Source organism: Phoca vitulina, unplaced genomic scaffold, assembly GCF_004348235.1.
Source record: "Phoca vitulina isolate PV1807 unplaced genomic scaffold, GSC_HSeal_1.0 scaffold13, whole genome shotgun sequence".
Classification (NCBI taxonomy): domain Eukaryota; kingdom Metazoa; phylum Chordata; class Mammalia; order Carnivora; family Phocidae; genus Phoca; species Phoca vitulina.
The window spans coordinates 3,125,185-3,263,675 of NW_022589716.1; the positions used below are offsets into that span (position 1 = coordinate 3,125,185).

The following is a 138,491-nucleotide window of genomic DNA, read 5'->3' on the forward strand; positions in this document are numbered from 1 at the left end:
GCAAAGTACGTCCCAGCTAGGACCACCCCCCACCTCTCCCTGGCCACCACCTTGGGACGAGCCCCATCACTTGGCCTGAATACTTGCCTCCTAAGTAATATCCCTAATTCAAGATATTTCCCCAACTGTTGGTGTTGGTTATATCCCCTCTGCTCACAAGCCCCCTCTCACTCCTCATTTCATGCAGGGGAAATGCTTCCATGGTGGTCCATAAAGTCCTCCGTGACCTGGAGCACTACTCATTGCCACCTACCCCATCTTCTCCTCCCCTTTCCCTCTCCCTCAATTTTCCCCTGCTAGGCAACGCTCCAGGCATGCTCCTGGCTCAGGGCCTTTGCACTGGCTGTCCTGTGCCACATGATCTTTGAATACCTGGTAGGTCCCCTGCACCATGTGTCTGCAGTGCTACATGTGAGCACACAACCAGGGGCCCAGTGAACCTCTTCTTGTTTATCTTCAGCCGTATGTCTGTGTGTCTGACATGTGGGTCAAATCTTGGTGTTTATGAAGTGTGAGTGCATATGGATGCCATTGACTGCAGCCGTATGTGTGGCGGGCGTGTGAGCTGTAGGTTTCTGCTGAGCAGGGTTTGATGCCTGCATGTGGTTCATTTGGAACAAAGGCTCAAGTGGCAGGCCAACCTCCGATGGGCAAGGGTGTGTGTGCAGAGCTTGCTAGAACTTGAGCTACTCATGCATGCACAATTCAACATTTATTGAGCGCTTATGGTGTGCTGGAGAAGTCAGCAGGGCCCCCCAGCACCTGGTATCTTTCAACTTGCACAATGTCAACTCCTGAGCATTTAACAAAAGTGATTGAGTATCTACCTTGTACCCACCTGATCCTCAGCGGCAGATGATCAGTTGAGTCTGGTTCTAGCTGCAGGAGCCCACCCAGGCAGACTCCTTGCTTCCTCCTTGCCCCTTGCATGTCTACTCCTTTCTCCTAGCACTGATTGCAGGGAAAGCTCTGAGCTTCATTTGGACCCCTGAACCCTGCTCAAGGCTGCACATGGGAGGGTATTCCAACTCAGAAGGTGAAAGTATAAATGGGCACAAGGCTGGAGGGAGGATCCTGGGAACTTGGACCCTTCTAGAGTGGAGATTCCAGGCTTTCAGTGGATTGGGGGGGTGGGGAGTGTCCTTGAAAGGCTCTGGAAGCTTTACAAAGGCCTTGTTGGCCGTGGGCTCCATGGGGTCCAGAGTGGGGAGCAGTGAAAGAAGGGAGGGGAGAAGGAAGGAGAACAAAGAGAAAAAGGAAGGACATAGATGCACAACTTTGAGTGTTGGCTGAAGATGGGGTAATTGGGGGCTGGAATTTGAGGGTCCAAGGCTGTTGGTTCTGGTAGAGTGGACTTTGGTGGTATAAGTATGGGTATGAAGGGTCTGTGGGCAAGGATTTGGGGGATTGGGAGTTAGGATTGGTGTAGAGGATGGGGGAGATAATCTGAGGGCAGGGTTTGGGAGTGTGAAAACCAGAATTGTGGGTGAAGCAGGAGGTTTGGGGATCTGAGGGCAGATGACTGGAGTCTGAAGGTGGAGGTTCTTGGGTTTGAGGGTGGAGGCTCTGGGAGGGTAGGTCAGGGGAGGGTTGGGACCCAAAGCCCAATTGGAAGTCTGAGGCCTGGGCAAGGGATGAACTCCCACATCTGAGGGAGGTCTTGGGGAGTGAGTGGCCCTGGAAGGGCAGGGAAAGTTATCAGAGCTCTTGGATCAGTTTCTCCTTGTTCCTCCCATCTCGGCCTCGCCCCTCCCCCTTCGTAGAACAGACCCCTCCCCGGACCCGCCGCACTTCACCTTCGGGCCAGCCCCTACTCTCCGAGCCCCCTCTCAGGTCCCATCAACCCCTCACAACTCGCCTTTGCCCCGCGCCTGCCCGGAGTAGGCCCCGCCACCTAGATAACGCCCCGCCCCTCATCACAGACTCCGCCCTCCGTCCAGGCCCCGCCCCCTTCCCTCAGCTGAGCCGGCCCCTGCCTTCACCGCCCCCGCCCATCCGCAGACCCCACCTCTCTCCGCCCAGGCCACACCCCCTCATTAGGCCAGGCCCCACCCCTCGCCCAGGGCCACGCCCCCTGCAGAGCAGGCCCGGTGGCGCCCCGCCCCCCCCACCCCCCGCGTCTCTGTCTCCCGGGCCGGCGCGCGCGGCTCCCGTCACTTGAACGCGCGGCGGCGGCGGCGGGAAGATGGCGGAGTCCGGTGGCGGCGGCGGCGCTGGTGGCGGCGGCTTTGGCGCGGGCCCGGGCCCCGAGCGTCCGAGCAGGTGAGACCCGTGCGCAGGGTGGGCCGGCACCTGACCCGGGGCCAGGGTGACGTGTGGGGAGTCCTGGGGGTCGTGAGGGGCTGAGGAGCCACCTGGGCTGGTTCGAGGGTCTTTACGGGGGATTGCTGGCTTTAGGGGGTCATGGAGTACTGGGGGGACCGAGGGCTGCTGAGGGGCAGCCGAAGGCGGGCTGGGGGCCCCAGGACCTCGAGGTATCTGCATGCGGCCCTAGGGGTCTGAGGGGGCATTGAGGAGCATGGAAGTCTGAAGGGAAACCCATGGACTCCTGACTGTGATGAGGCCATGGGGGAACTGGGGATCCCAAAGGGTCTGGGAGGCAGAGAGGGCCTGAGGAGGGGACTATGGGCAGTCTTGAGCTTGTTGAGGCTGTCTTGGGGACTCTTAAGGAGGGGACTGATGAGAGCTTGAGGGGCTGAGGCCCAAGGCTTCCTGGAGGGTGCTGTAGGACCCTGCCCTGAAGTGTTTAAAGGTGGTCCTGTGGGCATGCTGAGGGGTCCTGGCAGGAGTGAGGACTGTGGAAGGCTAGAGGTAGGGGGCTCAAGTGAATCTGAGGGCCTGAAAGAGGCCTAAAGGGCCTAGGAAAACCTGAAAGCAGAGGCTGCCGTTGTCCCCAGGGGTCCCAGTGTGTCCTTATGGGCAGGAAAGGGTCTGGAGTTCCCAGGGGTCCTAAGGAGCTGGGGTGGGTCTTGGGGAGCCTGAGGATGATGAGAGAACCCTGAAAATCTAAGGAGGGTCCATCCTTGGTGCTCCTGTCTCCCATCCCCATGGGGTTCAAATCCTCCCCCAGACTAAAGGACTTGAAGCAAGGTCTTGCCCACAGAAAAGGGAAGCTCCCTTTTCCTTTGTCCAAGTCCTGAGATGGGTTGCTTGAACCCCAGAATTGGTGTAAAAATTGAAGGTGTTGGTATGCATTGTTTTGGATTCTCAGAGGGGAGGAACGCCTGCCTTAGGTAGCACAACCTTCCTCTTCTTACAGGGCCAGCGTGGCCCAGATCCTCCCATCCTGGCCTCCCAGGAAAGCCTGCCACCCTTGGTTGGCCAAGGAGGAAATCTGGGCTCTTCCTTGATGGTGAGCTTACGGGAGCAAATAATTCCAGTGTGATAAGTGATGAAGTCGTTCACTACTTGTGTGCTGTGGAGGCAGTCCTCATTGTGGAGACTTGGGCTGGTGCTGACCTGAAAGACCTGATGGCTCCAGGCATGAGTGGGGCTTTAGAGGCCTACAACGGGGAGTGAGGAGAGATCAGAAGATTTTAAGACATTCAGGGGGTAGAGTTGGCAGGGCTTGTTGACCAGGCATGAGGTGACACGTAAGGAACAGACAAAAGGGGACAGCTAACCCCAGGTCCCTGCCTTGGGCCCAGGAATGGGATAGTTTGGGGACAACAGCAAGGTGTTGTCTGTATAATTCGCTCATTTTAGCTGAGCAGTTGATTGAGTTTTAATTATTTTATAGAGTTATGTACCCTTTAAAACAATCCAGTTTTTTGAGAAGGCTTCCATCACCCCAAAGAGTTCCCTCAAGCCCCTTACAGTCAACCCCCAGCCTCAAACACATCCTGATCTGCTTTTGCTGTCTAGTTTTGCCTTTTTAGAAATTGTATATGAATGGAATCCTACTGTATGTGGCTTCTTATGTCTGACTTCTCTCCCTTAACTGAATGCTTTTGGAAGTTCATCTGTGTGGTCACAAGTATCAGAAGGATGCTCTTTATCATTGCTTCGGAGTATTCCATTGTATGCATAGACAGTTTGCTTACTCATTTACTGGTTAATGGACATTTGGGTTTCCGTTTTGACAATTACAAATAAAGGCCCTGTGAACATCCAGGTATGTGTTTTTGTGTGGATATATACTTTTATTCTCTTGGGTAAATACCTAGGAGTGGACTGACTGGGTCCTATGGGAGATGTAGGTTTAACTTTTTAAGAAACTGCCAACCTGTTTTCCAGAGTGACTGTACCATTTGCATTTCTACCAGCAAATGTACAGGAGTTACGGTTGCACCCCATTCTTGTCTACGGTTGATGTGGCCAGTTTTTAATTTTAGCCATTTTAAGTATATACGGGTATCTTATTTTGGTTTTAATTTGTATCTCCCTAATAAGTAATAACGTTGGACACTTTTTCATGGTCTCGTTGGGTACTTTTCAAATCTTTTGCCCATTTTCTAATTGAGTTGTCATCTTATTGTTGACTTTTAAGAATTTTTTATGTATTTTGGCTACAAGTCCTTTATCAGATATATGATTCACACTTTTTCCCAGTCTGTGGCTCATCTATCTATCTATCTTTCTTTCTTTCATTTTCCTAATGATATCTTTCACAGGGCAAAATTTTATCATTTTGATGAAGTCCAGTTGATCAGTGTTCTTCTCTAATGGATTACACTTTTAGTGTCATATGTAAGAAATCTTTTCTTTTTTAAAATTTTATTTTAAGCAGGCACCATGCTGGGCATGGAGGCCAACACAGGGCTTGAACTCATGACCATGAGATCAAGACCTGAGCTAAGATCAAGAGTTGAATGCTTAACTGACTGAGCCACCCAGGCACCCCTCTAAGAAATCTTTTCTGAATGGAGGCACTTTTTTTTTTAAGATTTTATTTATTTATTTATTTATTTGAGAGAGAGAGAGAGAGAGAGAGCGTGCATGCACAAGTGTGGGGGGGGGGGGAGCAGAGGGAGAGGGAAAGGCAGACTCCCTGCTGAGCAGGGCTCCAGGGCTCTATCCCAGGACCCCAGAATCATGACCTGAGCTGAAGGCAGACGCTTACTTAACTGACTGAGCCACCCAGGTGTCCTGGAGGCATTTTTTAAAAAGACATTTCCCCCACTTCCGAGATTCCCATTTGCCCCCTTCTATCCATCCTAGTGGAAAGATTACAGTTGTCTAGAGCAACTGATAGGGAAGGGGCTCTTATCCCTGTGGTGCTTGTATGGGGAGAAGGGCAAGAATCCCTAATATGGTGAGATGGAGCACGTGGGAAGAGGATCCAGTTTTGAGGGAGATTGTGGCACACAATATTTTGCCAAGGATCCCTTGAGATCTAGAGGCCCTTGTAATGTTCATTTATTCCTTCCTTCACTTATTCCAAAGGGGCCAGCGAGGCCTGGTCTATCACTTGCCCATGCCTCATTCCTTTTCATCCTTCCACACTCCCAGCTCATATCCTCTCAGAGCCATCTGCCTGACCACCGAGCTCAGTTAGCCCTCAGAATGCTTTTTCTGGTCACCTTGGATTGTTTGGTAAAATTTTTATAGCGTTAAATACTCACCCACAAAAATTGAACAATTCTGTGACATTTAGTATATTCATAATATTGAGCAACTATCCCATCTGTCTAGTTCCAGAACATTTCCACCACTCCAAAAGAAAATTCCGGACCTATTGGCAATCACTCCCCATTCCTCCTACCCCAGCCTCCTACAACTATTCATCTCATTTCCATCTCTATATAATTTACCTGTTTCATAAATGGAATCATACAATATGTGACTTTTTGTGTCAGGCTTCTTTCACTTTGTGTAATGTTTTCAGGATTCATCCACGTTGGAATGTGTATCAGTACTTCATTCCTTTTTACGACTGTATAATATCTCACTGTGTGGACATACCATACATTTTGTTTAACCATTTGACCAACAGGTGGACATTTAGGTTGGTTCCACCTTTTAGCTAGTTGGACTGTGCTGCTGTGAACACGCATGTTCAAGTTTTTGTGGAAACACTTGTGTTCAGTTCTTGGGGTGTATACCAGGAGCGGAGTGGCTGGGTCATATGGCTGTTGTGTGTCCTTGATCACACTATCTCAACCCAACACTCCTTGGTGTGTTTATTAGTGGAAATGCCTTGAGGGTGGAGAGCGTCTGCCTCATTCTGTCTTATATGCCTGGAGCAAGGGCTGCACAGAGGAAGTAAATGTTCAAGAAATATGGCTGGGGGTGGGGAGGGAGAGAGAAAGGGATGGATGAAAGGGGTGTGGAAAAGCTCTCTAGGGCTTGCAGTCTGGCGGGTAGGAAGTCCCTTCCCTGGGATTGGGTCAGTCCTTCGCCTTTTCAGGGAGACTTGTGGGGTTGCTGAGGGCTGGGGGGAGGCTGGCTGTGGGGAGCTGTGGGGAGGCTGTGGGGTTGGTTTTCCAGTCTTCCAGGAGGCGCCTGCATCTGCCTTTTTGTCCCATGAAGGGTTTTGTCATTTGGCCAGGGATGGGGGCGGTTCCTGTCTTCCCCTTGGCCTTTCCAGCGGTCCCACAACTCAAGAAACTGTCCTCAGGAGGGACTGAGCTCCTCCACCCCCCCACCGCCCCCAGCGTTATATAACTTGTTTGTTCCAACTTCACTTTTCTGCAACCAAGGGGGAAAAAAAGAAAGAGAAAAGCTTATTCTCCTTCCTTCCCATCTCGAGGGATCAACAAAAAACTCGTTGCCTAGTAGAGATGGTCGTTAATAACCAAGCCGAACCTCGGGATGGTTGAAGCGTGGCTGTCTCAGCCGAGGTTTGCAGAGGGGAGGTGGGGTCCTAGCTACAGGCTCACTCACACAAAAGACACTTGTTCTCTAGTGGGCCCCCTCCCAGCTCCACCTCAGGCCCTCCAAAAGGGTCCAGGCTCAGGAGGGAGGGGAGGTTTGCAGCCACTTGGGGTGTTGAGTTGGGGGAGAGTGGAGGAATTCTCCTGGGAGATGCACTTTCCTAGCTAAAATTCCATCACTGTGAGGTGCCCAGCTGGCTGAGTTCTGGAGGGACCTTCTTGCCACAGAGGCTCTTCAGATGTTGGGTTGTTGGCATCCTCACTCCTCAGCCCATCTTCCCGAAAGGTGTCTGGATGGGACCCAGTCTGGCTGACTCACGCTGCTCCTGGGGGCTGGGGCGAGGGTATTGGGTGAGGGACGTGCCAGCCACAGGTGTTTTCATGGGAAGCTATGGCCCAGACACAGTGTGAGCGGGTTCGGCACAGTTCAGCAAGGCAGCTATCTGCTTCTGGCTTGGTGACCTTTGCTTGTTTAAACTTTCTTAACAAGCCCTCTCTGGCGGTGTCCTAGATTGTCACCACTCAGCCCTGAGGCCCTGGAAGAGTTCAGGTCCCCAACCCTTGTGTGAAAGACTGGGGGACCTTTTGGCCTTCTGAGAAGGTTCTTGTTCCTTTGGCTTTGTCCTCTTTTCAGCCAGGAGGGAGAGGTAGGGGTTTGACCCTTCAGAGATGGGGCCTCAGCTCCTCCTCTTCAGAATTTTGGGAGATTTGGTGGTAGCAGGTGCCTCATCAGACCCACCTGTGTCTGTGGCCCCTCGTCTGACGAGCAGGGCCGCCCCACATACTGTGCACCTTGGGCATGTCTGCAACCCTCTGCACCTTAGACTGCTCATCTGGGAAGTGGGACCACAGGCCCACTGGGCAGGGTAGCTGGGACGAAGCAAGCTGGGGCCAGGGTGTGCTCAGCGGGTGCCCGGCATGTTGCCTGTGCATCTAAATTTTTTTTTTTAAAGATTTTTTTTTTTTATTTGAGAGAGAGAGACAGAGATAGTGAGAGAGAGCATGAGTGGGGAGGAGAGAGGGAGAAGCAGGGAGCCTGAATCAGGGCTCAATCCCAGGACCCCAGGACCATGACCCAAGCCAAAGTCAGATGCTTAACCGACTGAGCCACCCAGGCGCCCCTGTGCATCTAAATGTTAATGCGGAAGTGGCAATGTTAGCCTGCAGTCCTGATGCTGCCCACGTTCTGCCTGCCGTGCCCAGTGGGGCCTGGCAGGGCTGCGGGTTGTCGTTGGCAGGTCTTGCCTGCGAGTCAGTGTGGCAGGTGGGGAAAAGAGAAAGTTGGTGTGTTAGTCCATTCTGGCTGCTGAATACCAAAGACTGGGTGGCTTATAAACAACGGAAACATGTTTCTCAAAGTTCTGGAGGCTGGGAATTCCAAGATCGAGGCACCAGCAGGTTTGGTGTCTGGTGAAGCCACTTTCTGGTTCAGAGATGGCTGTTTTCTTAGTGTATCCTCACATGGTTGAAGGGGCAAGGGGGCACTCTGGGATCCCACCCCCCGCTTTTCTTTTAAGATTTTTTTTTTTTTAAGTAATCTCTACACCCAATGTGGGGCTCGAGCTTACAAGCCCGAGATCAAGAGTCACATGCTCTACCAACTGAGACAGCCAGGCACCCCAGGGTCCATATTATAAGGGCACTGGTCCCATTCATGGCTCCACCCTCATGACCCAATCACCTCCCAAAGCATCCCCCTCGGCCATCTTAATACCATCACATTGGGGGTTCGATTTTAACATGTGATTTCTGGGGGACACAAACATGCAGTTGGCTGAGCAGTTGGGAGGAGGGTGGCACCGTTACTTGGTGGTCATGAGAGGGTCAGTGGCAGGGGTAGTAGGAGAATGGCACATTCCAAATCCAAGGTGCTTCTGCAACACGGAGAGGGCAGATGCCTTCGGGCGGGCCTGGCACCTGGCAGCAGTACAGAGCGCAGCTCCGTGGGTCTCTGCAGGGTATTGGGGTGGGGGCAGCTGAATCTGAGGCAGGCTGGGGGGAGCACTGGGCTGGAGGTGCTAGAGGGCCAGGCCAAGAAGCTCAGCTCCTCCTCAGGGAGCGAGGCGCCCCTTTCCTCACCTTCTCGCCAGCAGGGTCCTGAGAGCTCATGATGTGAAATTGCTCTGAAAACTGCTCACTTTGCCCCGAATTGTGGAGCATTTGTCTCACAGCTGGACCCCTTCCACCTGGTAGCTGTGACTCCCCTGGGGGCGGCCTTCTTGTCGTCGGCCATAGGGATAGAAAGGTTTTATTAGCCTCCGCTATCATAGTGCCATCTCCAGGGAGCCCGTGCTGTGTGTCATCCCGCTTTTCTTAACGCCAGTTATTTTTTATTGCCGATCCGCACGGGAGAGCTTAGCGAGACCAGGTCAGAGGTTTGTGCTCGCATCCCTCCCCAGACACTTTAAAAGTGAGGCTTTCTCTGCATTCCTGCCCTTTGGTCTTAGGTCATGTTGCAGACCTGGGGTTGAAGGCCCTGGAGAAGGATGGGAGGAGTAAGGGGACTGGGAGGAAAGGCCCAGATAGAAACAATTCATCAACAGAGGTGACTTCTGGCATCTCTGGCTCCTTTCTCTTGTGGACAGGACGCGTTTGACACCTTTCTCTTCCTCTGGTGATGGTCCCATGGTTCCTGTGTGCCTGCTGCTATGCTTGGTGCTGGGCATATGGGCCCCCAGGATGGTCAGGCCTTGCCCACGTGGACATGCTAGCAGGGTTAGCAAGACAGTTATGCAGTCATTTTTCCATACTTGCCATAAATGATCCTGAGGCCAAGTGGGAGGTTCCTGCCTTTTCTGGAAGGTTCTGAGAGCCTCCTCATGAATGAGGTTGAGGTGAGTCTGAGGGTTAGTATCAGCTTGGGGGAAGGGGGTCATGGGAAGTAGACTCTTTTCTGGGTATAGGCAAGTGGCATGTGTAGGTACTGAAGGAGAAGCAGCCTGGCTTTTTAGGGGTCATGAGGGCAGAGAGGAGCTGGAGGGGGTGGGAGGGAGGAGGCTGGGAGACTCGGTGGGGGGGTGCAAAGTTTGAGTGGGGGGGGGCCTGGGTCAGATTTGTGTTTGGGAAGGATCCCTCTTTTGAGAGACAAAGGGGCCTAGACCTAGGTGGGAGCTGTAGAGATGGTAAGGTAGGCAGGGGTTTAGGGAAGATTCGAGATTGAACTTGTGCCATGTGCTGATCACCGGTGGAGGCCGGGCACAGGGTCACTGGCTCTCAGGTTTCATCCAGGACTGAGGAGTGAGTACTGGGGAAGGATCCATTAGGCAGGCAGGCAGGCAGGCAGGAGGTAGGAGAGGCCCCACTGGCCTGCGGCTGTGCTGCCTGTGAGCATCCAGTGGAGATGGGAGGCAGAGGCGGACTTCCAGCCTGGAGGGCTTGAGGGCTTGTCTCTGCTTTGGAAAGCCCTCGTGCCTGTCCTTGTTCAAGGGCCTCAGGTCTTCCAGCGAGCAGCTCCTGGTCCCAGGAATGTGCCTTCTCCTGAGAAGAGGCTTTGGCCTAGCCTTAGCCACCCTGGGAGGTCTCCCCAGTTTCGATTCTGCCCGCCTGCTCTGAGCTTCACCTTGGGAGCACTCACCACACTACTGTCTCCTCCCATCATCTGTTGGCACATTATGTTGGTTCCACCTTTGAGCCACATCCCTGTCTGCCCCTTCTTCCATCTCTTCTTCATCCCTGCTCTGAGCCACCATTGGCTCTTGCCCTCCCAGCTGCTGCCCCACACTCCAGCCAGTGGGTCCCTCCTGAGATAGGCATCAGACCATGTTGCTCTGCCTGCCACCTGTGGGCGGGTTCTTCACTCTCAGAACAAATTTTACTTCTCCATGTGACCCCCACCCCCACCCTCATAGTGAGGTCCTACCCACCCACTGGGCTCTCTGTGCTTCCGCAGCCCAGCTGGTCTCCCAACAGCACTCCTCTGGCACCCCTCCTGGGCCTTTGGCCTGGCTCTTCCTTGGCTAGAGTGTCTTGTCCCAGTGCTTTGCACAGCTCCAGTGTTGCCTCCTTGGGGCCTGGTGGCTCTGTCCACCCGCCTCTCTGCATCCTCTGCCCTGTGCTCACAGTACATTCTGTATGCTTAAAGACCCATGTCCCCTAGAATGTGTGTGCTCCCCAGAGCAGAGCTTCCCCGTGGTGGCTCTGATTTGCTCCAGCAAATACCCCACACATAGCCTGTGACAGGATTTTGAGGGGACCTGGCCTGACCTAGAGGCTTCTGGAACAGCCTTCTGCACTCTGCTGGCTGAGGATCCCCCTTTTCCTCACTGTATTTAATGGCATGGTCTGGGTAGAGAAACAGAAGCAGGCATGTTGTCAGTGAATCGGCCCATTAGAGAGAAGCCAGTGAGCAGTGCCCTTTTGCATGTGCTTCATTTAGTTAAGGAACAGGATCTCAGCCCCATGTGCTGAGGATGGGAAACGGCCAGCCACTCTCCCTGTCCAGCTGCCTGCACTGGGAAGTGGGGGCCGGGGCCGCGGGGTCCCCACTGCCGGCAGACCCGCCTTCCTCCTGTGGTAGCCGCTCCGCAGCTGTGCAGACGAGCTCTTAACACTTGTTAACCCCGAGTCTCCAGTCCCTTCCTCCTGCCCCCTCCCCTTTCCCATTTCTCTCCAGAGAGGGCTGCTCAGGATTCACAGAACTCGTCCCCCACGGCTAAGAGAGCGCTTCCTTAGCATTCCTCCTCTGCCGAGCTGGGAGCGGGTGTTGGGGCGCAGCCAGCGCGGTTTCAGACCCCTGGCCGACCGGCTGAGGGGCTGATTTCTTCGCACACACCACCTCACCGCACACTGAAAATATTGTGATTCGGGAGGAAGTAACCGGCACCTTTGGGGAATCGCAGACCTTTCCTGTGAGGGAAGCAGCTTCCGGAATTGAACAGCTCAGCCTAGAGGAAATCTTGAGGGGTGGACCTTTGGGCTTTTAAAGGTCTCGAGGGGGGTCACCCGAGATTGAGACCGAAGATGTTTTCTGACGCCACAACTGCAGAATTCCACAGGGGTCAAAGACGGATCGGGCGGGAGCGGGCTGGGCTGCATATCCGGAGAGCTCTCTCTCAATGGGATGTTAGAATTTGAAGCAGCCTGCTGAAGGAAGCAGGAGCAGAGAGACCTGATCACCAGAATCTACCGAGAGACCGGAGCTGCGAGTAGGACAGTCCCTCAAGATGGGGTTGAGGGGTGGCACTGTGTCCTTGAGGCGGCAGGCGTGTAAAGGAGCCCCCCTGAGGACCCCCGAGGCAGCCTCCACATAGAAAACTGACAGGACTGTGTTTGAAAGTTGTAACTGTGTGCTTGCCTTGGTGAAATCTGGTGGGTCCCAGGAGAGTGTCTCTTGCTCTCTTTTCTCCCCCTCTCTGTCATGCAAGGGGGTGAGGCAGGGCAGTTGGGAGCACACAAATGTTTATGCTCCACGTGAGTCAATTACAGAAGCAAGGGGTGGTGTTTTTCTTGCTGAGGCTGATGGCATAGCACAGCCCTGCAGCTCCAGCCTTAGGCTTGCTTCCAGCATTTTAGCATTTAGAGTTGCTGAACTTTCGCGGTGGGGTACATGGGGAGCTTGCTGACCTTTCATGGGGAGCTGGCTGTCTTGTCACAGGCAGGCAGGACTCAGGCTGAGTTCGGCCACTACCCACTTGCTACAGATCACCCAGCTTGTACTTCCTCAACCCTCCCTGCCCCTCCCATCCCCGGGGTAGAAAGCCTGTGTGCTGCTCAGGGAGAGGCGGCAGCTGGAGAAGTGGTAACTCCATGGTGGTTTTTTCTGAGGCTCATCTGGAACGTGGTGGACAGGAGCCCTGGATCAGAGGCTTCTAACATTGAAGGCCCCCTTCGGTTATGAGCGCCAGAAACTCAATTCTCTGCCTTAAATTAGAAAATAAAAGTTCAGGGGCGCCTGGGTGGCTCAGTCGTTAAGCATCTGCCTTCGGCTCAGGTCATGATCCCAGGGTCCTGGGATCGAGCCCTGCATCGGGCTCCCTGCTCAGCCAGGAGCCTGCTTCTCCCTCTTCCACTCCCCCTGCTTGTGTTCCCTCTCTAGCTGTCTCTCTCTCTGTGTCAAATAAATAAATCTTTAAAAAAAAAAAAAAAGAAAAGTTCATTGTTCACATTAAAAACAAAAAACGGTTCAGGGAGAGTTCTAGTTTTAGGTACGTTGAGATTCAGGGCTCAGATGATTCCCTTGGACTCTGTGACTCCTTTCTCTCAGCTCTGCCTTCCCTCCTGGCTGGGCAAGGTGACCTAGCCTTGCAACCCCAGGGGGAACACTAATCTCCATTCTGGTCGCTCCAGCAAAAGTCCCAGGGAAGGCTCTGATTGGATCACATGGGTCACACCCGCATCCTGTGGCCAGGGATCTGGGAAGCTCTAATTGGTCATGAGTCTCCCTTTTCAGTCCAGAGATGGGGTCTTCTGATTCCTACCACTGGGGAATAGGAGGTTCCCTGAGGAAAACAGGAGGCCCTTATCAGAAGAGGGGAGGGATGTTGGCACCCCCTAAAATGGAGGTATTCATGACAGGCCCCTTCTGATGCCTAAATTTGTGCTGCTGTTGGAAGGGCCAGGCTGAGCCATCTCCATATCTGCATCTGCCTGTGTCTGGCCTAGCACCCACTGGTCATGAGCATGTGCCATTTGGCAGAACTGTCTATTTTGGGGCCTCAGCACCTGTCCTGCCAGGTGAGGTAGCTGGGCTGGACACTGAGATGTTGGAATTTGGCAGTGCTAGAATCTCACTAGGTTTCTGAGTGAGCGGTGCTTTGGGGCCACGTAGTCATACACCTACTTGCCTGACCTCTAGAGTGAAGGGGTTTTGCTTATTCAAGTGGCTCTGTCTCCAAGCCCAGTGCAGTGGGGGTAATGTGGGGGGATGGGCTCTGCCTGGGATTGGCCTTGTGCCAGTGGGTGGGAACAGAATAGGCATAGCCTCAGCCCGAGACTTGTCCACTCGTCTGCCCCTGCCGCCCCTCACATGGAGGCCCTGGCTGGGCTTTGAGGGGAAAGAGAGGCTGTGGAGAACCCTGGCTGGGTCATGAGGGCAAACATGGCCATAGGGGAGAGCTTCTCCTTTCAGAAGGCTCAGAGGGTAACGTGGCAGGGGTGCATGGAAAAGCTGGTGGCCTTGGAAGTGTGGCATAAGGAGGAAGGTGGGGGGGCAGGAGGAGTCAGCCCTTCAACACGGGGAACAGCATGAGCAAAGTGTGGAGGCCAGACATTCTAGATAAAATCCTGTTCACTGCTTCCTGGATTGAGCCCAATCAAAGGATAACATACCCAGTCCCAGAACTTGGACCAGGAGGTTTCGTGGAGGGGATGAAGAGAGCAGGTATATGCAGTAGATATCTGCAGCGAGCAGAGAGATGAGTCAGGCTCCAGCCAGCCAATGCTACCACCTGGTAACCATCTACCTGCCACCTCACCGATCCATCTACCCACCTATCCACCCACCTGTCCATCCATCCATCCATCCATCCATCCATCCATCCATCCATCCACTCATCTACCCACTCAGCCATTCAGCCATCCAGTCGGTGAGCATGACTGAGCTCTGAGCACATGGTGCCAGGTGCTGGAACACAGCAGGAGATAGAACCTGCCCTGCCCTCCCCTGGTGAGGCTCCTGTTTTAGCCTCGGAGAGATAGGCTGGAAACTGGTGGATGGTGTACCAGATGGAGCAATGATCAGGGAAGACAAGTAGAGCTGGGCTCGGGGGGCATAGGGTCCTGGGTAAGGCTCTCCCAGTGTGACCTGGCAGAGTGGGATTACGTCCCTCATGGTGGCTGGAGGATTGGTGGGATAGTCCACACCCTTGCCCTGCCAGCATTGAGGAGCCACAGCCTGCCCTTCCTGCTGGCCAGCTCTATGTTCAGTCATGGTCCAGTGTCCTTGGAGAGTGGTCTCAGCCCAGCTTTGGTCTCCCCATCTATATCATGGAGGTGATATGGGGCCTACCCATCTGAGGCTACAGAGAGGCCGGCACCCGCCAAGGCCTTTTGTATGCTGTGTGGCCTTGGGTGGGTGCCTGAACCTCTCTGTGCTTCAGTGTCCCCGTCTGTAAGATGGTGATAATAGTGGTATCCTCCTTTCTGTATTGCCCACCGGGAGGTGAGCTGGGAGCCACGTCTGTACACACCCTGGCCCACAGCCCTGCATGGTGGGTGCTCACTGCAGGGCAGGGAGGGGCAGAGGTAGTGTGAAGACAGCTTGCTGCTGGTGAGGGAAGTAGGGTCTGGGTGTCCACTTTTCTTTCTAGGCTTGAGAAGTGGCCAGAGTAGGGCAGGTTTGGGTTTGGAGGAGTGCTGCCACAGGGTCTTCCTGTCCATCAGCAGTGGCCAGGACCCTGTGTGTCCTAGGCTTAGTCAGAGGCTGGGGTGATGGCACAGGGCCTGGGCAGGAGGTCACAGCCTAGCTCGAGGGACACTGGGCTGACAGTGGCCCATGAAGAATGAGGCTGTGGAGGGCCACGGGGGGCTGAGGCGGGAGAGTGCTGGGGTTCGATGTTGTTGGCTTACCCAGGTGGGAGGGCGGGCAGTGCCTGCAGAGTTCTGGCTGTGACCCAGTGGATATTTGGGGAATGCAGGGATCCATGTGGTTTGTCCCTGTCATAGAAAAGCAGGATGACCGAGTTGGCAGGGCCTGCCTGGAGTGGAGCCGGCACCAAGTGTGGCCACCCCACGCCAGGCTCTGTGGACACGGAATCTTGGGCGGGCTTCCGGGTAGGCTCGCCGGGGTCTCACTGTGAGGCTTGTGCTATGTGGAGGCAGACCCCAGCCACTGCTTCCAGCCCTGGGGAGTTTACTTCTCGGGACGCCTGGGTGGCGCAGTTGGCTAAGTGTCTGACTCTTGCTCTCAGCTCAGGTCTTAATTTCAGGGTTATGAGTTCAAGCCCCGCGAAGCTTTACTTCTCTTACCATGCTGGGTCCTTGGTCCTTGGGAGGATTCAGGATGGTTCTTTCTTTCTTTTTTTTTTTTTTAAAAGATTTTATTTTATTTGAGAGAGAGAGAACGAGAAATAGCATGAGAGAGGAGAGGGTCAGAGGGAGAAGCAGGCTCCCCGCCCAGCCGGGAGCCCAGTGTGGGACTTGATCCCAGGACTCCGGGATCACGATCTGAGCCGAAGGCAGTCGCTTAACCAACTGAGCCACCAGGGGCCCCAGGATGGTTCTTTCAAGGTGGATGTGGGTTCCAGAACCTCTGCCTGCCTGCCTCGATGACCTTTCCACCCTCAGGCTCCCTGGCTGTCACGTGGGGGCTCTCAGGAGTTGCCAGCCCCAGGTGCCTGCAGGTGGCACTGTTACTTCCTGCTGGGAACTACCTGACATCCCCTCTCTTCTGTCACCCTGTCACTGCCTGGTGAGCCCAGACAGGCAGGAGCCAAGGACATACACGTAGGGAGATAGCTATGATGGTGATGGCATGAAGAAGGTGAAGTGAGCAAGTGTGGCCTGGGGCTCCTTTGCAGGACTCTGGGAGGGCATCTCTGTAGGCAACATGTTTCCAGGATGGACTCAGAGTGGGCTCTGGCCATTCCCACGCCTCCGGAGCTTGGAGGCAGGTTGGGTGGGAGGGAGCGGAGGAGACTCTGCCCCTGTCCATCGGCCTGGTGCACTTGCCCTCCTGGCACAGATCCACTCATGGGGTGCGCAGATAGGCCTTGGCTCTGGGCATCCTGTCTTAAATTATCGAAGAAGACGTGGGAACAAAACAGCATGATGACCAGGAATGAGAAGTAAACAACCACTGATGGCATAGAGAGGGCCCAGGCTCGGTGGGGAGACATGGGATCTAGGGGCCCTGGCTGGATTTCTTCTCTCCCTTTCTAGGTCTTTGTCTCCTTCCCTCTGGGTGTCTGTCCTCCCCTGTCTGGGTCTCTGTCCCTCACTCTCTGAGTCTTTGTTCCCCCCTAGATGTCTGTTAGTGCTTTGGTGTCCTGGCCTGCTGGGACACTGCAGTGAGGACCTTCATCTGCTCCTGAGCTCCACGCTTGTCCACCCAGAAGCCCCGGTCTTTTGTCTGCTCCCTTGGGAGCCCAGGGATCAAGCCCTTACTCAGGAGGATAGCCCCAGGAATGGGCTGTTGCCGCCTGAGGGGTGAGGAGGGCGGGGCGGCCTCTGGCGAGCAGTCCCCAGAGAAAGCACACTGACGTGAGCATGGGGGCTGCTGGCCAGCCTGAGCATTTGAGGGCCCGTGCAAGGTGCCAGAACATGGTGACTCTATCCTTTGGGCTGGGAGCACAGTACCCGGAGCTGTGAAATATTGTGGTAACCATGGCAACAGTAGCTGGGGGTGTCTGCCTTTGTGGGGCATATGGGACTCTGGCTCAGATGCACTTTTCCCCACGGAGCTGCGTGCCTAGGAGCCAGCGCTTTGGCCTTGGCAGTCAGCAGGTTGTGGTAGAGCAAGAAGTAGAAGCCAGTGCTGGAGCTGCTTGCAACTGTAGGGGCTGTGCTGGGCCTCAGTTTCCCTGTCTTGGAGGGGGATTCATGCGGTTGCATGTGAAGAACCACGCCTGGCATGTGCTCAGTCAGTGGGCCTGCCTTGTTAAGAGTCAGAGGTGGATAGGAGGGAGAAGGCAGAGAAATTTCCAGTGTGGCTGGAGGACAGGGGGTAGGGGGAGGGTGTTGTGTGAAATAGGGCAGAGAGGTGGACCAGCTGGCTGCCAGAACTTCTCCAGCCCCCACCCCGCCTCCGGGTTCTGTCTCCCTCTCTGGGTCTCTATCCCCCTTTTTCTGGGTCTCTGTCTACCCCCCCTTTCCCTGTCTCCCTCCCCACTTCTTTCTGGGTCTCTGTCCCCTCTCTGGGTCTCTGTCCCCTCTCTCCAGTGAAGTGCGGCATCTTCCCTGCTGATGCACCCGGGACCCTCGGGTGGAGTGGCCTGGAGCTCCCTGGTACGACATCGGCCGGGGTGTGAGCCAACCAGCTGTGCTGCGCTGCTGTGCTCCATCGAGCCACATGGACAATAAAACCAAAATTGGCTTTGAAAGTGGAAGTGCTCTCCGATTTGAGGGGAAGTGAGGGAATTTGCATGTCAGAACAGTATGTTAAAGGGGCAATACCGTCAGACTCTGTTCTGGCCCGAGCTTTGGGCTCCATGTGGGGGTGGGAAAGGATTTTACAAAACCCCAAAGAAATGTTTCCATGAAATTCTTTCTTGTTCTTGCCTTTCCCTTTTTTTTTTTTTTCAACATTCCAGTGAAAAGAACTGTTCCGGGGCTTCAGATCTCTCCTGTAGGGTTGGGAAACCAACCATGGAGACCAGGGCCAGCAGCCAGATGAGGGCAGGAGTTGGGGAGCACCCACCCCACCAGGTGTCGCTTCCAGGGCAGCCCCCACCTCCACTGTGGGTCCCTGTCACTGGGGCACGGGGACCGCAGTTGGTGTGGTCCTGCACTTCCTGTGGCTTTCCCCACTTGGCCATCTTATCTTGGGCTGGGTCCCCCTAAAACAGACCCTCAAACAAAGATTCCAGCCCATGGTGTATCTGGGGGTGACCCCATGAAGGACTGGTGTCGGAGGGGGAAGGAACCCACACAGGGGGTGCCAGCCAGGAGCTGGAGACAACGTGGGCAAAGGGCTTGGCCAGCTGAGGACCCCCAGGGGATTGTGGACGCCTTGCCACAGGTGGTCCACCTGGGGGGGTCTTTACCCTACCCAGTCCCACTTTATGTTAGCCTTGGTGTAGGGGAAACTCCAAGGGACGCAGTGGCTGTGTCCCCATGTCCAGCACAGGCCTGGGCCCGGCCAGGGGTGCCTAATGACAGTGGTAGGGGATGCAGTATGGGAGTAGGGGGTCAGGACAGCCTTGAGCCCAGGCCAGACCTGAGGGGGCACGCGTAGCCCCTCCGAGGCCAGATCCAGGCCAAGGGTGCAGCTGGGGCGGCAGTAAGCGGCCTCCAGAGACGTCCTGACCCGGCTGCTGACGCATTGGCTCCGATGACTCAGTGCGGGTGACCGTGGCTCGGGTGGCCGTCTGGAGACTCGGACAGGCTCAGGGCTGCTGCCGCCGCCTTCCTGGGGGCCCGTGGCCCCGCCGCGCCGGCCGCCCCCTGTCTGGGCTGGCCTGAGTAATGGGTCCTTCCCTTAGTCATCGGTCCCAGGCCTCAGCCCTCCCTCCTCCTCCTGCCCACCTCCGCCCAGCCAACCCTGTCTGTCCTGGGGACTCCAGCCCCTGCCGGCTTCCTCCCTCCTTCCCTGAGCTCCTCAGAGACTGTGAGGTGTGTGTGGGGGGCGTTGATGGGGGCTTCAGGGACAGCTGTACCATCTGTGAGATGAGAGGGGAAAATCAGCCTCGTAGGTACCATGAGCCTTGCCAGGGGCGTGAGGAGAAGGGCCTGGGGGAGGATGAGGTGTGTACAGAAAGGAGCCGTTTCCTCCCCACTCAGTGCATCTCAGGCCTCATACCCTGTGAGCAGCTGTGCGATGGGCTTGGTCGGGGGCTCTGGGTGAGGGGTGTCCTAACTCCTACAGAGGAGCATTTTCATGCCTCTGTGCTCAGCTGAAGGCCAGCCCTTTGTCAGAAGGTACAATAATTCTTTATACCCCTTTGGAAGGTGTTTAGCTGGTTTCTCATCTTTGGCCCCCAGAAACGGGATTTGGTGAATATCCTCCTGCATCCATCATCTTGTACATGTAAGTATATCAGATAAATCCCAGAAGCAGACTTGCTGGATCAAGGATGTGAGACTTTAGAATTTTGCTAGGTCTGTTGAACTGCCTTCCTGGGGATTGTTCCACTTCACACTCCCACTGGGAACCGATGTGAGTGTCTACTCCCAGACAGCCAATGCTTCTGCTCACACGAGGGGTAAAGCCAGTCCCTTGCTGAGTGCACTTCTCTTATTGTGAGCCCTACTGACTCTTAGGTCTCTCCAGCCAGGTGTGTTTCCTTTCCTATGAATGATCAGCCCACATCCTTTGTGCATCTTTCTGTGAGATTGCTGGTTTTATATTGATTTTTTGGTGCTCTTTATATATGGAGGACCATAGTAGACGTATGTCCAGGGACCAGCCAGCACCAGAATGAAGTTTCCCCTAGTGTAAAATCTTCTTCTGGTGGAGGGCATGCATGTGCATGCCAATCCCTGGAGCTTAGAGGAAGCACATGAAGTCCTTTGGCCCTGCCTCATAATCAATCAGAAACTTGTAAGAAAAAAATGAAGCCAGCTGAAAGCAAAATGGCAAAGGCTGGGGTGTAGGAGGGGGCACACATGTACAAAATCTATGAGGCAAGTTGTCCACAGAGAGGCACCTGCCACGTGCCAGTGCTCTGTGAGTGGTTCCAAGCTTGAAGTTTCTAAGCACTTGGCCCCATTCAGGGGCACGTGGGTGGCTTGTATGGGTGGTGACGGGATGCGGCCCCTCTCTGGGCCGTGCCACCTCCTCAGCCCAAAGGGAAGCTGAGGGAAGTAGCTGCGGCCCCTCATTTACCAGGAGGTGATGGGGATGAGGGAGAAACTCATGGCAGCCCTATGACATCCATGCTTCTGCCTGCCCCTTTTGACAGCCAAGAAAGTGAAGACCCAGAGGACAAGAGTATGTGCTGAAGTCACAGAGCTGATGGATGGCAGAGCAGGGGTCGGAATCCTGCCCTCTACCTCTCATACCAGTAACTGGGTAGAGCCTGGTGGGGCAAGGGCCATGGTGTGGCCCTGGCAGGCTTCCTGGAGGAGCATGTCTCTCTCACTCACTGAGTTGCATCTTCCCACCTTTGGGTCCTGGACCAACCTTGAGACACTCTGCTTAGGGCCAGGCTCTGGATGTGTGTGACTCTAAGGGATCCTGATGATGAAGGTGGCATGTTGATGGTGTCTGTGTGTCACTTCTTACACCCTACAGCTTCATCAGTATGGAGTGGGGTCTGTGGGGAGTGGCACTTCTGTCTCCAGGGCTGCCCATACCTGCCGAGTCTGAGTCTGAGCCTCGTTGTGGTCCCTGGTTATTCACTGCATGGTGAAGTTTGAGATGTGCCTCTTCTCCACTCCCTGGCCCTGGGAGGGAGGCCCTGAGGGGTCACACCAGCTGTCCCTGGCCTCCAGGCCTCTGTGCTCCACAGAGAGGTCGAATGCTGGCCCCAGGCAGGAGGGGCCTGTGGTGTGGGGGAAGGTGGTTCCCTGTGCTGTCTTGGTGCAGGTTGGGCCCCAGGTGGGGCTGCAGGGAGAGGGTGGGCTTCTCAGGGCAGGCCTTTTGTGGAAGCCAGGCCTTTGGGACCAACACCCAGGATGCAGCCAAGCCCTCTGCTCCAAGGGAGAGGCTGGGGTCACTGTCTAACTGTGGGGGTGGCAGGGCTGGGAACACCCCAACTTTCTGGCCTCTGCATATTTCTGCTCCAGGCTCCTTTCCCCTCCCCAGCTGTGGGACACTCAGAACTGCAATGTGAAGCCGCTTCTGGATTATTTGGCCACTCTGGGCCTCCATTCCCCAGACTGTGCACCCAGTGAAGGCAAGGCCTCTCCATCTCTTTTGCTCTTGTGTCCCCACCCATGGGAAAGGGGCAGGAGGCTGACAATGCCAGTGAGGCAAGAGGAGGGCAGGGGGAGGGGGCTCAGACCTGAGCACCTCCAGGGTTCTTGGAGGCTCATGCAGCATGTGGCCTTATCTTGGGCAGACTGGAGGCCTGTTGGGGGGTGTTGGTGGGAGGACACGGTGGGAGCCCGTCTGGAGATGTCCTGGTGGGGGCTGTACACTGGAGGGCAGCCCTGACCAGAGGATGGGCACACTTTGAAGCCCGAGGGTCCATGAACCAGTGACATTCTCTTTGTGATCCGCAGAACTTGGGTGCATTGTGGGAAACTGGAAGAGCAGAGACTTGAACTCCCAGCAGTGGCCTGGTCAGGCATGACGGGCAGGATGTAACAGTGTGGGAGGGGAACGGGGGCATGCGAGGTGGGCATCCCCTCCACCTGGCAGGGAGAGGCGACCAGACCAAGCTAGAGACTTGGAGTCTTTCTGGGTCTCTGTGGCCTTCAGGGGGGTGCATGCCAAATCTCCTGGGCAAACCCAGGCTCTGGCCACTGACACCACTGGCGTCCCAGCATTACCAGCCCAGGGGAGCACAGTGCTGAGTTCTGAAGCATGCGCTGCAGCCTCCCAGGGGTGGGAGGTCTGCCAAGTGCAGACCATGTCTCCCCTGCCATGTCCCATGTCCCCCATGCCATGTCCCATGTCCCATTCCCCCCTCCCACACCAGGTCCCAGACCCTTGGGACCCTGAGTACCTTGCAGGCCTGTGGTCAGCACCCCAGGGCCCTACAGCTCCTCTGCCCCTTGGTTGGTTTGCCCCCCTTTCCTGAGGCTCTCATGGAGGGGCCACTGAGGCCGGTGGCCTGTGCAGGTCAGGGACCTCCAGTTGGCAGCAGCTGCATTGATTGAGCACCGACAGTATGCCCTGTGCTTGGCATCAGCTCTTTTATCCCCAGTATTGTTTTGGGAGCTGCTGGACAGTGAGGGCTGAGGAGCCTTCTTTCTCCTGCTTTCTTGGAAAGACCAGTGCCCACATTCCTGGCCCTCATTTGTGGGCAGGCGTCAGTCCCAGGAATGGGAAAGCGAGTTCCAGAGAGCTGGAGGCTGTGGGGAGAGAGCAGAGGACTTGGCCTTGGCCTGGGGTGGGTGAGGCATGGGCTGGGAGAGTCCTGGTGGGGGTTCTTGACCCCACAGTGGCCTGACCCTAGAAGTGATGGCATTGTTCCCTCCCGTTGTGTTCAGGGGGTGAAGTGATGTATTAGGGCCTCCTACACCATTCATTCTTTAATATAGTCAACAAGTTTTCCAAGATGAAACAGCAGAGGGGACAGTGGTGCTGGAGGGGAGGGGATGTGGGGGTGAGCAGGGCAAGGGGGAATGGACCACAGAAATCCTCATACACTGTGAGGGTGCTGGTGGTCATGGCAGGGTTTTATGCAGGGCCTGAGAAAGCTCAGATATCCTTTTGTTTAATCTTACTTATTTCTTTTAATTTGATGTGAAATTCACATAACATAAAATCTACCATTTTAAAGTGAACAATTCCGTAGCATTTAGTGCATTTACAGTGTTGTGCACACATCACCTGTATCTAGTTCCAGAACATTTCCCTCACCCCCAAATGAGACCCTGTGCCCATTAGCTGTCACTCCGCACCCGCTTTCCACAGCCTGGCAACCACGAATCTGCTTTCTGTCTCTATGGATTTGCTTGTTCGGGACATTTCATATAAAAGGAATCATATAATTTATGACCTCGTGTGACTGGCTTCTTTCACTCAGTGTGGTATTTTTGAGGTTCATTCACGTTGTAGCATGAATCAGCTTCATTCCTTTTTATGACTGAGTACTATTCCATCGTGTGGATGACCACATTGTGTTTATCCATTTACCCTTTGGTGGACATTTGGGTTGTTTTCACCTCTTCTCTTTTTTTAAAACTTCATTGTTTGTTCTAAGACGACCTTTGCCTCCAGAACGTTTATTTTGAGGTGCAGCAATCTCTGTTTAACTTGTCCCCATCCCCCCATTGAACTACCCCCATAGGCAAACCCATCCTCTTAGGGTAGATATTCTTGGTTTTGTGGCTTCCCCACAGTTTGCTGTGCCCCACCCCCTGCCTGCTTCATTGGCCATGACAGACAGGGAGATCCCACCCACTCTGTCACGTCCTGGGCCTGGGTTCAAATCCCGCTATGTTGTCTTACAGCTCTGGGACTATGGACAAGCTACTTACTGTGTCCCTATCCCTGGAAAGTAGGACCAACGGGCCTTTCCCCTCCACTGGGCAGTCACCAAGTAGAGCCCAGAGCCAAAGTCTTTGGAAAATGACTTTGTGGTCGTGTGGCTGCCCTCCCCTGGGGTGTTGAGCACAAGGAGCTCACTGGGCAGGTGTCAGAGTAGCTGGGCCTCCAAGAAGGTTGGCCTCTCCTGGCCTGTGACACCCCCGGCCCTGGAAGAGCTGCCCTGGAAGCCGTACTTTCCTCCCTGTTGCCCGCACTGGGGCTCCGTGCTAGCACCTTCATCCCACCCCCACCCTCTGCAGGGGACAGAAGAGGGCTTTGCCCTCTGGGGCGGCTTGCTAGGGTATGGGGGATAGTGATGTGATGCAGAGAGTTGGTCTGTCCACACTATGGAATATTACTCAGCCACAAAAAGAAGAAGTGAAGCATTGATTCATGCTACAACGTGGATGAACCCCACAAACATGTGGAGCGAGAGAAGCCCGACACAGAAGGCCTCACAGTGCGTGATTCCATTTACATGAAGTGTCTAGAAGAAGCGAATCCAGAGACAGAAGACAGAGTGGTGGTTGCCAGGGGCTGGAGGAGCGGGGGTGAAGAGGGACTGCTGATGGGGGTGGGGTCTTATTTTGGGTGGGGGATGAAGATGTTCTGGAACTAGCTAGAGGTGATGGTTGCATAACGTTGTGTATGTACTAAATGTCACCGAATTGTTCACTTTAAAATGGTGAATTCGATGTTATGTGAATCTTAGCTCAATTAAAAACCAAAATGGGCATTAGAGCCTCCTCAGGTCCTAGGAGAAACCCTGCCCCTTTCGCAGGTGGCAAATGGAAGCCGGAGAGGCGGTGTCCTTTGCCAAGGCCAGTTGCCAGGCAGATGGCCGATGCGACGGGGACCCAGATTTTGTTTCTGCTTCTCCAGAGCTGGTTCTGGCGATTTTGCCTGCGCCGGGGGCAGCTTCAGAGCCCAGGTGAGCCAGCCCAGTGTCCCTGGGCAGAGACTAGACAGACCTGAGGCCTCTGAGCTCAGCCCCCACTTCTGCTCTCCTGCAGCATGGCTGACAAAAATGGAGCTCTCAAGTGCACCTTCTCGGCGCCCGGCCATAGCACCAGCCTCCTGCAGGGTCTTGCTGCCCTCCGTGCCCAGGGCCAGCTGCTGGACGTTGTACTCACCATCAACAGAGAGACCTTCCATGCGCACAAGGTGGTCCTGGCCGCCTGCAGCGACTACTTCAGGTGAGCACAGGTCTCGGGGGATAGGCCGAAGAGTGCCCACCCAACTAAGAGGGAGTGATCTCAGCGCCAGCCAGCCAGCCAGCCAGCCAGCCAGGATGGCTCTGAGGGAAAGTGGCTGGTATTGGCCACACATTCAGTAAACCTGGAGCTTTTTCTAGGTTTGTAACTTTCTCAAACTTTTGGGGGATATGGTGCAGGCAAGCAGAACATGCCTGGGGGATAGCGTGGCCCATGGGCACCCAATTAGCAGCTTCTGCCCTGGGGGAGTGGCAGGGCTTGGCCTTGTTTTCATTCTGCCTTTATTTGACACCTGTGTGTACCAGGCCCTGTGCTTGGCCTCGGGGATCCAGCAGAGACAAGACAGACACAAGTCTCTGCCCCCATAGGTTCCTGTACTCAGGCTAGGGAATAGGAGGGATGCCCAGATGGGTGTCCCCATGTGTGCCAGGCTGTGTCATAGTCCCCTCATGACAGGTGAGGCCTTTCTGGACTGGTCAGTCTGCTGCGAGAGCCCTTTCCTAAAATCCCCTTCCCCGTGCAGGGTTGTGTGTGGGGGGGTGAGGGCCCCTTGGAGCAGGGCTAGGGCCGTTCTCACCAGCTGGGGGCTGTCACGGGCTGAGGACAGTCTCCCTCATTTCCTCAGTGACCAGCTGGCCAGTTCCTCCTGCCAGGCTGTGACCCTGCCAGAGAGAGCTGGGGTGCTGTCCTGGGGGTGGTGCTCTGGCCCCGCTTTGCCAGTGGTGGCAGGAGCGCCCCTGCAGACTGTCTCGCAGAGCCTCAGTTTAGGTGTGTTCCGAGGGCTGCACGGTCCTCGAGGCTAGGGTGGCAAGGCTGGGATGGCTTGCCTGGTGCGCCCCCCAGCTGCCCGCCCCCCAGGCTCAACAAGGCTGTTCTGGGGAGCCAGAGCAGCCAAGCCATCTGGGGCGCCGTTTCTATTTTTATTCTGGATTTGGGGACGGGTGGGCCGGCCCAGCCAGAAATGCCCTTTAAAGGCTCCTCTGCGCTGGCACTGCAGCCGGCGAGGCCTTAAAAGGCAAAGCTCCCTCCCGTCGCCGTGGCTGCCTCTGCCTTCGATGGGCTGATGGGACTCATGGGGACAAGAAGGGGCAGGGTCCGGGGGGCTGCCCGAGCCCTGCTCCTAGAAGGCTCCATGGTGCTGCTGCTCAGAGTGTTGGGCACTTGTTAGCTGGTGACCCCACAGCAGCACCAAGCTCAGCTGTTCCCACTGTGGGACCCGAGCCCAGGCCACACTGGGTGTGTGACTGGGGGACAGGCATCTCTTGGATGAATGGATGAGGGAAGTTCCTTCTCCTTGGTCAGCTGTCACAATGTGTGCTTGCCTCGTGAGAGGAACCTCTTATGAACTCCCAGAGGGTGCTGGGGTTCTTGCCCCTCTTCCTGATGGGGGGCTCCCCAAGGGCCATGGGGTGCTGTGACCCAGGTCCTGTTTTTCTTACTGGTGCTCACATTAGCGCCACTTTCCAGAGCAGGACAGAAAGGCTGACAGCTAGTGTCACTCGCTGGGGGTGGGGGGTGTCTCACAGTGGACTAGGGCTCCTGTGGGCCATTCTTGGAGGGCTTTCCTGACTGTCTGGAGATGACAGTGACTTTGGCGGGGCCTCCTAGTGGGTGCTCTGACCTGGGGACCCTCACCCCCTCCCCATCCCTGTGTGGCAGGACTGAGACTCGGGCTCGGGAAGGTGGAGCCACCTGCCCACGTGTGCCTGCTGGTGAGGGGCTCGGCTCTGAGAACCATGGTACATGGTGTTCTTGGGGTCCCCACCTTGTCTCCTGAGCCTGCCGTGTGTGTGGTCTTACAGGGCTGGGTGCCAAAGTGGGGCTGGCGCCTGTCTCATGGCCAAAGTCAACGTTTGGCCTTTTCCTGCCCACCTGTATCTGCCCTGCCGTGAGTGGTCCCCCGGCCCCTCCCTCTGAGCCAGGGGGGGTTCCCAGCACTCCACACCTCTGGGTAGGGTGGACGTGGCCCCATGCGGAGGGGCAGAGTGGGGAGCTGATGTTTGTAGGAAGACACAAGGCTTGGGTGGATTAAAAATCTTTTATTTTTTTAACATGTCTTTAATGAGCATCTGACCTCTTTCCCCTGGTTGGCTGTGCCCTGCTCATGGTGTCCAGGGGCCAGGCTATTCCTGGGTGGCCATGAGGCCCCTTGGCTGCCCCGAGCCCACATGCTGTGTTTCTGAACTTCAGGGCCATGTTCACGGGTGGCATGAGGGAGGCGAGCCAGGACATCATCGAGCTGAAGGGCGTGTCCGCCCGCGGCCTGCGGCACATCATCGACTTTGCCTACAGTGCCGAGGTGACGCTGGACCTGGACTGCGTGCAGGACGTGCTGGGTGCGGCCGTGTTCCTGCAGATGCTTCCCGTGGTGGAGCTGTGCGAGGAGTTTCTTAAGGCCGCCATGAGTGTAGAGACCTGTCTGAACATCGGCCACATGGCCACCACCTTCAGCCTGGCCTCACTCAAGGAGTCCGTGGATGCCTTCACCTTCCAGCACTTCCTGCAGATCGCGGAGGAGGAGGACTTCCTGCACCTCCCGCTGGAGCGCCTGGTCTTCTTCCTGCAGAGCAATCGGCTGCAGAGCTGCGCCGAGATTGACCTGTTCCGCGCGGCGGTCCGCTGGCTGCAGCACGACCCGGCCCGGCGGCCGCGTGCCAGCCACGTGCTCTGCCACATCCGCTTCCCGCTCATGCGGTCGTCAGACCTGGTGGACAGCGTGCAGACGCTGGACATCATGCTGGAGGATGTGCTGTGCCGGCAGTACCTGCTGGAGGCCTTCAACTACCAGGTGCTCCCCTTCCGGCAGCACGAGATGCAGTCCCCGCGCACGGTCGTGCGCTCCGACGTGCCCTCCCTGGTCGCCTTCGGTGGCACGCCCTACACCGACAGCGACCGCTCTGTCAGCAGTAAGGTGTACCAGCTGCCCGAGCCCGGCGCCCGCCACTTCCGGGAGCTCACCGAGATGGAGGTGGGCTGCAGCCACACGTGCGTGGCCGTCCTGGACAACTTCGTGTACGTGGCCGGGGGCCAGCACCTGCAGTACCGCAGCGGCGAGGGCGCGGTGGACGCCTGCTACCGCTACGACCCCCACCTGAACCGCTGGCTGCGCCTGCAGGCCATGCAGGAGAGCCGCATCCAGTTCCAGCTGAACGTGCTGTGCGGCATGGTGTACGCCACGGGCGGCCGCAACCGGGCCGGCAGCCTGGCCTCGGTCGAGCGCTACTGCCCGCGGCGCAACGAGTGGGGCTACGCCTGCTCTCTGAAGCGCCGCACCTGGGGCCACGCGGGCGCCTCGGTGGGCGGCCGCCTCTACATCTCCGGCGGCTACGGCATCTCCGTGGAGGACAAGAAGGCGCTGCACTGCTACGACCCTGCCGCCGACCAGTGGGAGTTCAAGGCACCCATGAGCGAGCCCCGCGTGCTGCACGCCATGGTGGGGGCCGGCGGCCGCATCTATGCCCTCGGTGGCCGCATGGACCACGTGGACCGCTGCTTTGACGTGCTGGCGGTGGAGTACTACGTGCCCGAGACGGACCAGTGGACCAGCGTGAGCCCCATGAGGGCCGGCCAGTCGGAGGCTGGCTGCTGCCTGCTGGATAGGAAGATCTATATCGTGGGGGGCTACAACTGGCGCCTCAACAATGTGACGGGCATCGTGCAGGTGTACAACACGGAGACGGACGAGTGGGAGCGCGACCTGCACTTCCCAGAGTCCTTCGCGGGCATCGCCTGTGCCCCTGTCCTGCTGCCCCAGTCAGGGACCAGGAGGTAGCCCCTGGGACCCGGCCCAGCCTCAGGCTGTCTCTGCGAGGGACGTGGTGAGGACACACTGGGGCCGAGAACCACAGAACCACCCCAGGCCCATGGGCTGACGTCTCGGCGCCTGTTGTGTTGATGAGGCCCTCTCCTGGGGTCCCTCCTTCCTTCCCAGAGTAGGTCCTGGCTTCGTGCGCACCGAGGGAGCCTGCCAGCGATGAGGCTGCCATGGCGGCAGAGTCACTCCCAAGGAGGTTTCCTCACCTGCCCCACATCCCTGCTCACGGAGGGAATCAGGGTTTCCTTTGAGGTGTGGTTGTGTGGCTTTGTCCCACTTCTCTCCTCCCCCAGCTCGGCAGCCTCAGACATTCCGACGCGAGCTCGTTAACGTCGATCCCCAAATCCATGGTTTGTGCCCTGCCCCCCTCCCAAGTTTCTTGTACCATCTATTTTTTAAAATAAACACCACACCCAAACTCTGTAACATATGGACCTCCAGGAGCTGGTGAGGTGGCAGGGAAGCACCCAGCTCAGGGTTGACCTCAAGGGTGGGCATATTTCTGCCTCCAATAAGCCCAGGCTGCTGGGGTGGGAGGGTGGCCTTGGAGGAGAGTCTCATACTTGCTTCCATGCCTGTCTTCGGTCCCAGTACCTTCGGTGTGTGCGGTTGTCCACTTTCAGAAGGAAAAAACACAGCCAGCTCTCAGAGACTGTCCTCATAGTCAGCCAGCCTTCCAGCTGGCGCTGGGCGTCTCGTGGGGCCTCAATGAGGAGCGGGCCGAGATGCCCCCGTTCCCGTCCTCACCCCCTGGTTCAAGGGTGACACCTGCTTTAGAACTCACAGTGTGTCTGCATTCCTACGAGTCTCATGATTTTTATCTCTCTCCCTTTCTCCAGCCCTCCACTCCTGCCTTGTCCCGTGTTCAGGTTGTCCTGCCACCAGGCCTGGGCCCCTTTAGCAAGGGAAGTCAGGTGGGGGGAGCGGCCTCTTCCCTTCAAGGGCTTTGCAGCATCTCCGGCCACATTGGTTTTGGTGTCAAACCTCTAAAGCTGTTTATTATTATTATTTTTTTGGGGGGGTTCTGTTTTGCTTTTTTTTAAGACACTGGCATTGCTGTCTTATAAATGGGATTTGTACCCTTGGGGCAACTTAAAGTGTCTCTTCTGCTGCTAATGGATGATTGATGTCGTGTCTCTGTGACCCACTCACCGTGTAAAGAATTAACCTCATATTTTAGCAGATGTCGTCTCCTAATATTTTCCTTCATTTAATAAAAATGTTATGGTGAAAAGATGGAGCAGGCCCAGCGCTGAGCTTGTGGGGCCTGATGGGTCACAGATTCCTCATGTCCTCTATGTGGTTAGGGGCTCCCCTACCCTCTTTGCCCTTTTCTAGCATTGCAGAGGAGCTGGAAGGGGGGCTGGCCTTTGGCTCCGGGGTGTGGGGCAGTGAGAAGTGTGGCCAGAACTTCCACCGGGTGCCGGGAAGACAGGGCAAATCTGCCCTGGGCTGGGTGGCCTTCGGAGAGACTCTCTCCAGGTTGTTCCATGGGCCTGGTGGCTTGGCCCCTTGCCACCAGACAGCCCCCAGCTCCTGGCAGGTTGTTTCCATCTGCTCAGTCTTGGGGTGTGCAATTGGGGAGCTGGGGAGCCCCTCTCCCTGGAGGCCGTGATGGGGGAGACGCAGGGCAGGTCCTAAAGGAAGCATGAAGTCATCTCTATTCCGTATGGGCCTAAGAGCTCTGTGAATGGCCCCCAATCCCTGCTCTCATGGCTGGCCTCACCACGAACCGGGCTGTATGTTGGTGGAGAAAGCCTGCTGTTCACGGACAGTTTTCTGAGAGGAGAGGCGTCCAGGATCCCCCTCAAAATGCACCCGCAGGCCTGGTGCTCCTGTGCAGCAGCCACTGGGGCCCCAGAGCGAGGCCGGATGTGTGGGTGGGGGGCAGCGTTGAAATAAAAACTTGGTTGGGAACCAGGAAGGAACCCATGCTGCCAGGGGCATTGAAACGAAAGCAGCAGCCCTTGGGGACTTACCAGAACATTCCAGTCCCTTTCCCCCCCCCCAACCTGAGCTCCCCCAAGGAGAACCCTTCCCTGCTAGAGGCATGGCCCCTAAGGGGGGGGGCAGTGAGAATCTTTTGCCAGCTGCAAGTCCCCCCAGATCAGCTCACACCTCAGAACATCTTGTCCCCAATGAGCTGGCAGGGGTGCCGGCGCAGGGGGTGGGGTTGGGGGGGCGCTGCCGTATCTAACCGGGTCGATTGTGCATAACCGTCTGGGCTGGTTCATGGAATGTTCTCAGGGGCCCCCTGCCCCTCCCTCTTCACCCGCCCCCCCCGGAAGAAAGGAAAATTATTTTTCGTATTGTAAACTTTAAACACGAAAAAGCTGTTTTTAATTTAGCAGAAACTGGCTTGAATCTTCAGTTTGTGAACGTTTGTGTCCTTCAGAGAAAGGCGGAACATGCATTTGCACACACACGCTTACACAAATGCACGCACATGCGTAAGCTCACATGCACACCTGCACTCACACATTGTGACATGCACACTCACATGGTGACACTGGTGCTCACATGTAGCCTTGCTTGCATGCTCAACGACGTGCTCGCATGCTTGCTCACACAAACACAATCACACTCGGGCGCCTGGGTGGCTCAGATGGTTAAGCGTCTGCCTTTGGCTCGGGTCATGATCTCAGGGTCCTGGGATCGAGCCCCGCTTCGGGCTCCGTGCTCTGCCGGGAAGCCTGCTTCTCCCTCTCCCACTCCCCCTGCTTGTGTTCCCTCTCTCGCTGTCTCTCTCTGTCAAATAAAAAAAAAAAACCTTAAAACACACACACACACACACACACACACACACAATCACACTCACCCTTGGACCAGCCTGGGCCTCTCTACTTAGCACCCTGAAGGGGTCTGGAGCCTGTCACCTCATCTCCTCCATTCACCTTTCACCCAGGGCGGCTTGGGCCATGACTGGCCAGCCACTGCGTGTAGGGACTGTGCTTGGGGAAAGCCCGTGTGCTTCCAGATGGCCTGCTTCCCCACCAAGGCCCTGGATGCGGCCGGCAGGAGCCTCCCTCCACACCTGGGCTCAGGCTGTGGGAAAACACTGTCTCCCGGGACGGTGGGATTCAGGCCCGCTAGAGGCAGGCCAAGTGTGACTTCTGGGGCCTCGCAGCAAGCGAGGCCAAAGGGGCCTCCGGGGAGCTGTGTGAGGTGGGAATCTGCCCCGGACCTGGCCAGCTTGGAAACCTGCCCCTGGCTTTGTCTCCAAGAACGTAGCTCCTTCTCCTGTGTTCTCATAGGCCCCGGAGATTTTGCTTCTCATGGAGACTCGGTGGTTGGGTTTTATTAGGGGCACCTGGCCTCGGAGGCACAGTCCGAATGTTTACCGCACAGACGAGAGGTCCTGGGGTGGGGAGGTGGGAGCAGAGCCTCACCCACTCCAGTGTCCATGGGTACCATCTGCCTGTGGACCCCAAGGGCAAGAGGGCCATGAAGCCGCACTCCTGCCTACAGCAAGGCACAGCTTACATCTTGTGGCTGACCCTGCTTATTGCCATCCCGGCTGCCATTTCTCCCTCCTCACCAACAGAGCCCTGATTTGGAGCCAGCAGCAGCGTGCCCAGCCTTGGGGGTTAATTTAGGATTTGGCTGAGCCATTCTTGGCAACGCCTTTTGCCGGGGTTGTTTTTGATTTGGGCACATTTCCCAGATCTGGCCAGCAAGCTTTAAGGGGAGGTCTGGGGTGGGGGTTTCTGGACACAAGAGAGGCCTTATTGCCCCCTTTCTTCCCTTACTGCTTCCTGTGAGGACACGATGCCAGGAACTTCTGCAGCCATCTTGTGGCCATGAGGAGCAAGTTAAGCGAGGTGCAGCGATGCCTCCTCCCAAAGTGCTGAAATCACAGAGCCACCTGTCCCACCCTGGAACCTCTGACCTCCAGACTCCTTTTTATGAGAAATCACAATTCCTGTGTTGCTTAAGATACTAGTGGTTAGATATTCTGATACTTGTAACTCAAAACAGTTCAAAATTATATTATAAATGTAACATGCTGGGGATTGCCCATCTTATATAAGCCAGGGTTTTTATTGCAAGCAACAGAAACTGCCTCAGGCTGATTTAAACGGCAAAAATGTGCATTGGAAGCCTGTTCATTTCCTCACAAAAGTGGCAGGAAGGCTGGAAAACCAGGCTCAGAAAACAGTAGAAACCAAGGGGGCGAGGCAGCCAGGGCGATCAGCTGAAATCATGCCGGGGAACTGGTGGGTGGGGACACTTCTGCCATCACCATGGAATCCAGATGCCTCAATTGGCACTGCCACCTGCCCTTGGCACTCAGCCATAGCTGCCCCTGAAAACCAGATGCCCCTGTCTTGTCTCGATGCTACTTCTTTGCACCACTTGTTCTGGAGCGCAAACATCCTGTTGGCCTAGCCCATGTCCTGTGTCAATGCCCTAGCTGCCTGGGGAGTGGGGAAAAGGGGTACCTCAGTGTGTGTTGCTATTGCTGGGTAACGAACAGCCCCACGTCTCAATGGCAGGCAAAAATGGATGTTTGTTTTCTCATGTGTCTGTGACTCAGCTGGAGGGTGCTTGTTCTGGGCTGCCCTCGGCTGGGCATGCTCTGCCTCCTGGTGCAAGGCTGTGGAGTAGCCGGAAGTCTCAGATCCACCTGTCTCACAGCCTCGGACTAGCAGCTGGCCGACATGCTCTACAGAGCCACCAGAGGACAAGCAGAATCACGCGAGCCTTCTAAGGTCCCGATCTGGAAACCGTATGCTGTCTCTTCTGCCCATATGCCTTTGGCCAAAGCAGGTGACAGGGTCAAGTCCAGAATCAGGGCTGGGGACATATCCTCAAACTTAAGAAGGAAGACCTACATAGGAGTGTTGCAAAGGGCAGGACACAGGAACAGAGGGGGATTGAGGCCCATCGTTTGATCAGTCATACCAGTGGCTTTAAAGCTTCTGTTGTCAGTGGGGCCACCTTGACATTGTGGGGACTCCCCAGACTTGGAAGGGGACTCAGACGCTGGGCCACCAAAAGGAAAAGCCTGCTCCATAGCTTCTGCAGCCAGTCTACCCCCTGGTGGCCAGTCCTCTTTTCTGTCATGTAGGTTGGGCCTATAAGTGTCCTGGGCTTTTGGGCTGCAGGGAGGGGGTCTGTGTGGGGCGTTCAGTTGGTGTGTCCAAGTCTCAGGGCACCGTGGTGTCATTGGAAGGCCTACCCCAAACATCCCCTCAGCATGGGTGGTTGCCAGGGAGGCACTGGACTGTAGGCGCTGCCCCTGTCCTGCCATCCCATAAAGCCGTCCCCTGGGCCCCTGCCCCCTCAGTTCCAGCTTCTTGCTACCCTCTTTGGCAGCCCTGCCTTATCCCCCCCTTTCACCTACACTCAGCCTGGGATGGGGGGCACAAGGGGCCTAGGTCCTCAGCGGACCCCTTCCTATTCCATGGTAAAGGGTGAGTTCCATGCCTGGACATTTCTGGCTTCCTTCAGGTTCTCCCCTTTTGCTTCGTAATCAAACCTGGCTCTTGCTTTGCCTTTCAAAACTTTGATGAGGGCCTGGTTTGGAAGTCAAAGACGAGCCCTGGATGGTTTTCCTCTTTGCCTTCCTGCTCCGATGGCCCGAATTCACCTCTATGCGATGTGGGTACCCCGGATTGACTAAGATTCCATATAAGGCAGTGCAGAAAAGCAAGGCATGAAAACTAACCTCTCGAGGTAGGGTTTTCTTCCCTAACAGTTATTGAATGCTTGCGAGGAAGCAGGCGCTGAGCTAAGTGCTTTACATGCGTTATCTATTTAATCTTCCCAAGAGCCTGCAACGAGGAGTACCGCCATCCGCATTTAACACAGGGCAGCCTGGCTCAGAGAGAAGTCACTTTTCCATTGTCAAAGAGGTGGAGAATTGGCAAGGGCTGGACCACAAAGGAATGCTCAGGAGTTTAGGTTTGTTTTATTATTATTATTTTTTAAGATTTATTCAAGTAATCTCTACACTTAATGTGGGGCTCGAACCCACGACCCCGAGACCCAAGAGTCGTGTGTTCCTCCGACTGAGCCAGTTAGGTGCCCCAGGAGTTTAGGTTTTAATTTAGTTTGTATGCTGAGGAATGCTATGGCCTGGATGCAGAGGAAGGGCATTCTAGGCAGGGAGACAGCCTGTGGCAGAAGGCAGCAAGGCTGGAGTGGCGGACGCGAGAAAGGGAAGAGTGGGAGATGATGCTGGGGAAGCTGGCCAGGAACAAATGGAGCTAGGCAGGACTATGAAGCAGAGGAGAGAAAACCGTATCCTGCAGGCAGCAGGAAGTGCCTTAAAGGGACTCACTTCTTAGCTCACACTTGGATGTGGTGTGTAACTAAAGTGAAACTATTCAACAATTGGATACTCCCAGCCCTTTTGGGTCAGGATTGGTTGGAGAAGGACCCAGGGCTGGGTGACCCTAGAGTGAGGAACACAGCTCTTCTTAGGGGTCAGGATGGGCTTTCTGGAGGGAGGGGACATTTGAGGTGGGTTTTGAGGGATGAATAGGAGTTTCCCAGGCAGAAAATGATTCATTTAACAAACACTTCCTAACTCTCCCTCTGTGCCTAAGTTTGTGTTAGCTCTGGGGACCCAGGAAAACAGAATGAATAGGCAAGTATAAAATAAGGCTTAGGGGCGCTTGGGTGGCTCAGTTGGGTTGAGCATCCAACTCGTGATTTCGGCTCAGGCCATGATTTCACGGGCTATGAAATCGAGCCCCTGTGTCAGGCTCTGAGCTCAGCAGGGAGTTTGCCTGAGATTCTCTCCTCCCTCTCCCTCTGCCCTCCCCCTTCACATCTGTGTGTGTGTGTTTGTGTGTGTGTGTGTGTGTGTGTGTGCGCTCTCTCGCGCTCCAAAATAAATAAATAAATCTTTTTTTTTTTTTTTAAATGAGGCTTAAAGTGCTCAGACCCTTCAAGGGATAAAGAATAAGCCTTAAGACTAAGGAGTTGGTATGTCTGTGTCCTCTGTGCATCACACAGGGAACTTGAGCCCAGGAGTGTTTGGGTAGGGTGAACATACTTTCAGCTTCTGGTCTCAGTCGGTCTAGTGGGGAGCAGATAGGACCCTGGAAACAGCTGCCTTCAGAGAGTGGGATGTTCATGGGTCATGGGAGACAAACAGGGACAGATTTCAGATAGGCCCTCAGGGAGGGTCTTTCAGAGGAGAGACCTGAAAGTGAGAAGGTGCCACAACGATGCAGAAGCAGTCAGCAGAGGCACCAGTGCATGCCGAGATCTGGAGGTGGTACAGCAAGAAGGCTGGACTTGCTGGAATGAGAGGCCAGGGAGGTGGAAGGGGGATGAGGGCCTCCTGAGTCGCCAGGAGGGTGGATTTTTTTCCTAAGTGTGATGGGGAGCATGAGATCCACCCTGACTTACAGAGACCATGGGCTGGTCCGAGAAGCCCTCCCAGGACACACTAGCATTAGCAGCTTTCTTTGATGAGTGAAGAAAGCAAAAACAGCAGGGCTGGGTTCTGCCCTGGTCACCAGACGCTTCAGCCTCGCCTTCCTCAGACTGGGGGTCAATGGAACGGGAGGAGGGCTTGGGTCATTGTCTGGCCATTGCGCAATAAGCAGGCTCACAACTTCCTCTGACTCATCACCAGGGTTTAGGATGGATTGGGTTACTGCCTGGGTGTGGGGTGAATGGGGGTGAGTAGGGCAAGCACTGGATCTTCACCTCTGCTCTGTGGGCATGGCCCAGTTTGGGACCTGATAACCCCTGCTACCTACCAAATCTTTTTATTTTCTCTGCCCAGAAACTGGCTTATGCAGACATATGTAAGTGATCAGGATTACCAGCAATTTCTGAGCACTTGTTATAAGCTAGGCACCTGACATGTATTAACAGCATTTAAACCTTACAAAACCCAGTGCAGAGAAGAAAGCTGAGCTCTGCTGTCAGGTCTGAGGTGTAGTCCTGGCTCTGGCACTTAACTTCGTACAGGCAGCCACCATTCCTACTCTGTATTTCCTCTCCTATCTTATAGGATGGTGGCTGGAACTGGAAGCCATATTTGTAGAATGCCCAGCTCTGCACCTGACTCCCAGAAGCTGTGGTCTGTGGTCTCTGTCAGCGCCAGAGACAGAAAATAGACTTCAAATCAACTTCAGCAAAAAAGAGAACAAATTATTGGCTCATATAACTGAAAATGTAGAAGTGTTTAGCTTCAGGCATGGCTGGATCCAGGAGCTCAGTGTCTCTCTAACTTTGGCTCTGTTTTTCTCTGTGTAAGGTTCACTCTCTTGGGACATCTCTCTTAAGTAGTGACCTCTGACACAGCAAATTTGTGTTATCCTTCAAAACAGCCATCCAAGCAAAAAGGGTGCTTCTCTTTTTAGTGGTTCAAGCAAAAATTTCAGAATTGCATCTCATTGGGCAAACAGGATCACGTGCCTGCCCTGAGCCAATCATGAAAGCAAAGCAATGGGCTTTGATGATTGGCAAAGACCTCCAACTTGGGAAGGTGGGTTTGTGGGGAGAGAGGGTAATGAAGCTCACGCCATCCACATATCATGGACTGAAAATTGCAGAATGTTCCCTGGGCAGTTGGTTGTTGGCACCCAAAAGGGGAGGGCAGATGCTTGTTGGACAAAAAGGTTAGAAGACCGTGAAAGTGCTCAAAACCATATGAACAAAAAGGATAAAATAAAGCAGTGGCAGTGCCCAGGATAATCCAAATTAAAATCTATCTATCTATCTATCTATCTATCTATCTATCTATCTATCTATCTATCTAATATGGACATTATTCAGTAAACAGTTGTAAAGTGTGACTAAAAGCATGTTCAGAAAATAATGGTGATCCCCCTATGATCATCACCAGCAATCCCTCCAGCCATCCCTCACCCTAGTAAAAAGTGTGCTTTTTAAAAATCTTTTTCTTTTCTTTCTTTCTTTCTCTTTTTCTTTCTTCCTTTCTTTCTTTCTTTTTCTTTCTTTCTTTCTTTCTTTCTTTCTTTCTTTCTTTCTTTCTTTTTCTTTTTCTTTCTTTCTCTCTCTCTCTCTCTCTCTCTCTCTCTCTCTTTCTTAAGTGTGCTTTTTGTTCAATTAGAGCTGTCCCACAATTCCCTAGCTGCCCCTTTTGGCTTCCGCCCTGTCCATGCCTGGAAATCCCTGGAGCCTTCTGAATATAAACCTTTGATATTGGTGGTCATGGTCCCTCTGCTTGGGAAGGGACAGTTAGATGTCAGAACCTTTCTTGTTTCCCTGGGTCCCCCACCTGCCACTGGGAAGACGCTGCTATCCTCTTCACTGCTGGATCTAGTCTAGGTGCGATTTCTGAACCTTTCCTATAGCACCCCATGTCAAACTTGTGTTCCTTCAGGCTTAAGGATCCAGAGAGTAGAAACTGGTCAAATGTAAGGTGATAGGGAAAGCAAGATGTTAAAGATGATGCCTGGGAGGGCGCCTGGGTGGCTCAGTTGGTTGAGCGACTGCCTTCGGCTCAGGTCATGATCCTGGAGTCCCTGGATCGAGTCCCGCATCGGGCTCCCTGCTCAGCAAGGAGCCTGCTTCTCCCTCTGACCCTCCCCCCTCTCATGTGCTCTCTCTCTCTCTCATTCTCTCTGTCTCAAATAAATAAATAAAATCTTTAAAAAAAAAAAAAAAAGATGATGCCTGGGATTTGGGGCTGTGGGGGCTGCTGACAAGATTCAGGCCTCAGCTCAAATGCCGCCCCCTACTTCCCTGACAGTGGTGGCCAGGAGCCTCCCTCCCTATCATCAATATCCTGCCAGTCCGTTACTAGTTTTCTTTTCTTTCTTTCTTTCTTTCTTTTTTTTTTTCTTTAAGATTTTATTTATTTATTTGACACACACAGAGCACAAGCAGGGGGAACAGCAGGCAGAAGGAGAGGGAGAAGCGTGCTCCCTGCAGAGCAGGGAGCCTGATGTGGGGCTGATCAGAGGACCCTGGGATCATGACCTGAGCCAAAGGCAGACTCTTAACCGACTGAGGCATCCAGGCGCCCCTAGTTTTATTTTCCACATCACAATTATCTCCATCAGAAATGTTCTTGGGTCATTTGTTGGTTGGTTATGTCTGTCCCCGTCCCTAACTGCGCACCCCGTCAGGTCAGGGACCACGTCTGCTTGCTTACGCCTTTTCCTCAGTGTGCCTGGCACATACAGGCGCTCAATAAATATTCGTTGAATGGATGAATGCATGAATGAGCAACTCCCTGAACTGGTCTCAAAGCTGAACTAGTCCGAGCCCCGGCTCAGCATCGGGGTGCTACCTGTCTTTGTGGGTTGCTGGCCCCATCCTTGTAATTTGGAAGGTTCGGGGTCCGGCGGTCTCCTTGGGGGCTCCAGCGCCCCAGCCCGTCCGCGACCGATGCTTGTCCAATAGCCAGGCGGCCGCTGTCCAGCGGGCCAGGAGTCTACGCACTACGCATGTGCTCAAACCCTACTCTTTCCACCCGCCAACCCCCCGCCTCCTCTGTTGGACCCGAGCGCGCCGCTGGGGCGTGCGCATGCGCTTTCGCCCCCGCGCCGCGCGCCACTCCCGTACGCCTGCGCCGCGCTCACGACCACCAAGGCGCCTGCGCACTGCCCGCCGCCCGCGAGCCCGGCCGGCGCTTGCGCGGTGGCACTGGCGAGTGGGGGGGGTGAAGAGGTGGAGGAGGAGGAGGAGGAGGAGGCGGCGGCGAGAAGATGGCGACTTCGAACAATCCGCGGAAATTCAGCGAGAAGATCGCGCTGCACAACCAGAAGCAGGCAGAGGAGACAGCGGCCTTCGAGGAGGTCATGAAGGACTTGAGCCTGACGCGGGCCGCGCGGGTAAGGGGGCTGTCCGCCCCGACCCTTCGGGGCCGGGAAGGGAGGGAGGGGGCGCGTGTCCGGCGTGTGCACGGGGCGGGGGGCGCGCGGCGGGGGCGGGGCGCGCGCGGCGGGGCGGGGCTTGGCACAGCCTGAGGGTACAGGTGTTCCTACGCCCCGGGCATCGTGGGAGGGCCAGGTGCCCCCACATCACCGATACCTGAAAGGGTTCAGGTGTCCCTACATCATTGCTACTTGGCGGTGGGGATAGGTGTCACTATTTCATTATTATTTGGAGGGGACAGTGGCCTCTACATCATTACTACCTGGAGGGAGTAGGTGCCACCACATCATTGTTACTTGAGGAGGGACAGGTGTCCCTACATCCTTGCTACCTGAGGGGGTCAGATGCTTCCATATCACTGCTACCTAGGGAAGACAGGATGATACTGTGAGGTGTATGAACTGGGCGCTGCTTGCAAGCATCATTGTTACCTGGGGAGGGGGGGGATAGATGGTCCCACATCGTTCGTACCTTGTGCGGGAAAAGTGCCTCCACATCATTGTGACCTAAGGGGAACAGCTGTCCCCACATCATTGCTACCTGAAGGGATGGGTGTCTCTACATCTTTGTCACCTGTACCTTCACTCCCTGGGTGTTGGAGGAAGGACAGGTATCTTCATTTGTAGACTTGAGGTGGGATAGGTATTTCTCCCTTTCAGATTATCTGAAGGGAAGTTTTGGTGCTCTCTCCTGTGGGGACTTGAGGGTGGTCAGGAAGACAGATTGTGGTCCGTCCTGGAGCTTGGAGTGGAGACAGCTACCCCTTCCCCATGTAGCCCATATGGTGGGGACCAGGTTGTGTTCCTCCCACTGAGACAAGGGACAGCTGGCCACAGATGGTTCCTGGCCTCTCAGGACCAGGGTGGAGGGACAGTTCTTCCTCAAGTTGCTGGCTGTGTTTGGTGTGCAGGGGCAGGCCAGGTTACCTGCTAACCTCACCTGGGAAGCTACTGTGGGCCTTGAGAGGAGCTGGAGGCTTGGCTCTTCTCCTGGGCCCACCTCTCTGGCCACATGACTGCACTGAGGTCCCAAGCTCCTTAGGCCTCTGTATCCTCATTTGTCAGGTGTGGCTAGCAAGTCCTTCCTTGTGGGTCAAAGAGGAGAGCACGCTTTGCACAGGTGGCAGTAAGTCTCTGCTGCATTCCTGCAGAGTGGCGGGACCCTCCCCCCTGTCCTGCATCCTGAGGCCTTGGGGAGGGTTTGCATGGGAGCTGCAGACACCCATATGCCTGGTTTCTGGATTTGGCCTCCGATCTGGCTGTCCCAGGCAGACATACCTCTGTGACGTGAGCCTCAGTCTCTGATTCTTTAGGTGGAGTTTTCAGGTCATTCTCTTTTCTAATTAGTTGCTTGTTTCTGTGTGAGATCATGACCACGTAGGCTAGAATGTGTATCTTCATTTCTGTGCATTTGTTTGGCACATATTGATGGGGTGCTCACCATTGACCAGGTACCGTCTGTTCCTGCTCCAGCAGCTCATGTTTTTGCTTAGCATGTAGAGGAAGAGATGGTCGGTAAATGAATGAATGAATGAATGAGAGCAAGCAAGCAAGCACCTTGAGTGTCCCCATAAGTCAGGGCTTCTGAGGGCAAGAATGTCCACTTTATCTTGTCTCATGCAGTAGGTGTATGTAGTGTGATGGGAAGAAGGGGGTCATGCTAGGTTGATGGCTGTTTTCATGACTGGATGTCTGGTTTCTGCATTGGATTTGGAAATGTATTATTGTTTTTTAAAAGATTTCATTAAAATAATAACTTTATTGACATATAGTTTGTGTACTGAATAATTCATCTGTTGAAAGTGTAAAAATTAGTGGTGTTTAGTGTATTTTACAGAGTTGTGCAACCATCACCAGGGTCTAATTCCAGAACACTTTTCATCACCCTCGAAAGAAATCCCGTCCCCATGTGCAGTCACTCTCCATTCCTCCCTCCCTCAGCCCCTGGCAACCACCAATCTGCTTTCTGTTCTTATGGATTTACCTATTCTGGACATTTCATATACATGGGATCCTACAACCTGTGGCCTTTTGTGTCTGACTTCTCTCACTCAGCATATTTTCAAGGTTCATCCACATTGTAGCATATATCAGAGAACTTCGTTGCTTTTAATGGCCAAGTAATACTCCATTGAACCCGCAGAGCACATTTGCTTATATGTCATCTATTGATAGAGTTAGAAAAGATTTGTAAGATATGCAGACAGCCATTCTCTTGGTCTTGGTAACCATTCTCTGTCTCTTTCTTCCCTCTCTCACCTTCCTTTACGCTGGGAGTTGGGCGTGAGCCCTGGGCGGAGGTGAACTTACACTGGATCTTGTGAGACAGCGGTGTTTTGTATGGAGGGCAATTCTGTCCCGCAGAGAAATTAGGCAGTGTCTGGAGACATTTTGGTTGTCTTGTCTGGGGGAGAGGGGCGCTCCTGGCATCTAGTGGGTACAGAATAGGGATGCTGTTCAACACCTCACGATTCATGGATGGCCCCCACCACAGAGAGTGACACAGGCCCAAAAGTCAGCAGTGCTGAGGCTAAAAACCCTTCAGGTTGGAGGAAATGTTGAGGGGGCGGGGGTACAAGCTTTGCACCTGGTCAGATAGAGGTCAAAGCTCTGCACCCACCTGTATGGTGTGCTGTCTTGGACGGGCTGGTGGCTTTTCCCACACCTGGGACCAGGACGAGCAAGCTCTTTCCAAGCCTCTTGGGCTGTTGCATGTGACGAGCGGCAAATCTGCAATGCCTGGTGCAGGTGAGCGAACCCACCTGACGCAGGCTCCCCTCCTGCCCTTCTGTGGCTGCAGCCTTCCCCTATGATAGATGCCAAAGTTTTTACCTGCAAACGGGGAATGTGGCTGCTTTGGTACCTACTCTTTCCCGTGAATGCCCAAGTGTCAGTCTACAGTCCTTGGTGATAGGCACGCCATTACCATGTGAAAGCCCGCAGTCGTTCAGCCTGATGCATAAATCCATGCTGTGACCTTACCCAGGGGCAGGAACCCTAAGGACCAGGTTGGGTGTGGGGATGAGGTGTGATGTCGGGGAGACCACTTTCAAGTCGCAGGGTAGAAGGGTCGGTGCATGAGTATTCCATTCTTATCCTCAGACTTGGGAGAGCCCAAGGTGCAGGGAGGGCCATGGTGCTCTGCTGTGTGACTTTGGGCAGGTCTCTTAACCTCTCTGGGCCTCAGAATCTTGACCTGTAAGGTTGGGGCAGCACATTTCAGGGACTGTTCAGGGACCATGTTGGGTGCTGGGGAAACAGCAGCATCCAGGGCATGTGAGGGCCATGGTTTTGGGGAGCCATTGTGGCTTTAGGGGGGACAGGAGAGAATTGCTGCAAATGAACAAAATGGATGTTCTCAGAGAGAAGCGACAGAGTGACTTGCTGGGACTGGCCAGGGTGGGAAGTTGACACCCCAACAGTGAGATGCAGCCCACTCCCCCCTACTGGGGAAGAGTGTCCCAGGTGAGGGACAGGCAGGCACAGAGGCCCTAAAGTGGGAAAGGCTTGGCAAGGTTGAGGACAGATCAGAAGACAGACTGGCACATAGAGCGAGAGTCGAGGTGAAGTTGGCGTGGCTTGGCGAGCCCTCGATTTCACTGAGGGAGGGGCCCTGGGAAGGTTTGTGATGGCGAAAGGCTTGATCCTTTGCTTTATTGAGATACAATTCCAAGTACATTCAATCTATTCACTTAAAATATACCATTCAGTGGTTTTTAGCATGTTCACAGAGTTGTGCAACCATCCCCAGTCAACTTTGGGACGTTTCCATCAGTGAAAGGAAGCCCCATGCCCCCTCCCCCAGCCCCTGGCACCCACTCATCTGCTTTCTGTCTCCATGGATTTGTCTGTTCTGGACATTTTATATATGTGGAATCATGAACCACGGGGCCTTTTGTGTCCGGCTTCTCTCACTTGGCACGAGGTTTTCAAGGTTCATCCACACTGGAGGGTGTGTCAGTGTTTCATTCTTTTTAAAAACTTGTGGTGAGATATATAGATCATAAAATTCACCACCTTCACCATTTTTAAGTGGACAGTTCCGTGGCAATAAGTACATTCACAGTTGGGCATGTCTGTCATTTCCTTTTTAAGGCTGAATAATACTGCATTTTGTGGCCCTGCCACGTTCCATATAGCCATTCATCCATCGATGGACGTTTGGGTTGTTTTCACCTTTGGGCCATTGTGACTATCACTGCCACGGATATTCGCACCCAGGAGCTTGTGTGGCTGCAGCTCTTCTCCCTTGAGTGGATACCACGGAGCGGAGGTCACATGGTAGGTGCCAGGTCATAGGGTCACTGTCCGTTTAACCTTTGAGGACTCTTCATGTCTCACAAAGATGACTGTGGGCTGAACGGGCCAGGGAATGAGGGGAGAAGCAGGCAGATGGTGAGAGGTTGCTGTGGCACCTGGGTTTGGGATCGGGGAGTGGTGGCTTGAGCCTGGAGGTGTCTGTGGTGGTGACCAGGATTAGTGGCTTTGGGTGATACTTGGGCAGCAAAGCTGCCTGGATGTGCAGGTAGATCTCATGTAGGGGAGTGAGGGGAGGGAGTATGGGGTGTGTCACCTGCCTGCCAGGGCCTCAGGACACAGCAGGCTCTGCGTGTGACTGATGGCTAAGCATCCCAGGGAGCGGCACCTGGGCCAGAAAAAGCCCACACACAAAGCAAAGCAGTCCGCGGTGGCCCAGCCAGGGCTGCCGGTTATGGCTGCACCGAAGGAGGGTGTTCTCCTGGCCCTCCCCTGTTACGGGGGTGGCTCTGCACAGGCTGGGGGAAAACGGGTCCCTGGGCGGCAGGCATAGCGCAGCGGTGGCTTGGGTTCGCGGAGCGTGAAGGCCGCCCCCAGTCCTGGCCCCAGTCCTGGCTTCGGCACTGTTTGCCTCTGTGCCGGCTGCTTCATGTGTCTGGTGCCATCTGCAGCCTCCGCACCACGCGCGCAGGGCTCCCCGAGCTGCTCTGTTTGAGAGGCTGGAGCGAGCCGTCTCCCGCCCCCCGGGAAGCCCGGCAGGCTCATGCTCTCCAGGTTGTGAGCTGCACACTGAGCATTGGGTTGAGTAGGACAGGGGCCTCCAAAAAGGTTTGTCCATGTCCTGACCCCCAGAACCCGTGGCCGTGACTTTATTTAGAAAAGACGTCTCTGTAGATGAAATTAGGGTAAGGATCTCGAGATGAGATCATCCTGGATTTAGGGTGGTCCTAAATCTCGTGACTGGTGTTCTCGTAAAAAGAGAACACACAGCCGCACGCGGGAGAAGGCCACGTGATGATGATGACGGAGGCAGAGACTGGCGTGATGCTCCCATGAGCCAAGGATGCCTGGAGCCCCCAGAAGCTGGAAGAGACCAAGAAAGATCCTCCCCTAGAACCTCGGGAGGGAATGCGGCCCTGCCCACACCTGGATTTCAGAAGTCTGGTCTCCAGAACTGAGAGGGAATAAAGTCCTTTTGTTTTACACTGCTCAGTTTGTGGTCCTTTGTGACGGTGGCCCCAGGTCGCTCTCCCCCCCACCCCAGGCTAAGGCAGAGTCTGGGTACCTTGCTGAAACCACCTCGGGACAGTGGGCCTAGGGGTTGTCTGCAGATGCACACATCTGTCCTTCTCTGGCCGGCTCATACAGGTCGTGTTGAGGACTAGAGGGGACCCTTCCTTCATCCATTGTCAGGAACTGGGGACCCTCACCCCATTGCTGGCCCTGAGCCAATGGTGAATAAGCCAGAGGGATGATAGTAGGAGCAAGGCCCGGGGGCGAGATGAGGGTTTATTCTAAGGCAGTGGGTCAAGTTTGCCCTCCTGGTTCCTGATCCCTGCCTGGCACCGTGGGGCCTTCACTTAGTCCCTGATTCTTGATGCTCAGCCCCCCTCAGAGAGGAGGTGTTGCCTTCCCCACCATACAGATGGGGAAACTGAGGCCCAGAGTGGTGTCCTAGCTGGGAAGAGGTAGAGTTGGTGCTCAGCCCCGAGACAGTCACATACAAGGTGTCCGAAACAAGGAATTAAAACCACAGACTGGAACCTTCTGTTGCTTGCCAGAGCACGTTGGTCCCACCTGGGCCTTGATTTCTCTGAGATGTGATCGTTTCTGCAGCTAAGCACATGTTCCTCCTTTGACTTGGACCCGGGCAGACATACTTCTGGCCAGTGACTACCGTTGTCACAGAGGTGGGGGCTGTGGGGTGCCTCACATGCCCCTTTGTGTGTGGCCCATGGCTCTCCTCCCTCTGAAAGTCACTGCCTAGATCAGGCTGGTGCTCCAACGCTCCACAGCCTGGAAGAGACAAGCTTCTAAGTAGCAAGCTTCTAAGTTGTCGTTTGGGAGGAGGCTTTTCATGGGAGCCTCAGCCCTGTTCCCAGCCTTTCCATGCATGCTTCCCACAGGTGACTGTCGGGTGTCCCCACCAGCCTGAGGTCCTGTGCAGAGAAGCCCTCCCAAAGCTCACACCCAGCCCCAGACACCCCTGGTTCCATGCACACTACAGGTCCAGGAAGGCCTCCTGGATTCCTCAGAGCAGGTGGGCCCCACCTCTGCACACCGTGACCACCTGCTGCTGCCTAGCAAATCAATATTCATGGCAGTTCCTCTCCTGAGCCTGTGCCCACGACATGAACATGGGCTGAAGCAAACACTTGCTGGGCGGGGGGGGCGGGGGGTGCTGTCACTGGCTGAGAGACAGGCATGGGAACTGAGGGCTTAGTCCCGAAGATGCCTTCTCACTTCCTTGACTGTGATCTGGGGTTAGAAATTAGTGTTTCGTGACATCCCAGCACCCGGCAACAAACATAAAGTCAAAACAACTTTCTCCGAGGAGTCCAGCGCCCCCCATCCATGGGGGGAAAACTGATAAAATCCGTTCCCTTCTGTTTAATGTAGAATGCTAGTGGGGACCCACCAAATTGATTTCTTAACCCGCTAATCCGGAGTTCAGCGAGCTATGCTTGTTTTTGTAAATAAAGTTTTATTAGAACATGGCCATCCTGTTCGTTTATGTCTTATCTATGGCAGAGTTGAGTCATTTTGACAGAGACCGCATGGCCTGCAGAGGCGAAAATATTTACCATCTGGAGCTTCGTAGAAGGTTTGCGGGCCCCAGGACAATGCGTCTTGCCCGCAGTTTGAGACCTGCTGACTTAGAGCGGCAGGGAAGGTCAGGAAGATGGTGGGCGCTGGTTCTGTCATTTCTGAGATAAAGGATGAAGACTCCTGGGCTCCCCCCAGATTCTGCTTCTGCAGATCCAGATGGGAGCCCGAATTTGAGTGGGGACCCCGGAAGCCGGCCACGCAGGCCTTGCTGGGAGTCCTGTGCCCTGCGATCACCAGGGCTGTGCCACGCAGAGGGAGAGGGTCGGCCTTGGTCAGGGGTGTGAACTAGCTGTCTAGCCCTCGGTTGGTGGCACGGTGGTGTTTGTGGGTCCATAGAGCTGAGAAAGGTGTTTCCACTGTCACTGTTCCTAAAGCTGGCCTGGGGGACGGTGCAAGGTGACTCTTGTCTTTGCAGTGGGCCTTCTGGTCCTGGTTGGGGTTAATTTGATTTCTCTGGGTCAGAGCTGGGCCATTGCAGGCACTGTGGAAGGCTACACGTCAGCCCTTTTCTGCTGCTTTCTGTGCTGGGGGCTTCTGATTTTAGCCCGGGGGTCTGGGGCTCCCTCTGGTGCTGTTCTGTGAGACGAGGCAAAAGTACCTCGGGGGTCAAGATTAAGAGACTGTTGTGCTAGTGATTTCTTTTTAAATGGGACCCTCTGGAAAATGCCATGCTGATGTCAGGGCTGGGATCCGGTCTGGGGAGAGACTGGCCTGAGCGCAGTGCCAGGGAAGCATCAGAGACAAGTGGCGCGGGGGGCTCACCCCGGCCAGTTCTGTCTCCAGGGGCATTTGGCAACATTGGGGACATTTTTGGTTGTCATGACTCGGGCTGGGAGGATGCTGTTGGCATGTGGTGGGTGGAGTCTGGAGATGCTGCTCAGCATCCTGCGGTGCCCTGGACAGCCCCAACCCAGAGAATGATCCAGCCCCAGGTGTCTGTGGTGCTCATGCTGAGCAGCCCTGCTCTTGCAGCCTTCGATGTGCGGGGATTGTGCAGGTGCAGAGGGGCCAGGTGGAGGCCCCAGTTCCAGGAGCTACAAGCATGAAGCCTAGTGACAGGTAGTAACACCCCCGGGCAGCCGATGGTATTCTCCTTGGTTTATAGAGGGGGAGACTGAGGCTTGGAGAGTGTCACAGCGTTAGGGACAGGTGAGCTGGGATTTGACCTGAGTCCCCTGTACGTTTTCTCCCTTCTCATGCTGCTCTGGGCGTTTGCCAGCTGGTCAGGGTGGAGCAGAGCCTTCCAGGCTCCTGAAGCCGTGTGCCACAGTGCTCGAGGAGCGTAGGCTGCATGGGCAGAGCAGCTGGGAGGGAGGTGGGGCGGGTGGTGGAGGGCCCTGGGCCAGACCCTGCGTGTGGGCCATGGGGAGCCATGGAAGGTTCCAGCAGGATGGCAGCATGAGTGACATGAAGATGCAGGGAGTGGCAGGAGCCAGACTTGGTAGAGCCCATGTGTGTATGCCCAGTGGGTTGTTGTAGTAACCCACGAGGAAGCCTGCTGCTTCTCCTGTTGCACAGATGAGAAACGGGTGGGAGAGGTGATTGGCTCTCTGTGCGGGGGGGGGGGGGGGGGGGTTTGGGTTTGAACCTATGTCTGAATCCGGGGCCTGTGTTTTTCTTAATGTAGGCATAGAGGACCCTGTTGTATGCCGAACTTCAATTCATATCCGTCTGTTGAAGATCATGGAGGCTGTCCCTGGTTTTTTGCAAACCAGACATTCATTATGTTTGTTCCCATGGGTGCGTGCACCCAGGCATGGCCCTCCCTGTGTGTGGCCTTTTGCCCCACAGCAAGTGGGGGGCATGTAGCAGCTTGGGGTGGGCCATGGGACAAAGGGAGAGCTGATTTGGGACATTTAGAGGGTAATAATGACAGAGTTAATCAGGAGGTGAGAGGAAGGAGGGTAAGGTGGAGGCTCCCTGGCTGTGATGGGGGAACCAGAGAGAAAGGGGTGGGGGTGGGAGAGTCCCACTTTGCCTTGGAGCTTGTGAGATGGAATGGTTCCCTGGTCCTGGCTGGGGTGTCTCTGACCCCCTCCCCTGCCTCCTGCTACCACATCCAGCCCCACCCCAGGGCAGAGGTGGGTGCCTTGCCCTGGCTGGGTGTGGCCGTGGTGTTGCTGGCCGGATGGGGGTCCAGGTGCGCAAACAAGGAAGCCACGGCCTGCCTTATGGGCCAAGGACGTGGAGAGAGTCAATATTTATTATTTGCCAAATGGAAACGAAGTGCAGAAAGTGTGGGGGGATTCTGTAGCACCTGGTGCCTGGTGCAGGGCCACGGCTGCTGGGCTTCTCCTTGCTTCCTCCTGGGTGATTTTAGGCCTGGCTGAGCTTTCTCTGTGCTCCGCTCCCTCTCTGTGAAGCAGGGGTCACAGTGGTCTCTGGCCGGACTGTGGTCAGATTTAGGTTAACGCATGTAGCGCATCCAGATTGGGGCCAGCACATGGATGCTCACTGCGTGGTGGCTGCTGCTGAGATGCTGGGGTGTGTGCACAGTGAACACATGGTGGCGCTCAGTGGGCACTCTTCCGATGGCAGGCGTTCAGCAGGCACACTGTGTGTACTTAGCAGGTGCTCAGCAGCACTTGGCAGCAGGCACATGTGGACTGCTGGTGGGCACACAGCTCCCATTCAGCAGGCATTTAGCCCGCATACAGTGTGTACTTGGCAAGCATTCAGCAGGCACACAGTGTGTATTCAGCAAGCGTTCAGCAGGAATTCAGCAGGCACACGGGATTTACTCAGCGGATACTCAGTAGGCACATAGTGGGCATTCAGCAGGTGCTAAGCAGACACTGGACTGTGACCTCCCTGAGGGCAGGCCTGTCTCCAGTTCATTCTGGAATTCCCTGGGTGCAGGTGTCCTTTAAAAGGGCCAGTTTCCCACCACACAGTCAGGCTTCCCTCCCTTATGTAGCAGGAGTGTGATGTGTGTTCCTATTCTCAATCTGGGAACACATCCGAGGCGCTGAGGGGCCACGGAGCCAGGTGGGGAACATGGTGGTCTTCCCAGAGCTTCAGTTTGGCTGAACAACTTCAGTGAGAAAGTTTCAGTATTAACCAGGCATGGTGTGTTATGAGGTGGACTGCAGACCCATATGGGCTTGGGGCCAGCAGGCTTGGGGCAGTGTGGTGCCCTGGGACAGAGTGCAAGAAGCATCAGGGTTGCCCAGCGAGGTCTCCCTGCAGTGGCCACAGTTTGGACTGGAAAGTCTGTTCCTTCAGTCAGTATTTATTTATTTTTAAAGATTTTATTTATTTGAGAGAGAGCACGCACATGAGGGAGAGGCAGAAGGAGAAGCAGACTCCCTGCTGAGCAAGGAGCCTAATGTGGGGCTCGATCCCAGGACCCTGGGATCATAACCTGAGCTGAAGGCAGATGCTTAACTAACTGAGCCACCCACGCACCCCCCCTTTTTAAAAAATATTTTATTTATTTGAGAGAGAGAGAGAGAGCACGCACACGTGTGCACGAGTGAGAGGCAGAGGGAGAAGCAGACTCCCCGCTGAGCAGGGAGCCTGACGTGGGGCTCGATCCCAGGACCCTGAGATCATCATTCAGTATTTATTGAGCACCTACATGGTGCTGTGTCCTGGGGATGCCTTGCAGAACAAGTCACATGAAACAGTGGCCAGCTAGTCCCAGCCCTGAGGTCATGGCTCTAGGAGAGTGAAATGGGGTGGGGACCCTTTGGGGGATGTGATGTTTGAGCTGAGCCCAGGGGATGAGGATGAGCCATGGGGATGGAGAGCACGAAGCTTGTCGTGGGGGAGAGCCTGACCTGACTGAGCTCAGTGAATGATAGCTCATGGGCCCTGGTCAGCAGTCAGGATCTGGTAGTGGGCTGCTCTGGGAAGGTTTTTTTTTTTTTTTTAAGATTTTATTTATTTGACAGAGAGAGACACAGCGAGGGAGGGAACACAAGCAGGGGGTGGGAGAGGGAGAAGCAGGTTTCCCGTGGAGCAGGGAGCCCGATGCGGGGCTCAATCCCAGGATCCTGGGGATCATGACCTGAGCCGAAGGCAGACGCTTAACGACTGAGCCACCCAGGCGCCCTGACTCTGGGAAGGTTTTAAGCAGGAATGTGATACGAGATGTTGGTTTAGCAAAGATCCCTCCGGCTGCCGTATGGGCGGTTGCAGGGACCTGAGAGGGGGCTGGGGCAGGGGTCTCCTTCCCTTCCCAGTCCCCCCCCCCCCCCCCCCCCCGAGATCATGGGTGTTGGATTCATTACAGACCAGGACTTGCTGACTTGGGAGATGTTCTTTCATCCAAGAATCAGGAATCTGATTCCCCAGGAAGGTGATGGGGGGAGTTTATATTAAATCGCTTCGACTTTGTGCTCTGGTGGCTCCTGGACCGAGGAAAGGCATTTTTGCAGTCGAGACCTGGAGTCCTAATTTCATATGTGAAATTTCGCTTTGTCTGTGGTCCCAGCCTGACACCCCACTTGGTCACAGGGTTTTCACCCCAAAGTTGGGGTGTGGCGTTCTATCCAGAAGAGTCTCTGCACTCATTCCCAGCTACAGCCTCAGAGCTCTGTGGTCTCTCCCTCACTGCCTAGGACTCCACTGTCCAGTGGTGGAGTCCCCTGAGAACTTTTGCAGGCCGCCTTCCCTGCCTGCTGGGCTTGCAGGGGAGCTCTCTGCCACACCTTTTGTTTGTTTAAATAATAAAAAAAAAGGAAACTATGTTTCAAAACTTTGATGAAAATTGAAAACAAAACCCAAAGCACTTCCGGTTTCTTCTGTTCTTCTGTGCATCTGACACAGCTCACCTGGGCGCAGAGGGTGGGTGGGTGCATGCCAGCTGGTCACTTGCCTGGAAATCTCTGGGAGGAGGTGTCGGCCCAGCCAGGCACAGTGCCTGGGGCTGGCTCTGCAGGGCCAGCCAGTCCTTGGGCTGGGGGGCCAGATAGTTGGGGACAGGGGGAGGCAGAGCACGTCACGCAGAGGGGTCTCTGTGTCCACTCCCAGCCTGGCTAAAAAAGCCTTTCTTGGTAAGCTCAGTGGTTCTCAAGTAACTGCAGAAACAAGCTCCTGCGGCCCTCTTCCACGGGTCCTTCTGCACCTGTGAGCATAGAGCTTTCTCAGTCCCTCTGTCCTCCCAGGCAGGCGGGGTTTGATAGCTGTAATTAGGACGGGAGCGGCTCATTAAATCATCACGGAATCAATGTGCAGCCCCGGGAGTGATTTGTAGGCCCTGCAGCCTCAGTCTTTGCCTGCAGGTGGCAAGGAGATGCTAATTCCCTCACCGCTGGCTCAGCAACAGCAGAGGGAGGAGCCCTGAGGGTCCATAGCAGGGCCCTGCTGGGCGCCACTTGTGCCCTAAGGACCTGCCCACGGCCCCGCCCTCTCACCCCAGCGACTGGCCAAGTGGCTCCCTCTGGCTCAAGCCCTGCCTCTGTTGGCTTCCCTCAAACGACTGCACTTCTCATTGCCTCAGTTTCCCATTGGTAGAGTTGTACAGCTTAGGACATGCCCACCCCAGGTGCTTGGCTCTGTGCTTAGCCAGCGTCAGGGTGCCCTGTGGGGCAGCTGTGAGGGCAGGGTCTTACCCTTTGGACCCATGTGCCGTGGTTTGACATGTGACAGATGCCACGGCGTGGCTTATGAACAATTTGCTCGGTTTCATTTGGGGGGGCAGTGGGTGTATTCATTTCTCTTCACTTTTTCTTTTTTTTTTTTGAAGATTTTTATTTATTTATTTGAGAGAGAGAGAGCGCATGAGCACACATGAGTGGGGGGAGCAGCAGAGGGAGAAGCAGGCTCCCTGCTGGGCAGGGAACCCGAAGCAGGGCTTGATCCCAGGACACTGGGATCATGACCTGAGCCAAAGGCAGCCGCTTAACTGACTGAGCCACCCAAGCGCCCCATTCACTTCTTCTTTTGAGATAGTTTTAGATTTCAGCAAGGGGTACAGACCCTGTCCATACCTCCTCACCCCCGCCCTTGAACACGTCACGTGACCAGCGTGGGCTGGTCAAACCAGGACAGCAGTGTCGGCACACTTCTACTGACTAGGCTAAGGACTGCGTTTGGATTTCCTCCAGACGTCCCCCAGTGACTTTTCTCTGGCCCAGGATCCCATCCAGGCTCCCATGTCACGTTTGGTCATCATGTCTTCTCGGTCTCCAACCCACGACCATTGCTCAGGGTTTCTGTGTCACCTGTGACCTTCAAGCCCTTGAGGAGAACTGCTCAATCTTTCTGTTGCTCAGGGTGGTTTGTCTGATGTTTTCTTGCAGTTGAGCTGAGGTGGTGTGTTTTGGGCAGGAATCCCACAGTGCTAATTTTCTTTTTATATTTTTCCTTTCCTCAAATTGTGGTAAAATGTACATAAAATTTACCATCTTACTCATTTTTAAATGTGTGATTCGGGCTGCCTGGGTGGCTCAATCGGTTAAGCGTCCAGCTCTTGATTTTGGCTCAGGTCATGATCTCAGGGTTGTGAGATCAAGCCCCGCGTTGGGCTCTGTCCTCAGAGCCTGCTTGGGATTCTCTCTCTCCCTCTCCCTTTGCCTCCCCCGCCCACCATCCCTGCTAAAGCACGTGTACCATCTCTCTCTCACCCTCAAATCTTAAAAGAAAAAAAAAAAAAGCGTTCATGGGCATTGAGCATATTCACATTGGGGTGCTTCCATTTCCAGAACTTTGGAGGGAACTCTGTCCCCATTAAACACTAACTCCACATCCTCTCTTTTCCCTGCTCCTGGTACCAACTATTCCACTTTTCTTTCCCTGTGAATTTGACCACTCCTATAAATGGACTCATTGGATTTGTCTTTTTGTGACTGGCTTATTTCCCTCAGCATAATGTCCTCAGTGTTGTAGTATGTGTCTGTGTTGTAGTGTGTGTCAGAATTTCTTTCCAGGGTGGAATGATATTTCATTGTACATATGCATCACATTTGATTGATCCGTTCATCTTTCCGTGGGCACTTGGGTTGCTTCCACGTTTTGGCTCTTTGGAATAATGGTGCTGTGAACATGGGTGTACGAATCCCTGCTTCCATTTTGGGGGCATATATGCAGAAGTGGGATTGCTGGTTAATTTCTTGAGGAACTGCTAGGCCTTCTTCCACTGCAGTGGTGCCATTTCATGTTCCCACCAGAAACGCACAAGGGTTCCAGTCTCTCCACAGCCTCACCAACACTTTTCCTTTTATGGTGTGTGTGTGTGTGTGTGTGTTTATCATATCCTTGTGCTTGTGAGGTGGTTCTCATTGTGTTTTGATGTGCGTTTCCCAAATGATGAGTGACGTTGAGCATCTTTTTTTTTTTTTTTAAGATTTTATTTATTTGAGAGAGAATGAGAGAGGGCATGGGGGGGGGGGGGGGGGGGGGGGGGGAGAAGCAGACTCCCTGCCGAGCAGGGAGCCCGATGCGGGACTCGATCCTGGGACTCCAGGATCATGACCTGAGCCGAAGGCAGTCGCTTAACCAACTGAGCCACCCAGGCGCCCACGTTGAGCATCTTTTTATGTGCACGTTGGCCATTTGTAGATCTTACTTGGAGAAATGTCTATTCAAGTCTTTGGCCTGGTTTTGAATTGGTTTTTTGTTGTTGAGTTGTAGGAGTTCTGGACACATTCTGGATATTAATCCCTTATCCAGCGTATGATTTGCAAATGTTTTCTCACGTTCCTTGAGAACGGGCCTTTATGCTGTGTCTGTTGTGTCCTTTGTTGCACAAATGGTTTTAATTTTGGTAAAGTCCAATTTATATATATATTTTTTGTTGAGTGTGCTTTTGGTTTTATAGCCAAGAAGTTACTGCCAAATCTAATATTATTAAGCTTTTCCTCTGTTTTCTTCTGAGTTTTATAGTTTTAGCTTTCAGTCTTTGATCCATGTTGATTTTTATATCTGGAATAAAGTGTGGGTCCAACTTTATTCATCGCATGTAGAGATCCAGTTTTCCCGGCACCTCGTTGAAAAGACAGTCCTTTCTCTCTTGAATGGTTTTGGCACCCTTGTCAAAAATCATTTGACCATGCATGCAAGAGTTTATTTCTGGGTTTTCTATTCCACTGGTTTCTAGGTCTGTTTTTATTGCCAGTACCACACTGTCTTTGTTACTGTAGCTTTGTAGTAAGTTTAGAAATCAGGAAGTGTGAGTCTGCCAACTTTCTTCTTTTTAAAGATTGTCTTGGCTATTCAGGGTCCTTTGAGATTTCGTATGAATTTTATGGTGGCTTTTTCTATTTCTGCAAAAATCATGGTTGGGATTTTGATAGGGGTTGCACTGACTCTGTAGATTGCTTTGGGTAATATTGCCATCTTAACAATATGAAGTCCTGCTCTCCTCCTCCCAGCTGTGTGGCCCTCGGCAAGCACATACCTGGGTCCTGTCAGGTTCCCCATCGCCACTCCTCAGACGTGCTTGTGGAGGGGGTCAACTCTGTTAGCGCATGAATAGCCCTTAGGACTGGACCTGCACAAGTTGGTGCTCTATGGAGGAAGCGGTGTCTGCTGACTGCCTTGAGGAGCTACTGACTTAGAGGAGAGAAGAGGCTATGGGAGGGTGGGGCCAAGCTGGGAGGGCTGCCTGGAAGAGGAGAGCTCTGTGGTGGGACAGGAGGGGATATTGAGGGGAAGGGTCTTTGGGAAGAGGAGGAATGATGTGTACAGAGGCACAGAAGCTTGGAGAGGGATTGTCTGGGGCATGACTGTGGTATGAGGTGACTCTCGGTAGGGGGCGAGTGACCAGAGAGGAGAGCCAGGAGTGGGAGTCAGATCTGGAAGGGCCCCAAGAGCCAAGGTGGGGAGCTTGGGCACGATCCAGAGGCTAGCCGATGTGGTAGGGAAGGAGAGACCCAGGATTGGCTTTGGGTTTTAGGGAGAGCTCGAGAAAAGATTGGTTGGGGGGAGCAAGAGACCAGGTGTGGGAGGCAAGGGGTCCTGGGGAGCTCAGGAGCTATGAGAGGTGCCTGCCGGGCCAGTGAGGGTGGGAGGCCTGAGGGAGACACAGGCTGCAACACAGGAAGATCATGGTGCCACCTGCCAGGGTCAGGAGGAGCAGGAGTGTGGAATGGAGGATTCGGGAGGACATGAGCCTGGTCGGGGGGCTGCTGGGATAGAGGAGGAGGTTCCTGTGAGCATCAGGGGGCGTTCTGAGGGCAGGGCCGGGTGGCACTCGGGAGTTGCTGGCCGACTTGGCATTCAGGGCCTCTCCGGGAGGGGTGGCACACGAGGGACAGAGAGGCCTGAGCCCTTGCAGAGTCATATTTGAAGGAGTTGGGAGGGGATCACAAGGCAGAGGCCAGAGGAGGAACCGTGGGATGAGAGGCTGGAGGGGGTCCCCTTGTGAGGGCGGCCATGGGTGCCAGGCTGGAGAGGCTCCTCCAGTGAATGAATGTGTGACCAGGGCCTGCTCGGGGCCTGCCTGGTGCTTAGTGGTGCGGGGCTGCAGCTGCTCCTGGAGCAGTCGGTGCCCAGGGGCTCACGGGGACGGCCACATTGAGCGCAGTGATACCCTGAGTGAGGTTTGCCCAGGGGGTAGAAGAAGGTGCACCTGGTAGGGGGCACAGGAGCTGCAGAGGCTTGGCGTGGGGGGGCATGTGCGTGAGAAGGCAGGGCCCAAGGGGACGATCCTGGGAGTGCCCCAGCTTGGCCTCATGTTCCCGCAGGCACGATGGACTTCATCCCGCGGGTGGCGGCAAGAACCCTGCCGTGGGGGGCACAGCTGCTGGTTCAGGGCACAAGTGGGGTGATGGGAAGCAAGGATAGCTGTGACACCTTTCATAAGTCTCTAATAGCCACATGTTCTGAGTGGGGGTCTGGACATGAAGGAGGGAGACATCAGGAGGAAGGCTGTCCCGCACCTGCATGGGGACAAGAGAGGGACAGACAGAGTGCCTGGCCAGGGGCTGTGTCCACGAGAGGCTGTGGACAGGAATTGGGGTGAGCCAACATGCCTGTGGACACCCTCCTGGGACCCTTTGGGAAGCTGTAAGTACATCCAGGGGTGCGACCTGGCAGTGCTCAGCGCCTGGGACAGGTGCTTCCAGGTTCTTCCTGTCCTGGGCAGTCTTCCTTGTATCTGGACAGCAGCTAATCATCCAGATGTCTCATTGGGCCCCATCCTGGAAGGTACTGGAGTCAGGGGTCCCATCGCCATCTGCTCTGTGTCCCATCTACTAAGAATGAACCACCCACTCCCACATTGCCTGCCCTTCCCCACTCTGGCCCCTCAATCCAGCTCCTCCTGGCACGGAGGACTCTGTGCAAGGGAAGGTGGCTCAGGTCACTTCAGCTTAAATCTTTCCGGTGGGTTCTCATCATACTCAGAGTGAGGTCCCACAAGGCCCTGAGCCTCCGCCCATCCCAACCTCCTTGTTTACTGGTGGGCGGCCTGGCCCCCTTCTCCCCTCCATGCTGGTCCTCCCCCCATCATGCTCATTCTGACCCCAGGGCCTTTGCACTCGCTGGGCCTCCTGCCTAGAGTCCTCTTCCCAGCTCCAATGTCACCTCCTTGGCCACCTGCCTGCTCCCCCCTCCCATTTCCTGCTTGTTTTCGGCACAGGCCCTCTTACTCAGAAATCCTCAGCCTCCTTCCTTTTCCACCGGTCTCTCTGCTTAGAGTGCACCAGGACCTGTTTGTGCTTTGTGCTTGGGGGCAAGCTCGTGAGCCGGTAGAGCTTGTCCCCAGACAGCATGGGCCTGCTGGCTTCCTCTACCAGCCTCCTTTCCAGCACGCTTGGGTGACAGGTTCCCTCTGTTTCCAGCTGCCTGCCCAGGCCTCCCGTCCTGCTGGCCCCAGGCAATGCCCTGTGGACCCTCCCTGGAGGGGACTGGCCCTGCTGGCTGAGCCAGACATGCAGGATTTTCAGGGACTGCTGGAGGGCAAAACAGAGCCAGTGTGAGCAGCTGGGCTTCTGGGCTGTGTTGAGCTATTCCCTCAGGTGGGTGCTTTGGGTAGGGGTGTAGTGTGAGCTGCCCTCCCGGAACCTCTGGCTCTTGAGCAAGCCTATGCCTAGGCCTGGTTGCTGACCCCTCTGCTTTCACCACTGCCCGCCCCCCCCGCCCGCCCCAGGGCTCTGCAGGCCTCTCAGCATCCACTCGGGCCTGGGCTGCTAATGGTTAAATGCTGAGCAGGCAGCAGTGGATTTCTTTGGGGTTTTGGCTCAGGGTGAGACCTGCATTCCGGGCCTTGCTTGGCCCACATGCAGCATCCTAGATCTTCACCTTCCCGTCCCAGTTGGCCTGCTTCTTGGGGTGGGGTGGGGGCTTCCTCCCTCCAGGCCTTGGGTCAGGCCACGCAGCTGCCGAGCTGGAGTGAGGGCAGCAGGGATGAGCTAGGCTTGGAGGCCCCGGGTCTGCAGCCAGCTGGGTGACCTCAGGCTGTGCCGACCCTCTTGGAGCCTGGGGTTGGGTGTGGCGTCTGAGGGGACCCATGGTGCCTTTATGCCTGGTCCCACTCTGACTGATAAAAATTCACCAGCCAGGGCGCCTGGGTGGCTCAGTTGGTTAAGCAACTGCCTTTGGCTCAGGTCTGATCCTGGAGTCCTGGGATCGAGTCCCACATCGGGCTCCCTGCTCGGCAGGGAGTCTGCTTCTCCCTCTGACCCTCCCCCCTCTCATGCTCTATCTCATTCTCTTTCTCAAATAAATAAATAAAATCTTAAAAAAAAAAAAAATTCACCAGCCAGAAATCCAGGCCCTGAGTTGTTGGCACTTCTGGTGTTTCAGGAGAAGCCAGCAATTCTGATATTTAAGCTAATTAAAAAAAAAAAAAAACAAAATTTAAAAGTTGGCCACCAGTTCGCATTCTTTAAAATGTTTCTCAGACCTCAGGAAGGTCACAGCTGCAGCCACCGTGCTCCTGCCTGCCAGGTGGCGGGCTCTGATGTGAGCCAGTGGACCCTGAGGGCGTCTGGGTTGCCGTGGACAGGCGGCTGCGCCACTCCTGGGATGGGTGCCTCATGGGTCCACTCATTCCTGGGCTGCCTGCAGAGGGGATGTGCAGTGGCCAAGAAGCCACGTGGCCCAGGCCCTTTGGCAGGCCCTGCTCTTCCTCTGGGTACACACATGGGGCCATAGTGGCTTCCCCGTTAGATGACACTGCTCTGAGGGCAGGGACGCTGTCCTTGGTGACAGTCCGCTACCCATGCTGCTGTCCCAAAGACACAGGCTTAGGATGAGGCACTCTGGGCCCTGCCCGCTGCTCACCTTCAGACTGACGTGCACTTTGCCCTTGGCCAGAATGTTGGGAATGCTTTTCACTTTTTCTTCTTTTTTTTTTTTTTTTTTTAAGATTTTATTTATTTATTTGACAGAGCGCACAAGCTGGCAGAGAGGCAGGCAGAGGGAGAGGGAGAAGCAGGCTCTCCGCTGAGCCTGGAGCCGGACGTGGGGCTCGATCCCAGGACCCTGGGATCATGACCTGAGCTGAAGGCAGCTGCTTAACCGACTGAGCCACCCAGGCACCCCTCTTCATGTGTTTTTTTTACTGTGTTTGTAAAATTCGCATAACAGAATTCACCATTTTTTAGCGAGCGATTTAGTGGCTTTTAGTACGTTCATGGTGTTGTACAAGCACCACCTCTGTGTGGTCCCAGAACAATTCCGTCACCTCTACAGGAAGCCCTGTCCCCGTTAGCAGCCAGGGCCCCTCCCCTAGCCCCTGGCAACCACCTGCCGTCTCTATGGATTCGTGTGTTCTGGGCATTTCGCGTAGACAGGATTGTGCAATCTATGGCCTTTTGTGTCTGGCTTCTCTCATTATGATGTTTTTGAGGTTTACCCACATTGTAGCAGGAGTCGATGCTTCATTGTTCCTTTTTATGCCTGACTAGTATTCCATTGTCAGGACTAACTACGTCTTGTTTATCCATTCACCCATCGGTGGACACTTGGGTTGTTTCCACTGCTTGGCAATTGTGACTAGCGCTGCTATGAACGTGTGTGTGTAAGTCTTTGTTTGAACATCTGAGTTCCTTGGGGTCTATACCCAGGAGTGGAAATGCTGGGTCACGTGGTAATTCTGTGTCTCACTTTTTGAGGAACCACCAGACCATCTTCCAAGAGCAGACTGGTTTTGCAGACCACTTCTTCCATGCTCCTGGCTGCACCCCTGCTTGGGAGCTGGGGCTCTCGGCCCACTTCTGGGTCCTCCATCCCTCCCCACACACTCCTGATTTTATTGGGTACGCTATTACTTTACATTGTTGAGGTTTGTGGCGTTTGCTCATGGCCCTGTAACTGTAAAGCTCACTGCTGTTTGGTCTTAGCTCAGTGTCCAAGGAATCTATGAATGTTGGGATTCCTGTCCTGGTGCATCTAGAATATTCCATTTGTGTGCCAAGAAGTAAAGGCCTAGGGATGTGACGCAGCACACCCAGGGCATGGATCGGAGTGGGGAACCCATTTGTGTGCCCGGGGTCACTCCAGGATGCCAGTGCCATGGCAGCCAGTGAGTCCCCAGCCCAGCTGCACCTCAGACCCATGCAGTCCATTCTCTGTCCTAGCGGAAGGGCTTGTGAGTGTGGAAACCTACCTTGTATATAGCTGCCACGTGCTCCCTATGGGCACCCTGTGCTGGCCTCCTCCTCGTGCACGGGGCCCGCCCGGAGGCCTCGGAGTGGGGGTGCTGGCCAGGGCCCACACAGCCCCCCACTGGCTTGCAGCCTGTGCCACAATGCCAGGCAAGCCGTACACGCAGGCAGACCGTCTGAAGCAGGGGGTCACAGGTGCCCCAGAAATCGTATCTGTTCCATTTCTGGGAAGATGGTGTAGTATCCATGCCGATGTGCAGGAGCACCCTTAGTGGAGTCTGGGCAGCCTGCCGGTATGGACCTGGGGGTATGTTTGCAGCAGAAGTGATGCTCTGAGAACAGACCAGGGCAGTCTCCCGTCCACTGATCAGACGTCACTGCTGGCGGGTTTGTGCCACGCTCACCAGAAGGGTTTCTGCAGAGTTTTCAGTATTGCAGGACGGAGGGATTGGGGCATCGTTCCCCGCTTGGAGGGGTGGTGACGACCTCAGGGGCCTCCATCCCCCAGCCACAGCCTGCTGCCTGCACCTTCCTTGCCCTCCTCCAGTGCCTCTCAGGGCCCCTCCTGCTCCCCCTGGGCTCTGGAGTGCACGGCCTAAGGGCAGTCTTGCGCAGGGTCTCCTGGGAATGTTCGGGGACAGTTTGGGTACTGTGTGTATTAGTGTCCAGGGGCTGCCGTAGCAAATGACCACAAACCTGGTGGCTTAAAACAATAGGAATTTATTGTCTCGTATTCTGGAGGCAAGCAGTCTGAAATTGAGGTGTCATGAGGGTTGGTCATTCCTTCTGAGAGCCCTAAGGGAGGAGCTTTCCTCGCCTCTTGTAGCTTCTGGTGGCTCCAGGCGTCCTCAGCCTGTGGCCTCATCACCCCGTCTCTGCCTTCCCCTGTGTGTCTCTGTCCCATCTTCTCAGAAGGACACCCATCATTGGGTTAGTGCCCACACTGCTCCGGTATGGCCTTGTCTTAACTTGATCACATCTGCAAATAACCCTATTTTCAAAGTCACATTCCCCGTACAGTGGCTAGGACTTGGACATCTCTTTTCGGGGGGGACGTAATTCAAGCTGCAACAGAAGCTATGTGAGTAAGGCAATAGCACATGAAGGCTCTGAGCCCAGCGCAGGGGTAAAACGTCCCCCTTGGCCGCCTGACGCCCTCCACAGACACCCCCGTCTTCCCGCTCCACCGCACTCCTCAGTGTGTGGGCATCACACCGTTGCTTTTGCCGTGGAATTTTCATAGCCCAGAACGGAGTGCCGTTTGCCTGCGTGCAGATGGATCCCCCAGGGCTGGCGTCTCTCTGAGTTGGCCTGGGTCTTGAGGCTCGTTTCGGCCAAGGAGTGCGCACTCCTGCCCTGCTCGGCGCCGTACCGTGTTCCTTAGTCGGGTTTGCCGTGGTTGGTATTCCTGCCCAGTGGGCTTCCGCTTTGCAGCTGTGCGGGGCTGCTGCCTGCGTTCCTGCAATCCTAGCCTGTGGTGCAGGGGGCCGTGCAGGGGGGCGATGCGAGGCCAGGCCTGGCCCCATGCTGGACTGCAGGCAGGGAGAAGCCTTGGGGGCTCTGAGGATTTCATGGTGAGCACAACAGCGGTGGCCCCCCCTTGTGGGTCCCACAGCCCAAGGAGGGGACCTTGTTCTGTGGATCCTTGTTGCAGCTCCGGGGTGGAGCCCGGGGTAAGTGTGTGTGTGGGTAGGGGAGCAAGGACTGCGTGCTGGTAGAGGCCGCTGGGGAAGTGAGGGCCAGAGGGCCCCCGTGAGGAGAGGCGCTCTGCTCAGGTAGGCAGTTGGGCGAGACTCTGGCTGCCACCTGCAAAGGGGATTGGGGGCTGCGGAATTGATTCGGGTGCCCAGGCAGGAGGCTTCTGCATTTGTGGGGCCGGCGGTGGTGGGGCTCGGATCCGGTGGATAGAGGTGGGCGAGGGTGATGGCTGGGGGTGGACGGGCCTGGTGCGGGAGCAGGTGTGGGAGCGAGTCGGGGGACTGTGACTGAGAGAGATGCCGTCCCAGGGGAGGACGTGAATGTGTGCACAGGTCAGCGTGCACACAGGAGTGTGTGGTAAGTAGTGTGCGCTGGTGTCTGCGTGTATGTATTCGGCAGCTGGATGTGTGTGAACACATTTGTGTTGGTGTGTGCACCTGGGAGTGCGTGCGTGCTTCTGTGCGCGTACGTGTGAGTGAGGGTGTGTACGTGTGCTCGCCCGGGATATATGTACAGCCTTCTCAGGAGGATGGCAGGCGCTGGGTGGGAGGCATGAATTTGGGGGCTTCAAGAGGATCCTGACAAGCGTGAGGTGGGGCAGAAAAGACAGCTGCTGGACTGGGGAGTGGGCGTCCAAGTGGGCTTCAGTCAGGAGCCAAGGGGAGGGTCCCTCCGCCCGGCACCCTCTCCCAGGGGGTCCTCTAGTTTATGGGGGTCCAGGGTGTGTGGAGCTCGGGACAAGTTCTGTCTCTTCCAGGTCCTCTGTCCTGGGGACGTTAATAGCCTCCGGGCCGTAGTCCTCGGGGTGAAGCCCAGTGGTCCGGGAAGAGGATCAGGGTTGCCACCGCACCCCGCATGCACGGGCAGGTGCACTTTGTGCTGGCAGAGCCAAGGGGCCAGGCCTTCCTCTCCTCATGGGCAGCCCCTGCCGGACCCCGGGCAGCTGCGACACTGCTCCTGTCCTGGGCCCGAGGGAGGAGGCAGGGCTGCGCCTCGGGTAGGGAGCAGATGAGGCTTGGGGATGAGGCAAGGCTTCTTGGAGGAGGGGGCTCGCATGCCAGCCCCAGGCTGGGGCACAGCCATTCCCAGAGCTGGGGGCGGCGGGGGCGCAGGCAGGAGGGGCCGGCACGGACAGAGGCCCTGAGGGGGAGGGACTTGGCCATCTCCGGGAGCAGGAGGAAGACCTGGGAGGTGGGCCGGGGAGCAAGAGAGAAGATGGCAAGGCATGGCCAGCCTGGTGATGGGATCTGGTTTGATTTTCATTGGTGGTCTGTTTATTTTTGAGGTGACTTTGAGGTAACATAAAATTAACCATTGAACAACCAAATGCCATTTAGTACATTCACTGTGTTGCGCATCTGCTGCCATCATTTCCTTCTGAAATATTTCTGTCACCCTCAAAAGGAAACCCCGTCCCCACAAGCAGTCACTCCCTGCACCCCTCCCCCAGCCCCTGGCACCTACTAATCTGCTTTCTATGTCTACGGACTTGCCTCTTCTGGACGTTTCATATACGTGGAATCGTGAGCCATGTGGTCTTTTGTGACTGGCTTCTTTCACTGGGCATGGGGTTTTCGAGGTTCATCCGTGCCGTAGCGTGTGTCCGGGCTTTATGGCTGAATAACTCCATTGTATGGATGTACTGTGTTCTGTTTACCCATTCATCCGTCGACGGACCCTTGGGCTGTTGCCATCTTTTTGGCTGCTGGGAACGTGCATGTGCAAGTGTGGCTGTAGATGTTAGTCTTCGTTTTGTTGGGGTGTATGCTGAGCAGTGGAGTTGCTGTGTCCTCTGGTAACTCTGTTTAACGTGTTCAGGAGCTGCCAAACTGGGGTCAGGTTTTTATTTTAAGTAGGATGGCAACCTACTGGTGTGTTTAAAACAGGAGCGTGAGGTGATTTGAACTTAATTAATCAAGAAAAGGAAAGGAAGGGTTCCTGGCAGCGGTGTGCAGAGAAAGAGAGGGCTTCGGGCAGGAGAATTGGGGAGGAGGTTGTGTGGATGTCCTGGTGCGAGATGACGCAGGCTGGGGCCAGGGAGGGGTCACACATGGCCCTGGCAGTTGAGCTGCTGGGACTTCCTCATGGAAGGGACAAGGGGGAGAGGGAAAGGGGGGCCCGAGGAGACTCCACAGTGTTCCCCTGCCAGCCCCTTACCTCCTCAGTGCAGCACTCAGGCCTGGCTCCAGCCCATCCCGGCCAGCCCTCTGGCCTGACCCCTTCACGGTCTTTCTGCCGTGTCGCCTGTCCAGCTACCTGAGCCACACATGGTTCTGTGTGGGGCCTGTCTCACCAGGCCAAGCGTGTGGTCTGAGGGCAGCGAGGCAGCCGTAGGGCCGACCCTGCCCTGTCCCCATGCCTGGAGCAGGTGCTGCCCAGGGTATGTGGGAGCTTGGGGGGCTCGGGCCAGGACTGGCACCCAAGGGGCACAGAGGGGGTCTGGGTGGCCTCCAGGATCCTGTCTTCCAGACCACAAAATGGCTTTCATTGTTATGTAACTCCATAGTTGTGCTATGTCTAAAAAATGGAGCATAAAGCTATTTTGGGGCCATGGTAATGAGGGCATCTCGCTTTTGTCTTATCTTCCCGTGGCCCCTGCCAGCCATCCTGGGGGGGGCAGCCCTGAAGGAGCTGTTTGCAAGAGGTGGTTTCATCCCAGAACCCGAGCAAGGCTGTGTGTCAGCATGTGGATGCCGTTTTCAAAAGTCATTTGGCATCAGCCCGAGGCAGCTCTGGCAGATCGCCCTGTGGTACCTGGGATAGGGGAGGCCAGCAGGCCAGCATGAGAAAGGCTGACTTCTTGTCGCCTCTGGGACCCCGCTCCCCAAGGCTGGTCCGGCACCTGTCAGAAACTCAGCCTGATGTTTTCAAGGTGGGATGGGCCAAGGGAGGTGCGGGCCCTGTTGCGGGCGGCAGCATCCCTGTCTGGCCTCCTGCCTAGGCCGGGGGTGGGGGGGCTCCCGCTTGCTGGGAGGCAGCCCCCGTTTCTAGTGGCCGGCGTTCCGGCTGGTGATTTGTGTTATCCAATTGGTGAAGAGATTTAAAATTAAACTGCGAAGGATCTGTTCCCTCGGCTACAAATAGAGAAGTGTACTCGCAGGCTCCAGAAGCTGTGTGCACCTTAGCATGTTCAGAGTCAAGGCGGAGAAAGGACAAGTTTTAAGTTTTCTCTCTCTCGCACCTATAACACGCATGTATATGTGGGGTCTCGTGGCCATTCTTAGTGTCCTGGGGCTGCCGTAATAAATAACCACAAAGTGGGGGGCTTAAACAACAGAAATGGGTTCTCTCACAGTTCTGGAGGCCAGAGGTCCAAAATCAGGGTGTCAGCAGGGCTGTGCTCCTCCAGAGGCTCCCCAGGAGAGGATCCTTCCTTGCTTCTTGCAGCTTCCGGAAGCTCTGGCATTCCTCGGCTTGTGGCTGCATCGCCCCAGTCTCTCCCTCTGTCTCCACGTGGTCCTCTCCGTGTGTGTGTGTCTCTGCTCCTCCTCATCTTATAAAGACACCAGTCAGTGGATTAGGGTCTGTCCTACTCCAGTATGATCTCATCTTAACTAATGTGAGCTTCAGTCTCCAAATAAGGTCACATTCCCAGGTACAGGTGGTTAGGACATGGATGTAGATTTTGGGGGGACACAATTCATCCCACAACAGATCCTCCACCAGGCAGGCCCCCTGGCCCTCAGTGAGGCCCCCTGAGAGGTACAGTGACATAGCCACCTTACATTCAAGCACACGGGGATTACCTGGGTCACGGTGAGGCCAGGGGCTTAGCTGAATGTGGGTGGGGTCTCTGCCGTCTGGGCACAGAGCCGTGGGTTTTGTGGACAGGCACTGTAGGCCCCTGGTGTCCGTGCATAGGCTCACTGCGTCCCAGTCACCATGTGACACTTCCTGTGTGAGAATCATTTGAGCACTCCGCCATCTTGCCAGGGAGACACTCCCAGCCCCATGTTGCAGATGGTGAAACTGAGGCCAAGTGATTACAAACTGGGCTGTAGTCCCGGGCCAGGCAGTGGCAGGCCAGGGGCAGGGCTGGGCACAGACACAGGCCATGTGCACACTGGACACTCCCTGTTTGCCATCAGCCTTACAGCAACCCTGGTGGAGTGGGTTGCATGGTATCCCCCAAACACCTATGTCCAGGTCCTAAACCCCGCTATGTGACCAAGACCCAATTTAGAAAAAAAGGTCTTTGGAGATGTGACTAAGTTAAATATCTTGAGATGAGATCATCTGGAGTAGGGCGAGCCCTGAATCCAATGACTTGTGTCCTTCTAAGAAGGCCATGTGAGGACAGAGGCGGAGATTGCTGGGATGCTGCCACAAGCCAAGAAACACCAAGGATTACCAAGAGCCCCTAATTTTCAAATTAAGATAAAATTTACCATATATTTTTTTTAGAGATTCATTTGTTTTACTGTAGAGCAAGAAAGCAGGCATGGGGTGGGGGAGGGGCAGAGAGAGAGAGAGAATCTCAAGCAGACCACCCCCCGCCCACCAAGGGTGGAGCTTGATGTGGGGCTTGATCCCACGACCCCCAGATCATGACCCGAGCTGAAACCAAGAGTCGGACGCTCAACCGACTGAGCCACCCAGGTGCCCTAAAACTCACCATATTTAAGTTAACAGTTCAGTGGCATTTAGTGTCTTCGCAATGCTGTTGTAGCCATGATGTCTGTCTAGTTCCAGAACATTTTCATCACTCCAGAAAGAAACCCTGGCCCCATGAGCAGTCACTCCCCACTCCCCCCACCTCTTTGCTCTTAGCCCCTGGCACCCACTAATCTGCTTTCTGTCTCTGTGGATTTGCCTGTTCTGGACATTCCATATACATGGAATCACACACAATGTGGCCTTTTGTGTCTGGCTTCTCTCGCTCAGCATAAAGTTTCCAAGGTTCGTCCACGTCGTAGCGTGTGTCCGAGGTTTATTCCTTCTTATGGCTGAATGATATTCCCCTGCTCGGATGGACCACGTTTTATTTACACCTTCATCCTAGGGTTGTTTCCATCCCTTGGCAGTTGTGAATGGTTCATCTACGGTTTATGCCACTGAACTGTTCACTTAAATATGGTGAGTTTTAGGGCACCTGGGTGGCTCAGTCGGTTGAGCGTCCGACTCTTGGTTTCAGCTCGGGTCATGATCTGGGGGTCGTGGGATCAAACCCTACATCAAGCTCCACCCTTGGTGGGCGGGGGGGTGGTCTGCTTGAGATTCTCTCTCTCTCTCTCTGCCCCTCCCCCACCCCATGCCTGCTTTCTTGCTCTACAGTAAAACAAATGAATCTCTAAAAAAATATATGGTAAATTTTATCTTAATTTAAAAATTAGGGGCTCTTGGTAATCCTTGGTGTTTCTTGGCTTGTGGCAGCATTTGTTTACCCCTGACCTTCAGTCTCCCCACATCTGTCCCTGTCTGCCCCAGTGTTCCGGCCCCGGAAGCCGGTGCTCAGGAAGCACCTGTGAGCCAGGTGTAGATGCAAGAGGCCCTGGAAGGGTGAGCGTCCGCCCTCCCAAGGCCAGCAGGTGTAGAGCTCTGTCCGGCCGTGGGGCTCCCCAGCCTCGGGGCACGTGTAGCACCACCACAGCACAGTGTTCAGGGTCAGGGGACTGGCTGTGGCACGTTCAGCGCAGCGTTCCCAGCGATGGGCCTGGTGCCTGCTGGACGGAGGGCGTTCTGGGGGACTCTGGGGCATGTGCTTTTGCTTTGGTGTTTCCTGGCTTGGGGCCCTTTGGGGGTGGGGTTGCCTAAAAGAGCCATGAGCCCTGGATGGTCAGAGGGGCTTCTGAGCAGGAGGGATGCGGAGCCCAGATGGAGGGAGAGGGTTGCCCCCTGGCCGCCATCCCCTCAGAGCCCCTGGAAGGCAGGACGTGAGTCAGTGTGTCAACAGTCGTGACATCCCGCATCACCTACAGAGAAGCGTGCCTCAAACACAGGTCCCCAGTGGCATCCTCGGGGGCCCCCTTGTCCACTTTGCGGAGGCCGACGCGACGCGGTAGTGACAGCTGTTAGGTCTTGGGCTGGGGCAGAGGTATGTTGTTTTTTGTGTTTGCTGGACGTCAGTTTCATTTTCACGTTAGAAGGAAGAGGTAGGGCGCCTGGGTGGCTCAGTCGTTAAGCGTCTGCCTTCGGCTCAGGTCATGATCCCGGGGTCCTGGGATGGAGCCCCGAATCGGGCTCCCTGCTCCACGGAAGCCTGCTTCTCCCTCTCCCACTCCCCCTGCTTGTGTTCCCTCTCTCGCTGTGTCTCTCTCTGTCAAATAAATAAATCTTAATAAAAAAATAAAAGGAAGAGGTAATGGGGTGCTGTCTGTTTGGGGGGTTGGGTTTCCTGGTATGAGCTTGGGGTTCAGGGCCCACCCACCTGGCCTCAGCTTCCCCTGAGCAGGGGAGATGGCAGCACCTGTCCTGGCTCAGGGGCGCTGTGGGTATGCATGTAACAAGGACCACACACTGGGGGGCTTACAACAGCAGGAGTTTATTATCCCACAGGCTGGAGGCCAGAAATCTGAAATCAAGGTGTCAGCAGGGCCATGCCGTCTCCGAAGGCTCTGGAGGAGGATCCACTTGCAGCTCCTGGGGGCTTCAGCGTTTCCTGGCTTGTACCTTGTGACCCCAGTCTCTGCCTCCGTCTCCACATGGCCTTGTCCCTGCGGGTCTCTTATAAGGACCCTTGTCTTTGGATTGAGGGCCCACCCGGATAACATAGGGAGATTTCTTCATCCCAATATACTTACCTTAATTTACATCTGTAAAGACCCTTTTTCTAAATAAGGTCAGTCACAGGTTCCAGGGGTGAGGATGGGGACATAAGGTTTCAAGGACTCAAGTGAACCCACTGCGTGTATCTGAGTTGACCCACATTGAGTGCTCAAATGACACCCACATGAGGTGGGGGGAGGCACCGGCTGGATCTTGCTGTTACTGTGTTGTTGACTTTGTCGGTTTAGGGGCTTCCAACCCTGTTGCCTGCCCACCCCCCACCCACTTCACCTTTTCACGGGTACCTGCCCCTCCCATCCTCGTGCCCTTTTTTGGGGAGGCCTTCCTGGAGCTGGGGATGCCCCTCTGTCTTGAGTATACCGGGCTGATGTCTGTGACCTGCTGTCCATATGTGGGATCATACTCCCGCCACTCCCCCGGCAATCTTGGCCTGAGTAGGGGGAACCTCCTTTCTAAACTCTGTGGGGCCTCTGCACCCCAAGCATCCTCCTTCCCCAGCTCCATCCAAGTGGGGTGTCCCCCCCGTGGTCTCCAGGGAGCCTTCCCCATTCTCACAGAACCCCTCACTGTCCAGATCATTGCACTGGCCTGTGTTTGGGTTTGTGTCAGCCTCTGGCCGGGAGGGGATAACATGGAGTGTTGGACCCTGCTTTGAGCTCAGGTGGTCTTGGTCACTCGTTATATGGTTCTCCACAGCCCTTCCTTTGTTCTGGAGAATTCCTCTCCTGTCCCAAGGGGCATTTATGGGGCTGCTGGCTACCCTGCTCCCCCGCCTTCCCCCTGCACACTCTGGTGTCCAGCCCCACTTGGGGACGTCCCTGGAAAGGGAGTGGCCCGGCCTTACCTCGGGTCTGCCTGAACCTTCAGGGATTGATCTCTGCAGGGGCTGCCTTCCCTCCTCTCCACTTCCTGCTTGGGGGTGCGTGTCCTCTGCTCTTCTCCGGAGTGGAGGCTCCACCCTGGCCTGGCCTGATCCTGCAGCACAGTGTAGCTCCTTGCTCTGATGACTGACCGTGCAGGAACATCTTTGTGCATAAATCTGCATTTTGGATGATCTCCCTCAGGAGAGCTTCCCAGAAGTGGAATTACTGGGTCAGAGGGCAGGAACGTTGTTCAGGTTCCTTACAGACCCTGCCAAATGACTCTCCAGACTGCCAGCCACCTGCCTGGCAGGGTCCCAGTTGCTTCCGCTGTGGCTGATGGGTGCTGGGTGGGTCCGTGTGCCACCCAGCTTTACCCTTCCGCTCTCAGCTGATCAGCGGAAGAAACGGAGGCCCAGGAGGGGAGGGCGCTGCCCGGGAGGCCCAAGGGCTGGCTGCAGGAGAAAGCCTGGGGCTTGAGCTTGAGGTGCTGCTGTCGTGGGAGGTTCCTGGCGTGGGGCCCACGGCGACGCAGGGTGGGGTGACTGTGATGGGTTGAAGAGTGTCCCCCGCCCCCAAATTTATGTCCAACCAGAACTTGTGAATGAGACGTTTTTGGAAATGAGGTCTTTCATATGTCATCAAGTCAGCGTGAGGTCGACCTGGAGTCGGGCGGGCCGGGCCCTCAATCCAGAGACTGGTGTCCTTACAAGAAGATAGCACAGAGACACACAGGCAGAAGGTCGTGTGAACATAGAGGTGGGGGTCGGACTGAGGCGTCTACAAGTCCAGGGACACTGTGGACTGCCGGCAGCCCCCAGAAGCCAGGAGAGAGGCCTGGAACAGATTTTCCATCAGAGCCTCCAGAAGGATCCAGCCCTGCCCACACCTTGATTTCAGTTGTCTGGCCTCTGGCGTGGTGAGGGAATACATTCCTGTTGTTAGAAGCCCTCTGGTGTGTGGTCCTCTGTCATGGCAGCCCCAGGAAACTCGGAGAGTGCTGGAGAGTGGGAGTGGACAGAGAGCCTCTGGGGCCAGGGTCCCTGCCCTTGGAGAAGCACCCCTCTCCCGGTGCCCTGCCACCCGCCCTCTCCCTCTTTCTGGCTTTCTTTGTTTTTGTTATGAGGCGAGGAACTTTATTAACCTTGTTCTGCACTTTATTCCCAGGCTTCTTCAGCTTAATTAGCTGTACAGAACGAGCGGTGGAGGAGCAAAACCCGGAAAGAGCTTCAGGGTCCAAGCGGTTTGGACTTAAAAATATCAGAGATCTAGATCTTATCAGCTCCCGAAAGCAAGTCACACTAGGACGTAGTCATAACCAGCAGCTCCAAGTGACTTGTTTAAGCCTGATCTTTAGAAGTGGACTTGATGCCGTTTGCCTTCTTCTTAAAGCCCCTCTGTCCGTGAGCCCTCCAGCCCTGTGGCCTCCCCAGAGCCTCTTGGTGGGCCAGGGCTGGGCAGCCCCTGTGGAGGCTGGCTGGGAGAGCTTCCAGAAGTCACAGGTGAAGCCAGCTGCTGCTGGCCCTATGGGCAGGGCCTTGATGTGTGCCCGGGGCCGGCCGTCTGTCTCAGGGGACCCTGGCCAACAGCGAACATGCTCAGCTGTGCTGTGGGAATCTGGCACTCAGACAGATGGGGGGTGAGGTGGCTCTCGGGTGCTGGTCATCCTGTCCCCGTGTGGGCCAATCGGCTTCCTCTCCCGTGGCCACCATGACGTGGAGCCAGGGGGAGCAGATAGGCGGAATGTAAAAAGCCATCTGAACAGTGCGGGGTCGTCCGTGGCCTCCAGCAGGTGAAGGTGGAAGGGGGCCTCTGTCTGATGATGGCTGTGCTGGCGGCACTGGGCTTTGCTTTGGGGCCTCGTGTGGACCCCACCAAGTATCGTCCCGTCTCCCGCTTGGGGCCCTCACGCCTGCCCCGGGCTTGCCTGGGCTTGTATAAGGCAGAGGTGGGTGAGTGAACACTAGATCCCCCTGGTCTGCTGTGCATAGCCCCCTGGGGGTCCAACAGTGATGTGCTGCGGCCCTGCAGTCAGTATGTGGGTCAGGGAATGGGGAGGGGGGTCATGCTGCCCAGGCCCCTATTCACTGGATCCCACCCCAGCCCTGTAGGATGTGGGGCCCACACACAGACCAAAGGGAGGCACGTGTAGCCGGGGCTGAGCTTTGTTTTCGGTGAGACCCCACATCCCTGTCGCTCCACCTAGTGCAGTCCCCAGGACCTGGGGGTGGGGTTGGCATGAGGTCATGGATGGGTGCTCCCATGACCTAACAGGGAGGCGTGTCTTGGGGATGGGCCCTTCTGTAGCTGCTAATGTGCCGAGACTCCCCTGCCTGGTGAGCCCACTGTGGTGTTACCAGCCCCTGAGTCACCATCCCTTGTGCTGCCCTGGTCTGGGCTCCAGAGTCGCCTGCCCTGCCCTTCTGCAGTGCCTGCCCATCAGAGCTGGCCTGGCCTTGTCCTTCCTCCCTCTCTCCCTGGGTCTTCACTTCTGCCCGTGCTGTTCCCTCTGCCCAGATCCTAACTAGCTCATTCTTTGAGGGTCCCCATGGTCGACTCTCCTGGACTGTTTAATTTTAGGGTCCCTCGTTGCCCTAAGCTTGGCTCTGAGTAGCCCTGCCTCCCCCTGGGCCCCCATGAACTCTGCTCTGCAGCAGTTTGTTTCCTGGGGCTGCCATAGCAAAGAACCGTAAACTGGGAGGCTTAAAATGACAGAAATTTATTCTCTCACAGTTCTGGAGACTAGAAGTCAGAGATCAAGGTGTGGGCAGCGTTGGATCCTTCTGGGGATCCTGAAGGGGAATCTGTCCCAGGCCCATCTCCCAGTTTCTGGTGGCTGCCAGCAACCCTTGGGGTTCCTTGGCTTGTGACTGCATCACCCTGATCTCTGCCTCCATCTGCACATGGCCTTTTTCCTGTCTCTGTGTCCTCTTCTTTTTTAAAGATTTTTTTTAAGATTTTATTCATTTATTTGACAGAGAGAGACACAGCGAGAGAGGGAACACAAGCAGGGGGAGTGGGAGAGGGAGAGGCAGGCTTCCTGCCGAGCAAGGAGCCTGATGCGGAGCTCGATCCCAGGACCCTGGAATCATGACCCGAGCCGAAGGCAGACGCCCAACGACTGAGCCACCCAGGCGCCCCTAAAGATTTTTTTTTAAGTCATCTCCACACCCAGTGTGGGGCTGGAACTCACCACCCCAAGATCAAGAGTCGCATGCTCTACCAGCTGAGCCAGGCAGGCACCCCTGTGTGTCCTCTTCTTATAAGGACACCAGGAATAGGATTTAGGGACCTCCTTAAAACCAGGATGATCTCATCTCAAGAATCTTTACTAATTACATTTGCAAGAACTCTATTTATTTCCAAACAAAGTCACGTTCTGAGGTTCCAGGTGGGTGTGAATTTTGGGGACCACTGATCAGCCCAGTGCAGGGGCTGAGCTGATCTACCTCAGGCTGTTCCTGCTTTGTCACACTCCCTTGCAGCTGCCTGAGCTGCTCTCCAGGTACACTCTCACCTGTGTGCCAGCCCATGACCCCAGTAAGTAGGCGCATCATTTTATATTTGGACAGTGGCATCCCTGATTCTCCACGCATCATGTCTCGGTAGCCTGGCAGCCCCGGGAGCATGCAGTGTTTGTCACCCTTACCTCACTGACTCTGGGGCTCTCTGGGGCCTGAGAAGGTCTCTCCTCGTAGGCCGCCGCACCCTGCACCCTGTGGGCTCCTGCTGGGACACTCCTGGGGTCCCTGGGTTTTGTCTGGGACTGGCTAGCTGTGGGTGTTCCCAGAGGACTCCGGCGGAGGTTTCCCATTCCAGATACAGCTCTCAGTGGTCACTTCCTGGAGGTAGGCACCGGTGCCTGAGGTGCCCACGGCGGCCTGGCAAGCAGGGCTGTAGCTGTTAGGGCAGGCCGGCCCACGGGGCAGACACCGGCAGGCAACATACCCGTGAGGGCGTGCTGTGCGCTGAATTGTGTCCCCCAGATTCATACGTGGAAGCCCTAATCACCAGTGTGATGGTATGTGGAGATGGGGTCTGTGAGGAGGAGGTGACTCAGGTGAATTGGGGTCATAAGGGTGGGGTCCTGATCTGATAGGACAGGCATCCTTATGAGAAGAGGAAGAGCGAGGAGAGGGCGTTCTCTCCACCCACACGCACCACCCGGAAAGGCCGCGTGAGGACACGGAGAAGGTGGCTTTCTGCAAGCCAGCAAGCGGGCTCTTACAGGGACAGTACCCTGGTCTCAAGACTTCCAGCTTCCGGAATTGGGAGAAATAAGCATCTGTTGTTCAAGCTGCCCCAGTCTGTGGTATTTTGTTACGGCGGCTGGAGTAATGCAGAGGGTTATTTTAGAAGTAGGGGGTCATGGAGAGAGCTTCTTGAAGAGGTGATACTGAGCTGAAACCTAAATGATGAGAAGGAGCTCCATGGAAGGTTCCAGAAAAGAGTGAGTTGGGTACAGGGGCCCAGAGGCAGAAAGAGCTAAAAGGGCCTTGTGGGCCTTGCTGGAGGAAGACCCTGGATTGTAGCTGAGGCCCCCTCCTGTTGCCGAGTGACCTCAGGGAAAGCCTGTTGTCCCTCAGTGTTTCAGTTCCCCCCCCTTGTAAAATGGAGGTGAAGCCATGTCTCCCCATCTCAGAGCTGCTGCAAGTCCCCACCCAGGTCTGGCTCGCAGCTGGCTGGCAGGGCCGGGGTCTCGTTCACAGGCAGAGAGGCCCCCGTGAGCCAGCTGTGCTATGCTCAGGCCCCGAGGGACCCTTCACACATCCCAGCCGGAACGTCTGTGCTCAACAGCCGCCACCAGCAAGGGAAACAAAACGTGCTCACAGAGGACCCTCTGATTCAGCCAGGGTTGGGAATTTGGCAGCGGCCGCAGAGCCTGATTAAAGGCATTCCGAGGCGCACTCGGTGTTTGTGTATCTGGTTCTGTATTTACACTTTGGGAACGAGTGAGGAGGCAGCTGGGGAGTGTCTCAGTTGGCCAGGGGGCCGGGGGCAGGGGTGACTCAGCCTGGAATCCACGCTCGGCCACACGCCTGTGACGCTTTCATTCATTCCCTCATTCATTCAGTATTCCGTCCCGCGCTACTCCAGCGTACCAGCACGCTTCCGCGGGGTCAGCCGGGCGCTCCTCCCTGCAGAGCCCTCTCGGGCCCGCCAGCCAGGTGGGGCTGGGGCAGCAACGGACTTAAGAATTAACTCACAGTGTACCAAAGACCGAACTCTAAGATCTAAATCTAGAAAGCTCCTGGAAGGAAGCATAAGTGTGAATCATCCTGGACTTAGATGAGGTGATGGGTTTTTATTTTTTTTATTTTTTTTAAAGATTTTATTTATTTATTTGTCAGAGAGAGAAAGAGCACACACAAGCAGGGGAAGCAGCAGGCAGAGGGAGAAGCAGGCTCCCCGCTGAGCAGGAAGCCCGATGCGGGGCTCGATCCCAGGACCATGACCTGAGCCGAAGGCAGACGCTCAACCGACTGAGCCACCCAGGCGCCCCAGAGGTGATGGGTTTTTCGATATGACAGTAAAACAATAAACAACAGGGGCACCTGGGTGGCTCAGTTGGTTAAGCGTCCAGCTCTTGATCTCAGCTCCGGTCTTGGTCTCAGGGTCGTGAGTTTGAGCCCTGCATTGGGTTCCACGCTGGGCAATTCATTCCCTCATTTACTCTTAGCCATTTACCCAGAGATTTGAAGACAGGGACCCAAACAGTTACCGGTACTTGCCTGTTCAGTCGCAGAAGCACTAGTTACAATGGCCAAAGGGTGGAGACACCCCAATGTTCATTAGCAGCCGAATTGGTAAACAAAATGTGGTCCATCCCTATAATGGAATATTACTCAGCCACAGAAAGGAGCGAATCCCTGGGATGCCTGGGTGGCTCAGTGGATTAAGCGTCTGCCTTCTGCTCAGGTCATGATCGCAGGGTCCTGGGATCAAGTCCCACATTGGGCTCCTTCCTCGGCAGGGAGCCTGCTTCTCCTCTGCCTGCCGCTCCCCGTGCTTGTGCGTGCTCTCTCTCTCTTGTACAAATAAATAAAATAAAATCTTTAGGGGCGCCTGGGTGGCTCAGTCGTTAAGCGTCTGCCTTTGGCTCAGGTCATGATCCCAGGGTCCTGAGATCAAGCCCTGCGTCGGGCTCCCTGCTCAGCGGGAGGCCTGCTTCTCCCTCTCCCACTCCCTCTGCTTGTGTTCCCTCTCTCGCTGTGTCTCTCTCTGTCAAATAAATAAAAAATAAATAAAATAAATAAAATAAAATCTTTAAAAAAAAAAAAAAGAGCGAATCCCTGATACATGCTGTAACATGGATAAACCTTAAAAACATGGTGCTGAGTGAGGAGTGCTTGGCTGGCTCCGTCGGTAGAGCATGTGAGTCTTGATCTTGGGGTTGTGAGTTCAAGTCCCACATTGGGCATGGAGATTACTTTTTAAAAAAGAACCAAAAAAGTCATTGTGCTGAGTGGAAGAAGCCAGTCATAAAAGACCACATGTTATGTGATTCCATTTAGGGTGAAATGTCCAGAACAGGCAAATCCATCAGACCAAAGGCAGGGTGGTGGTTGCCAGGGGGAGGGAGATGGAGAGTGACTGTGGGGATGGGGTCTCCTTTTGGGGTGATGGAAATATTCTGGACCTGGATGGAGGTGATGGTTGTATATAACGTGGCATATGTACTGTATGCCACTGAATTGTACATGCTAAAAGGGTTCATTTTATGTTATGTGACTCTTACTTCGATGAATAAATTGAGAAAGACCGAAAAAGCAGTCACGGACCTTCCTGGTGGGGCACGTGTGCGTGCACAGCTGTCTCCCCCAGAGCCCCAGGTTTCCGATCCTTTCCAGAGTATTCACTCTCTACCTTCCCTCTCATGGGTGGTTCTTTGCCTCTCTCTACTTGGGCAGCTGGCCATTCTCCCTTGGGCCTCATTTTACCTGAGGAGGTGAGGGGGGCAGGTAGTCCTGTGTGGTTGCGGGAGGAAAATTGTCCCTGCCTGGGACTCTGAGTGCATCCTACACTCACATGTTCATCCAGACAAAGGTTCCGCCTGTGGATGCCAAGCCACTCCATTGTGCCAGGGTCCTTGTGGGGCTGACAGTCTGGTGAGAGGAGATGGACCTCAGTCAGGTGGGTGTGGACAGTGAGCTGTGGAGGAGGTGATCCTGTGGAGGTGAGGGGCACAGTGTTGGGCTGACCCAGTGGAGGAGGTGGTGCCCGTGCGAACACCCCGAGGCAGTGCCCTGCTCTGGTGGTGGAGAGCAGAGGGCCAGACCATGCAGGCCTTTTTTGGTGTTGGGGGGGGGGGTGGTATTAGGGTCCACTCGGAGCACAGAGCTCCTCCCTGGCCCTCTGCAGCCTGGCCCCCACGCCTGCCTTGGCTTTGCAGAGGACAGAGCTCAGCCTTCAGCAGGTCTGCTCCCCTTAATCTCATTAGAAGGCCAGCCAGTTGCCATGGCAATTGCTGGGAGGGGTGAGGGGTGGGGGGGGAGCCAAGGCCAGCTTCATCTATAGAGTGAGGACTGGGAGGAGCTGGCAGGTAGGGGTGTCGCTGCATGCTGTGTGGGGTCCTGGAGGACTGGGGGCTGCCCTGGAGAACTATGTGTGTTTGTCACGCCAGGCCTTTCCAGGGCCGCCGGCCCCCATTCCCCAGCCTTGTGGCTTCCCCTCTGCCTGGCTGGTGGATACTGCCAGGGTGGAAGGGGGGCGGGGGTGTGTCCAGCAGGCCAGCAGAGGGTGTGGGCATGGACAAAGGTGGGGGATGTGCACTGTTCTGGGGGAAGGGAGGCAGTCCAGGCATGGGCTGTGTCAAGAAGTGGGGGTGGCCTCCCTGGAAACAAGGGTCCTTGGGCTGAGGCAGGACCCCAAGTGGCTTTTTACAGAGAGACTGTGTTGGGTCCCACCTTGACGGAGTCAGTGTGGTAGACTTGTCATCGGATCGGTGCTCTGACTGGAGGCTCCCAGAGGAACTGGTGTGCTCTCATCCACGATGCCACGTGGTCTCTGACACTGTGGCACCAGCTGCCTGCTGGTCTGCAGGGTCATGCAGGGGTCAAGTTCCAGAAGTGGAGTCCGTGCCCTGCTCGGCCACTTCTAAGCTGGGTGACCTTGGGCAGTTCCCTTACCTGGCCAGTCTTGCTTTTCCCATCTGGAAAGTGGTGTGTGCTGGTGCTCCCCTCAGAGGGCCTCTCTTGGGTTGACTTGTATCCCCCCAAAACCTGTGTCCATGTGTTTACCCCAGAATCTGGGAATGTGACTTTATTGGCAGGAGGGTCTTTGCAAATGTAATTAAGGGGCTCAAGATGAGATCATTCTTGATTAGGGTGGGCCCTGAATCCAGTGACAGGTATTATAAGAGAAAGGAGAGGGAGAATTGAGGCACATGCAGGGAAAGGCCATGAGGGGATGGAGGCGGAGGCTGAAGGGATGTGGCCACAAGCCCAGGAGCCCTGGAGCTGCCAGGAGCTGGGACAGACTCTCCCTCAGACCGTCAAGAAGGAACCAACCCAGCCCACACCTTCATTTTGAACTTCTGTCTCCTGAACCATGAGAGAGTAAATTCTTACTGTTTTAAGCCACCCTGTTTGTGGTCTTTTGTTACGGTAGCCCTGGGACACTGAAGGTAGGACTATTGTGGTAGCGTAAATGTGCTGGGAAGGGCTCTGTGCCCATGGCGGGGGCTCAGGGACACCTGGAGTGCCATCTGTAATGCTTGGCATGGGGAAACGTTGAGCGCAGGGTGGCCAAGGTCTGCGCTGAGCTTCGTGGCCATCGATCGTGGACGGCGTCAACCCTGAGATAACTCTGTCCCCTAGGGCCTGATGCTGCTTGCTTAGTCGGTTCAAATCTGAGAGCAAGAGGGTTTGAGAGGCATGGACTGGGAATATTGTTCTGGAAAGATCCGAGGCTGCAGCAGGCTGGTGGGAGGTAAGGCAGACACGTGATAGTACTTACTGGGGGTCCAGCATGACCACGCATGGTCCTGGCACCAGACACAGTGTGACCAGCAGACCGTGAGTCTTGGGTCCTAGCCATCTGGTGGGGACCAGATAGGAATGGTGGACAGGGTCCTGGAGCAAGGGTATTTCCAGTGCAGCAAACCTGATGAGGCACACTGGAGGCTTCACACAAGTGGGTCTGGATCGGCCAGGTGTGCCGCACCACCGCCACTTTCCTAATTTTGCCCCAGTAAGGCAGGAGGGTGGCTTTAGGGGAAGCTGGCTGAGGGGTGTTGGGGAACAGTGTACCATCTTTGCAGTTTTTCTGTAAATCTGAAACTTCTGTGATGAAAACTTTATTAAAAACAATACAAACCAAGCTAGAAGCTGATGTGATAGTGACTTGGAGGGGCTACTCCTTGGGTGGGGTGTCAAGGAGGCCCCTGTGGGATGGGCGTGGAAGGGGGGCTGTCACAGGCCAAGGCCCTGGAGGTGCATAAAGTTAGGGTGCTTTGGGGCCAAGGAGTGGGGAGAGCGGAAGATAGGGAGGTTATGGCAAAAGCATGGGTAATGGGGCACCCACCCACCCTCAGCCCAGGCCCTCTGAATCTGGCGTGGGGTCCACTCTCACAGTTGGGAGGCCGGGACTCCTACTCCGGGATATCCAACCACAGGCCACAAGCAAGGGGGCGCCCTGAGAGATGCAGGTCTCCTATTAGAGCATGTGGCCTCCAGCACCTGATGGCCTTGTCTGGGCCTCTTTGCACTGCCCTTTCCAACAGCCATGAGGATGGGATGGGGGTGGGGGGAAGCATCCAAGCCCTGTTTTGACTTTGAGCCTCTAATTGTGTTGGAAGCTATGTTGGCCTTCAGAAAGGCACTTGTGTGGCCTCCAGATGGGCCTGTCACCTGGCTTGTGAAAGTCGGCCCTTGAGAGCAGGAATAGCGGTGTTCATTCATTAACTCACTCATGTGTTCATACATGTATTTGTTCCATGAGCAGATGCTGCTGAGTGACAGCCCTGGCTTGGATGCTGGGTTTGCGGAGCTCTATTGGTGAGGTTAGGGACAAGTGCCGTCATGGGGGGCACAGAGTGAGGACTGCCGGGTGGAAGGATGCACGAGGGGCTGTGACTTGGCAATAGGAAGAGGCTTGAGTTTCAACATTCAGCAGCTTATCAGGTTCTGCCTGGTGGTGTCACTCTGCTGTCCTTTCTTCCCGTGGGCCCTCTGAGCAGCAGGTTCTTGGGCAGGGCCCCACTTCTCACCTCGGTACCCTGCTCCTGGGGATTCCTGACAAGACCTTGGATGGCAGTCAGCTCCTGCAAAGTTAGGGGGTCCCCAACACCATACTCAGATCAGCAGGTCACTTGAGAGACACAGGACTCACTGGAAGCTGTTACACTCACAGTTAGGGTTTATGACAAGCGAAAGGACACAGGTTACGGTCGGCAAAGGGAAGGGGTGTCTGGGGTGGAGACACCCAGGGCGTTCTGTGCATGGAACTTCTGGGTGTCCCCTGTCTGTGGAGTCTTGTGGACAGCTTTCACTTCTCCTGGCAGCAGTGTGTGACAACACGCATGGTGTACTACCGTCCAGGGATGCTCCCTGAGCCTCGGTGTCCAGGGTTTTTACTGGGGCTCACTCACACGGACCCGGCGGACTGCCACACGGGTGATCTCCGTCTCTAGCCCCTGCAGGGGGCGAGCTGATTCCACGTGGCCTAAGACTCCCTACCCTAAATCACACCCTTGGCATAGACCACCCAGTGTGGCCCAAGATCCCAGGCAAACAAAGATAGTCTTGTCAGGCAGAATATTCAGAGGGCTTCCACCTCTCAGGAGCTGGGGACAGAGGCCAGACTTCTCTAGGCCAGGTGGACACTTTCCTGTGCTGCCAGTATGCAACCAGGGACAGGCACAGGGTCCCCCAAAAGAAGTGCAGGGCCCCACACACCTTCCACTGCAAACCTAGAGGCTGTCCTCCGAAGCCTGACAGTCCTGTAGCAGAGTGGGGAGGTGGGCGGGAGGCCGTTGCTAGAAAGAAATGCTCAGACAGAGGTGGGGCCTGGGAGGGTTGGTGTCATGGCAGTGTGCGAGCATGAGCATCTTCTCAGTCCCCGGTGCTGTAGATCGTCCCCAACACCAGGCTCTTTCTGGCCTGGAACATGGAGGCTTTGTGGAGTGCTTGGACAGGATGCTCGGGCTCCCTGAGCTGACAGTTCAGCCTGTGGTGTAAGCACTTTCTGTGTCACATGGCAGGCATTCCCACCTACTCCTGGACAAATGGGAGGGGGAAACCGAGGCCACGAAGTGGGGGGCCACATGGTTCTTGAGAGTTGGATGCAATGTAGGCTTCTGCCACAAGGAAGCCTGTGGGTGTCTTGGGTCTGAGGTGACTTGTGCCCAGGCAGGGGTGGGGGCCCCACCCTGCTTGGTCTCCCCCTTCCCCTGGCCGGAGGCTGACCTGTTTCATCTAGCATGACTGTAGCGTGGGAGGGACACAGTGGGGTGTTCCCAGTGAGGTCTCCAGCCATTGGAGACAGATCCTGGGCGGGCCCCACAGACCCCAAGAACCACCCGGAAAGGATGGAACAAGGTCAGTCTCCCTCCTGACTCCACCACAGCTCGCAGGAAACAGCTGTTTACCTGGGTGAGGTGCTCTGCTGGGCGGGCAGCCAGTTCCTGAGCCTCACTTCCCCCTCCAGGATCCAAGGCCCCCCAGGAAGCAGGGGCCGGTGTGGGAGAGCGGGGCGGCGCGGGCAGCCAGCTCACGGAGCGCTGCCAGGAGCTGTTTGTGAGGGAACGTGAGCCGGCCTTGTTGTGTACACAGTGTCGACCCTAGCAACCACCCCAGCCCGGGCCAGAGCGGACGCCCATCCTCCCTGAATGCCCGGCCACCACCCCTCGGACACGACGCCTGCCTCCAAAGGGGAGTGGGACAGGCGTCGTGGACCTTCAGCCCTGAGGGCTACAAGTGGCGCTGACCATGCCAGGGACATCTGCTGTTGGTCCCAGGAAAGTGGAATCAGTTATTCAAGGGAGAGGAGGCCAGGTCCCAGCCTCACCTCGAGGCAGCCTTGGCCAGTCAGGGAGCTGGGCTCCTGGGTCTGAGGTGTGGCCCAGTGGGACAAATCCCCATGTGAGTGACGGGTGGAGGTCTGTGCAGGCATTCGGCCATCCCAGATGAAGGCCCTCCACTGGGCGCAGCTCCAGGGAGGCCAGCAAGAGAGGCAGAAGGAGGCTGGGGGCTTGGGCAGGCCCCCTTAGCACTCAGACAGGGTCTGGCCAACCCACTTGCCCTGTGTGTGCTGCCGGAGGGATCACACATCACGCTCTTTGAAAGTCAGCACTGTGCTTCTCAGACGGTCCCTCGGCTTCAGGCCATTGGAAAGACAATTTCTCCTGTGTCCGGGCGTCCATTCACAGCCTCTGGCCTGTGCCCCGGGAACGCAGTCTTTGGCTGTGATAAGAAATGGCTCCCCTGGGTGGGTGAGGGGCCTCCTCCACGGGCTCTAGGCTCCGCGTCTGCCCGATGCTCTGTTGCTCATTCACAAACCATGCAAGTGAAGCAGCAAGGCTCCCCCAGGTTCACGGAGGCAGTTCCCCACAGGGCCCGCTGCCCTGCCTAGGGAGAGCTGCCTGGGGCACCTTGGCTTTCTGATTCTGCTGTTTTGGGTGGAGAGACACCTGGCTCCTTTGAGTATCTGAGTCACAGGGTCCCATATTCTCCGTAACTGGTGCCCTTGACCCCATCGCTTGGTTCCTTTCTGGGAGCCCCCCGGGGTGGCACTGTTCATGATGTGCTAGGGAAGTTGTCGGGCCTGCACTGCAGCTGCTGGCTTCTCTTGCAGCTCCAGCTCCAGAAGTCTCAGTACCTGCAGCTGGGCCCAAGCCGTGGCCAGTACTACGGTGGGTCCCTGCCCAACGTGAACCAGATCGGGAGTGGCACCGTGGATCTGCCCTTCCAGGTGAGCCCCCGCCCCCCCCCAACAGCCTCCCACCTGGTGCACGTCATATCCGGGCCCCACCCTGGCCACAGAGCGAGCACGCGTGTGTGTTGGCCACTGCGGATAGCTGGGGTCACCAGATAGTTGCGGCAGCCCGCCTCCCCCCGCCCCCACCTACTCTTTTCCTGTCCCTGGGAAGGCTTGGCCAGGCCTTGCCTGGATCCCCCTGCCTGTCCCCTGTCAGCAGAGCCCACAGTGAGGCTGTGGTCTGGCCAAGAGCATTTCGGCAGCCGCTACACCTGTTGGCCGGCTGTGCGGCATTGGGAACCGCTCGGGGCCTCTGGGGCTTGGCTCCATCCTGCCTCACTAATCCGCAAGCCCAGCAATTCTCAGAAGGAGGCCCTGTGGCCTGACCCCACTTGTCTGCAAACGTTTCTTGGCAGAGACGCACACAGCGCGGCTCCCGCAGGCCACACGGCCGCCATGCACGTCCTTATCATAAATAATGAGAGATAAGGCCCACCGCCTGGGTGCCGGGCTGGCCTCTTACCCCAGGCTGTGCCCTGACCCTGGTCTGCAGGTGGAAGCAGGGGTGAGGTGGGCCTGGGAGTGGGACCGGGCGCTGGGGCCACCCCCAGCTTGTCTGGCCTCTGTAGGGACAGGTCCACCAGACGGCCACACACCCGCCCCTTTTCTGGGACAGGGCCTCAGAAACAACCACGTCTGTCCATGTGTTGACAGGCCAGGTGGAGCCAGGCCCGTCCTGCATGGAGTTCAGTCCCCCACCAACCCGAGTCACTCCTCAGCTCCTCCTCCTCCCACACTACTGCTGGAATGCAGGAGGGCACTGGCCTGGGGTCCCCTAGGCTGGCTCAGGGTCCACCTGGCTCAGCTCCACATCCCCTGGGCTCCTTGGAGCATGGCCCTCCTCAGATGGCCTCTTTGCTGGAGCAGACACATGGGGCTGTTGCGCCGATCCTGAATGTGCTCCAAGACCCTGACCTCTTTGTCAAGGCCCATCCTAGTTTGAGTTTTCTCCCCTCCTCCTGCCTCTCCCCTTCCTCTGTTTCCCCTATCCCCTTCTCCCTCAAAGGGAGCATCTCTCTGGGCAGCCCCCCGGTATGGCCCTGGCTAGGGCTGGCGTAGAGCCTCCTCGGGCCAAGGGTATCCTGGGACCTGTTGGGCATCCCGCTGGGGGGCCGGATGAGGCAGGAGTGTCTCAAAGTATCGGTTCTTTGCATTTTCAGCCCAGCGGATATCTGGGGGAGGCCCTGGCAGCGGCTCCTGTCTCTCTGGTAAATGAGCCCCTGGGCTGAGGCCTCGGCGTCCCTGGCACGTGCGCGGGTGCTGGGTATCCCTGCGTGGTCGCCCTAGTGGCCTGGCGGGAAGTGTCCTGTCTGCCAAACGGAAGTGGATCCACTCTGCGCCTCCCCCTGCCCTGTGTGGGGAAGTGCGTCTAGTTGCGTCAAGAGGCCCCCACCTGGGGGATCCGAGCATGGGCATCAATGCTGCATGGTTCGTTCCTGTGACACATGCACATGTATGTGTGTGTGGATCCCAGGTACAGCCTGGTGAACCGGGCTGTGGCCGGGCCCGAGCTTCTCTCTGCCTCTGGCTCCGCTTCAGCTGCCTTGGTTCCCCCCACCCCCACCCCCCGGCCTTCTAAGCATCTCTGGGAGATGAACAGCCCCTGCCCTCTGGTGTTTGTGCCTGGATGGCAAGGTTCCCACCTTCCCTCAGTCACTGAAGTCTCCAGGCCCAAGGCCTTTTGGGGGCAGAAGTGCAGAAAGACCCAAGCTGGCAGGATTCTGTCTGGGCCAGAGAGAAACAGGGGGCCCCAGACTCCAGGGAGATCGGTCAGCCCTGAACACTGGCCCAGGCGTTCGGACGGGTAGGGAAGAGCAGTGATTCCAGCCAGTGGCAGTCTTCCGGAAGGAAATTGCTTTTGCCTGGCTGCCCAGAGAAGACAGAAGGGCCCACGGGCCAGATGGTGGGGCGGGGGGACTGGCTGCCTCCAGAGCTGGCTAAGGTTGCCAGTCTCGCCCCAGTCAGATGGCGAGGGGCCCCATGGCACCAGGGTAGGCAGGGAGCAGGCTCCCAGGGGCCCCAGGGGCATGGAGCTGGGAGAGGGAGCAAGGTCTGGCTGGAGGCCTCGTGCCAGCCCCAGGTGCTGGAAGGAAGCCCCTTCCAGCCAAGCCGTGGGCCAGGGCTCCGGAAAGTGCTTGCACTTGGCTCCAGTGGTGAAGGGATGAGGTGGTGGGGGAGGGCGTGGGGGGCTCATCTCAATCAAGCCCGGCCAGGGCTCAATAAGGAGCCTCTGGGGAGCCAGCACTTGGCCAGGTGGGCCCCTTGACGTCCTCGGCTGGAAGCCCTGGGGGCTGTCTTTTGGCAGGCCCCTCCAGGGATGACGTGGGTGGGGAGAGGAGGCCAGCCAGGCCCAGGGAGAGAAGGCGGAGGCCTGTTTGCACCTGGTGAGGCTGGGGGGCGCTTGGGCCGTCTGCACCCCTGGCACCCCAGCCGGCACCGGGCCCCGAGCTTGTGCTGCGCTGCCTGGCCCGTGCATGCCAGCCGCACTGCACGCCTGCCGCCCGGCACCCAGGATCCCCAGCTCGCCCCTACCCTGGCAGTGCTCAGAGGCTGGGGGGCCCTGGCTGCAGGAGGAAGCCCGTCTGGGCTGCAGAGTGGGGACAAAGGGTGTCTCAGGAGTGGGTGGGTGGGCCCTGAGGTCAGATCCTGGGGGCAGAGCTGCATTGGATCTCAGGCCACGGCTGATAACTGTTTGGGTTTCTCTCTCTTTTCTGGTCTCCTTCTCCCCCCCCCATTCCCCCCCCCCCGCCCAGACACCCTTCCAGTCCTCGGGCCTGGACACCAGCCGAACCACCCGGCACCACGGGCTGGTGGACAGAGTATACCGAGAGCGTGGCCGGCTGGGCTCCCCACATCGCCGGCCCTTGTCAGTGGACAAACACGGACGGCAGATATCTTTTACCCGGAGGACGGAGGGGGGCTGTTGGTGACTGCAGGACCCGGAGTCTAGGTGACTGAGCTGCCAGCTCTGGAGCTGGAATAGGGGTTGCCCCAGCCCTCCAGCGCTCCCGGGCCAGCACTGAGGGAGGGCACAGCTGCAGGGCAACCCTGGCAGAGGCAATGTGGCTAGCCGAAGAGCCTTATGCTAGGGCAGGGGCACATGGGGACAGAGGCCCCGGGCTGCTGGAGCATGCAGCCTGCGGGGAGGGTTGGGGAAGGTAAGGTCGGACCCACACTGTGTTGGACGCCTGGTGGCAGTGGAACCCAGAAAGGCTTGTGAGCACGGTGTCCACGTGTTGGGGCCATGCAGAGGGCAGCCCAGCCCAGGCAGCCGGGCCGAGGGGGGTCTGAGCCAGACCCAGACAGATCCAAGGGAGGCTCCATTTGAAGACACAGAATTCTCCTCTGCACCTTGGCCAAGCAGAGATCGTCGGGAGTTTCTCCCCCGCCCCCAACACTTGGCCGCCTCTTGGTGCTTGGCCAGCCAGCCCCCCCCATCACCAGATTCTGAGTGGCTGCTCTTGGGACCCCCCAGCATTCGAGAACAGAGAAGCCTGTTATTTCCCACTTCTCATTCCCATGGCTGGGGCAGCCCAACCAGCTGGGCCCCGGATAGAGCCCTCGGGCCCCGGGAGCCGCCCTGTCGGCCTAGAATTAAGAGTCAAGACCCAGGTCAGCTGAACGAGACTCCCCACTGCCCCCCATGGGCCCCAGTTTCACAGCCGAGGCCCCTCTTGGAAGGGGCGCAGCCCGCACGTGTGCTTGCAGGGGGTGAGTGCTGAGTGCTAGGTGGACAGGCCGAACCCCGGGGGCTGCTTGCAGCCAGGCAGGAAAGGCCCCCGCCCTGCGGCCCCAGCTGTTTGCAGGCTCCCAGCAGCCTGGCCACAAGGTTCCTGGGGCTCAGGGTGGGGCCTGAGCCAACAGTGCTGTCCCCTTAACTCACACTCAAGCGGACAGCTGCCCGTACGGTACCGTGTACCTCTCGCCGCCCGCGGACACCAGCTGGAGAAGGTCAGTGACCCAGAACCGGCCCTCAGCCCTCTTGTTGGAAACAAAAACAAACTTACATCATGCTTATGCTTGGAAAACCAATATGCAGTCACTTTAAAATGACAAAACTAAGAAGTATCCAGAAGTTTCTAGAAATCATCTCTAGCCGTGTAACGCCAAGGTCATAGCTTTGGAGTCTTCCAGGGATTTTTTTTTTCTCCTTCCATGACTTTTTTTTTTCTTCTTTTATAGACAGAGTTGGGTTTAGGTTGGATATTCAGTATTGTAACTTGCCTTTTTTCTTTTTTTTTTTTTTTTAAAGATTTTATTTATTTATTTATTTGACAGAGAGAGACACAGCGAGAGAGGGAACACAAGCAGGGGGAGTGGGAGAGGGAGAAGCAGGCCTCCCGCGGAGCAGGGAGCCCAATGCGGGGCTCGATCCCAGGACCCTGGGACCATGACCTGAGCCAAAGGCAGACGCTTCACGGCTGAGTCACCCAGGCGCCCCTTGCCTTTTTTCATTTAATGCTATATTATGAATGGTTTCTCACATTGCTGAACAGTCACAGAAGATGTAGTTATAAAAGTATTATACATTTATTACCAGAAGATTAGGAATACACAAGTGTACCTAGAAGATGAAAAAAAAATCAATAATGCCATCATCTACAGAGGTCTAGAATAACAATGTAGTTGATACTAATACCTACAGCAAATAACAGGATGGTTGTGCACCAGTGTGAATATACTTATACCATGGAAATGTATACTTAAAAATGGTTAAAATGGTAAACTTTATGTTACATCTGTTTTACCATACGTAAAAAAATATAGGTGACTTCACCAAAGACCGAAAGTAAGTTGTAAAAAAAAACCCCATATGTATGAAATATAATATGTCATGTAATGTATCATTCAATAATGTAATTAAGCTCCTACTGAGCATGTATTATATATCAGGCTCAATTTCAACCATCATATTCATTAACTGATATAAAATGTACAGAGTGTTGTGGAGTAGGTGCTTTTATTCTCCACATTTTAGATATAAGGAAAGTGAGCACAGAGAGGTCAGAAGACTTGCTCAGGGACGCACATCTGATGGGGGGGCCAGGATCCGGACCAGCTTCTCACTGCTCCTATGGCCCCAGGGTCAGAGACTCAGCTGACCCAATCCCTTGTAACCTGCTCGTCTCCTTCAACTAAGTTTCCTCCCTGTCACTCTCAGTGGCTAGGATGTCCCTTTTGGATTCATGCTGCTCTTGCTTTCATCCCCAGATTGCCAGCCATGTGGCTTGGACCTGCCCAGCTCCCCTGGGTGCCCACAGTTTCCTGGGTACCCAAGGGGCTCTTCTGGGGACCATCCCTCCAGGCACCTGCAGCTGGGAGTACATTGAGTTACTCCATCCCTGGTGCAGAAGGCAGAGCTCCTGGCAGCTTTCAAGGGGCTGCATTCTTTCTGGGTTGTTCTTCGAGCCTCCTATTACTGCCTCTCCTTTTTGCTCATTACACCTGGTTTGCAGCTGAGCACCCTGGGGTGGCATGGTTGCCCATTGGTGTTTGTCACCAGAAGGGGACCCAGCGATGGGCTGGGACTTGTACTCCCAAGGCTGGGCCACCGTGGGACCGTGGGGCCATCTCTCCAGAGAGTTTCCGCAGAAAGGCACCATCCTTTCCCCCAAAGCTGAGAAGCCCACAGACAGGGTGGGAGTGGGGAGGGGCTGGCTAGGAGTGGAGGGACATCTCTGCTACAGCAGCTTTTTGTCTTCCGCGGGCTTTGCAGATGAAACTCATGGTCACTCTGGTGGTTCTTTTGAGAACAGTGTCCTTGGGGTTTTATGCAGATCTAACAGCTCGCAAGTATGACCCACTATTCCCACCCTGTCCCATTGAGCATCTCCTGGATAGAGTGGGGCCAGGACTATCCCATTGTCCCCGCTGGGGCCTAGGTTCACTGTCTCTCTCCTCTCCTCAGGACCAATTCTGACTCTGCCCTGCACCAGAGCACAATGACACCCACCCAACCAGAGCCCTTCACAGGCGGGTCCCAGGATGCACACCAGAAAAGAGGTACTGGCAGGGCACGTGGGCTTCTTTCCTCAGGTCACACGAGTCCAGTGGGTGGCCCCTGTGCTCCCAGAGGTCACAAACTCATAGGTGGACAGACCTGCAAAGGAAGAGTCAGTGGGTGCTATGGGACAAGGGGAGAGGCTTGAACATGTTCAGAAATGGTGCTGCTTGAGTTTTTTTTTTTCTTTTTAAAGATTTTATTCATTTTCTTGTCAGAGAGAGTACAAGTAGGGGGAGTGGCAGGCAGAGCAGGTAGAGGGAGAAGCAGACTCCCCCACCAAGCAAGGAGCCCGATGTGGGACTCAGTCCCAGGACCCCAGGATCATGACCTGAGCCGAAGGCAGACGCTTAACTGACTGAACCACCCAGGCGTCCCTTGAGTTGGGTTTTGAAGAGTGCATAGGAGTTTTCTGGGCAGAGAAAACCGCCCCTGCAAAGACACATTGGCTTCCATTCATGGATTCAGGGCATGGCCACACAGTATGCGGGCCTTGCCAGTTCTTACAGTTGTAGGGGGCAGCCAGCCCAAGCAAAAGGAGGCATTTATCAGCTCATGACCAAGCAGTCTAGAGCTAGATGTTCAGCTTTAGGTGTGGCTCAATTCAGGGCTTCATGCTGGACCGTTTCCTGGCTCTGCAGCTCAGAACCCTCATGGTTCACAGTCCCTGGACCCATTCTGCCTACTGTGGGTGGAAATGGGGCCAGTTCTTTCCCACCTCTTTCCTAATCTCCTCTCTGACTGGGCTCTGCATGCACCCCTGCAGTAGCTAGGGCAGATCTGTGCCCAGGCCCCCAGCCTCTCCCCAGAGCTGGGCACAGGGGCAGTATCCCTGGGCCTTGTGGGAGGGTAGATGCCATCTTAAAAAGTGGGGCAGCATCACCCAGAAAGGGGAGCACAGTGCTGTGAGGCTGTGGGAAACCCCACCCAGGCTTGATCTGCCCAGAGACGCAGAAACCAGAGAATTCATCACATACAGTTAAGGTCCGAACACTTACAGTTTTTTGGGTAGCATTGCACTGTGTGAACATGTAAACATACCAGGGAGATTCTGCTGGTAGAATAAGGATTATCAACCAGAACTTCACCCCTTGGGTGGGGGCTGTGCACATGCCATCTTCCCGGGATCCCTGCTCATCAGACAGTGAAGGTGAGATTGCAGAAGGAACTGTCTCCATAATAAAAGTGAGGATTCCAAATGCTCCGGGGGTGAAGAGGACACAGGGCACCTGGTGCTTCCCTCCTGTTCCCAATATTGGGAACCATTCTGAGGGGGCTGTCTCCTTGGTGGGTTCCCCAGGAAAGTGGGACTTTCAAGGTAGGCTTTCCAAGGCAAGCATCATTATCCCTCGGGACTCTGTGACCATGAAAGGGAGCTGCAACCCAGGGGCCCTTGGCAGCTCAGAGTCCAGTTGTCCTCGGGGTGGAGAGAGGGGAGACCTGTCACCTGCCCCTGTTTCTCTAGGAGGGACCCAAGCAGTGACAGGGTGGGGGGTTAGCCTGGCTGCCCTCCCACCCACCACAGCTGGTCTCTCTGGGTTTTAAGAAGGAGTTGTTGACCCATCTGTGTTCAGTATGGCTCTATTGCAAGTGAAAGACTGAACCTTCAAGATGCATAAAGAAACCGGGTCTCATAAAGATAATGTTTAATCTCACCTTAACCAAAAGGTCCAAAGAAAGGGGCCTTCAGGCACAGCTGGTTCCAGGGCCTTAAAGGATGCTCGTCCAGTCCCTCAGACCTTCCTTCCCCTCCTCTCCTCCTGTGGGGCTGGCTGACATTGCAACTAATTCATATGCCACAGCTACAATGAGTAGATAACCAACCCCTGGCTGACATTGAGCATCATGGGCTAGGAGGCAGATGACCACAAGGTGGCAGGTGGGGCAAGGAGGCCAGGAGAATTTCTCTGCTGACCTCCAAGGCCTGAGTCGGTCCCATGGGAGGCAGAATTAATACATGTCCTCAGCTCCAGAGCTCCCATTTTCATTTCTTTTTAAGTCACAGGGTCTCTGGCTTATTTATTTATTTATTTTTAGATTTACCTATTTATTTGAGAGAGAGAGCATGCTCATGCTTAAGCATGGGGAGGGGCAGAAGGAGAGGGAGAAAGAGAATCCCAAGCAGACTCCCCACTGAGTACGGAGCCCGACGTGGGGCTCGAGCCCACGACCCTGAGATCCTGACCTGAGCCAAAACTAAGAGTTGGACCCTCAACCGACTGAGCCAACCAGGCGCCCCCACTTACTTACTTTTTTTTGTTTGTTTTTTGGGTTTTTTTTTTTTTAAAGATTTTATTTATTTATTTGACAGAGACACAGCAAGAGAGGGAACACAAGCAGAGGGAATGGGAGAGGGAGAAGCAGGCTTCCCGCCGAGCAAGGAGCCCGATGCGGGGCTCGATCCCAGGACCCTGGGATCATGACCTGAGCCGAAGGCAGGCGCTTAACGACTGAGCCACCCAGGCGCCCCTTACTTTTTTTTAAGTTTTTTGTTTTATTTTGTTTTGCTCTGAATGAAACCCTTTGTTGTACTTGAGTGCAACCCCCAGAAGTTGCTGTTGGGGCAGTTACACCTGTGTCATGGTCATGACTGTGTATGTTGGGGAAACTCCCCCCTTGGTGCCACATAGCTTCAGAGTGAAAAGGTTCTGATTCATCCTTCTCTCCCCCACCCCACCCCACCCCACCCCAGTCTTACTACTAACAGTTCCAGGAATGGAGGAAACCACATCGGAGACAGATAAGAATCTTTCTAAGCAAGCATGGGACACCAAGAAGGTAAGAGAGTCTTAAGGGCTTTCAGAAACAATTTTCCTTCTTGATCTTTTCTTCAAGCATAGCCTGGTCCAAGATGGAGAAATAGTCTATCGGGGGAGTCTTGCCTTCCCTCAAGGGTGACCCTCACTCAGATTTGATTAGTCGTATAGGCCTCTTTAACATGAACGGCAGGCCTGTTACGCTGGCAGAAGCCATGAGAAATGAAAATCCATGTTTGCCGTGGCAGCACGTGTACTAAAAGTACAATGGTACAGAGCTCAGCGTGGCCACTGCCCAAGAATGACACGCAAATCCATGAAGCGCTCCAGATTTTTATGTATGGTATTGGCTGGGAACTAGATTTACTGTGGTGATCAGTTCATAGTATATACAGATATCGAATCATTATGTAACCCGAAACTAATACAATATTATAGGTCCGTTATAGCTCAAAAAAAAAAAAAAAAAAAGTTGAAGCTATGGAGGTTAAGTGATTTGTCCAAGGCTGTGAAGATACTCAGGGTTTAGAACCTATACCTCCTACTTCTTAGCCTCTGATCTTCCTACTAACCCATAGTTTTGGGTAGTCGTTAATGTTTATGAATGTTGACAGTCATCCTTAAACTTTCATTCATCTGCACAAATAACTACAACGTTTATTAGACTACAAAGTTTACTTGGAATTTCCAATTCAGTTGGAATTTCTGTATTATTTCCAGGTCCAGAAACAAATTTCTCAAGTTCAATCTATAAAATGTCTAGTGGTAAGATAGAATTTGAGCCATGAATACAGATTTCAGAGAATTTGCATAGAACAAAATGCACTTAACACCAAAGCTATTTTGAATATTAAAAAAAAAACACTAAAACCCATTACTGGTCAAGTTGTGGTGAAAGGGGCAGCAACATGAATTGCTCATCCCCTCCAGGAAATCGTAGGGAGGTGACAAATGAGCAAACACTAATGTGTTCCTCAAAGGTGTGTGTTCAGAGCTTTTGAAACCAACTGGAAACAACCTGAATGTTTGACAGTAGGGCATTTATAAGAAAATTATCCTCAGTCCCCGGAAAGTTCCATATGCGTGGAGTTGGGATTTTGTTTTTTAAGTAGGTTCCATGCCCAGCATGGAGCCCAGTGCAGGGCTTGAACTCATGATCCTGAGATCAAGACCTGAGCCGAGATCAAGAGTTGGACGTTTAGGGGCGCCTGGGTGGCTCAGTCGGTTAAGTGTCTGCCTTCGGCTCAGGTCATGATCCCAGGGTCCTGGGATCGAGCCCCGTGTTGGGGCTCCCTGCTTAGCAGGGGAGCCTCCTTTTCTCCCTCCCCCTGCTATGCTCTCTCTCTCAATCACTCTCTCTTTCAAATAAATAAATAAAATCTTAAAAAAAAGTCTGACGTAAACTGACTGAGCCACCCAGGTGCCCCTGGAGTTAGGATTTTTGAAGGAATTTCAAAGACATGAGTGATACTCCTCATGTTGTGTGGAAAGAGCAGGATAAAGCTATTTAGAAAGGCATACAACAGTTAGAAACGGACAGGCACACCTCATTTTATTGCACTTTTCTTTATTGTGCTGTGTTTTTTACCAGTCGAAGGTTTGTGGCAACTCTGTGTTGAACAAGAATATCAGTTCCATTTTTCCAACAGCAGTTTTCTCACTTTGTGTCTCTGTGTCACATTCTGGTAATTCTCGCAGTAATTCAAATGTTTTCATTATTTTTTAAGATTTTATTTATTTGAAAGAGAGAACGAGTGGTGGGGAGGGGCAGAGGGAGAGGGAGAAAGAGAGAAGCAGACTCCCTGCTGAGCAGGAAGCCTGACCTGAGCTGAAGGCAGGTGTTTAACCAACTGAGCCACCCAGGTGCCCCTGTGTTCATTATTATTATATTTGTCGTGTGATGTTTGATCAGTGATTACAACTCGCTGAAAGCTTAGATGATGATCAGCATATTTAATTAAGGTACCTAAGTTGTTTTTTTAGACATAGTGCTTTCGCACACTTGTGCTGCATGATAGGGTAAACTTAACTTTTATATGCACCGGGAAACCAAGAAATTCATTTGACTTGCTTTACTGTGATACTTGCCTTATTGCGGTGGTCTGGAACTGAACCCACAGTATCTCCAGGGTACGCCTGTCTACACACAGATGCCCGGGGAGATGTGCGAGGGGGCGTGTCCTCTCGCATGGCCACTGTCAGCCCTTATCCCTGTCTGCATGTTTCAGTTTTGCACAGGCATATGATTTTGCATGTGATTTTCATATTCAGGGAAGAAAATAACTCAAAAAGAATTCTTACAACCCCAGTAAAATTGGGGAGCAACTGAAATGTATGGTTGCAGAGAGGTGGGTAAGGACAGACAGCAGGGTCCTTCTGAGCAGCTGAATGTGCTGCTGAGCCCTAAAGTGATGGTGAATGTTGGTGCAAACACACTTGACATCCTGGGAGTGCGAAGAGGCTGGCGGGACCCAGCATTGTGGCCCAACTTTTAACTACCGCCCATGTGAAATGATGTGTTTGCAAGGATGTCAGTAAAGGAATTCCGTTGGATTTGTTGGGAGTGGGGTGGCACTGGGGGAGGCAGGCAGTGATGGGTAAATTTTTAATACTGTTTAGAAATCCACTGTTATCCCCATAATGTTCGTGGAATGCTTTTGAAAGGATTCTTTAGAAAGTCATTGTCTTCATGCTTTGCAGAAATCCGGTAATGAAGCGACTGTTTACTCACAGAATTAAGGAGCCCGTGGCCAAGTAGAAACCCGTTCCTCTGGCATTCTCTGCAGAGGCTTAACGCTGCTGGTCGCACACTACCCCTCAGGCTCCCCAGTCGCTGCCAGCACCCCCCCAGCCCCCACCGCCGGCACCGGCATGCACTCTGGGCATGCGCATGGAGGCCGCCAGCCCAGCCCTCCGCCAGTGCATCCGCCTTCTTATATCTGATAATCCCTAAAGAACACATCAGCCTGAGGGCCTGTGAGGCCACTGGGGAATTAGGGAATGTGACACAGCTGGAGCCCTCCATCAGCACGCGGGCTCTGTCCCATCATGTCTGCCACCATCTGAAGAGTTCCCTCCTTTGTCCTTGAATGAGAGTCTAGGGGGCTCTGCCTAGAGCCTGCAGTTCTCGGGTGACCTGGTGGCCCTAGCTCGAGAGGAGGAAGCCAGGGTCTTGCTGCCAGCGGGGTTTCCTGGGACCCCCTCCCCAGCCCACAGGGCAGCCAGAGTCTTCGTCCTCAGGTGGTGGGGGCATGGGAGCACCCACGGCTCTGTGGGTCCCTGTGGGAGCCGTAGCTGAGGGACCTCTGTGGGTCAGCTAGGGGCATGGGCAGCGCCCTCTGTGTGTTCGTGGTGCCCAGTCCAAGCTTCCTCGTGCTGCCCCACATGAGGTACTTGCCTGCCGTAGACAAACGCGTGTTGAGCAGAGGCAGCTCCTTCCCCAGGAGCCCCACCCGCTCTGATCCAGGAATGGAATGGGGGATTGGCCTCGGGGTGCCGGGGTTTCCAGTGGGCCCGTTGCTGAGCTCATGTCTAACCGCGGTGGCACGCCCCTGGGGTTTCCAGGTGTAAAGAGTGGACAAGGCACGTTCTTCCTCAAATGCCTGCTCTGACAAGGGACCATTTCACCCCTGTCTGCTGTGCCCACCTTACGGGCAGGCAGAGCTAGGCTGGGATGTGCCTGCTTGCCACCAAGGGCAGGAGCTGGAGGTGGGAGCTGTAGCGACCCCTCTCCATTATCACTCTTGCTTTTGCCCCTGGGCATGTCTGGGACAGGCCCCTTGGCCTTAGAGGCTGCCTGGTTCTGGTTTGTGAGACATCCTGGGGCCTGATGAACTCCCCCTCTTGTTGGCATGGTCAGCCGTGCCCCGAGGAGCTGCAGTGTGCGAGGAGGCCCCTTAAGCCTCTGCTGTCTTCTCTTTCAGACGGGGTCCAGGCCCAAGTCCTGCGAGGTTCCTGGGATCAAGTAAGTCTCAGCAGGGCCCGCCCTGCATGCCCGGGGCTGTTGGGGCCGTTCAGATGACCCCCGGGCTTCCCGGCCGCTCAGCAGGCTGCAAGTCCTGACAAGAGGGCTGCCCTGCCGCTGGCAGCTATCCAACGAGCCTCACCGGGGTGGGGGTGGGGGGAGAAGGGGCCCTCCTACCCCTCCCTGCCTGCGGGGACCGAGCCTCCTCTCCCCGCCACTCAGCCCCAGCTCAGCCCCAGCTCACGGGCTCATCAGACACACCCTGTCCCTGGGCAGCAGGAGGACCCTCACCCCAGCCCCCTGTCCTGCGTAGACAGGCTGCTTCCTAAGGTCCCGTTGGAGGTGCAGGCTGACGGTCGTTTCTGAGCATGGCAGCACCTAATCCCAGGGTACTGTTTGGTGCCCCCTAATGTTCTTGCGCCAGCCCCCCCACCCCCTCACCCCCCACTACAGCTTCTGGGGGAGAATGGGCCGGGGCGAGAGCTCACCTCCCCCCTCTGTCTGGCCTTCCCCCCAGCATCTTTCCATCCGCTGACCAGGAAAACACTACAGCCCTGATCCCTGCCACCCACAACACAGGGGGCTCCCTGCCTGACCTGACCAACATACACTTCCCCTCCCCCCTCCCGACCCCACTGGACCCTGAGGAGCCCACCTTCCCCGTGCTCAGCAGCTCCAGCAGCACCGGCAGCCTCGCAGCCAACCTGACTCACCTGGGCATCGGCGGCACCAGCCAGGGTAAGGCCAGGCCAGGCGGTGGCAGGACTTCCTTCCCCGGCGGAGCTCAGCATCTAGTGAAGATGCCACACGGGTTTGAATGATGATTTAGCAGGATGACATCCAAAATACCGGGCACGGAGTGGGAGGCAGAACCTACCACAGGGGCTTGGCATTTCCCAATGTTGCCCAGGAAAGGCATCCTGGGCAGAGGGCACACAGCCTTGGCGGAGGCCTGGAGGTGGGAAAACTCCCAGTGTCCCCAGGGATCAGACAGTGGTTCTGAGGGTGGACTGGGGGCTTCAGAGAGTCTGAGTGAGTCCAGAACATTCTAGGAGGGGAGCCCCCAAGGGTTTGACTTGGGGTATACCAGATATTGCCCCTGCCTCTCCTTGTCCTCAGCTCTTCACGGAGGGACAGGACCAGGCCTGACCTGCTCCCTCCACACTCCCTTGCACTCAGTGGCTGACGGTGTCCCACCTGCTTGGGACACTCCAGCCCAGGCCATGGCCATGGGGACATCCCACGGGCCCCTCGCCTTCGTAGTACCTCCCAGTGCTGCCCCAGTCCTGCTCCTCTGGGGACGGGCAGCACTGTTTCCCAGTGGCATGATTCCTCTGTTCTCTTGCCTGCCCTAGCCTGTTGATGCATCCCCTCAGCCCCACCATTAGGGCCCCGCCCAACTTGGATCCCCTCCACCTTGCATGGCCTCCACCTGCCTGCCCTCCACCCGACCCCCCAGCTCCCAGCCTCTTCTCACCCAGAATCACCTCGTGGCTCTTGTCTACTCAGGACCTTGCACGGGTCCTCAGCTCCCTCCCAGTGAAAACCTGAGACCCCTGGGGCCTGGGAGGTCCGGTTCACTCTCCGACTTGGTCTCCCGCCCCCACCCCTACCCCTGCCCCCCACAGCATCTCCCGTCCAGCCAGTGAGCTCGCCTGAGGGCATTGGCACGTGCTGCTCCTCTCTTACAGTCCTCCTCTTCCTCCAGGTGGCCGCAGGGCCCCTCACCCACGCCATCCCCGCTCATACCTCCTCTTCTCAGTGAGCCGTCTCGGCCCCCTGCCCACACACCCTCACCCCCGGTCTCACTCTGCATCGCTTTTCTGCATTCACTCTGCTGCTCTTGAGTCACTCCTTTGCTCTCATCTGTCGCCTGGGTCAGGGCCAGCTCTCCCATGTCCCCACTATGACCCCCATGTCCCCGCTGTCATTCTTGCACCCATGTTGACTGTGGGCTGTGTGGGTTTGCATCCACGGAGGAGATAAGGCAGCCCTGGCAGCCTTGTGGCGAGACAGGCAGGACAGGCTGTGGGGGGACCCTTCTGTGAGTCCACACATGTCAGGACTTGGCGGCTACTGAAAGCACTACCTTGCTGTGCCCTCCGGCCTGCCCGGGAGCCAATGCTCACCCCGTCCATCTGCCTGTCGTACCTCTGCCCCAAGTGTGGTGGGCAGCACCATGCAGGGTTTTCCCAGGGAGAATCACATGCTCAAATTCACATTTGCCACAGCCCTTCTGGCTGCCCAGGGAGAACAGGCTATCAGGAGGGGCGGCAGCACCAGGGCAGGGCCCCATCGAATGCTCTAGAGAGGCTTCCAGGTAAAGTTGGCTGGCCTGGGAGCTAGGTCAATGTGGGGAGCAGAGGAACTTGAGGAGCCTGGAGCCGTTCCTGGCTTTGGTGCTGACAGGGCCAGAGGCAGGTGAAGGGTGTTGAGAACAGTGCAAGTGTTCCTAGGTTTCTAGGTGAGGAAATAGAGGCCAGAACAGTGCAAAGGGGAGCAAGACCCTGGTCTAACAGCACTGAGGCTCTGTTCCTGCTTGTACACCCCTGGCCCCGTGCCCACCCAGGCTCAGCTACCAGGCAGAGGATGCCAGCCCCCGCTGTGCCCCCCCCACCCCCAGGGAAGGCCTAGAAGACAAAATGAGCAGATTCAGGCAGCCTGAGACCCACGGCCTCCTGAGAGGTGGGTGGGCAGGCAGCATCCACACAGGCCTGCGCAAAGCAAGAAATCAGAAGGTTGGCTCGGGATGCTGGTGGGGGCCCCCCGTGTGCAGACACCGCTGTTTCCTGGCCCCCCATTTTTCTCCTCACGTCTCGCCGAGAGCACCACCCCCTCCTCCAGAGGGTCCTTGGCAGCCCCCCAGCGCCGGCCCGGGAGCTGTGTACCCCCGGCCCACGCCGAGTCTAAACAAGCACAGGAAAACACAGCACATGTGAAAGTCATAGACGCGGGAACAAGCGCAGACCCCGATCGTGGGGCCCAGACCCCGGCCCGCCTGGCTGGGAGCGCCAGCCCAGTAATGTCTGACATGTGTTTGGTTGTTTGCGAACCTGCCGTTCTAGCAGCTCGCCTGGCAGGGGCTTCGCTTTCTGGGCGCATTTTAAATGAAGCCGAGCCGCTGGCCCCTGGCACACATGGAGATCGCCCCCCCACCCCAGCCCACCCGCCAGTCGGAACGTGAGCCCCTCGAGAAAGAATGGGAGGCTTCCGCCACCAGGGAGACAGCGGCCCCTTTCGTCCTCTTAAACATTTGCTGAGGTCGTTTTCCTGGTTGTTGGCCAGAACCCGGAGGAGGGCAGGCCCGGGTCCTCCTTCCTGGCACGGCTCCGAGGCCTGCCGGCCCCGCACACAAGGCTTGCGTGCCTCAGGCTGGGCCCCTGCCACCTGGCCTGCCCTCCCTTGGCAGCTCTCCCTGCCCACCCCAGACTTCCCTTCCAGCTGGCCTCACTCCTTTTCCCAAAGGTGATCCAGGTTGCCAAAAGGAATTCAACAGCAAGGCATCCGTCCGCCCTCCCGGTCCAACTGGCCTCTCCTGGGGTGGTGGCCTGCCCAGTGTGAGACCAGGAGCTCACTCTGCAGCCCAGCAGAGGATTAAAAACTCCCTTGTATTCCGGATCGACAGAGGCTGGCAGCCCAAGCGCCAAATCCAGCCTACGGTGTGTTTTGTCTGGCCCGTAGTTGCGTGCGTGATGTTTGAATCAACATTTTTTTTTTTTAGATTTTTTATTTCTTTATTTGACAGTTGGAGACATAGCGAGAGAGGGAACACAAGCAGGGGGAGTGGGAGAGGGAGAAGCAGGCTTCCCGCGGAGCAGGGAGCCCGATGTGGGGCTCAGTCCCAGGACCCTGGGACCATGACCTGAGCCGAAGGCAGACGCCTAACGACTGAGCCACCCAGGCGCCCCTGAATCAACATTTAAAAATCAGGAGAGTGCATGTAAATCTCGGGATTTCTGGCTTCTCTTGAAGAATCGGAAGGCCCAGCAGTGGTGGGTGGAGGTCCTGGGCCTTGAGATGGTCCAGTTTGCCCCAAGCCCCTGTTGCCGCACTGACCCTCTCTCTCCTGGCCTTGGCCTCTGCTGCTTAGCAAGCCCTGACATCGCTTCTCCCTGGGTGTGGCGTGTTCTCAGCCTGAAGAACATAAGAGGCCGTGGACACTCAGAGAAGGGGAGGGAGCAGCCCGTGGGCCTGACTCTGAGTGTTCTCTGATCAGGCATCTCCTGGACTCCTCCTGCTCAGGCTTCTTGTCCATGCCCCCTTGATGTTGCTGTGTCTGCAGCAGCCTGATTCTGGGGCCCGAGGTCTGTGCGTAACCTGGAACCCAGGGCTCTGCCTCGGGAGCACTCAGCGGCGCCAGGCCCTCCTGTGGTGCACGGCTGCGTGGAGCTGCCAGGGCGACCGAGGGGAAATGCAGGCATGACCAGGCTTGCCTTGCACAGTGAGAAGGCTGCCCGTCCTCTCCCCTCGGTGTGTGCTGGGTGCCTTCCCACTGGCCTGTGAGCCCGCTGTCTCACCTGCTGGACCCAGGTTGATCTGATGGCCTTGGCAGGATGTGCCCAGTTGACCCCGGTGAGTCAGGCTCCTACATCGGCCTTGACTGCAGGCGAGACTGGCTTCAGAGCCTGCTCCCGACCTCATTAGGGCCCTCACGGTGAACTCTTGAGGGTGGCTGTTACCATTTCCATCTCAAGGATAAGGAAGCAAGTCTGGGGGATCAGGCCAAGCCCCCAGGGCTCCCCCAAACATCAGGAGGCCTGTTGCTTCCCTGGCACAGTTCCCCAGGAAAACCCAGCAGGCCCCAACTGCTGCCACACGGAACTTGACCTCACTCAGCTCCTTCACGACAGACACATCCAGGGATAGGATTGCTGGGGGAGGGAGCCAGGGTGAGGGAAAGGGCAACATGGAGCACTCCTGACAGGAGGTCAGTTGGGAACATGGGTATCGGAAGAAGATAGAGAATAACTGAGTTTCTAGCAGGGCTGATGGTCGAGCATGGAGAGCACACGAGGTGGTGTGGGGGGAGGGGCTGAAGGAGCAGTTACAGGAAGGTACGATTTTGTTGGAGGAGGATAAGGGGAGCATGAAGCTTTAGAGAAACTGCAGCGTCTGGACAGGACCAGCTTTCTTTTTTTCAAAGATTTTATTCATTTATTTGAGAAAGAGCACAAGCGGTGGGGAGGGCAGAGGGAGAAGCATACTCCCAGCTGAGCAGGGAGCCTGACTCGGGCCAAATCCCAGGACCCTGGGATCATGACCTGAGCCAAAGGCAGACGCTTAACTGACTGAGCCACCTAGGCGCCCCCAGGACCAGCTTTCTTGAAGCTAACCAAACCCCAAGGCAGTTTAGGCAAAAAAGGGCACTGATTATCTCCCCAAACCAGGAAGCACCAGTATGGCTGGATCCAGGGCACAGGTGCTGCCTCTACCCCTCAGCCCCTGATTGTCCAGCTGGCTCTTCCCCTTGCAGCCGTGTGATGCTCCCCCTACACAGCTCCAGACGTCCCTCCTTGGAGTTCCTTCAAAAGTCCCAGGGCAGGCTCTCATTGGGCCAGTGTGGTAACATGTCCATCTGGGAGCCAATCATGTGGTGGTACAGAGGCAGGGAAGTGCTGATTGGCAGGGCCTGTGGGACACACTCCTCTTGGAGGGATGATAGGATAAGTGGGAGAGTGTGGACCAGCATGGGGATGGATCAGGAAGGAGAACAGAGCCCACACAAGTATTGGAGCCTTGGAGGGGGCACCCTGGGTTTGGTGATCCAGGACACAATGGATTCTGTCTGATTGGGCTATTGTCAGCAGTGATCATGGTGTGTGAGCAGCCTTCTGGAGGCTAGAGTCAGGCCCACCCTTCTCTCCTGTCCTTCCTTTCAGGGATGAGCACACCAGGCTCCTCACCACAGCACCGCCCGGCTGGTGTCAGCCCATTGTCCCTGAGCACGGAGACAAGGAGGCAGCAGGCCCAGCAGGTGTCACCCACCCTCTCCCAGCTGTCACCCATCACTCAGGTGTGAGGGCTTGGGGGGGTGGGGGAGGTGTGGCCAGCTCTACCCCTCTGGGAGACCTCCCTCTCCTTCCTGGGGGCTATAGAATCCTGAAGACAAAGGTTCCCAACACTTTTGGCTGTTTGTCAAATTTTCAAACACACAGAAATGCGTTCATTACTGGCCTGCAGTCTCCTGTACCTGTCAAGGGCAGATTGTGTGACTCTTCTTTATTGTGTTACTTTTCCTCGAGGGTCTAGTTGTTTAGAGAGTTATTTTTTTAAACATTTTTTTAAAGATTTTATTTATTTATTTGACAGAGAGAGACACAGTGAGAGAGGGAACACAAGCAGGGGGAGGGGGAGAGGGAGAAACAGGCTCCCCGCCGAGCAAGGAGCCCGATGCGGGACTCGATCCCAGGACCCTGGGATCATGACCCTAGCCGAAGGCAGACGCTTAATCAACTGAGCCACCCAGGCGTCCTTAGAGAGTTATTTATTTATTTATTTTTCAGTTTACCATAATTTTGTTTCATCTGCTTTTTTGGTAGCTTGTGTGTGTTTAAGAATTGATCTTTTTCATCTAGTTATCCATTGTGCTGGCATATGATCGTTCATAGCACTCAATCATTTTTATTTTCTGAAGTCCGTAGTAATATTCCCACTTTCATTTCTGATTTCAGGAATTTGATTCTTTTTTACTTAGTTTAGGCCCACAAAACAAGTTAGGAAGTGTTCCCTCTTCTTCTGTTTTCTTGGGAAGCGTTTAAGAAGCACTGGTGTAAACTCTTTAAATATTTGGTAGAATTCACCAGCAAAGCCACTGGTCTGAGCTTATCTTCATTGGGAGGGGTTTTTTTTTTCAAGTTTTTATTTAAATTCCAGTTAGCATACAGTGTTCTAGTAGTTTCAAGTGTACAATATAGTGATTCATCACAACAAGTATACTCCTTAATCCCCATCACCTATTTCCCCCATCCCCCCACCTACCTCCCCTTTGGTAACCAGCAATTTATGCTCTATAGTTGGGTCTGTTTCTTGGTTTGTCTCTCTCTTTTTTACCCCCGCTTTGCTTGTTTTTTCTGTTTCTTAAATTCCACATATGAGTGAGATCATGTGGTATTTGTCTTTGTCTGATTTATTTCACTTGGTATTATACTGTCTAGGTCTGTCCACGTTGTTGCAAATGGCAAGATTTCATCCTTTTTTAATGGCTGAATAATATTCCATTGTATATATACCACATCTTCTTCACCTGTTTATCAATCAGTGGACACTTGAGCTGCTTCCATAATTTGGCTGTTGTAGATAATGCAGCTGTAGACATTGGGGCGCATGTATCCCTTTGAGTAAGTATTTTTGTGTTCTTTGGGTAAAGACCTAATAGGGCGATTGCTGGCTTGTAGGGTAGTTCTATTTTTAACTTTTTGAGAAACCATACCGGTTTGCATTCCCACCAACAGGGCAAGAGGGTTCCCCTTTCTCCTCATCCTCGCCAACACCTGTTGTTGCTTGTGTTGTTGATCTTAGCCATTCTGACTAGTGTGAGGTGATACCTCTTTGTAGTTTTGATTTGCCTTTCCCTGATGATGAGTGATGTTGAGCATCTTTTAATGTGTCTGTTGTCCATGTGTATGTCTTCTTTGGAAAAATATCTATTCATGTCTTCGGCTCATTTTTTAATTAGATTATTCATTTCTTGGGTTTTGAGTTTTGTAAGTTCTTTATACGTTTATATGTTTTGGATACTACCTTTATATGTTTGGATACTACGTTTGTCAGAAATGCCATTTGCAAATATTTTCCCTTGGGAGGTTTTTGATTACTGATTAAATCTCCTTTCTTGATATAGGTCTATTCAGATTTTCCATTTTTTCTTGGATCAGTTTGGTAGGTTGTGTGTTTCTAGGAATTTGTCCATTTTGTCTATTTTTTTTAAATCCCTAATAGATAATATTTTTGTTGTTTGTTTTTTAACATAACCTCAGTGGCATTGTCCACCTCCAACAAAACTGACAGGCATTCCTCCATACCCTCCAATGCCTCACCTAGGCCCGGTTCTCCTCTATGTCTCTGTCTACCTGTTCAGATCAGGATCCAAACAGAGGCACAGGTAGCTCTCCATCTGTGACCCCTGTTCCTTCTCCCCTCTCCCTTAAACCTGCCTTCCTTTTCTAGAGACTCCTTTTTTGTTCATGAAGTAACCACCACTTATTAGAGGCCAGGCATTCTGCGAAGTATTATATCCTGTAGCTCCTGGTTGCATACTGCCTCCCTCGGAGGGCAGGAGCCCTGGCCTGCCCCAGGAGCTGTCTGTAGATTCACAAATGTTGAAAACTTCCCTCTAACCAGGGAAAACTTTTCCTCTTTCCAACTCCAAGAAGACCTGAGCTGGTCATGACCGAGTGGCCACACCAGCGCGTCCATCACCCGCACCGTCTCCAACCCCCGCAGAGTTGGGCTAGGCGCAGGCTGCCTGCTGGGTTGCTGGACTGTGGCGCCCTGTGCCTGCCTGCAATGGGCAAACTCTAGCTCAGAGAGGCCAGGGACCTCCTGGGCCTGAGTGGGTACGGAAGGTGGTGCCCACCTCTCCGTGTGTGGCAGAGACGAAGGAAAGGCTCGTTGGGGGCAGGGCACTTCCAGCTGGATGAGAAGTCCCGGCCCTGTCCAGCTGCAGCCTAACCCTCTGTGGCCCTGGGCGAGGCCTGCCCTCTCTAGGCCTGTGCTTCTCCAGTCCAGGGTCTGGATGTCCCTTTGTTTATCCATGACATCTTTGCTGAGCACGTCAGGTCATGGGGTGTCCCCAGGGCCCAGGTACTCCCAGCCTGGCCCCCGCTGCCTAGTGGCCTCCCACCTGACGCCCTCCTCTTCCCCCAGGCTGTGGCCATGGATGCCCTGTCTCTGGAGCAGCAGCTGCCCTACGCCTTCTTCACCCAGGCGGGCTCCCAGCAGCCTCCGCCGCCGCAGCCCCAGCCCCCTCCTCCGCCGCCGCCCGCGTCCCAGCAGCAGCCGCCCCCACCACCCCCGCAGGTGCCCGTCGGCCTCCCCCCAGGCGGCCCCCTGATGCCAAGTGCCAGCTTGACGCGGGGGCCCCAGCTGCCCCCGCTCGCGGTCACGGTACCGTCCTCTCTCCCCCAGTCCCCCTCAGAGAACCCGGGCCAGCCGCCAATGGGGATCGACATTACCTCGGTAAGCCCAGGGTGGGGTTTTGTGGGGCCTGTCTGGGGGGCTCATGCAGGAGGATCCCAGGGGCTGTGGGAGGCCCCCATTGGGCTCCCAAGGCCCAGAAACACTCAGGTGTCTGGCCTAAGCCTTCTCGAGGTTCCACTTCAAGGCCAACTTGGCCAGGGGTCAGAGCTGAAGCAAACACTGCTGGGCTGAGGTCTCATCCCATGTATAGATGGGGAGGCTGAGACACAAGCAGGAATCATTTGCCCCAACTTCACCCAAGATGGGCCACCCTGTGTCTGACTGCCAAGGCTCCCCCATGGCCCTTGATGCCCAGTACTTCAACCCTTCCCACCTGAAATGGCTTCCTTGGGGCAGGGAGGGCTCAGAACTCTCAGGGCTTGGGGAACAGATCCTGGGAGCCAGAAGCACAGAGGGGAACTTGGAGGAGGAGAGCTAAAGCGCCCCTGTGGTTCATGCAGCACAGTGCCCTGGGCCCAGAGGTGCAATTTAGACCATGGGACCCCTTGCCTGGGCCTGGGCTCGGGGTAATGGGTGCTAGGTTTCGACCTTTGCACCCCCAAAGCTTCTTGATTGTTCAGGCTTTTGCCCTGGTGGCAAGGGGGTGGTCAGAGCCACCTTTGGCCATATCCAAGGAACTGGGACCACATTTGGGGTACAGCAAGCTCTCTCCACTCAGCCCTTGGCTGCCAACCCCAAGATAAATGTCATCAGAATATCCTGTGCTCTGCAAAGACTACCCCCCTGAGCTGGGCAGGGTGGGTGAATAGAGACCTGTTTCCAAGCTGCTCTGACCCCTCATAGGGCAGACCCCAGGGGCCCCCCAGATAGGAACGCACGCAAGCTCTGATGGTGGAGCCTGCCTGGGGTACCTCATTCCCTGACGCCCTCCACCAGTGGTACCTCACTTTTGAGCCGGGCAGACAAGGGAGGCAGGGGTGTCCGGGGCACAGGCATTACCCCCAGGCTCGCAGGCAGGCGCGTCTGCTGCCGGGCGCCCCTACCAGGGACTTCTGGCTGCCTTGGGGCAGGGGCTCTGGTGGCCTCTTCCTTGGTCTGTGCTGACTCAGCCAAGCAAGGAGAATGTCCCTCTGGACATTTTCTTCTTTTCAACTCTGAGAAGGTCCAAGCCAGTCACTGCCAAGTGACTGTGCTGGCACCTCCAACACTGATACCTTGTTAATTGAGCCCCCATGCCCCACCCGGGCTCAGTCCCTATCCCAGACTACTTAGAACGGCCCACTGAGGAAATGGGGGAGACCGAGCATTTATGGGGCCCTGGGCTGGTTGTCCGGGCCTTGGTGAACAACAGGCCCGGAGAGGTCAGGCAGCCTGTCCAGAGGCACACAGCGGGTGCTGGCTGGACTGGGAACAGAGCAGGGTCTAAATCCAGGTTCCTGACCCAGCCCATCCTGCCCCTGGTGAGAAGCTAAGGCCCTCTCTCCTTCGGGTGCGGCGGTTGCTGTCCCTTGGAGGTCTCTGGACAGCATACCCATCAGGCTTGTCCTAAGTGATGCTGCTGATAGTGACTGCCCAGTACTGGGTGTCCTGCAGCGTGCCCCGGGTGGCCTTTGCTGTCGTCCCACCTCTGCTGGAGGTGGGCAGGATGTGCCAGCACGCAGAGCTGGAGCTCAGAGACCTGAGGGCGCTGCCCGGAGTCGGCAGCAGAAGGCAGCACGTCCCTGCCCCGCCCTGGGCCTCCCGTGCACACCTGGGTGTGGGTGTGTTTGTACACACGTGTGGCTGTGTGCACACCTGTATGGGTGTGGGCGTGCGTTCGTGCGGGTGCTCTGGAGCCCGCTGTGCCCCTCCCACAGCCCTCCAGTATGATCCATGAAGCTGGGTTCTCTGACCAATGCCCCCCCCCCCCCGGGAGCCCCAAAAGGCCCCAGGCTCAGACAGGGCTCAGGGACCCACACCTCTTGCAGGTGCTCCCGATACTCTGCTCACCCGATAGGTGCGGGGGAGGGGGTGTGTGTTTGGGGGGGTGCCCAGTGGGGAATGGCCAGCCCCAGGACGCCAGGCCTGGGGCCCCTCGCGCGTCCTGACCTGTCTGTCGTCGCAGGCGCCGGCTCTGCAGCAGTACCGTGCTAGCGCCGGCTCCCCGGCTAACCAGTCTCCCACCTCACCTGTCTCCAATCAAGGCTTCTCCCCGGGGAGCTCCCCGCAAGTAAGGGACGCCGCCGCCCCTCGCCCAGCGCCCTGCACTCCGGCCCTGCTTCGCACCCCCCACGTAGCGACCCGCCCGCCGTCTGTGCCTCACGCCTCATTCCACGCCATCTCGTCCGCCCCGGCGGGGCAGGGAGCATGAGGCGCGGCCACGTGCCCGCGGGCCCGTCTGGGGGTGGTGGGCTCCTCACTCGCACTAGGGACCTTCGTGTCGGCCACACCCTGGCCTCTTGCCCGGCAGTCAGGGCCCCTTCAGCCTGCGGCTCAGAGCACGTGTCCAACAGCATCGAGACTCCCAGAAGTGGAGGGGTTCTCCTCCCACCGTGGGGCACAGCTGAGGTGACAGCTGGCCTGTGGTTGGGGCTCTGAGTCCTCAGATTGTTCTCCCCTCTGCCTCGCTGGAAGGCAGGTCCTCACAGGGAGCTTTTCTGAGTGGCACTGCAGCCTCTCAGGGGCCTCTGTCCCCGTCTCAGCAGAGGAGGAGACTGAGGCTTGCCCCAGGCAACAGAAGGGCTTGACCACATCCATCAGACTTGGGTTTTCCCCCAACACCGTTGGACCCCAGTCTCTGACACATGTACATGCACGCATACCCCCCTCCAGGTTCCTCAGAATTCTCCTTAGCACCGCTCTCAGCCCATGGCTGAATTCTATCTGGAACATTCCACCAGAGGAGAAGAGGTGCCTACAAAGCTAACATCTGGGCTCAGAATTTCGATGCTGCAGAGCCTCCTCAGGACCCCACCACCCCATCCCCAAAACGTCACCAAGCTGAGAGACTCCCAAGAGCTGCTGCCACAGGGCAGTGCCCAAGGCCCTGAAGCCTCATTCTTGGCCCGGGGGGGGCAACAGGATTTTCCTTCCTTGCTAAGGAAGGGAGAGGACCTGTCCCACCAGGCAGGACCATGCAAGAACAATGTCGGGCTCCCTTGTCCCAGGGGGACATGCCCTGCTGTCCCCACTTCCCCAGTTCTCAGAAGTGCGCCCAGGTTGGGCCCTGTATTGAGATGGTGGGTGTCCTGTTCAGGAAGGCTGCTCTCATGATTCCATCTGCTATAGGAGGAGCTCTCCTAGGATGCTTCCTCCACCACCCCACAGTGGCCTGGGGTCCTGCTGGGACCATCCGTGTGCAGCTTTCCTGCTCCAGAGGCAGGTGGGGAGGGCATCTGTGAGTTCAGGGCAGGCCAGAGGTCAGCCTGGTGTCTGCAAGCTCTAGATACATCCACACCGGCTCCCAGCTCTTGTGGCTCCCGAAAAGCGTCTAGTCGTGTCCTGTGGTGTCATGGAATGCTGAGGGATGGGAGAAGCAGGTCAGGCAGGGGAAGTGGCAGGTGGGGCCTGTTCCTGGGGCTGGTCCTTGAGTAATGTCTCTTTTTACACAGGAAGCAGGACAGGAATTCAAGGGTGGAGCAGATTTCTCAGGAGAGATTTGCCTAGACCAAAGTGGGCTCATCCATCCTAGGGAGAAAGTGTGTTGCTGTCTCGTCAAGCCCAAGACTGTGTGTTGGTCTATCCATCCATTCACTGGGGTGCTGGCAAGGGAGGCAGGCAGCTCGAGTGGCTGTGAGGACAGGGCTGTCAGGTTGTCTGGACTCAACCAGACCTGGGTTTAAGATGGCCAAGAGGCTCACTTGGGGGCAGACCGTGCTGGGTGGAGGCCAGGCCTGGCTTCGTACTGCAGCTGGGTCCCTAGGTTGCATTCAGTGGCCCCGTGGGCCAGGGCCTCCCTTCTCCTCCCCAGCCTCCCCAGCCTCGAGTGCACATTGTATCTGTCTGACCGTACCCTGGGCCTTAGGCAGCTGGCCTTCGGTATTGTGTTCCTCCCTTCCATTCTGAGTGGACCTTTCTGGCAGTCTCTCATGGCAGCCTCACAAAAGAAACCTTAGCCTGGGTCCTCTGCTTGTGATGGGCCCCTTTGAGGCCAAGGCCGTGGGGATAGACACAGATACCCCAGAACAGACCTGCTTCCTCCTTAATGGGGAATCCCGGCCACAACCTTGCAGCCCCCTTTTCCAAACCTGAAGCTGGCTATAGTTAGGGCAAAGGTGGCATTTTTTTCTTTCTGCTCTCAGCTCACTCACCAAGGAGGAAACAGACTCAGGTCTGGGCTGCGGAAATGTTTCCTGAGGCCCGGTGCCCCATGTGAGGTCTGGCCACACATTGGCTGTCCCTCCTCCCTTGCACATCCCACCAGGCTCCATCCTGCCGTCTCTCTCTGGAATCATGGGAGCAGGCAGGGGCTCCAAGCTCCTGTTCCCTGGCATCTCTACTGCCTGTGAGGGTCCCCAGTCTGTTGCTCTTCTCCCAGGAGCAGACCTGGCCCCCAGCTGGCCTTGGAAGAGCAGGAGGTGGGCTTCCTGCCCACCCATGGGCCCTGGGGTCCCCCAGGCCGGCAGCCAGGGCAGATAGCCAGGCAGGGGGGCTTTCTGTGTGCCTGTCCTGTGCTCACTCGGCTGGCATCCGGCTCTGTGCACCTGTCCTGTCCACGTGTATATGGCCTGCCACCATGTCCCATGTCTCCCTGGGGGCTTGACAAGGGTCACCAAGTGCACTGCCCTTCCTGAAATTCAGAACACCCCCCACCCTGGCCCCGGTCACGTGTTTTCCTCTGGACCCTGTCGGGGGTTTCCTGATCCCTGTGCCCGCCCCCCATCTTCTATCTGATAGAAATAGGGTCACCCATACCTGGGCTCAAGTAGAGGAGATGGGGGGATGCTTTGGGGGATATTGGGGTACAGAGGCCCCCCCAGGAGCAGGTGCTGGAAACATCCTGAGATTGGGGGACACCCCTCCATCCTGGAAGGTGTGGGCTCTCCCAGGAGGCCTGTAATAGGTGCTCAGCCTCCTTTATTCTGAGCATCCTATTGGAGGTTCCAGGGGCCTCCCTATGGGCACAAGCAGCCTGTGGGAGGTCCTCCACCCCGGCAGCCCCTGACCTGTTCTTGGGGACAGTGATGACAGCAGGCCTCTCTTCTGTCTGCAGCACTCCTCCACCTTGGGCGGCGTGTTTGGGGACTCGTACTATGAGCAGCAGATGGCGGCCAGGCAGGCCAATGCTCTGTCCCACCAGGTGAGCGGGTGCCCGGGTCACAGCGCCCACAGCAGACGCTCACCCGGACCCCGCCCGCCCCTCGGGCCTGAGCTTCGCTCCTAGGGCTCCCTCCTGTCTCTAGGCCTTGGAGGGCGTGGCTTGGCTCTGCCTCCCCAGGCCCCTGCACCGGGCCCACAGAATGAGGCCAGCGGCAGAGGGGGAGGAAGGGTGGGCAGCGATCACCGGCAGGGACAGGTGGTGCCTGTGGCATTGGCGCCTCAGCGTGGGCCGTGCATGTGGGTTTGCTGGGAGGCGGAACTGGCTTTGCGTGGAGGTCAGGGTCAAGGGCATGTGGGCATGAGAAGGGTTGGCCGCTTCCTGGAGCAGGTCACTCACCCATCCATCCTTCCATCAATCCATCCATCCAGCAAGCCCTGACGGGGCCGTATGTGGACAGGCCCGGGCAGGTTCAGAGAGGAAGGAGGGGGAGACCTTAGGGCATAGTCTCCTATTCAACAAGCCCTCAGTGTCTGAGCACAGGCGCCGGGCATCTTGCAGAGGAGCTGGTCCCGGCTGCTGCAGGACAAGCCAGCCAGCAATAGCCAGGGGCTCAGCAGGGCCGGCCTCATGCCTGTGTGCTTGCCCCGCAGCTGGAGCAGTTCAACATGATGGAGAACGCCATCAGCTCCAGCAGCCTGTACAGCCCGGGCTCGACGCTCAACTACTCGCAGGCGGCCATGATGGGCCTCACGGGCAGCCACGGGAGCCTGCCGGACACCCAGCAGCTTGGCTACCCCAGCCACAGCAGCATCCCCAACATCATCCTCACAGGTGAGGCCACCTGGCCGTGGCGTCCGAGGTGGGGGTCTTGGGCAGAGTGCCTCCAGGGGGCCTGGCAGCTGCAAGGGGCCTCATCCCCAGAAGAGATGGCACCCCTGCCCTGCAGGATGAGGAGGCCAGACCCCACCAACCTTGACTCATTGCTGGGCTGTGTGGAACAGGCCCCCGGGGACACACTGGACCCTGGACCAGGCTTCCCGTATCCCGTTCTCAGAGCAAGAGCGGGCAGAGCCGGTCACTCACCCAGCCCTGCGTCTGCTACCCAGGCCCCTCAACCCCATTAGCTGAGTATACTGGAGTCACAGGTGACTGGGGGGGTGGGCCCTGCCTGGCAGGGCTTGTCACAGTCAGCGGACATGGAACAGCTCGCACACACTGCGATGAGCATCCCCGAACAGCCTGAGCACAGCACGTGTGAGTCAGTCCCTGCTCCATGTGGCATAGAACCCAGACCCTTTGCTGCCTCCGCCCCACCTGGTAGGTTCTGGCTTTTATTGAAAGAAGCAATTTCCTTATAAGCGAGGACTACCTGAGGATTGAGAGTGACACTCTCTGGTGGTCCCACTGACATCTCCAGGATGGAGGAGTCCATGCCCAGAGCCACCCTTAACCCCCCACCCCCACCCCAAGGCGTAGTGCTTCCTCCCTACCTCAGGGGTGAGCAGTGGCCTGCAGTAGATGCTCTGGGGGCCGTAGCTTCAGACGCATGAGAAGGCTTAGGCCCCTGTGATTGCCCCGGTAGCCCAGAAAGACCAGGATTTTCATACCCATGTCTCAGATTGGGAAACTAAGGCCTACCTAAGGTGTCACTACAAGTAGAGGAGAGAGCTCGGGTTTGAACCCGGGTCTTGCGGGGGAGATGGGGAATTCACACACACCTCAGCCTGCTTCTCAGGGATGCGCACAGAGGAGATGTCCTGGCAGAGCAGGAAAGGCCCCTGCCCCTGCCAGCTCACGCTGAATGTTTGTGACCTAGGTCTCAGCCCAGGGCTTCCCAGCCTTGGCACTGCTAACACGTGGGGCTGGATCTTTCTCTGGGGGGTGGTGGGGGCTATCTTGTGCATTCCGAGGTGCTGAGCAGCATCCCTGCTCCCCACCCACCTGATGGCAGTAGCATTTCCTCTTCTCCAGTCATGACAACTAAAAATGCCCCTAGACATCACCAGTATAACCCCCAGAGGGCGAACCCCCAGGTAAGTACCCCTGGGGTGGCCCAAGGCCCTCTTCCCTGAGCATTGACAGGGTCCATGGGGGCACAGGGCATGGGAACAGAGAGCCAGGGCCATGCTGAGACTTCTGTCCTATTCCCCCCCACCTTCCCCGCCCAGTGACGGGAGAGTCCCCTCCCAGCCTGTCTAAAGAACTGACCAGCACACTGGCCGGGGTCGGTGACGTCAGCTTCGACTCCGACAACCAGTTCCCCCTGGACGAACTCAAGATTGACCCCCTGACCCTGGACGGACTGCACATGCTCAACGACCCCGACATGGTCCTGGCCGACCCGGCCACCGAGGACACCTTCCGGATGGACCGTCTGTGAGCTGCACACCCGGCACATCGGCGCCCAGCCCCCGGCTCCATCACCCCGCCGGTCAGTGGTCCCGACGGCGTCTCCCTGAGCCCAGGGACGGCCGCGCTCCGTCCTTCGCAAACGGCCGAGCTTGTGATTCTGAGCTTGCAATGCCGCCAAGCGCCCCCTGCCCACCCGCCCGCCCCCCCAGCTGTCCACCTCCCTCGGGAGGCCGCGTGTCACCCCCGCGGACCCTCCCTGCGCGTGCTCTCTCGCCCCCCACCCTGGGCCATGAGCCGTCCCCTCTGTAAGATGCGGAAAGCGTGTTGGGCAGGGCCACCGGCCTGGAGGGGGCGCTGTGGTCCACGGCGGCGGTGGGCTGAGGTGCATTTTCCGACTGTTGTCCAGCTCTCACTGCCTTCCTTCGTTCCTGGTCCCCCCCCACCCGCCCGGCCACCCCCCAGCCTGAGGTTAGGTAGCGAGCCAGCCTCCCCCCCTCCCCGCCCCGCCAAAGGGAGAAGGTGCCAGAGAGAGGGGCAGACACAAAGTGAAATAAACACTATTTTGACTGCTGTCTTTTATATTTCTGAGCACATTCAGAGAATGCTAGAGTCCGTCCCATGGAGGTAGACTATAAAAGGTGTGAACAGAGCATGCAAAGCAGCTAAATCTTCCCGGGACCCACACTCCTGCTTTGCCCTCCCCCAGCCAGGTCCCTCTGTGGCCACCTTTGCCCTGAAAGTGAAGCCCCTGGCCAGGATGAAGGGGCCTGCCAGGGGATGCATGTGGAGACGGGGGTTATTTCTGGGGGTTGTTTTCGTCTCTCAACTTGTTTTCATCTTTTCTTCTCTGTACCGTGGTCACTGTTACTGTTATTTAAAGAACGGGGTGGGGAGGGGGTGGCCAGGGCATTTTTTGTTGTGTTTTTGTTTGTTTCTTTTGGTTTGTATTTACACTTTGGTTGTAGACGAGTAGCTGACTCCTTCAATCCAACACTTGCCTGAGAGCATGTTTTTATTCCAGATATCCCATGTTATATATTTTTTAAGCTAACTGGAAGCAGGCTCCTGCCTGCAGGGTCTGAGCTGAGTCTCCGGCCGCTTTCGCTCAGGCCCGCGCTATCTCGAAATGGAAGGGCTGAGTGAGGGCGGGTTGGGCTTGGTAGGGTCTCTGGCAGAAGCTCGAGGTGGCTGGGGGTGCCGTGCCCTCCAGCCACGTGTCAGACTCCCAGGAAGGAGCCACGGCTTTTATTAAGGGTCCCTCGAAGACCCACCTCTGCCTGGTCATCCTCAAGGTGCCTGCCAGTCCTCAGGGAGGGCTAGTCCCAGACCCCGAGGCTGGCGACGGCAGCAGCCCCTCTGCCCTGATGCACCCCAGCGATGAGGTGCCCCCTCGCCCTGAGACCCAGCTGACAGTCGTCCCCGCCAGCTGCCCCTCTCACGGCCCCTCTGGGCAGGGCTGGCTCCGGAGGAAAGAGCAGTGTGCGTTGTAGCGGCGGCGTTCCGGGAGGCTGAGGTGACCATCGGGGCTCGGACCGTCCTGGGCGCTGTCCCTGTGCCCTCCAGGCCCTGGGAGGGGGTGACAGGGGTGTCTTTGTTTTCGGTCAGCTGCTCTGAGATGGGAACTTACGTTTCGGTCCCTCCGAAGCCGCATCACCTTGAGCGCTCGGCCTGCAGGCCGGGCGGCACCTTCTGCGCGGTGCGCGTCTCTCCGTGTGGCGTCGCAGCCACTGCTTCTGGGTCTTACGAGCCCTCGGCTCTGTCCGTGTGGGAGCCAGATTTCATCCTAGCGACATCCCTCCCTCTCGTCCCCCGGGCCAGGCTCGTAGCACCTGGCCAAGCGACTGGGCGGCCACAGGCGTGAGAAGGCCCCCTCCTCCGTCAGGTGGCCCCTGCTGCCTGCGTCTGGGCTGGGGGACACGGGGTCAGTCCGTCCAGGTCGAGGGCCCAGCCTCTTACTGAGGCAGGGGCTGGGAGCAAAGAGTGAAACTTCTTTTTTTTTTTTTTTAAAGAAAAAACTACATGTACATAGAAGAGTTTGATTACTATTAGACTTGTGTGTAGAACTTTTTAAAAAATGGCCTTAATAAAATTACAAGCAACCTTCCTGGATGCAATTTTCAAACGAGGCATTGGGGACCCCCGTGAGGGAGCCTCGTCAGCCCCTACTTCCCGTCTGCTCAGCGCCCGGTTCTCAGTGCAGATGGGCAGGAGAGGGAGGGTGTCCAGCCCTGCAGCCTGTGTCCAGCATCCCCTTGGCGAGGGGGCACAGGTGACATTGTATTTGTGTGGCCGCTTTGGCCCAGGAGGGGCATAGGTGCAGTTTTCCCAGGGAGGGGGTCCCAGCCAGGAGCCAGTGGCCAGGCGTCCCTGTGTCCGCAAAAAGGTTCACAGCCCTGCCTGGGCCTGGGCAGGCCTCCTGAGGTCTGCAACAGGGGTTTGCTTATTTCTTAAATCCTGCTTCTCTACTAAGTATTCTTGAATTGCCAAGATTTCCTGAAACAGGACAGCCTAAGGGAACCAGCCCTTTGACTTGTGATGTGAAAATACTGTGATTTCAGACGAGCCGCGCCGTGAGGGGTGGGCCGGGGCCCCGGAATATTGTACATAGACCCGCCGCCTGTGTCCTCGCTCGCTCGCTCGCTCGGGACAGGCCTGGATGCTCAGCCCACGTGAAGTCAGAGGCCAAGCCAGTCTGTCCCCCTGCTGCTGGCCCTGAGTTCTCCCGATTTCAGTCCCCTCAGCTATGGGAACTTCTGCCCCGGGAACAAGCCAAATAGTGTGTTCCCACCTGTCTCAGTTTACCCTCTGTCCCCCAAGCCCCCAGGACAGTGAGTTGTTTACCCCCAGGGAGGTTTGTGGGCCAAAGTAGAGGCCGGGATCAGCCCCTCTCTGTGTCCTCCAGAGAAGAGGGCTCGTGTCCCTGCCCCCTCAACACCCACCCATCAGAGTCACCCCCCACAGTGTCCAGGGCTGACGTCGGGGAGGAGAAGGGGTCTTGTCAGGATCGTATTCCCTGTCACAGGTACCCATGCCAACCTCCATCCCCACTGAGTCCTTACCAGGGGGAAGATAGGCAGCGTTCTTCAGGACATCCTGCAGCCCCCTCCCTGTTCTCCCCACACACCCTGCTTCCTCCCGACACTCTTCTGGGCAGGAAGGGTTGGGGGGGTGCCAACCCCTTGGGGCAAGGGACGCTGAGACCCTCAGTGGAAAGCTCAGGAGGCAGGTTGACCCTTAAGCAAAATTTAGGGGCCCACAGCTGACAGCATCCAAAAACTGTCTATGCTCCCCTGTGGGGGACAAGCCAGAGCAGAAGGGGCCCTAATTGGGGTGAGTCCAGCCCCCCCTGCCCCTGTGGCCCTTTCCCCAGCCACACCTCCACGCAGACCTCCCTGCTGGCTTCTGAGCCACCTGCCTGCCCCGGGGGGTGTGCCTTGAGGGCAGGGGTCCTGCCTTTGCAGCGTCTTTCTGGTCTCGTCTATTTGTGGGTTTGGGGGGCTGGGAAGAAGGGTTCTGCTGTCTGTGTGTTTGGCCTGATTTCTTTGGGTGGCTGAGGTCCCCAGGGGATGCCTAGCCGGGTGGACCCTGTTGTGAGGCCCATGCGTCATAGTGGGGCAGGCAAGGACGGGTGTCCAACACCAGGAGACCCCCGCATGGAGGGTGAGAAGGCTCCACGTCCATCCAGATGTGCAGGGGTGGAGGTCCGGTTCGTGGGCTGTGTGCCAGGTGCTAGCTGCGGCCCGGTCAGGCAGGACGGGAGCCGGTGTCAGGACTGTGGGGAGCTGGGCTGCCTTCTCCCCCACCCAGCATCCTGGGCCTGATGAGCCCCCGTGAGGGACTGTCCTTGGGCCCTCAGGGGAGCTGAGGCCACACGGGAATGTGCCCCCCTCCCCAGGCCTCCACATCTCAGCCAACCCCCAGCTGGTTCATAACCAGACATCCTTCCAGACTCCCACCCCCCAAATGGATTCTGGGTTTTCTGCATTTCCAAAGAAGGCATCTCCACTCCTGGGTACAGGCTGGGTGTGGTAAGGCCTGGTGGTATTGGGGGGCCCTCTACCCCCCACCCTGCTCCTGACAGAGCAGCAGCAGCACCCATCACCCTCCCTGGGTTCTGATGGAGCTGTAGTTAAGAGACCACAGAGGGTGTGGGGGCTGCAAGGTCAAAGGTACCCTGTGCCCCTGGTCTTGGCCCATCACTCCTGCAGGTGGCGCTCCAGGTAAGGGAGCTTTGGCCACCTGAGCCCTTCCCACTTGGCTTGCAGAGCTGCGGGGTGGGGGGTGGGGGGGGTTCTGTGTTCTTTGCCCACTGCTGGAGGCCTGCCTGGGGTGAGTGGGCAGCTGGGTCTGTTGCTGCCCCACCTCCTGGGGGTTCCTGGGACATTCCCCCATCAGGCCCTGCCCAGCCAGAGCTGACTCTCTTTTCTTGGTTTCTCTTGGCCTTTGGCCCCCAGGGGTCCTGGTTGGGTGGGGCTCAGGCACCTCTCATCACCCTTTGTGTGCCACATTCTCTCCGAAGTGGCCACTCCCCAGGAGGGAGGTGGGGTGACCCGCACCTTCAGGCCTGGGCACTGGAGTACTCTGAGATGTATGGGGGAGGGGAGGGTAATGGGAAAAAGACCCTTGTGACCCAGGCCTCAGTTTCCCTCTGTCACTGGCTCAGACCCCATGGGTCTTGGGGCCTCAGGCTCCTCCCTGGCAGGGTCAGGGGTAGGGGCTGGACATGAGAGTGATGCTGGCTTCAGACAGTTTCCCCCTGTCTTCTGCCCTCTTGGCCAGCCCTCCACACCCTGTCCCAGGATGCCAGGGACACATGGTACCTGCGGGGGAGGGGTGTTGCCAGGGGAGGGTTCTGGAGCTTGGGGGCAATCAATGCCCAACCCATCCTAGCCCATCACTTCTGACCTCTTGCCCACTCGGGACAGGTGGACACAGCTGTGGCCCTTGCCACTAGGCCCCGAGAGGAGGGCTTTGGCAGCCAAGGTCCACCAGCCCCTCTGTGCCCCACCATAGGAAACTGCCCCCCAGGGGGCCGGGCAGGCCCACTGATATATGCAAACCACTGGTCCGAGCCCTGCTCCGCCTGTGTTCTTCTGTCCCCAGGCTGGCTCTGCCCCCCCCCCCCAGCATGTACACTCTGCTGTGGATGTCCCGTGGGCCGTGGGTTGGGTGCCCATGGCGGGTGGGGGCGGGCGGCTCAGGGCGCACTCGGCCGGCCCCTGCCCATCCTCTCTGGCGTGGACGCTTTTGTCTTTGTACCTTTGCATCCTTTGTAATGAAACATAATAAAAATCCAATGTTTTCGTCTCTGCCTCCTCCCCTTTTTTCCCCCCACAACGGGGATGGCACATGGGCCTAGTGGGATATGCCGGGTGGGAGCCACACCCAGGCACCCCCCCCACACACACACACATGAATATGGACACACAGGCGTGAGCCCCTCATCCCCACCCCTGGCCAGCTAGTTGGGCCTAATGTCTGGAAGGGGAAGGACCCCCCCACCCCCCCAGGATCCTGGAGCAGGCACTCGGTGGTGGGATCCAGGCCCATGACCTCAAGTGGGTGGGATGCAGCAGCAGGCCTGGGGCCTCCCACATTGGGGTTGGACACTCCTAGTCAGGTTGTTGGGCCCTAGCCAGTCAGGAAGGGAGTCAGCGGCAGGCCTGGGTTTGGGGTCCTTTCCCAGTGCTCCCTCAGAGGCCCCACCCCACCTGCAGCAGAGCTCGCAGCCAGCCACTCCAGCACACACACTTTATTCTGTCCTCTCTGAGCCCCTCTAGGGCAGCCACCCCCGGGAGCCGGGTGTTGAGTTCCCTGCTTGTCGCAGTAAGGGCCGCCACGATGGTGCCATCTTCCAGCAATGGATCCCCACCCCCATCCCTAGGCCTGCAGCAGCCTCTGAGTCTCGTAGTCCTCTGGGATGGTGTCTGCGGAGAAAGGGCAAGCAGCGAGAAGGGGTGAGCTGGGGCAGGATGAACTCCCCACCCTCCCTGGCGGGATGCTCCCCTCACCATTGCATCGGTAGCGTAGATTGGCCCAGATGATGTTCTCTTGGGAGAAGCAGAAGACGCCCAGGCGGCCACCCCGCATGGTTGTGTCCAGGACCACGTTGCTGTCGGCCACCAGCTCAGGGCCCTCGTAGAACCGCACTCTGTGAGGAGGATGGGACGGTGAGGCAGGGCCCTGGGCTAGGCCCTCCCTTCTGAGACCTTGGCGTCTGCCTTGGAAGATGGGTCCCCTCCTGTCTGGGAGTGGGGGCCATGTGTTCCCCCCTGCCTGGGCCACACTTAGGGCAGGTGGGGCTTCTGAGCTGAGCCTCAGTTTCCCTGCATGAGAGGATGGACACAGCAGGTGCTAAGCAGAGTGCCTGGACTTGCTGGCAGCGCAGAGTGGGGACTGAGAAACAGAGTGAGTAGGACCCCACCTTCTATCTGAGGACCTGCTGTGTCCTGGGTCTTAGAAGGAGGATCATGTCCCAGAGCCAGACAGTTAAATCTAATTGCCCGTATCATTCCCATTTTACAGATAAGGGGACTGAGGCCCCCTGAACCGCCAGGAGCCAGGACAGAGCAAGGGACTCTTGGTCCATGGGCAAGGGGTGGGGTCCCCACCTGATGTAGCCCACTTGGGGCCGGTGCTGCAGGAACCAGCGGTAGGATGTCTTGTCCTTCCAACCCACGTTGCGGGGGTCCTTCCATAGCAGTCGCACCTGTGATGCTGTGTCCCCTGTGTGCCAGAGTGCATTCCGCAGCTGCTCCCCAGGGCCTGTGGAAGACTTCACGGCCTGCCAAGCCCAGGGACGGGGGAACAGAGTCAGAGACCGCACAGGCTACTGGAGCCCCCCAGAACCCTGCCTGCTGGGACAGGTGGGGAGCTGCAGGTCTTGGCAGTGCTGGGAGGCCTTAGGGTGCCTGGATGGGAGACCTGCAAGGAAGCTTCTTGAGGATCACGTGGAGATTTGTGGGTGGGATATGGGGGGCAGGGATGGTCCAGGATCTCATGAGAGGATTTGGGAGTCCATGGACAGGTTTGGGTTCTGAGAGGATTTGGAAGGGTCTGCAAGAGGACTTAGTGACCTATAGAAAGTTTTGGTTGTCCATGGGATAAACGGGGGGCTAGAAGATTTGGGGAATTTACTACAGGGTTTCAGTGACATACTGGGGTCTAGAGGTTCTGCAGGAAGATTTGGAATCTGAGGAAAAGTTTAGGGCTCCATGAGAAGGTTTTGGGGCCTAAAGGAAGATTGGGGGGCCCCGAGGGAGTGTGTGAGGGCCTGTGGGACCCAGGGGAGGGCTGGGAGGACTCTGAGATCCATAGAATGATGCTGGGGGGCTGTAAAGGCTTTGGGAGTCCGCAGAAGGATTTGGGGCCTCCTAAAGGGCACAGGGACCTAGAGGTCAGGTAGGGCCACAGACACCTTGAGCTGAATGCCGGGTTCAGCTACCGCGCGGAAGGGATTCGCCTGCCAGTATGTCTGCTCCATCTGCTTCCACATAACCACATAAAAGCTGGAGCTGTCCTGGTAGCCAAAGATGAAGCCTGCGTAGTCGTCATCCGTGACCGTGTTCACGTGGAACGTGCCTTCGAAGTCCACGCCATTGAAGGCCGTGTAACCTGGGGGAAGGGACGCTAACTTTACCCCCACCGGAGCCCTGGCCCCCCTCCCACCCGCCCCTCTGGAGTCCAAAATGCCCCCCAGGCCCCCATCCTCCCCCCCCGGCCCCCCCCCCCCCCCCCCCCCCCCCCCCCCCCGAGGCCAGCCATGACCACTCCCCTGAGCCTGCCAACCGCCTAGGGCCACGCTCCTTCGGAGTCCGGAACTGTCCAGCCCCGGAGCCCAGTCCCAACCTGGCTCTGCCTTTCCTGCGTTCGGACCCGCCCCTGGCCCCGCCCCGCCCCAGCCCTCCTCTGACCCCGCCCCCTTTTCCGCTCGCTGCACCGCCTTGCCCCTCTCCTCGTCTCACCCACAGCCAGGCCAGGGTCACTGTTCATCGTCTGCACGATCTCCATACCCTGAAGGGGTCAAAGGAAGAAGGGCCTCAGGCCGGCCGCGTGGGCCCTCGGTTCCCCCGCCCCCAGCTTAGGACCCGCTCCCACCACCTCCCGCCAGGGCCCGGTCCCAACCTGGTTGAGCACCACCCAATTGGGATCTATTTGCGCGTCGCCCTCGGGGTCCAGTACGACAGTCTGGAAGGCCCGGAAGTCAGTGAGGGTGACCTCGGCGTTCTCCGGGCACACATCGATCTTGTCCACCACCTTGTCCGCGTCGAAGTCGCCCTGGCACGCGTCGCCGACTCCGTCCCCTGAGAGACCCGAGCGGTGGGGTCAGCGCCAGCCCCGCCCAAGACCTGGTCCCGCCCACATCTGCTATCGGTCCCGCCCACACCAGGTCCCAGCCCCGCCCACACCTGCCCAGGTCTCCACACCAGCCCCAATCCCACCACAGGCCCCGCCCCCTGCCTTACTGTCTACGTCTTCCTGGTTTGGGTTGGGCACCAGGCGACAGTTGTCCCGACTGTCGGGGACCCCGTCGTTGTCGTCATCCTCGTCGCAGGCGTCACCCTGGCCATCGTGGTCTGAGTCCTGCTGGGCACTGTTTGGTACTGTGGGGCAGTTGTCCCGTGAGTCCTGGTGTCCATCCCCATCCCTAGAATTGGTGGGTAGGACACAGAGACAGTGAGATTTCCCAGAGTGCTGGGTCGGGGCCGCCCACCCTCGGTCCCCACTCGCACCCCAGATGGCATCCTTACTGGTCTTGGTCGCTGTCGCAAGCGTCTCCCACAAAGTCGTGGTCTACATCCCTCTGGGGAGGAAGGATGCAGGAGTCCGAAATCAGGGCAGGAAAATTCAGAAGCCTCCCACCCACCCCCACCCCCGTTCCAGAGCCAAGGTCATCCTGACCCCACGGAACACCCCCCACCGCGCTTAGACTAGGTTTCAGTCTCCTTAACTAGTCTAGAGCTCATCTCAGGGATCTGACCCATCTGGGGTGTGGCCCGCGCTCACCTGGTCTGGGTTGCTTTTCTGGGGACAGTTGTCGCAGGCATCCCCTACACCATCACCATCACTGTCCTTCTGGTCTGAGTTGGGCACCCTTGGGCAGTTGTCCACCGTATTTCGGATCCCTGTGAGAAGCAGGGGGACAGCACAGGATCCCAAGATGGGGGCGGGGCCAGGCTGACCAGCAAGGCAGATGCAAACCACGCCTCTCCAGTAGATACGAAGTTAAATCAAGTGCTTCTGCACGGACCCAAGCCTCAGAGACTTAATGATGGCCGGCGAGTGAGGGAACTGGCTCTCACAGGGGAAGCTCAGGGGGATCTTCCAGTGGCACTGTGAATGTAAAATTGGCACCTCCCTGGCACTAAACCCCAAGCTCACGTCTCTGTGCTCCTACTTAATCCCTGCAGCATCTGACACAGGGTCCACCTTCCCCTCCTCCAAATGTTCCTGCCTTTTACCCTCTGCGTCGTGTCCCGGCTTGCATCTTTCCGCCCACCAGAGCACCATCGTGGTGCCTGGAGCCCAGGGGAGCTCACCGCTGCGGCTTCCAAAAGTAGCCGAGCTCCGCCCCTAGGCAAGCCCCGCCCCTCGCTGCCGGCCCTGCCCTCTTCCCTCCCCTCTGCTGCTGCGCTCACGGTCGCCGTCGATGTCGTCGTCGCAGGCGTCGCCTTTGCCGTCCTGATCTGTGTCCTTTTGGTCGTCGTTCTTCTGGGACCGGCAGTTGTCGCAAGCGTCGCCCCACTTGTCACCGTCCGCATTGCGCTGGTCCGGGTTCCGCACCAGCTTACAGTTGTCCTGGGTGACAGGGCCGGGTGGAGGGGGGGGTAGGCCTCGAGGGGCAAACGTCACTCCCCAGACCAGCCCATCTCCGAGGCCCCGCCCCCTCCGCAGAGACACCCTCATCCCTCCTGGACCCCCGAGTCCACATCCTCTGAGGTCACTTCCCTCACCCAAGCCACACCCCCACCCAGCCTTGCCTAAGACTCGACGTTGGCCCCACCTGCTCGTTGAGGACCCCGTCCCCATCGGCATCCGGATCGCAGGCGTCTCCGATGCCGTCGCGATCCACGTCCTCTTGCCCTGAGTTGGGCACCGTCACACAGTTGTCCTAGGGGCGGGCACATCGGGCATGAGGGGCGTGGTCGGGGCAGCCCCGCCGTCCAGTTCACGCCCTTGAGACCCCGCCCACCTTACGGCACTGGCGTTCTGAGCAGCGAAGCTTCTCGTCAGGGAAGCCGTCTAAATCCGTGTCTCGGCCGCAGAGGAGCCCGTTGCCTGCCCAGCCAACGGCGCACTGCGGGTGGGGTAGTGAGTAGGTGCCCCGGCGTGATCGCCACCCATCCCACCCCACCTCACTCCTTCATACCCATGCCACGCCCCTCCCTGCTCGCCCGCACTCACCACGCACGATCGCGAGCCATCGCGTTCCAGGATGCAGTCGGCCTTCTCGTGGCACGGGCTGGGCGTGCCGTCCGGGCAGAAGCGCTGTGAGCGCCGCTTGCAGCCAGATGTCTGGTCGCCCACGAAGCCGGGCTGGCAAGGGCCGCACTGGAAGGAGCCCTGGGCCCGGGCCGCGGGCAGTGAGCTTGGGCTGCCTGCCACTTCGCACCCACCCCCAGTGTCTCGATCCTTCCCCACTCCTCCCGGGCCTTACCCGGGTATTGACGCACACGGAGTTGGGGACACAGTTATGCTGCCCGGTCTCACACTCGTTAATGTCCGTGCAAACCTGGATGGCAGGGAGCGCAGAGGTCACCGCCCACACGCACAAACCCTCAGGCCTCCCACCCGGTTCACGTCTCCTCTGCATCCTACCTCTCCCCTCCATTCCTCCCCCAACCTCTACCATCCTGATGAGGACCCTTCCCCTATCCATCCCCCAGGCCCCGGTCCTCCACCCCTTCCCGCTGAAGCGAGGCAGGAAAATGGCCGCAAGGCTGGAGGACCAGTTTATTGAACAAAATGAGGCGCCCCCCCCAATTGCCTCCTGGCGCCCACCCCTCCATGGCCCTCACCTGCTTGTTGGCCTTGGCGAAGGCCAGCCCCACGCCCTCGTGAGCGGCGCCGTTGTACCCGGGCGGGCAAGCCTCGCAGCGGAAGCCGGGGCTGGTGTTGATGCAGCGGACGCGGGGAAAGCAGGGATGGGCGTTGCACTGGGGGAGGAAGGGCCACGGAGGGTCAGAGGATGCAGGAGGTGGGCCCCCTCGAGAGTGGCGCCTCAGGATTTTTTGGGCTTGAACTTAGAAAATTCAGGGGCCATCAGCCAGCATTTGGGGAGGGGGGTGCCTTGTGGGGCAGAGGCCATCGTCCCAGGGGTCAGGCGCGACTTTGCCTTGATGGGGCTAGGGGAGCGACCTGGCGGAGAGAGGGGAGTGTCTGTAGGGGGCTGTTCCCGGGAGCCGAAGAGCTGGGTGTTCAAGGGTGGAGGAAGGAATTGCGAGGGCGGGCGTCCCCAGCAGAGGGGGGTAGTGGTCGTCGGGGCGTGCGTGCCCTGCGGGGGAAGCGTCGTCCGGGCGGGGGCCTCGCGGTGGTGGAAGCGCCGCTGGGGCTTGTGAGCCCCGGAGGTGAGGGGGGTCGTCGGGGCGGACGGCTCTCTGCCGTAGGAGAGTGGTCGGGGCGGGCGTCACTGGCTACGGAGGGGGTTGGCGGGACCAGAGTCACTGATGGTGAGGGAAGTGGTCGGGGTGAGGGAAGTGGTCGGGGTGAGGGCCCCCCGCCGGCAAGGTCGTCCGGACGTGCGCCCCCAGAGGTGAAGGGGTCCTCCATGTGAGGACCCTCAGCGGGGGAGGAGATTGTTGGGGAGGTGGGTAGTTGTGGGGGCAGGCGTTACGGAGATCGTCGGCGCGGTGGGGGGCGAGCGCACCTCGTTGATGTCGACGCAGTGCGAGCCATTGCCAGTGAAGCCCGCGGGGCAAGGTCCACAGCGCGCGCCGCTTGCCGTCTGAGTGCAGAGCACGCCCGGGTAGCAGAAGCCGGGCGCGCACTGGGATAGGGGCCGCACGGTCAGGCCCGGGGTGCGCGCCGGCTGCATCCCTGCGGGGAGTGAAGTGGGGCTGGTCAGGGCCACGCCGGGGGTGGGGGGTGGGGGGTGGGCAGAGTCTATCGGAACCACGCCCCGTCCCGGGGGCCACCCCTGGGGGCGTGGCGAGGTCCCGGGCTTTCTGGGACCCCGCCCCGGACCAAGCTCCCTGCCCGCCAGGTTTTCTCAGTCACTGTATCTCCGCGCCCGTCCGTTTTCTGCTTCTGCCTCAGCGTCCCTGCATCTCCCTGCATCTCTCGCACGGCCTCTGCTTCTTTTCGTGTGTCCACCATCTCCCTTCCCATAGTCTCTGTCTCCCCTCCTTGTTCGTCTCTCTCCATCCCTCATCCAATCTCTCCATCTCGGTCAGCCTCCGTCTCTTCCTGTCTCTTTTCCTTCCGGTCTTATCGTCGCTGTCTCTTTGTCTCCCCATCTCTTCTCCAGCTCCCGCCTGCCGCCTCTCTGCCGCCCCAGCGGCGCTCACCGCACGCATCACACTCCATCACTGTGTTTTTCAGAAACGTGATCTCCTTGACCTGCGGTGCAGGGGGGATGGGGTGTAGTCAGCGGGGCCCCATCCCTCTCTTCCTCCCTTGGGTCTCCCCTCCCCCTCCCCCAGACTCCCTTCGCACAGGCCCACTCACTCCCCTCGGATCCCCCCCCACCCCGTACTCCCTATCCTCCCCTCCTTCCCTGGGACTTTAATCCCCTCACGGACCCCTGTCTTCTCCCGCGGAACCTTCTACCCCTGGGACTCCCCTTTCCCTCTTTTCTACAACTTCCTCCCCGGATCTTCGTACCCAGAACCCTCTCCCTCTCCACCGGGACCTCCTTCTCCCATCCTCCTTCCCCTCCCCTCCTCTTCCACGCCTCTCTCCCCTCCTCCGCACTCCGGGTCTCCCCACCCTGGTCCGCACCTGCTGCCGCAACAGCTCCCGCACATCCTGCAACGCGGCGTTGGTCTCCTGAAGTTCCCGAAGCATCTGCGGGCCCAGATCTGCACCTGCGCCGACAGGAGGCGCTGATGGGGCGTCGGGGTTTGGAGACCCCCACCACCAGTCCTCAACGGCGCCGCGGCAGGGACCCGGGACGCCCTCATTCCTTGAACGTCCGCCCTGCTGCCTGCTTCCTCCGTCCTGCACGTCCCGGTGAACAGTCCCCGAGCCCCTGGGAGCCGCGACCCCAGGCCTCACGGGTCCTCCGGTATGGTTGGGGGTCGAGGCCACGCGTGGGGGAAGGGGCGGCTTACCTAGTGGTAGCTGGCCCTGACCGGACGCGCCGAGGGCGGCCAGGGTGAGCAGGAGAACGCAGGCGGCGGCAGGAACCATGGCGGCGGCGGCGGGGAGCTCGACTGCAGCTCGCTCTCTGCTGCCCACGAGGCCGCGGGGCCTATTTATCCCGGCGGCGCAGCCGGCTCCCGGGACGGCCCACCCGCGGCCCTGCCCAGCGTCCAGCCGCAAGGTAAACAGATGGCACCGGTCTCTGCATTCAAGGCCCCGCCCGGTGTTGCTGAACCTGGACACGGCGGGGAAACTGAGTCACGGGGGAAACTGAGTGTAGAGGTCAGTGGGGCAGGTTGTCAGGTGGGACCACCCTCCAGCCCTCTTTCCCTTATTTACTGAGTGCCTGCTGTATGCAGAGTGGGACATGGCTGAGTACGAGGTGATCCCGGTGGCTCTCCCCTCAGCTCTCACTTGGGGAAACAGAGTCAAGAGAGGCTAAAGGTTAGCCTCCACCCCCGCCCCACTCTGCTTTAAGTCAGGCTGACTGGCCCTCCACTCCTTCCTCACTTGCTTCAAAATGTGGCAAATGACATCTCTCTGTGCTTCAGTTTCCTCCCCTGCACAATGCAGGTAATAAGTATCATTGTTAATGATTATCATTATTACAGGAAAACGGGGAGTCAAGTGAGAGCGGGGACTCTCGGGTTCCCTGCCCAGGTCTAGAGGGTTGCAAGTGCCTCCCCGATCCGCTTTATGGTCTTCCCTGTCTGTGGTTCTCTGGCTGGTGAGTGGTAGGTAGGGACGGCTTGGCCGGGAGCCCACGCAGTTTCCCAATCTGTGTAATGGGCTGTGTGCAGGTCCATCCTCAGCAGGGGAGCGCACAAATTCAAGGGCTCCAGCAGGAGGAGGTCTGTGGGGGGTGGCCAGGGCTTCTGTTTGTGGAGACTTCGCCATACCTTCCGATCTCCAATCCAGCTCCTGTGGGCACAGCCTGTAATAAAAATAAAAATTACTGCTAATCAGGAAAATCGTCCCTCCCAGCGCAGCCTCAGCCTCGCTCCTGAGCTACAAAACACCTCGACTTTCTGGAGTTAACCCTCTCCACCCCACCCTCCAAGTGCTCGAAGCCTCTATTGTATAGATCAGGAAACGGAGGCCCAGAAAGGGGAAGTGGCTAGCCTAAGGCCACTGCGAGGGGCAAGGGTGAAGTCAGAGTAGGGTCATAGCCAGATCTGTTCTCCTGGGAGGCTGCAGAGAAGTCACCGAGGGCTTCCCAGAGGAGATGGAACGGAAACCTCAAGGAAAGGAAGGACTCAGATCAGCAGAGGAAGCACCTATGGCTTGGAGGTGGGGAAATTTCAGACACATCGATTTATTCCACAAACACACTGAGCACCTACTATGTGTCATGTCCTAGGCCGGACTCTTGACACAGGATGAACAAGCCAGACTGGGCTCCTCCTTCGAGGGGAGACCAGGTTGGTGGGGAGGCAGCTGCATAATCATCCAAAGGGGCCAGAGCTGTGATGGGGATACACAGGCAGCGGTGGGAGCCCCAGTGAGGTGCCTGACCTAGCCTGGGGTGGGGTGGGTGGGGTGGGGTTGGGGGGAACCTGGGTAGGCTTTTCAGAGGAGGAGGGAACACTAAACTCGGACCAGGAAGGTGAGGAGGACATGGCCAGGCAAAAAGATGGTGGTATGCATTCCAGGTAGAGGAACAGAATATGCAAAGGCCCTGAGACAGAAATGAGCCTGGTCTGTTAGAAGGAATGATCTCAGCGTGGAGAGATGTTGGGGCTCAGAAGATGCAGTACCAGTGGTCCGGAGCTCAGGCTGTCTTCTAGGGCAATAGGGAGCTGCAGAGGGTGTATAGGAGGGGGTGGGCCTGGCGGGGAGGCTGGGTGGGAGCAGTCAGCCCCAATGTGGGCTTTTCTAGTGAAGCCTGCTCCCTGACAGTGCCCACCTTGCCTGCTGCCTATGGCCGGGCCATGAGCTCACCTCCTGTTTTCCTTGGCGCCCAGCACACCTGGGGGCCGCTCCCGGCTGGCACTGGAGTTCTTGGGAAAACCACAACTCCAGCAGGGCCCGTGGGCTTGCGTGTGCCTCATGCAGCTGAGACAAGGGCGCATGGAAGCCAGGCCTCTGCCACAGGCTGGGCACGAGGCTGGGACTTGGACACACGTGGCCTTGTTCATGGCCAGGCCACGGGGAGATGCAGGGAAGGGCATTCCAAGCAGGGGGAACGGCAAAGGCAGAGGTCCTGAGGATGTCCCAGTTTGCAGATCAGACAACAGAGGCCCAGAAAAGCAGTCTGCTTTCACAATCCTGCCTCCTGGATCTCACCAACCCTGAAATCCTCCTTCCAGGCAGTGATTCCTTCTCTCAAGCACACCACACCACTCTCACATTACAGAATAACTTACTCCAGGTGTCCTTCCCGGTCTTCGCAGATACTGCTCCCCATCACCCCAAATACCTTCTTCCATCCTTCAAGTCCAGGCTCCGATGCCTCCTCTTCCATGGAGCCCTCCGTGCTCTTCCCGGGCCGGGCTCAGGGGCTGGTGGCTGTATGACAGCCCTCTGGGATCCCTGGCAGAATATTCCTGGCAGAAAAGGTTGGGATGGCCTGACTCTGGGAACTGGGATTGTCTCTGTTTTGTTCTGTCTCTCTGCACAGCCTGGGGATCCCTTGGTGCAGAGAGAGGAGGCTGGTGAGCTGTGAGGTTACCTACTAGGATTAGCATGTCACTTCTTATTCCTTATCATTCATGTGACATCATTACTATTACTATTAATTATATTAATACTTACTATTAATCATTATTAATTACTATTTGCTATTAATAATAGTAATACCTGCCCCCACTATACTTTACAACAGACTTGGGGGCCACATGGTCTGGGTTCAAATGTTGGCTGGGCTCAGCCTTGCCGTGTGACTTTGGGCAAGTTGCATGACCTCTCTGTGCCCCAGTTTCCTCACTTGTAAAATGCAGGTGATCATGGTTGAGAGAATTGAATGAGCTAACCTGTGCCTGATGTCTGGCTCCAGTATTAGCCTTGCTATACAATATGGAATGTATATACTATGTCACTTACACCTCAGATTGCCCTTATTCACATTTTCCTTAGAGAGGAAACGAGACAGCTCGAGGTCACACAGCAGGAATTAGAACTGGGGAAGGCGGGACCTCTAAGGCCTTCACACCCCCCTCATTGCCCTTGGCCCCAGAATCCAGACAAGAAATGCTGGCCCAGGCCCCTCATTAGCTGTGAAGATTTTGCTGCCCAGGACCTCCTGGCCTGAGCCTTTGGCTGGCGCCCCAGCCGGCTCCCTTTCCCATCACACCAGACCCAGTGGTTCCGGGACCCTGGCCAGGCTGGGGCAGAGGGGCCGGTGCCTTGTGATGGGGCCCCCGGGCCCTTCCTGGCAGGGGTTTGCTGGGCTAGGAGACATGTGGGCGCCCCCAGCTTACCCAGCCGCCTCTCGTGAATCCAGAGGGAAAGTATGTCGGGAAGGCAGCTGCCCTGCCTTGGGCGGGCCCAGCCACAGGCCCAGGGTCTGGGGAATTCATCAGGGCCGTGAGGGAGGCCACTTGGCCATGGCTGCATCCGTAGCTGAGAGTCTGACCCAGCCTGCCTCAGACGGCGCCACTGGACCCATCTCTCCAGAAGGACCAAGTAGTTGGGGGTATGGGAGTGGGTGCCAGGGTGCCACCCAGACACTGGAGTCGGGCACACCCACCCCGACTTACACTGTGAACTTCAGGAAGCCCTGCCTACGCTCCTGCTTTCCAATCTGCCCCAACCCTGTCCCCATTCCATCCCAGGTGCCCAGGAAAGTGCTGATAAAGAAAGGAGATAACAATAAATATAGTGGCTACAATTTTATTGAGCAAGTGCCAAGGGTTCAAAACCTTGCCATACCACATGTGTGGGTTTCCCCTTTCTGCTCCCCCTCCCCTGGCCCCAGGAGGCCGGAACTCCTCCTCATGCAGGGCAGCAGGGCACAGCGATGAAGGTCTTGCTTTTTTCCCGGCAGGGGGCCCTGGGTCGTGTGTCCCAGCTCTGCTGTGGGGCCTGAGGTAGGCTGCTTAACTTGTCTGTGCCTCGGTTTATTCTTTTTTCTTTCCTTTTTTTGGGGGGGGGGGAAGGGCAGAGCCACCTTCAAAAGTTTATTATCATGTAAATTTTGAATTCTCAAGGTTAGTGAGTGTACTGAACCGTCATTGCAGGGGAGAAAGAACTTCACCTCATGAGGAACTGACTGGAATTGACCGATGTGGCATTCAGCGGGTACCGATTTTGGAGAATGAAGTTATAATTCAGGGCAAATCAGCACCTTGCTCCTCTCTCCTTTCCTCTCACATTTAATGAGAGTTTTGTAGGGTAATAGTAAAACAAGTCTGTGTCTGTGTTACAGGGAGAGAGACAGCCTGTGGGGCTAACTACACAAGTTTTGTTCTCTCTTTCTCTCTGTGTGTTTAATGAAGTGAAGAAGAGAAATGGCTAAAGTTTTGGGCACCTTAACAGGAGCAGTAAAAACCCAGGTGAAATGGGGACAACAAGAGCCCCCACATCTTACAGTCATCATGAGAACTGAGTAAGTTAGCCCATACATAAGAAGTGTGCTGAGCACTTTTCCATGGAGGCACTCATTAATGTCCCCACTCTACAGATGGGCAAACTGAGGCTCAGAGAGGCAGGTTCGTCCTGTTGCCTCAGTTGGGGCACCGGATGCTCAAAGAAGGAAGTCACACACTCCCCTCCCCACAAAGGCCATAGGGAGAGGGTCCCCCACCCAGGCTTCTGCAGCTGTCGGGAGGATGGGTGGGTGGGCAGCAGAGAGCACAGGAAGCAGGGCCCTGACCCCGACTCCTCATCCTTCCTCATCCTCCCTCTTCCTGTCCCTCTCTGGCCCCCACCCCAGCTCATTAACAGGAGGCCCTTGTTCAGGCCAGGGATGGATGGGGCGGGAGGCTGAGGGCGGGGTGTGTTTACCCACCGGCTGCCTGGCAGGCAGTGGCCCAGACCAGGGCATGGGCCAGTGTGGGAGGGAGGGTACTGGGCAGGGAGGAGCCCCAGCCCCAATGTAGGAAGACTGGCACACAATGGGTGCCAAAGAAATGATCATCGGTCAGTGGGATGAAATCAGACAATTTCATCCACCATACAGACCCCTTGCCACATGGCCAACAGGGAGGAGGTGGTCTTGGCTTTTCAGCCCCGAGGTGGGTGGTCTCGAAGGTGGACAAGTGCACGCAGGGGCATGGAGTGCTTGCTGCTCGGAAGGAGGAGCCAGCTGGACTGCAGGGAATGAAGCCCAGGGGTCAGGGAGGCCACTGTGGGGGGATGTTGGTGCCAAGACCAGGGCAGGTGAATGGGTTCTGGCTGATGAGCACCCCAGGCAGAGGGCACAGCAAAGGGCCCAGAGGTGGGAGATGTCTGATGCATTGGAGGTTCACCGAGGAGGCAGGTGTGGCTGGAGCAGAGAGGTGAGGGAGCAATGGAGGGGGGAGGGGTGTGGTGATGGGAACCCTGTGCAGGGACAGAGCCATGAACCATGTTTGAGCTCCACAGGTGAGTAGGTGGATGGATGGATGGGTGACAGATGGGAAGGATGATGAGTGGGTGCGTGGTTGAATGAATAGATGGATGGATGATGGATGTTTGTATTGTTGGATGGGTTGGGGATGAGTGGATAGATGGATGGATCATGGATGGATGAATGGATGGATGGATGGATAAATGATGGATAGGTAGATAGATGGAATGGCTGGCTGGCTGGGTGGATGGATGGACAGTCAAGTGGTTGGGCAGATGAATGGATGAGTGAGTGGATAGGTGGGGGGGGTGGGGAGGTGAATGGGTGGCTGGCTGGCTGGCTGGCTGGACCCCCCCCCAGGAGCCTCTCTGGCTATGTGGCAACCCCATTCAGAAATCACTATAAGGAGTCAATGGGAGAATGAAATTGAAGCACATAGTAGGTGTTTTTTGTCCATTCCCTGTTCCCTTTGCCCTACTTGAGACAAAGGGAGGTGAACAATTAGGCCTCAGTGGCTGCCTCTCTGGGCCTCTCACCTTTCAGCTCCTCCCCGTCTCAGGACCTTTGCACAGGCTGTATCCTCTGCCTGGAGCACTCTTCCTCCTGCTCTTTACCTGGCTGGCCCCTGCTCACCCTAACCTAAAGGTTACTCCCTCAGGCCAGACCAGGCTTTCTGGCCTGTGTGTCCATATTCCTGCGCCACAGAGGGAGACTGAGGTGTTTAATAAAACCCTCCAGGAATGGCCAAACCACGGCAACTGTCAGGGCAGTCTGAGAGGGAGCCGTGGGACGATGACGGCTCCATGGAGCCTTCTGGAAAAGGGGTGATGTCACTGTTGCTGTTGGTCCACATGGTGCTGGGGGGGGTCTCTGGAACACCCACCTCATGAGGCTTCCTGACTCTATTTCCCACTGGTGTGAATGACTTACTCTTTTCTAGAGTCATGAAGTTCCAAATAATCTGAGTCATGAGACCACAGAACAAGGAGACACAGAACTAAGGAATGACAAAGTCATAGCGTCATGGGTCAGTGGAGCCAGAGGACCACAGTGTGCTAAAGCCACAGGACTGTGGGATCCTAGAGCCGCGGGACTGTGGTGTTACAGAGCCACGGACCTAGGGTGATGTGGCTGTCAGTGGGAGCACGGAGCTGTAGGATGGTGGAAGCCACAGGGCCCCAGGGAGGCTGGAGACACGGCACGGGGGCATCCCACATCTGAGGTGCCACAGGAGGGAGTCTCCGAGTTGACCCCAACAGAACCGCCCTCTTGGCCATACCCTCATGCGATGGCTGTCCAGGGAGGCTCCCGGAGGCCGCGGGAGCTACGAGGCGCTTTCCACCCCCATCTATGGAGCAGCCACAGGAGAGAAGCACCACGCCATGTGCCGACGCCCGGAGCCCGCCAGCCGCCAAACACTCAGTGAGTCCCTGTGCCGGGGCCAAGCGAAGCCGTCCAGGTGCCTGGGAACAGCACCAGTCTCTGGCCGGGCGCGCCCGGGACGCTGAGTGCTCGGCAGCAAGTGGAAAAAGAATCAACGAGTTACTTCTACATCCCTATCCTTTCAGAAGCCAATAGCAACACAGCACAGAGGGGAGGATGTATCCTGGCCGCATCCCTCTCGGGGGGGAGGGGCGCAGTAAACTGGAAAGCTGTCCCCACCCCCTCCCCCAGCTCCCAGCTCTGCCCACACCAGTAGTCCTAGTCCAGCTCGGATGCCACCAGACACATCCGTGTATTAATGAGCTCTCCTGAGACAGCAACTGTTCACCCAGCAGACCCCGCACCAAACACCCAGAACAACCAGTCTGTTTTGGAGAGGGGAAACTGAGGCCCAGAACGGGAGAGAGCTGGCCCAGGATCACAGAGGGCCAGAGCCAAGACATGAACCCAAACTTATCAGATGCTAAGCGTGAGCTCATCAGCACCCAGCCGGGCTGCCTCTCAGGGCCCCAGCCACCTTCCTCCTGAGGCCCTGGCAGTTTGCTTAAAGGTGGCATGGCATGGAAGGCAGGAACATGGGCCCCGGCAATTTCTTCCCTTAGCTGAGCTCAGAACACCTTGTTCTCAGGCTGTGATGGACAATGAAGCATCATCCTAGTGAGTGCATACTGGGACCTGGTGTTGCTAGTGTGGCGGGACCTTGCCCCCCTCTCATCTTAGAGATTGCAAAGCAGAGGGCTAGGGAGTGAGGTTTGGACCTTCCTGAGGCCTCCAGCACCTTCGGTGAGGCTCTTCTCATCATGATGGGGACATGGGCAAGAACAAACACAGCTAACTTCCTGAAATGCCAAGTTATAGGGAGAGAAAGCCCATCTCTTGCTGCCTTACCCCAATGGCAGGTCTGCCTTCAGGCATGGCTGGATCCAGACCCCAAATGAAGCCTCCAGGGTCTGTGTCTGTCAGCTGTGTTCTTCTTCCTTCAAAAAAAAAAGCTTGTGGTAAAATACCCATGACATAAAATGTATCATTTCAACAATTATGAAGTGTACAATTCAGTGGTTTTTAGAACATTCGTGATACCCCACAATAATCCCTTCTATCTCAGAACATGTTCCTCTCCTCCCAAAAGGAAACCTGGTCCCCATTAGCAGGCACTCCCCATCCCCTCCCCCAGCCCCTGGCAACCACTAATCTGTTTTCTGTCTCTATGGATTTGCCTGTTCTAGACGATTCATATAAACAGAGTCATACAACATGTGTCCTTTTGCATCTGGCTTCTCTCACCGAGCGTGTCCTCAAGGTTCATCCACGTTGCAGTTTGTACCAGAGCTTCGTTCCTTTTCATGCCTAACTAGCATTTTATTGGACGCATGGACCACATTTCGTGTATCCATCCTCCAGTGGCTGGACAGCTGGGTTGTTCCCACCCTTTTGCGATTGTGCGGAATGAATGCGGTGAACGTGTCCCTGGAGTATGTAACCGGCGAGTGAGATCCCTGAATCCTATAACTCGATGTCTGACTTTCTGAGGACCTGCCACCCTGTTTTCCACAGCGGCCAGGCCACTGACAAGCCCTCCAGCACTTCCTGAGGGTTCCGGCTTCTCCGCAGCCTGGCCAACACTCATTTTTTCGGCTTGTGATGACGGCCAGCCTAGTGGGTGTGAGGTGGTATCTCGTCGTGGCTCTGATTTGCGTCTCAGTGGTCGGCTCTCTTCCTGCCCCTGGGGGGCCAGGCGGGCCAGGCTTACATCTCTCCTAGCCCAGGTCTGGAGGAAACGGAGCACCTTTCCCCTGATAGGCGCAGCGGAGATCTCAGGGCTAACTCTCATTGGTCCAGCTCAGGTCCCATGCCCCTCCCAGGACCAATCACTGTGCCCTGGCCCGAGCCAGCCTCTCTAGGTGTGTGGTTTGGGGGGGGGGGGCGGCGGGGGACGGTGTCGGTGGTGGTGGTCAGCCCCTCCTGGATGCCACTCTGAGTAGGCAAATGGTAGAGACTGGATCCCCCACCCCTCACTCCTGCCTCGGTGGGCTTTCTGGATCACAGGCTGTTAGGCTCGACCTGCTTTAATGGGGGGTGATTCTGGCAGCGTGCCAAGCCCCCATCCTCTCCATCGGTCTCCAAACACTATGAGAGGCCCTTCTTGCTGCCCTCTGCCCTTGGGAAGGGTGGCGGTCCCAGCTGTGACCCAGGCTTCCCTGGAAGGGTGCTGCTGGGGGCGGCTGCAGGCCCAGCCAAAGCCCTTCCCTACTCTGGTGGCCTCTTGACCTCTCCTGGGTACCAGGCAACCTTGAACATCACAGGAAACAGGCTTTGCCCAGAACGGCTGCTACTGCCAGCCTGTTATTTCCAAATGGCTGGCTCGTAGTGGAGGAGCCCACAGGAGGGACCTCCTCACCCCATCACCAGTTCCAAGGCAGCTCAAGTGATGTTCGGCTCCCTTGCTCCCAGCGCTGCTTCGAGCCCCAGAGGGCTGAAACCGGGAAACGCAGACTTGAAGGGAACCCGTAAAATCAAGGTGGTGACCCTGACCCAGAGCTGGGAGGGAGGGAGGCAGGGAACAAACAGGAGCCCAGAGAGGGTAAGACATTTGCTCGGGGCCACACAGTAAACAAGAGGCAGATCAGAGGGCGCTTGGGTGGCTCAGTTGGTTGAGCAACTGCCTTCGGCTCAGGTCATGATCCTGGAGTCCTGGGATCGAGTCCCGCATCCGGCTCCCTGCTCGGCAGGGAGTCTGCTTCTCCCTCTGACTCTCCCCCCTCTCATGCTCTCTCTATCTCTCATTCTCTCTCTCAAATAAATAAATAAAATCTTTAAAAAAAAAAAAAAAGAGGCAGATCAGATTCCAAACTCTACCTTTTTTCCCTCTTTTTAAAAAATCAGCTTTTAAAAATGTGTTGTAAAAAACACATAACATAAAATTTACCATCTTAATAAATTTTTTTTAAAGATTTTCTTTAGGGCGCCTGGGTGGCTCAGTTGGTTAAGCGACTGCCTTCGGCTCAGGTCATGATCCTGGAGTCCCTGGATCGAGTCCCACATCGGGCTCCCTGCTCGACAGGGAGTCTGCTTCTCCCTCTGACCCTCCCCCCTCTCATGTGCTCTCTCTCTCTCATTCTCTCTGTCTCAAATAAATAAATAAAATCTTAAAAAAAAAAAAATAAAGATTTTATTTATTTATTTGATAGAGAGAGATACAGCGAGAAAGGGAACACAAGCAGGGGGAGAGGAAGAGGGAGAAGCAGGCTTCCCGCTGAGCGCGGAGCCCGATGCAGGGCTCGATCCCAGGACCCTGGGATCATGACCTGAGCCGAAGGCAGACACTTAACGACTGAGCCACCCAGGCACCCCATCTTAATAATTTTTAAACGACATCAAGTTCACATTGTTGTGCAGGCATCTCCAGAACTCTTTTCTTTTTTTAAAAAAAGATTTTATCTATTGGGGCACCTGGGTGGCTCAGTGGGTTGAGCATCTGCCTTCAGCTCGGGTTATGATCCCAGGGTCCTGGAATCCAGCCTCAGATCAGGCTCCCTGCTCAGCGGGAAGCCTGCTTCTCCCTCTCCCTCTGCTGCTCCCCCTGCTTGTGCTCTCTCTCCCTCTCTCTCTCTGTCAAGTAAATAAATATAATCTTAAAAAAAAAAGATTTTATTTATTTGAGAGCGAGCACAAAGGGGGGGAGGGGCAGAAGGAGAGGGAGACAAGTAGACTCCCCGCTGAGCAGGGAGCCAGACAGGGGGCTCAATCCCAGGACCCTGAGATCATGACCTGAGCCGAAGGCAGACGCTCAACGACTGAGCCACCCAGGTGCCCCTCCAGAATTCTTTTCATCTCGAAAACTGAAGCTCTGTCCCCATTAAACAGCAACTCCCCACTCCCCCTGTCCCAGCCCCTGCCATCAGTCTGGTCTGCGTCTTCTTCATCCACACAGTGAACTGCTTCCTCCTAACAACTGGGATCAGAAGACCTGATTTTTTTTTTTTAAGATTTTATTTATTTATTTGAGAGAGAGAGAGAGAAAGCGTGCGCACAAGGGGGGGGGAGGGGCAGAGGGTGAGGGAGAGACAGACTCCCTGCTGAGCAGGGACTTGATCCCAGGACCCTGTGATCATGACCTGAGCCAAAGGCAGACGCTTAATGACTGAACCACCGAGGCGTCCCCAGAACACCTGATTTTTTCTTTTAAGATTTTATTTATTTATTTGAGAGAGAGAATGAGAGACAGAGAGCATGAGAGGGAGGAGGGTTAGAGGGAGAAGCAGATTCCCCGCCGAGCAGGGAGCCCGACGTGGGACTCGATCCCAGGACTCCAGGATCATGACCTGAGCTGAAGGCAGTCGCCCAACCAACTGAGCCACCCAGGCACCCCGAGAACACCTGATTTTAAACAGCCAACTTGCCCCCTTGGCCTGGAAGATTTGGGACCACCTGGTGCTCCAGGCTGGATCATAAACAGTCCCATAAGGGGAAGCTGTCACAGGAATAATGATGACTCTCAGAGGTAGCTGCTATTTTTCTCCCCATCATAGAGATGGAAAAACCAAGGCCCAGGGATGTGACAGCCCTTGTCCAGCGAATCCTGCATCTCATCCCACCTGCCTGGGAGGCTGTGAGGGCAGAGCCAGGCTTGGCTTGTCCGACATTCAAGTCCCCAGCACCTGGAGAGGGGGAGGGGGGCTTGGTGCCCCGTAGGTGTTTCAGGAGAACTTGAGCATGATGTGATTCTAGAGCAATGTCCTATTTTCCAGACGGGAAACTGAGTCACCCGGGTAGGGAAAGATTGGGATCCAGCTTTATGCCCTCTTGACCCCTGCCACTGCTCTTGAACGGGGCGGGCCCCCTGGGCAAGTGTCAGGCCTGTGGGCTGGCAGGGGTCCCGGGACCTGTTTTTCCACCGGCGCTGGGGTTGCTGCTGGGAGGGGCCAGGTCTCAGTGCTGGTGATTATTTTTTTAACCTTTGTTGCAGCCAGAGACTCAAAGCCGAAGCCATCCTGCCCCCCACACCCGGCCGGGCGGTCGCCAGCAAGGCCACACGGAGGGAGGCCTGACCCACTGGATGCCTGGCTGCTGGGCCTCCCCAAACCGCACGGTCACAGGACCGTGTCCAACTCCACATCTGGACCTTTCGATTTGGTCCCGGTTTCCAGCTGGAACAAAAGGACCTGGGGTGGGCCCAGCATCGTGCACAAAAGTTGGGCGTCAAGGGCTTGGCCCCTGCCCCCTGCCTGCCTCTCCCTGGTGGACCCCATCCAGGCCCGGACACCGAAGGCCACTCTTGGCCTGCAAAGCCCATGGTTCCATCTGGAGCCTGGCCATCCGAGCCCGGGCTCATGGGTCCAACCAGACACCACAAGTGCACGGCCAAGGTGGGGCCGTTGTTCCTGACGTCATCTCTCCAAGTCTTCCTGTCTCCGACAATGACCCCACCATTCACTCAGCGCTGGGCCTGAGACCTGGGTGGCGTCTGAGACTCCTCCCTGCCCCCCTCTGTCCAGTACATCAATAGCTCTTGTCCCCTCAGCTTCCAAATCCAACCACTTGTCCTCTCCTGCCAGCCGGTCCTGGTCTCTGCCCTCCCGACTCCTGCCCAGACGCGGCCCTGGCCTCCTCCCCACAGCAGCCGCAGGGGATGTCTCAAAATCACAAATCAGATCGTGTTCCCCTCCCGCTCACACACCATTCATGGCTCCCCATTTCTCTCAGAATAAAACCCACCTTCTCTCTGCAGCCTGCAGAGCCCCGTGTGATCTGGCCTCAGCCCATCCCTCTAGCGGGTCTCCTCCTCCTTTGCTCACTCGGCTGCAGCCACGCCAGCCTCTTCCATGTCCCTCCAGCCCCCAAGCCCTTTCCTGCCCCAGGGCCCCACGAGTCATCCCTTCTGTCTGGAATGCTCATCTTCCATAGCTACACAATACTCTCCTATCCTCCTTCAAGTCTCGGCTTAAATGTTAGCACCTCACGAGGCCTCCACCAACCCCTGAGCAGAAACACCTCCACCCAACTTTCTTCCGAATACTCTCCAATCTTTGAAGTTATCATCTTGGTGTGTTCATGCAAATGCAAACTGTGTTTTATCCCCTGGGGCATACCACTGTGCCTGGTCCATAGTAGGTGGGGTTGTGTCTTCTTGGGGACAAAGGGACATACCCAGTCCCAATGACAAAGTTTGAGAAACATCTATCCCTCCGAGACCCCCTGACCTCCCCCAGCAACACCCCGGGATTTGTAACCAAGACTTGCTCTCAGTACATGCCAGGATGGTTGCAGCCGTGATGGGGGGCACACAGGCAGCCACGGGGGACCAGGAAGAAGGACCTCTAAGCTCCAACTGAAGGAGGGATAGGAATAAGCCAGGTCAGAGGCCACAGAGGGTGCTTGGGGTGGTAGGCCCCAGTGTGAGCAAAGGCCTGGAGGTGACAGAGCACGAGGCGGCGATCTTAGAACTGGGTACACATGGGGTGAGGGGAGACGGGCTGACGGAGCTGGATGGGATGACAGCACCTGGGATGACAGTGTCTGGATTCCATCCGAGGGCAATGGGGAACCATAGGAGGTGAGTGAGCAGAAGG

General features: G+C 56.4%; 3 protein-coding genes and 1 non-coding gene across 8 annotated transcripts; 3 read left to right on the forward strand and 1 right to left on the reverse strand.

The window, feature by feature from the left end:
• The first annotated feature begins 2,183 nt into the window (after positions 1–2,183).
• Positions 2,184–29,694, forward strand: KLHL26 (kelch like family member 26). The gene is made up of 3 exons (XM_032412453.1): positions 2,184–2,262; positions 24,564–24,746; positions 26,955–29,694. Exons 1-3 carry the CDS (start codon positions 2,186–2,188, stop codon positions 28,534–28,536), a joined length of 1,842 nt encoding a protein of 613 aa, XP_032268344.1. The 5' UTR covers positions 2,184–2,185; the 3' UTR covers positions 28,537–29,694.
• Positions 29,695–39,148: 9,454 nt separating this feature from the next.
• CRTC1 (CREB regulated transcription coactivator 1) lies at positions 39,149–111,884 on the forward strand. Of its 5 annotated transcripts, none has more exons than XM_032412445.1 (15): positions 39,150–39,350; positions 82,057–82,173; positions 83,400–83,447; positions 84,993–85,130; positions 86,129–86,190; positions 88,148–88,242; positions 90,933–91,018; positions 94,920–94,960; positions 95,478–95,698; positions 100,840–100,973; positions 103,826–104,137; positions 106,203–106,307; positions 109,290–109,376; positions 109,988–110,168; positions 111,506–111,884. In XM_032412445.1, exons 1-15 carry the CDS (start codon positions 39,225–39,227, stop codon positions 111,715–111,717), a joined length of 1,965 nt encoding a protein of 654 aa, XP_032268336.1. In that variant the 5' UTR covers positions 39,150–39,224; the 3' UTR covers positions 111,718–111,884. The 5 variants fall into 5 exon arrangements, with proteins under 5 accessions (XP_032268339.1, XP_032268340.1, XP_032268336.1 ...); XM_032412447.1 differs by lacking the exon at positions 39,150–39,350 and adding an exon at positions 61,220–61,551; XM_032412448.1 differs by lacking the exon at positions 109,290–109,376 and having other exon boundaries at positions 39,149–39,350.
• On the forward strand, positions 91,229–91,332 carry LOC116637274. Its single transcript, XR_004300456.1, has one exon. It is a non-coding gene; the product is annotated as a U6 spliceosomal RNA (small nuclear RNA).
• Positions 111,885–117,534: 5,650 nt separating the features above from the next.
• Positions 117,535–125,039, reverse strand: COMP (cartilage oligomeric matrix protein). The gene is made up of 19 exons (XM_032412441.1): positions 124,961–125,039; positions 124,629–124,714; positions 124,196–124,247; positions 123,556–123,725; positions 122,708–122,845; positions 122,347–122,421; positions 122,094–122,252; positions 121,882–121,986; positions 121,693–121,800; positions 121,328–121,487; positions 120,696–120,814; positions 120,440–120,492; positions 120,155–120,336; positions 119,814–119,992; positions 119,654–119,702; positions 119,107–119,303; positions 118,301–118,473; positions 117,701–117,840; positions 117,535–117,616 (listed from the first exon to the last, which is right to left on the reverse strand). The coding sequence occupies exons 1-19, from the start codon at positions 125,037–125,039 to the stop codon at positions 117,570–117,572; spliced, it is 2,271 nt and encodes a 756-aa protein (XP_032268332.1). The 3' UTR covers positions 117,535–117,569.
• Positions 125,040–138,491: the final 13,452 nt, after the last annotated feature.

Excerpts from the sequence above, each read along its gene's own strand:
- KLHL26 (XM_032412453.1), top strand. The coding sequence starts at position 2,186 with ATGGCGGAGTCCGGTGGCGGCGGCGGCGCTGGTGGCGGCGGCTTTGGC. Across the intron at positions 2,263-24,563 it reads GGCCCCGAGCGTCCGAGCAG|CATGGCTGACAAAAATGGAG; the intron begins GTGAGACCCGTG and ends GCTCTCCTGCAG. Across the intron at positions 24,747-26,954 it reads GCCTGCAGCGACTACTTCAG|GGCCATGTTCACGGGTGGCA; the intron begins GTGAGCACAGGT and ends TCTGAACTTCAG.
- CRTC1 (XM_032412445.1), top strand. The coding sequence starts at position 39,225 with ATGGCGACTTCGAACAATCCGCGGAAATTCAGCGAGAAGATCGCGCTG. Across the intron at positions 39,351-82,056 it reads GCCTGACGCGGGCCGCGCGG|CTCCAGCTCCAGAAGTCTCA; the intron begins GTAAGGGGGCTG and ends CTTCTCTTGCAG. Across the intron at positions 110,169-111,505 it reads CCCCAACATCATCCTCACAG|TGACGGGAGAGTCCCCTCCC; the intron begins GTGAGGCCACCT and ends TTCCCCGCCCAG.
- COMP (XM_032412441.1), bottom strand. The coding sequence starts at position 125,039 with ATGGTTCCTGCCGCCGCCTGCGTTCTCCTGCTCACCCTGGCCGCCCTC. Across the intron at positions 120,493-120,695 it reads AGAAAAGCAACCCAGACCAG|AGGGATGTAGACCACGACTT; the intron begins GTGAGCGCGGGC and ends CTTCCTCCCCAG. Across the intron at positions 117,617-117,700 it reads TCTACGCTACCGATGCAATG|ACACCATCCCAGAGGACTAC; the intron begins GTGAGGGGAGCA and ends CTTTCTCCGCAG.